The sequence below is a fragment of the Dreissena polymorpha genome, chromosome 13, assembly GCF_020536995.1.
Source record: "Dreissena polymorpha isolate Duluth1 chromosome 13, UMN_Dpol_1.0, whole genome shotgun sequence".
Lineage (NCBI taxonomy): Eukaryota > Metazoa > Mollusca > Bivalvia > Myida > Dreissenidae > Dreissena > Dreissena polymorpha.
In genome coordinates, this window is record NC_068367.1 from 8,081,105 (window position 1) to 8,196,341 (window position 115,237).

The 115,237-nt window shown below is 37.3% G+C and overlaps 2 protein-coding genes and 1 long non-coding RNA gene across 4 annotated transcripts; 1 reads left to right on the plus strand and 2 right to left on the minus strand.

The window, feature by feature from the left end:
• Positions 1–18,169: 18,169 nt before the first annotated feature.
• On the plus strand, positions 18,170–19,036 carry LOC127854420 (uncharacterized). Its single transcript, XR_008037040.1, has 2 exons — positions 18,170–18,485; positions 18,655–19,036. It is a non-coding gene; the product is annotated as an uncharacterized LOC127854420 (long non-coding RNA).
• LOC127854413 (centrosomal protein of 192 kDa-like) lies at positions 18,936–60,593 on the minus strand. Of its 2 annotated transcripts, XM_052389433.1 has the most exons (25): positions 59,703–60,593; positions 58,579–58,701; positions 56,695–56,822; positions 54,242–54,349; positions 48,658–48,807; positions 46,912–47,043; positions 46,215–46,410; positions 44,343–44,488; positions 43,484–43,698; positions 41,936–42,082; positions 37,426–37,504; positions 36,180–36,341; positions 35,483–35,666; positions 34,796–35,000; positions 32,028–32,192; positions 31,056–31,147; positions 30,714–30,765; positions 30,113–30,178; positions 29,611–29,707; positions 27,579–27,851; positions 25,533–25,628; positions 23,519–23,668; positions 22,849–22,910; positions 21,550–21,732; positions 18,936–21,192 (listed from the first exon to the last, which is right to left on the minus strand). In XM_052389433.1, the coding sequence occupies exons 1-25, from the start codon at positions 60,586–60,588 to the stop codon at positions 21,039–21,041; spliced, it is 4,251 nt and encodes a 1,416-aa protein (XP_052245393.1). In that variant the 5' UTR covers positions 60,589–60,593; the 3' UTR covers positions 18,936–21,038. The 2 variants fall into 2 exon arrangements, with proteins under 2 accessions (XP_052245393.1, XP_052245394.1); XM_052389434.1 differs by lacking the exons at positions 54,242–54,349; positions 56,695–56,822; positions 58,579–58,701; positions 59,703–60,593 and adding an exon at positions 52,121–52,228.
• A 1,950-nt stretch (positions 60,594–62,543) lies between these two features.
• On the minus strand, positions 62,544–103,865 carry LOC127855923 (uncharacterized). The gene is made up of 15 exons (XM_052391837.1): positions 103,733–103,865; positions 100,274–100,570; positions 96,753–97,013; positions 96,253–96,357; positions 90,072–90,130; positions 89,216–89,276; positions 85,427–85,550; positions 83,656–83,743; positions 75,522–75,584; positions 68,838–69,029; positions 67,914–68,085; positions 67,375–67,489; positions 66,634–66,860; positions 65,382–65,489; positions 62,544–62,704 (listed from the first exon to the last, which is right to left on the minus strand). The coding sequence occupies exons 2-15, from the start codon at positions 100,293–100,295 to the stop codon at positions 62,544–62,546; spliced, it is 1,758 nt and encodes a 585-aa protein (XP_052247797.1). The 5' UTR covers positions 100,296–100,570; positions 103,733–103,865.
• Positions 103,866–115,237: the final 11,372 nt, after the last annotated feature.

A 115,237-nucleotide genomic window follows, 5' to 3' on the forward strand; every position in this document is an offset into this window, starting at 1 on the left:
GGGGGGCCGGGGGCATGCCCCCTCCCCCCCCCCCCCCGTAAAATGTTTGGTTCCTAGATCGTCTGTGGTGCGTTTTGGGGCTATTTCCTGAGCAAAAATAAAGACTATTTTTATACTTTATAATGGTGCTTTCAACATAAAGAAGTAAAGAAAATGCTGTGTATAAATAATGTTAATTTTTTATTTCCAATTGTGATTGGCATTCAATTGTTCAACAAGTAACAAATACAAATAAACCAAAAAAATACAATTTTCAAACTGTCATCAGGAAAATAAGCTATCACTCTCTTTAACTTAAAGGGATCTTTTCACGCTTTGGTAAATTGACAAAATTGAAAAAAGTTGTTTCAGATTCGTAAGTTTTCGTTTTAGTTATGATATTTGTGAGGAAACAGTAATACTGAACATTAACCATGCTCTAATATAGCCATTATATGCATCTTTTGACGATTTTAAAACCTAAAAATTATAAAGCGTTGCAACGCGAAACGATTGAATAATTTGGAGAGTTCTGTTTTTGTCGTTAAATTTTGTGAAACTACGAAGATTGCTTATATAAGGTATAAAATACGTCAAGGATGTATACTCGGCGGAATAGCTCAGTCGGCTAAAGCGGTTTTACTTCAGGACTCTGGCAGGACTCCAGGGGTCACTGGTTCGAAACCTGCTCCGGGCAATGTTCTTTTCCTTTTTTAATTTTTTTCTTGATTTTTTACTGGAGCTTTTATGATCCAATGTTTACATTTATCAATATAAAGCATTTAATGAATAAGTTAAAAAAATGCCAAAATCTGTGAAAAGGCCCCTTTAACACAAGTCATTGTCTTCATTGCTTAAATCAGACTCCAAAATACAAGGCAGTTTCATTTTTCTTGGATTCTGTCTTGCAAATTGCTTGACAATGTCACTAACATTCACATCAATGTCCCTGTGCACTGACATCAGACACAGACCAGTGAGTCTTTCTTCCCCCATCGTTGAACGACAGCTTGTTTTTACATTCCCTAACGTTGAAATGCTCCTTTCGCATTCACAGCTTGTCACTGGAAATGTTGCTGCAATTTTTAATATTGTATAAATGTTTGGGAAAATCTGTCTATTGCATGCTTTTAATGCAGCACTTAAAGCGGATATATACGATTTTTTATATGTGTTTAATTGCAATATATTGATAAAATATGTTACAATAACACAAAATAGGCAAGAAAAATTATACATTAAAGCAGAATTTTATAAAATACAGCAAAGACAAATTAGCGCCCCGAGCCGATAGTGACGTACATATTTTCCTACAATAACCGAAGCATTTGTCTTTGTATAAGGATCGGAGATAGTGTTCGTGTGTCGTATGAATAGATATCGTTGCAGGAATTCAAATAAACCGTTAAACTAAGTTTAGATGCACATCGTACATGTATGGTATACATGCTGGCGAATTCGGCTGTACAGCCGTTTTCAATTTCAGAATTAAATATCTGGCTTATTTCGCATTTTTCGACACATGTTCTTCTTAACTTTTATTTTAATTTATATTGAAATATATATATAATAAGTTTTTTACACAGTTTATATAAATTCATAAATATTTGACAAAATCGTATATACCCGCTTTAATGTTGAAGGGGGGGGTTGGGATCATTTACCCACTTACACCTCCAGCACTCAATGTCTGCCTGAAGTGTTCCCGGTGAAGGGAGGTCATCTAAGTAGTACTCCAGACTGGTGTTGTCCAGGTCCTGTCTTACTGATGGAATAAGGAGGAGTGCAGAAGAAGCCCTCTCATGAACCGCTGTGAAACGCTCACTAAACTGCTGCAGCAGGTGGTCCAGGAATGGAATGGCTAAAACCCTCTTGTAGTATGTTTCTGGAGTGTCTGCTGGGATGTTGTTTCGTTGTGTCTGTCTGCCACATCGCCTTGGGATTGAAGGGTCCACTCCGACAGCTTTGGCTACAGCCACAGCCTCCTCATACAGACAGCCATGGAATTTGTCAATAGAGTCACGCTTGTTTTGCAAGGTGTCCTTCACATGGCAGACATTCTTCAAGGCCTCTACCACACCAAGTTCTCTGCCTATAAATGCAAACAGCATGTGTACTATAATAAATATTTGGACAACGAAAAATAATACTATGGGAAAGTAATAAATGTATTAAATTGTGAAATTAGAATTTGCTTCAATAACATTTTTAATGTATGCAAATCATAGAGAGAATATTATAGTTAAGGAAGTTGTTCTACAACTGTTTTGAATTGTACCTTAAGTTTAGATATCCTAATTGTATAAGAGTTTTGTGCAAGCTCGAAAATTCAAATGCTGAAATCGATCTAATTAAACTCTCTCTTTTCGTTGACGACAGTGCTATATGGACTACATCTAAATCACCAAAAATAGCAATTTCCAAAATTCAAAAAGCTTTAACTACTATTGAAACTTGGAGTTCAACATACGGTTTTATAATTAATCCTACTAAAACTCAAGCAATCGTTTTCTCAAACGGCACCTCCAAAGCGACATCCAACAAAATTGCAGACCTTCCTCAATTAACGCTCTGTGGCTCTAAGCTTCCGTACCTTGAAAAAATTACCTTCCTTGGGATGATATTTGACAAATACTTAACTTGGAAAGACCACATCCTTAATTTACTAGTGCGATGCCAAAAAGACCTTAACTTCATAAAATGCATCCAGAAAAATAACTGGGGTACAGATAAGCAAGCGCTGATGCGTATTTACAAAGCCACTATATGGGCAAAAATAAACTACGGAAGCATAGCATACCACTCAGCCAACAACAATCTACTATACAAGCTTCAAGTAATACAAAATACAGCACTAAAAATTATCACGGGCACGCGTAAATCCACAAGAACCGTTCTCCTCCACATCGAATGTGGGATGCTTAAACTGAACCATCAAAGAGAAATCAATCAGCTTAAATACCACGCGCGCACAAAGGCTTTAGGAAATGATCTCCCCATCAACTTAAGCGTAACCAAGGACGACCCGGTCTACCTTAAAGGAAACAAGAAACCCTCGTAGAGCGGGTGCTCATAATTCCGAACAGCGTCTAATTCCGAACAAAAATTTAAACATTTAAAAACAATATAATTCAAGCATGAACTCTGACATATGACATCATATTTATTACATCATAACTTAACTCTTTCCGTTTCGTCCATGTTTGAGCGGTAAGGATGTTTAAATTTTGAAGAATCTCGGAAAGTCGTTTCACCAACCAGTCAATTGAGTGGAATTACGCAAATCTTAATTTCACCTTCACTAATTCCTAAGGTTACGTGACGTCATTTAAGTATTTCCCCGATAAGGCTTTCCTATTCTATTGTTAGTTAGGCATTTCCAAACTAGTGTGTATGTTCTATTTATAGCTTTCACAAACAAAAAAGGCAAAAATCAAGTGTTCGGAATTACAAACGAATTTCTTTTAAGCGTTTATGATTTTAGTTTACTGCAAGAATTAGAAAGCAAAGACTTACAAGAATATTGTTTTATAAATTACCAAAACTTAAAATAAAAGGCTAATGTCTTGACACATGAATTCGTTTTATTTTATATATGATTCGTCAATTACAAGCAAAACGTCAAAAGTACGACCCAGAAGTGGTTGGTCGCGCAGTCGAAATAATAAAATCGGGTACAATGACACTTGGCCAGGCTTCCAAAACGTATAATATACCCAAAACAACACTCGCCGATCGTGTCTATGGGAAGTACGCAACTGACCATATCGATGCGAAGACCGTCCTAAGTGCTGACGAAGAGCAACGAATTGCCAACTGGGTGGTCCATATGAGTAGGGTTGGCTACGGTCGAACAAGACATGGCCTGTGTACGGTGGTCCAGAAGATTCGCTATGGCACTGGCAGAGAAACCCCTTTTCTCGTTAACAAACTGGGACGGCAACCATTGCGTGGGTTTTTAAAGCGTCATCCGTATTTGTTCGTCCGCACAACTATCCAATTAGGGAAGGAACGGGCCGTCATCACAATAGAGATAATTTAGCGTTGGTTTGCCGAATTTGACAGACACTCGAAATATCATGTTAGCCAGGCCATCGGTGACTCTGTCCGTCATACAACCCAACAGCCACCGACTGACACGCTACCCAATCAACTGATCAGAAATGTCCGACAGCCAACCCAACCAGTTCGTCGCCCAAACTGTAATGGTAACCAACCAGTCAGAAGTTCCATCTGTTTCACCATCCAACCAGTTGGTCACCTTGACAGGAGAACGAGGAGGCAATTCTTCGGGAAATCAATGATTTGTTATCAGACAGTGACGTCGAAGTTGAAGCCGGCAAACGTTTTGCATGTGAAAAGACGTATGACAACTTTATTGAATGCACTAACTGTGGTCGGAGATTTCATTTTGCATGTGTTGAAAATCAGTTGATTTGCGATAAACTTTCTTTCGAATGCAAATATTGTTGAAATTTTAAAGTGCATAACTGTTACAATTGTTGGAAATATGTTCTTGTTTTGATTGTTCGTGGAATAAATTAGTCTGACTGTTTCTTTTCCTTGAATATTTTACATTTTTGGAATGCACTTTGAGTGTTCGGAATTAAAACCACCAATGTTCGGAATTGAAACCAGTGTTCGGATTTAGCATACATTACTGCCTTTCCTTTAACCCAAAAATAATAGTGTACGATGACCCATACACGCAATCGATGTTCTTAAAAGGTCCCGTATGCGTTGTTGTTTCTAAAAATAGCATCGATTTGCGGAAGTGTGGTTGCATTTCCGAACTGTAGATTTCATTGCTTAGATGTTCGGAATTATGAACACCCGCTCTACGCGATGAATGTTCAAAAGCTAAACGAGTATTATGAGATCGATAATATTAAAGTACAGCCACCTACTTATTATAGCCTGAGTGAAATATCCAAACCTAACATCGACTTTCACCTCTCAACACTAATTAAAAAATCCGAAATCGACTCCAACAGCGCAACCATCGCTCTAGACTATATTAATACCACATACGGCGAACACACTCAGATTTACACGGACGGTAGTAAAAATGAGGAATTAGAACTAGCCGGCGCTGCGTACGTAGTTTATAACCCGCAAAATGCCATTATCCATTACGGCAGAGTAAAACATCAAAAAGAATTGTCCATATTCACCTGTGAACTATCGACCATTAACGACGCAATAATATGGCTAAACACGCTTGACACTCACGATCAAACAAACTACGCGATTTTAACTGACTCTCTTAGCGCATTACAAGCACTAAACGCAAAATCATCAAAAACGCGACCAGACTTAATATACGCAGTCTTAGAAGGTATCACGCAATTGACTAATAAAAACATATCTCTGAAATTAATATGGATACCGAGTCATGTAGGCATCCCAGGCAACGATTATGCCGACAAACTTGCAAAAATAGGATCACAAGAGGGTATACTCTCCGGGTTAAAACCCAGCGCACGCGAACTTATCGCCAATATTAACCAAAAAGCGTATACTGAACAAGATCACCACTATTCAATATACTGCGCTGATCATGACTTACCATTTATCACTAACCCCAGCCACAAGATTCATATCTATAGCGCCATTAAACAAGAAGACAGAGTATATACGCGCATGCGCCTAATGGTGTCTAGATTACACGGCGATTACCACACAACAGTTCTCTGCCCCCAATGCAACGTTCCAGACACCTTCGAACATTTATTCTTTATATGCCCTCATCATGCGGCCCAAAGACTAGAGCTAAGTGCAGGTGTAATAGCAGATAAACACTCCGATAGCGAGCTTCCAACGCGAATGCCTTATTAAAATAAATACTACAATATAAATACACAAGATTTATCGTGTTCTTTACAACCTAAATATTATAATGACTGTTGTAAACAATGGTCCCGAGTGGGACCCGCGGTGATGCGGCAGACGCCGCAGGAAGGAAAATAGAATGGTAAAATGTGTGTGTGTGTGTGTATTTCAGAGTTTATTTACAGGTCCTACTGGCCTCTTCACGAGGTTATAGTAGCCCGACCTGCCCCTGTGACCTTTCAGGGGAGAAAGATTAATTTAGAGCCAAAGTAGGTCAAATTTACCCCGGTTTCCCGGGTATTCGCCAAAGAAATAATTTAGATCCAAATAGACCAGTGCACGGTGGCCAATGAGACCTTAATGTGCACTGGTAGTTAGACAATCTCAAAAGACAAATTCATGTCTGAACGCAGCACCGCTGCAGCACACAGCTCCGCCTTTATGGCCCACTTGTTGTCATCAGCTGTCGTCTTCATCCCCGAGACGGTTTCCCCAGCGCGTTGAGCGCACTAGGTACCGCCGCCCCGGGGTCCCTCTTCAAAGCCACCCCCTCGATGTTCTTGGGTTCCCCCCTGGCGCAGAAGCGCAGAACCCAGGTCCGTCCCGTATGTCCCCCACACTGGTGGTCTTGCTGTCCCGCCGTCCCCGGCCCTCTTCAGACGGGACCTCTGGCAGGTCCGGGCCGGCGAACTCTCGACGATAAACAGCGGGTGACAAGTCCGCTGCATCTTGGAGAAGACAGCAATCCCAGCAGTGTGGAAGACGTCCGGCTCGAGGGTGACGGACTCTGCTGGATTAGCAGAGCCACCCGCAGAAGTTCCCCTCTATAAGGAAATATGTACAGGTGAGAAAATCTTCTGCGGGCGACTCTCGCCTCGGTCGCGACGCGCACGCTCCAGCAGCTAAAATGTATCGCTTCATCCCAATATTATACAAACATTATATATCCGTAACAATACCTCTTTGTTCTCATACTTATAGTAATTTAAGGTTTAATTCTCATATAACTTGCCAAATAAACACAAATATGTACAGAAAAGACTATTTTTGAGATTCTAACGTATTCTAATTATCTCCCCTGTAATAGCAAGTTATAAGGAAGATCGCATTATACGAACATTCGCAATCTTAAACCCTTATTGCTACAAATTCTGCTCGTTTATGCAGTATGTCCTGTCAGAATTCAATTAAAAACTAGATGTATACCTGCACTTAATCTTTAAAAAAAAAAAGCGATACAATAGGGCATACTAATCAATCTAGCGTCTTCTGTATAAATTACCTCCCTTAGGCTTATCCGAAAAGCAAAAATATGCATATAAGCAAATCGCGTAATAAATAAAATAAAGCGCGTGCCGGTGCCAAAATAAAAATACACTTAGCTAATTTTATAACACCCTGTCTTCCGGACCCTGTCCGTGGACTATGGCTAATGAGAGGATCTCCTGGGCGGGCACGGATGACGGGTCACTTCAGTATGTCACTGTGGCCACTCGCCCGAGCCCTCCCAGAGTAGGCCTACGGCAGTATCACGGCCCGAACGTGGCACGGATATGTCAGCCGACCTATAGTTTCCCCGTCGCAGGGCATAGCCAACGGATCACACCTGTGTGTCAGTGGGGCCCCCTGGTCTGTGTCCTGTGACGACACCGCGGACGGGCAAGGGCTGACAGGCTACACAAAGTAACCCAGTACAACAGCAACAACACTGTCTTAATACAATGACTGAAGGGTTTACGCTACCAAACATAACTGACACCCAAACCCACGAAATATATCGGTCACCTGTCTCGTTAACAACCGCAACCTAGCAACATAGACGCAATTTAACGTCCCCCCCCCCCCCTTGAGAAACAGTTAGCAAGTGAGATAACAGTATCCGGGTTCCGCGAGACCCCTCCCCGTGCTGGCTTTTTAACTCTCCTTTTTTCCGCTGCATACAGCACGCAGCAACCGACGACAACGTAACAGGGGAATGCACACAGACAACTCACTTCCACAAATTAGCGGAAGCCGCACTAAGTGCGCACGTAAGTAACTCATTACTTGAGATATCTACAGTGCAACCCCTAGGTGTATATAGCATAACAGTATCATACTACCATGTTTTTGTCATTATTTACATATGTATATTATAAAACTATGTTGGTTGGAGCGTGCCGGTCGGGATAGATTATCTATGACTCTGCCGACACGACCCATCCAAGATGACCAAAAAAAAAGAAAGGTAAATGTATTTATTATTTGCTCACCATCCTATATCCCAGTAGTACACTAACCGTTGTATTTGAATACTCTTATGTACCTATATAGCCGGCGTCGCCCACAGAACGTCAACTACGACGCAGGAAGTAGCTGCGCTACGGCCAAACAAAATAGTACATAGGGCTGCTGCCGGTGTCACCATAGATAATATAACTATAACGTGCTTGCTCTCCTAATACCAAACTACTAAAACACAGCCCCTCTCTTCTATCATCGAGTAAATGACCTATCAAAACTAGTCTGGCCCCCACAACAACCCAGAGCGGCAGACCACCACCTCAGCAAGAAGAAAGAAAAATCTTGATATTGTCTATGCCCACAATTAAACTAGTCATCTCGGTCGAATAAAGCATAGTCAGGCCCCCTCTTCTATCATCAAATAAATGACCTGGCCCTGACAACACCATACTACCAACTCTCATAAAAATAACAGCGAGAGCCCGCGTCACCATGAAATATGACACAAGGCAGCATAGCGATATTTGAAACATAACTAACACCATGTACTAACATGTCCTCCGCGAGGGACGTTAAAAGGGGGTGCAGTGTACCGGTGCTATACACCGGGCACTTTAAAGAACCAGGGACGCCTCTGGAATCGGGGCGTTGCCTGTATCCCGCTCGAACCCCCACTAACACCTCTCTTGGGGCGGAGAGCACAACAACCATACACAGTCAGACAAAAACGGGTTTACTACAACATAATAATAACGTCTAACAAAGCTCAAAATACTCCTTATAACATAGTACATCACTTCAGACCTTAATATAAAAACAAACACTACGTAAAAATAAATATAATTCAGGCAAATCTGATGCATGGTCTGGATGGGGGGCAGGCGGGCGAAAAAAGACGATGGTGGCTCCGAGTGGAATGAGTGCTGCTCCTTGGTCGGCCTCTAGGACTGATCTACACACAACCGCATATACATAATCACCATAAGACCTAGAACTCAACTACATAACACTCATTTACTCAGCACCCCCAAACAAACTAGTACACCGAACACACCTATATAACTCCCACATACACACATCACTAACCTACCCAACACCCTAAGCAAACCAATACACCGAACACCCCTACATAACAAACAAATTGATACTACCCATGCACACAGCACTACACCTAATCATAAAATCATCACCAACAATACAGTACAGGGCACATTAAGGTCTCATTGGCCAGCGTGCACTGAACTCTACTAAAACTAAAAGTACCAACCTTTGGCAAAACACCCGGACACCCGGGGTAAATCTGACCTACTCTGACTTAAAACAACTTTTATCTCCTGAAAGGTCACAGGGGCAGGTCGAACCTCAAAGACCTCGTGAAGAGGCCGGTAGGACCTGTAAATTAACTCTGATTAAAAAAAAAAACACAAAAAAAACAAGTTAGTCTATCTCGGTCAGCAGCTGGAGCGTGCTCGTCGCGACCGAGGCCAGGAGCCGCCTGCAGAAGATTGATTCTCGCGGCTTGATCTTCTGCGGATGGCTCAGCAAATCCAGCTGAGTCCGTCACCCTCGAGCCGGACGTCTTCTTCACTGCTGGGACTGCAGCTTCTCCAGGATGCAGCGGACCTGACCAATCCGCTGTTTATCGTCGAGAGCTCGCCTGCCCGTACCGGTCCAGAGGTCCCGTCTGTAGAGGGACGGGTACGGCGGGACAGCAGGACCACCAGTGGAAGGACTTACGGGACGGACTCGGGGTTCTTTCGTTATGAGAGAGAACTCATGAACTTCGAGGGTGTGGCTTTAAAGAGGGACCCCGGGGCGGCGGTACCTAGTGCGCTCAACGCGCTGGGGAAACCGTCTCGGGGATGAAGACGACAGCCGGTGACAGCGAGAGGAGCCATAAAGGCAGAGCGGTGCTTGCACTCCCTTGGCGGAGGCGTCCAGACAAGAATTTATCTTGAGATTGTCTCCCCTGAAACATCTCAGGGGCAGGTCGATACCAAATGTAGTCGTGAAGACGCGGGAACGACCTGTAAATAACCTACAACAACACACACACCAAGTAAGTCTATTCTCTTGTGGATGCGAGCAGAACAAGATCTCAAGTAGAAGGTATAGTACAAAAAATAGGTCTGTAGCATTTGGGAAATTGCGTTAGCTGCAAGCTTAAAACGGTGCTGCCCGGGCTGCAGAGTGCCTATTGTAGAAGTACAGAGGATTAGCGACGGCAAAAGCGCGGTGGCGGAAGATAACCGAGGGCTTGCAGGTCGTGGAGTTATACCTTCATTGAAGCCGGAAATTGTGGAAGACAAAAGCTCCGTTAGAACAAGAGTTCCCTGTACGTCGCAGTGTAAATATTTAAGGCGACTCAATTACTCTTCATTTTCCAATCATAAGGCAGGTAGCCTGAGAAAAATTAGTTTTAATTCATTGTTATTTGTAATCGGCCTTCCGAGGGTTTCGGAAGGCACATCGTCATTGTGAGGCCGCGCACATAGCGCTCGGTGGCGGCCTCAGGAAGTCGGCGGCTCGCGCTACATATTTGGTGGCGGCGGTGGGATAGGGTACAGAAACCTATCGACAGTTCTAACCTGTCAAGCCCAGGCCTCAAAATGACTCAAGGTGGTGACGCAAGTCTTCTTGAAGCAATGGAGCAATTTAGGCGGAAAAATGAAGCCCTCGCCGAAAAATGTGACAAATTGGCTTTGGAAAGGAATTTGGAGTTATTGAAGCGTGATAACATGCGGGCTGGCTTGTGTACTCCTGTTCCTGAAAGAGAGACGCCTGTGCCTCAATCAAAGCCAAATGATTTTGAAGAAAACGTCACATTGAAGAAGACTCCATTGAAACCTTTGAATATTGTGAAGGCAGCTACGGATGAAGGTCAGCATGTCTTGGAGAGATATGCGGAGGCACGGCAAGCCTTGGTGACATTATCATTGGGTATGATAATGGGGACTTTGTGTTTTCGGTTCAGTACGAACCATGTTAAGTAGTGAGTAGTTTTATTTTTGGCACCTATGTTGTTACATTCATTATCTCAGGAAGAGATTCGCTGTTGCACTGTGTATGATAGCTTTTGTTGAAGTTTACTTGTGTACAGTTTTTGGATTAGTTGTAATGTTTGATTGTATTAGTTTTGTATATTGGAATCATGAGGGGACTCATGTCAAATCGGAGGCGTGGGTAATATAACGAAAGATAGATGCTTTGCGTATTTTCACTGCTACAGTATAATTACCTCCATTAGTTTTAAATTTGCCAGATAAACAATATGAAATTGTAACATGTTCTTCATAAAGTAAGTTAATTGTATGGCTTAAAATAATGTATTAAGCTTTTAAAGAGTTTTTGATATTTAAGGAATGCTTCTAGTAAAATCCTGCGTATATATATATATACGGCTAGTTTCTGTGTAAGTGAAGGAGAAATGCTGATCGGTTATCTCCGTAGAGTGCGGAGGGAATTCGGAAACGTCGGTAGTTTCCGGATCGTGCCTTTCCGTTGGCTAGGTGGCGCTCTGTTCGCCAGTATATAAAGGCTTGCAAATAGGCAAATTAGTCTATTCTCTTGTGGATGCGAGCAGAACAAGATCTCAAGTAGAAGGTATAGTACAAAAAATAGGTCTGTAGCATTTGGGAAATTACGTTAGCTGCAAGCTTAAAACGGTGCTGCCCGGGCTGCAGAGTGCCTATTGTAGAAGTACAGAGGATTAGCGACGACAAAAGCGCGGTGGCGGAAGATAACCGAGGGCTTGCAGGTCGTGGAGTTATACCTTCATTGAAGCCGGAAATTGTGGAAGACAGAAGCTCCGTTAGAACAAGAGTTTCCTGTACGTCGCAGTGTAAATATTTAAGGCGACTCAATTACTCTTCATTTTCCAATCGTAAGGCAGGTAGCCTGAGAAAAATTAGTTTTAATTCATTGTTATTTGTAATCGGCCTTCCGAGGGTTTCGGAAGGCACATCGTCATTGTGAGGCCGCGCACATAGCGCTCGGTGGCGGCCTCAGGAAGTCGGCGGCTCGCGCTACAATTGCTTTCACGGGAGCGTTTTTGTCCGCAGTTGCAGATTCACAGTATTTTGATATACTAGTATATTAGTGTATGACATTAACTAGTTAATTGTTATGATTAGCTGATTTGTGGGCCTAAATAACCGAATCATTGACATATTTGACAATACAGTATGCTTTATATATTGTCTGCAAAAATGCAATTGAAAACGTTACAGTCAAAGATAAATAAAATAAGTAATTAAGACAAATTAGTTACATGCTAACGAATTGTTAGTTATTAACAGAATTTTACTTTCATTTTCGCAAAGTTTTCAGAAACTTCCCGGAAAGCACGTTTTTTGCATGAATGAGCGTATGACGCGATTAAACGTTGCACTGTATCGTTTTGCATTCAATCTAAATTTAAATTCACTTGTCTATAAATAGCATCATTTAATGTTTTAATTGATGTTGTTATCATATTGGATTATCGGATATATATGCACATTAGAAAGCGGTATGTTTGCAGTTAATGGATACACATTTTCTTTCAATTTCACACCCCTGAAAACACAATACACAATACACACAATGGGTAATTTTGTCGGATTAATGAATGCAACACTAAATGTAAAATTTCTTTTACGGGAGGGTTTTTGTCCACCTCCGTTTTTTCATGGGAGGGTTTTTGTCCTCCCCCGTTTTTTCATGGGAGGGTTTTTGTCCGCCCATGTTTATTCATGGGAGGGTTTTCGTCCGCCCCCTATGAAAATGACGGGAGGGTTTTTATCCGGGATGGGTTTTGTCCGTATTCCAATAAAAAATATACACGATATATTCATAAAATATGTGTCTCTGCAACAATATTCAGTGACAACACGTAATGTTTAAGGCCGATTTGGCATTTTTAAGCATACCTTTCAGTAATGCATTTGTATAAAATTTAATTATTTCTTTATGGATTAAAATTATTCAAGCATAATTATAAAGGTATAGAAATATCTAAAGTCTGAAGTAAACGTTGTGATTTTAGCGTAAATAGTAAAATGGTTTCCGGATGATAACTCAAGAACGCATACGCCTAGGATCATGAAACTTCATGGGTAGATTGATCATAACTCGCAGATGACCCCTATTGATTTTGAGGTCAGTAGGTCAAAGGTCAAGGTCACGGTGACCCGAAATAGTAAAATGGTTTTCTGATGATAACTCAAGAACGCATACGCCTAGGATCATGAAACTTCATAGGTAGATTGATCATGACTTGCAGGTGACCCCTATTGATTTTGAGGTCACAAGGTCAAAGGTCAAGGTCACGGTGACCCGAAATAGTAAAATGATTTTCGGATGATAACTCAAGAACGCTTTTGCCAAGGATCATGACACTTCATAGGTACATTGATCGTGACCGCAGATGACCCCTATTGATTTTCAGGTCACTAGGTCAAAGGTCAAGGTCACAGTGACAAAAATCGTATTCACACAATGGCTGCCACTACAACGGACAGCCCATATGGGGGGCATGCATGTTTTACAAACAGCCCTTGTTCTTATTATTGCTATAATCACGTCAATTTGTAACATGATAATTGAAAAATTGTAATGTATTATCATAAAATATCCATTGCATGTACATGTAAACATGATCTGTAAAAATCTGTTGTAAACGTTCAATATACAGTATAATTGCATCAAAACTTAACCAGTTACGGAACAAAATTACCATTTACGGGACACAGAATAAAATAGGCAATTATTAAATAACATTATTAAATCTTTCATGTTTCTTTATCCTTTTTTTCATATAATGTGTTTAAATACAAAAAATATCAAATATAATATGGATATAAATATGGAAATCACGTTAAAACATAATAAAAAAAAAACTGCGTTATTTTTCTATTTTGGAAACTACGTTCAAGACAATGGTCGATCTTATGTTCTGACGTCATATATTACTCAAATATGACGTTATTTATCCGAAAATATTGTATTGACTGGAAATAATGGGTAAAAGACATTTTTGCTATGTTCGTGACTCGTAACTGGTGGGTCGTAAATGGTTAACAGATACGATCAAATCGTAAAACTGACGAAACAAATCATCTCATTGTAATAAAAGTTATATTTTCAGTTAAATATATAACCCTCCTTTAAGTCCTTTACATAATTATTCCTAGTAGTAATACTAGTACGTGTATTTGTTCTTAAATTATATTACTGTCTCGTCAATGGTTTTTCAATTATTACGCTATTTGTTTAGATATTTGACATTTAATTTTGAACTAAAGTACACAACTAAACTGGTAAAGAATAATTTTAGCTTAAGTATATAATAAAATGTTTTTAGTTAAGACATTTAAACAACATATTTTTACAATCTCATATATTTTAATGCACTTTATCCCACTTTTACAGCGAAATCGGTTGATTAAAGCCCCGTTGATTAAATTTCATCTATAATCAACGGCAAGGCTATAATCAATGGCACGAAATGACGTCATCAACTGCCGAACCGGGACTACTTTTTCCCACGCACCTCGTCACCTGTATTTGCCAAGTGCATCAATAATAAAAACAATCTCAAATGTTTGTCAATCTTAATGACCTTAAAACAAAGGAAAGTAGCAAAAAACGAGTTTTTTTGTCATTTATTGTCATTAAAACCTAGTATTAGGTAAATTTAACACTATGCAAATAGGTTCTGTTGTTGTTGCTCCCCTTTGAAGAAGTCAGTTCGAGTTGCTCCCCTTTGACCGCAGAAAACAATCGTCTGGACCAAGAAATCCTGTGTTCATTTACAAGCTGTACTCGGATATGCGTCCATTTGATTTTTCTTCAAAGCATCTTTTCTACCTGGCAATACGCACAAATGACACTGCATTCCGGTGATTTTTGCGTCAACAATTGGGTGTCAACAAGTTAGGTCAGATGCTGAAGGCCATGGGCCATGGCAAAAGACGCTGGCTTTCTCAGGCACAAGAGAATAACGAACCACTCAGTTCGCAAATTACTGGTCCAAAAACTTCGAAATGCAAACATTCCACCCACTGAAACCATGGCCATAACAGGGCACAAAAATGTCCAGTCCATAACCAATTATTCCAACATATCTGTTAAACAGCAGCAAAAGTGATCATTCTTGCTCAATCCAGTAAATGTAACAATCCAACAGATTCATCTTGTTCACCTTCATGCACCGAAACTATGGCCGAAATGCAGCTTAGACAACCACTGTCTACCGTCGAACAAGTTGATCTTGATGTTCGCCCCACCCAGTCACTTCACCAGCAAATGTCTTTCTCTAGTTCGAACAACTTTGCCTCACAATTCTTTGGTGCCACTTTCAACATTCAAAATGTTAATGTATATAATTAGCTTAAATCCAAGTAATCTTTGTTATTTCGTCACGAATAACCACATATTATAACAAAGAAGCAAATATTGTGCACCTCGTGATCGACTCGATAGTTTGATATCGAAAGTGAATTGTGTGTGGTGTTAGGCTACGTTGTAAACAAATGTAGTTCCTTGTATATAACAACTTAATGTCATATTGATATCATAAAACTTAAAGATTTGCAATTCAATATGATTAAAATTGTAATTAATAACGCTCGACACTTTGTTACAGAACGATATTCTGATTTAAAAAAATGATTATTTGATCAGCGGTTATTTTTGGAACGCGGATTAATACAATGACCTTGGTTACACTACAGTCATTATCAAAGTACGACAAACACTCATGAAAACTTATTTTGTTTAAATAAAAAAAGTTTACTGAATAAAAAGTGGGATAAATAGAATAATAGGTCAGTGTTGATTATAGATCAGGTTTATCATGCTCGGCACGAAAACGAAAAAGCACTCGCCAAGGCTCGTGCTTTTTGTTTTCTAAGCCTCGCATGATAAACCTGATCTATAATCAACACTAACCTATTATTCTCTATTTAAAACAATGACTCGTAACTGGTTGCACTTTTGAAGACATCCGTACATTCATGTTTTTTCCCCAAAAATATTCACTTCTGTCAAAAATATATTTCTTATCAAGTAAAGACAACTAATTTACATATGTTGAACAGCAATCAACTTTTAAAAACTGACATTTATTTTTAAAGAAGTACATATAACGAACACATTTTTTGGCGAAGACATGCTTATTATGTCAACGTATGATATCAAGACGGTTTTTATGTAAAGTTTTAATTGCAAATAACCATTCATGTCATATAGTTTCTTTTCTGGTCATTTACTTCTGTCTAAAAATGCAAAATTACATAGCAATTCATATAAATATTTTATTATATGCTGCATTAATACCCGAAGACATCAATTGTCGCACATAAGCCGGATTCACTCATATGTGAACTAGGCTTAATGCGTAGCAACAGTTACCGTAAACTTAAAATGGACTGGCGCACACAGGCTGTGTTAACATTATAATTGGCAAATGTCCCTCGTGCCTGTGTTCATCGAAATATAGCGGGGCGTCCGTGTCATTCGGACACATTTTCAGTTGTTAATATTTGAAATACCAATAATATATACATTGTATATAAGAATCAGTTATGAACGTATAAAGCCCATTAGTTTTTTACAATGAAGCAAAATATTCCAATATTTTCTAAGTTGAGCTCAAACTATGTACATTTCCATCGGTCCTAATCTAGGCAGCGGGTGTAGGTAAGACGTATCTAGTTCAAGGCCTGGCCAATGAACTGTCTTCGCGATGCGCGTGCTACGTGCGGAAGACCTATGTCGGAATCGAGTGTGACTGGGGCGGTGTCCCTTAAACACTTGTTTGGAAACAAATACGTGTAAAAAGTTATGCATGCTAAATATTGTTACAGCTAAATGGGGTTTGTTAGATATAATTATTTTAAAGTATCAGGTAATAATACTGTGAAGTTATTCAATTAATATAACCTAATATAACTTAATATTCTTGTTTGTGTTTAAATGTACATTTTTATCGTTACTTTATATGTTTGTTTTAAACCCAGAGTAACTGCTTTTAACTGTCTGCCCAGCACGTGCATTTTCAGTAGGCTGAGAGACTTGCGAATAATGATTCTGGAATCCAGTCCCTGCGTTGTCGTTATCGATGGCGTAGACATTTTAAAGGTTGATCCACGCGCAGACGAAACAACATCAGCTGGGGTCGATTTATTTGAAACATTGGAGCGTCTTAAAAACTATAGTTGAAACACATGCATTAAAATTCACTTATTGTAGCACAAGCAGAAAACGTTGAAATTGCGCGAAAACCAAATTTTACACAGTTTAATTTGTTTGTCCTTTATTAATGGTAAAACGTATTTTAAGTTTTATTTTTTTTTATTTACTAACGGAGCCCTTGACCTCACGATGAAACATTTAATAACGAAAGTCTCAATATCACTTTACATTAGCAAAGTATCGAGTTATTGAGCACTGTAGTTACTAGCTTTGTGTTTTATTAATGTTGTCCTTGACATGAAAAAATGGCTAATAAAATGCACATACATGTAAAGTACATTATATTAATTTGTGGAGACCGCAATACATGTGGTGTATTGGTCCATATATTAACAGACACGATATTAATCGGACTTACGAACAAGCCTTGGGACCTGGACCCCTCAATCCGCCACCGGTTCAACAGGCAGATTTACCTGCCCCTGCCGGATGCAGACGCTAGGTACCGGATGCTTAGAAACCTGGTAGCCGGTGAGGCATCCGCGATTGGGGATATGGAATGCCGGTAGTTATATGCATGTGCTCAAGCATCTTTTATCATAAACGTTTCTCAATTGTTGGTGTTAATGACAGACACAACAACAATAGCAGTTGTATACACAATAACAGCATCGCCCATGTATAATACGTTGTAGAAGACATAGCAGGAGAAATACGTTTATTTCCATATAATTGTTCGACGAACGTAGCATAAATGACTGTTGAACAATAGTTGACATATAATTACAATTAATTTGTTGTTTTTAATTCACACAAATGTTACTTCATCCTACGTGTTCTTGTGTGTGTTTGTTGTGATTTTCTGTTATGCTGATAAATACATGGGTAACGCATTCACCATCACCTAAGCAACAAAGATTTGTACAAATGCCGGGGTTAAATTATAATATATTGAGAATATCATCACTCGCATAAGACTTGCGTGTAGAAATGCAAGAATATGAATGACACCGGAATTCGACTTGAATGAATACCAGAGCCACATAATTTTCAAATATAATTTTACTCTAATAAATATATTTTAGAATCAAAATTACGAATTTTCATTTGTTTTTACTGTTGTAAATCAATAGGTCACTGGTCCATCGTCGACGCAGCCCTTTATGATTCATGATGACTTTTCGACCCCGTGTGAACCAAATGACCCTGGCGCCATGGTGATGACCTTTGACAAGGCTGCCCACAACAAATTATTACTACCTGAAATGACGGCTGTATGTATACATATTTTTCGCAAAAATCTTAGATCAATTTGCTTCGTTTAGGGCATTTTTGTCCGCAACCTTACTTAGGAATTCCATTGTTGTTCGTTTAACATCAACTGTACAATATATTCCGTAGATTTCCCATAAAAATAGTAATTTACACGTATTTGAATTACAGGCCGACTTATGGGACAGTGTAGACACTATCAAACCAAGTGTAACTGAAGACGAGGTTCAGAAGTTCTAAGCCTTTTAGCAGACGGTCGGCTTCCGAGATTTCAGCGTGGACCTTTATGTATAGCACTCGTGCATAGAAAATACAGTATTTACTTCATTCAGTACTTTTTCTATTTACAATACGTAACAAGTAAATGACAGATATTAGTACAATGTTTTGTTTAGTTTTTCCACCTTTGAGTCACATTGATGTTTTAAATATAAGGATAATGAAGACAGACATTGAACAAGTTGGATTCTTTATTTTCGTTTCAAGATTGTGTCCATGCATAGTTGTACAATGTCGAAGTAAATATACTAGCTAATTATCACTTACTTATTAACATGTACTAAGTCAAAATATTTTACTATTCATACAGCAATCTAATACCTACACAGCAAGTATGTAAAAATAGTTTGTCACAAGACTAATAGCATGTTTGTGGGAAAAGACAAATGGTGGTTATTAGATAGGAGTTATTGTAAGGGAAAGGTGGACACAACTTGTTGTTTCCTGTCTTTAATTTGATTCGAGAACAAATTGATAAACCTGGTATGAAGTGTCATGCAGGGTCTTGATATAAAGTATACATGTATGAAGTTTACTTAAAATGTCTAAAATCAGTCATAAGTCATTGAGCAACAAGTTAAAAAAAAGAAGTTTGAAGTTTGAGGCTTTAGAAAAACATGAAAATTAGTTATGGGCAAATATACAGATTACTTCATGGAACAGGTAAACATATTGAAACCCCTAAGTAATAACATTCCTTACAAACTCTTCCAGAATGTCTGCGCTGACACTTAAACATTACAGCATGGACTACTACATTTATATACATTAATTTATTGTTATGAATTGTTTTATTTCACACGTACGAAACAAAATGTTCAACATTGAAAAGTGGTTTAAGGCATTTAATATTCTAGCATAATATAAACTCAAACAATAGCCATGGTCATAAATGCAAGTCTGGCTAATATAATACAAGCACAGGTAATGTAACAAATGACGGTGAATCCTGTTGGTACTGTTTGAAAAACATATATGTACATTATCGACAATGTGAGAAAATATTTTGAAAAGATAATTTTTCACATGATAATAATACAAACTACTTTCATGTACCACATGATAATAATACAAACTATTTACATGCACATATGATTAAGATTTATACAATGATTCAGAAAGAATATGGGCAGCGCTCTGTGAAAGGGGACTTAATGCATGTCCACACAGGCTAATCAGGGACAACACTTTCTGCCCAAACGGGATTTTTGCTAAGAGACTTTCTTTAAACAGAAAATATTATAAAAGCAGAAAATGTCATCCCTGATTAGCCTGTGCAGACTGCATGCAGTATACCCCCCTTTCACAGAGCATGGCTCATATATATATAGGCAAGACTTCAATGCTGGATTGTATACTGAATATCAATCTTTAATGACTACACATTAAAAGCAATTGGTTGCTTACAGGGAGTCAAAGGTAAAGAAACTGAAAAAAGTAACTATACCACTCAAAATACCAATTATATCTGAAACTAGAGAGAAAATTCTATTGTAGAATACAATTAATCTATTTGAAATTCTCACTGAACCACACATAGCTGTCACATAGGTTCACCAGTCTGATAACACAAAATTTGATTTGATATTCACATTTACATACATCAACTGCATTAATATAAATACATTTACAAGTTAAATAACATCAAAACTAACACAATAATCGAGAGTTGCATACAACACTATAAACAACAATATAGAACTATGCCTGCACTTTTTTTTTTTTTTTTTTTTTTTTAATTTTAAATTTAGTCAGGCTTGTATGTGCACTACAAAATTCAACAATTTATTACATGAACAACAATAAATAATGAGACCACAGCTTTTGCAAATGTTACTCTAACATTGTATCACATTTATATTTTTATCACAGGGATATCACTTTTATTAATCACAATTAAAGGAATAGGCAAAACATGTTTGTGTTATATTGATAAAAAGTCCTTGGTGTGATGAATTAGAATATCTAGAAGAAGGACTACTATTTTTTTGTGTGTTTTTGCGTATAAATTTATTTGAAGTTTTAAGTATGCATTATACGACTCCATGCTTATAATGTTTCTCATTTGATTTATTACCATTTCACATTAATAGCTAATTCAATATGCAATTAATAACAGTTATGTCTACAGTTACGATTAAGAAACTCCTGTCCAAAAATCAGTTAGGCATTAAAAAACGACACTATACATTTTCTGATATTTTAAAATTCCATTCAAATTGTTCCATTCTTATTTCATCCTAAGATTTTTTTATACGATTCTTGATGGTTGAAGATTAACTAAGGGAGGTCAAATGTGTTGATCTACACTCTGCTGACAGTTGCAGTATAAGATTGTCTCCCTTGGAGCTCTGGAACTTCACTACATCTGTAAACCTTCCTGGGCGTGTTGGCTGGAACTCTATTGGCAATCGTAAATACTTCTTCTTCCTGATCACAAACAATACTCAAACATGATAGAGTATGATCCCTTTGTTTTCTTTTGTTATATACTGACCATTAAACATGGGTTGGAATCGTTCTCATGCACAAAATCATTATCAGATTAGAACAGAGAAGAGTTTTGTTGTGATATGGAGAAAACAAAACTTGAATCTAATCAACACAAAGAGAGGAAAGTGCCATTTTCTGTATCTTGAAGCATTTAATAAATACAGAAAAGTGACACCTTTATATTGAAGAGTGGTTTAGAGGAAAGTGCCCCCTACTGTATCTTTAAGCATTTAATAAATATAGGAAAGTGCCACCTTTATATTGAAGAGTGGTTTAGAGGAAAGAGCCACATACTGTATCTTGAAGCTGGAGTGGTTGACGTGGAAGGGGGGCTGGGGTGCAGTGACCTCCACTTTCACGTCCTCCATATGGTTGTTCTTCAGCTCCAGCCTCAGCATGCTCCGGTTGCCTCGCTCCATGCACGGGAACTCCATGAGCTCCTGGCCCAGGCGCAGGCTGTATTTGTTGCTAGGCAGCCTGCGTTACATTTGCAGGTGAGTAAAGAGCTGTCCCAGATAAGCCTGTGCACACTGTAAAGGCTAATATGGGACGACACTTTACACAAAGGCATTTAGCCCAGTTAGCTCAGAATAAGGCTTATGTGAATAATATAATTTACAGATTGTAGATCTGTAGTCAGTAAATATCTCTTAAACAAAACAAGAAACCTTCGGAGACGGGTGATGCTCCCCAAAGTTGTTTTTTTCACAATATTGCACTATATATTCAGATAAAAGGAAGCGTCTTGAGGGCACAGTAGTTGGGGGGACAATAATTTTTTTATAGAAAATTTCAAAGGGCCATAACTCTGTGAAAAATCATCCGACCAGAACCCGCTGATAATATGCACATCTCCTCTTGGTAGTGAAGCTTCCCATACAGTTTCATTGAATTTCGGTCATTAGTTGCTGAGAAAAAGCCCGGACAAAAATTTTGCACGGACGGACACAGGCATGGACAGACGAAGCAGCGACTATATGCTCCCCCCAAAATAAATTTTGGGAGAGCATAAAAAGTGAGCATATACTTCAGTTTTCTTTATGTTATAAAAAAAAAATATACATATTGTTCAGGAATTTTTGACGCTTGAAAAAAGAAAAACAACAACAGCAAGCAAGCAGCCATGATGGCATAATAGTATTTATTGGAGTTTAAGTAGTAAAATAATTATGCAATTTCTAGCTTGTTTGTTTTACTTCATAAGGCAAGTTTTTATTTGTGCCAAGGTATGGTCAAGACAAACATTCCAACTACATTTCGTCATAATTATCTAGCAAAAAAAGGAATTCAGATAAAAATGTTTAAAGTTTAACCTAGTAACCTGCCTTTAGATGCCACTTGAATTTCTACCTTGCCTAAATATTGTCAATATTAACGTTCTGACCAAGTTTCATTTAAATTTAGACAAACCTATGGCTTCTAGAGTGGTAACAAGCTAAAAATGGATGTACAGACCAACTGACAGAGACTGACACAAACAGCTCACATCATGTTGTAATCCAGTGGGCGAAACATGTGTGAATATGAGACACACTTCAGATCACTTATATTGTGGTATATGTTATTTTACTTTCAAATTCAATTAGCACTCACTTTGGCAAGAGATTCTCAACATCACTCTTTCCTCGAGGGGTTTCTGTATCATCTTCCTGGCCCTATAACAGAACATAACCATAAATATGAGTTTTTTTATTATCTTCCTGGTCCTATAACAGAACATTAATACAATCTCACATACATTTAGAAAGCTGGTATGAAGAAAAATTCCAATTTCAGAACAATTTAGACAGAACTAACATTGCCGGAAAACCCTGTCTTTACATATAAGCTTTTTACCCATCTTTAATGTTTAATGTGATACAATAAGTAGGACATATCAATTGTCTATCTTTCCTAACATGTCCAAGGGTAAGTTAGGAATGGTGAACCTCTGCCAAACTGTACAAAATATATGATTATTGTTCACACAAACAACAAATACCGGTAGTTTTTGTCCCAAACAGACCAAGAGAGAAATAAGTGGTTGGTATGTACACAAGGACAGAGTCAAATAAATACGAGGTTTACAATGAAAACCTTTAAGAAATAACCTTAACCTTTAAAAATGTATAGTATTTTCACTCATACTGAAACAGTTTTTGTCTGAGACAGGCCAAGAAAGCAATATGAGGTTGGTATTAACATAAGCACAGAATCAATCAATTATGTGGTTTACAATAAAGAATTAAACAACCCACAAGTACATGAGTGCTACCGTGCATACCTCTCCAGTAAGGTGCACCATTATGTAGTCCTGGTGCTGGGGGTGTTGGGTGGTGGAGGTAGACTTGCTAAGGCCCGCATTACTGCTGGTCTGGAGGTCCCAGTACTGGGTGAACGTGCCCGCAGACTGAGGCATGAACTGTACAGTCAGCTGTGAAACAGCAACCAGAAACCATCTTACACATTTCCTGCTACACACATACTTAGTATGAGCCATGCTTCATAAAAAAGGGGGTTTAACCCTTTGCATGCTGGGAAATTTGTCGTCTGCTAAAATGTCGTCTGCTGAATTTCTAAAATAAGCATTTTCTTCGATTTTTTTCAAACAATACTATCAGAATAGCAAACAGTTTGGATCCAGATGAGACGCCACATCCTGTGGCATCTCATCTGGATCCAAACTGTTTGCAAAGGCCTTCAAAATTCGGTTCCCGCACTGAAAGAGTTAATGCATGTGCGCTAAGTGTCATCCCAGATAAGCCTGTGCAGTCCACACAGGCTAATCAGGCACGGAACTTTTCGCCTATACTGGATTTTTGCTTAGAAGAGACTTTCTTGAAACGAAAAATATCATAAAAGCCGAAAGTGTTGTCCCAGATTAGCCTATGCGGACTGCACAGGCTAATCCGGGACGAAACTACACACAGGCATTTAACCCCCTTTTTCACAGAACACAACCCAAATATATTCCTTGTTTTCACAAGATAATTGCTTCTAATGAAATTCATTTTATTAAAATGTATTCTTATTATACCTCACTTTTATTCACAAAGCTAAACTCTCAAAGGCCATCGTGACATAGAAATACTGTCAGATCCAGCGGGAAAAAATTTACTGTCCAAAAAATACTGTTGCCAGCTCAAACAATACTGTCGCCCCCTACCTTAGCAATCATGTGCGGAATGGTAAAAAATTATACTGTCCCATTCGCACATGCGCAGTACACAATTTTGCATTTCCGTTGTAAACAAATGACCAAATCTGTCAATCTGATGTAAATTGCCACACAAAAAAGTCTTATCAAGATCTAGTGAGCTACACGCAGCGCAAATTGTTCATGTTTGAAAAGTTTTTTTGGTACAATAAAATAAATATTACATGTCTGACAGGGTGACAGTAAATTTGTCAACTTTTGGAAAAATACTGTCAACCAAGGTTTATTTCATCAAGCTAAAAAATCTAAGGTTACCCTGTCAGATATGTAATATTTATATAATATACAGCCATTCATAACATGAACTGTCAGCTTTGGAACAAAGACAAGGAACAATCATACACACTCAAATGTGCATGAGTCAAGCTCTGGGAAAACTGAGCTTAATCAACATGCATTGTGTTGTAACAGATAAGCCTGTCCAGTTCACACAGGCTAATCAGGGGTTACATGTTACCCTTTAAAGGAATTTTTGGCTTACAGGAATTCCCATCTAAACACTCATACAGTATAGTCATAAAGTCCTGTCCCTTATTAGCCTGTGCAGACTGCAGCGGCTAATCTGGAAAGACACTGTACCCACATGCATTAAGTTCCATTTTCTCAGAGCCGGTCTCAAATGTAAATATGTAAACACAAGTTATAGGCCTCCAGATGGTACTTATTATTAAAAACTACTGTAAAAGATGACTTACAACACATGGCCTCATATAACATTATATTTCCACGAGAAAAAACCACAACAATATTCAACATTTTTCAATAAGTTGGATGGAAAACTTTACAGTATAAACGATAACCACCTACTGAAAAACGTTCACAAACATCACTTAAATGACAAATGCTTTACTTTTTTCCTCACAGATAATTTTAGAGATCTTTATATCACATATATAAAGGTCAAAGGTTTATGTACAGCAATCACCATTTACCACCATTTACAAATTTAAACTGGTACATTGGCAAGAGTAAATAAACCAATTGTTTCATGCTTTATGAGCAATAAAGAACTATCAAATAATATACAACAAATTAATTCATCATTAACATATCTGTAAAATTTGATAGCAAATACAGGTACCTGCAGGGTTTCTTTGGCGTTCAGTTTCCCAAACTGCTTGGTGAAGTCAAACACCTTGTAGGACACTCTGAACACATCTTTACTTGACTCTGTCTTCTACAACAATGCAACAGGATCCCTCTTACTTATGGATATTTACTTTAGTAATACAGCATGGTTCCAATGACAAGTAATCAAATAAAGTAATTGACTACTAATCAAATGTTGTCTATTGATTTCACATTCAATGATTGTGTAAAATGGTTAAAATTTTGGTGCAACACTAACATTGTTGTAAATTCTCACAAAAAGCATAAGGAAAGTAACCAGACTAAATGTCCATGCATCACAACAAACAATTCCAACAAAGAAATACAAGAAACCGTCGGAGACAGGTGATGCTCTTTTTTTTTGTCAAAATATTGCACTATATATTCAGATAAAAGGAAACGTCTTGAGGGCCCAGTAGTTGGAGGGACAAGAATTTTTTATATAAAATTTCAAAGGGCCATAACTCTGTGAAAAATCATCCAACCAGAACCCGCTGATAATATGCACATCTCCTCTAGTAGTGAAGCTTTCCATAAAATTTCATTGAATTCCAGTCATTAGTTGCTGAGAAATAGCCCGGACAAGAATTGCACTATATGTACAGTTATTTAAACATTTCAAAGGACCATAACTCTGTGAAAAATCATCCGACCAGAACCCGCTGATAATATGCACATCTCCTCTTGGTAGCTAAGCTTCCTATAAAGTTTCATTGAATTCTGGTCATTAGTTGCTGAGAAAAAGCCTACATGGAAGCGGCGACTATATGCTCCCCACAAATTATTTTGGGAAGCATAATAAAACTAACACATTTTAAACAAGAGCACCGCATAAAGTGTGCCACGCTAGGCTGCGAAAGCTTGTCAGAATGTTTTTTTCTTTAGAGGTCACACTGACTTTGACCTATGACCTAGTGACCCAACAAGAGATGTGTTCGTAAGAAACACAATGCCCCCTACTGCGCCACTTTGAAATAAAATTTCTATTTATCATTTGGCAGATATAGAAATCATCTCCCTTTAGAGCTTATTACTTCCCTTGGATTTTGTCCAGGGGGGGGGGGGGGGGGGGGTCTGTAGACAGTCAAAAATGACCAAGTCAGACATCACTGACAACCAAGGCCTGTGGTTTATCAAACAGATCATAGCCAGAGTTCATCGTGTATCTATGGACATAAGTCCACAGGTATGTAATGAACAGTACTATTAACAACTAAGTACACAAAAGAAATGATAATTATATCATTTAAAAAAAAAACCTTTGTTAAATCAATCATTTTAGTTATAAATAATCAAAATAATAAATCTGTACAGTAACTGTGAAAAGCACTTCAATTCTTCGTAAGGAAATATATGATATGAGATTTATAATTATATAAATTACTTCCCTTGAAAATAATTGTCTCTAACAAATCTTTATTTTTAGTAGCAAATAATTAAAAGCCACCACCGTGACTGTAGATTCACCACTCAAAATGTGCAGCTCCACATGCATACCAAATATATAAAGTGGCTATGTTCAATATTGAATAATTATCTCCCTTTAAAGCTTATTACTTCCCTTAAATGTGTATTTTTTACCGTAGACCTTGAAGGATGACCTTGAAGTTGACCTTTTACCACAATGTGTTTGACAGAAACAATGCCGCCTACTGCGGCGCTTTGATTTTTTAACAAAAATATATACGTGGGCAGGTCAGATAACTATGTCCATTTAAAGCTTATTACTTCCCTTGACTTTGTTTTTTGACCCTAGACCTTAAAGGATGATGTTCACCTTGAAATTATACCACTCAAAATGTGCAGCTCCATGAGATACACATGCATGCCAAATATCAAGTTGCTATCTTCAATATTTAAAAAGTTATGGCCAATGTTAAGGTTTTAGCACGACGCCTACGGCGGACAGCACACAACGAGCTGGCTATGACAATAGCTCGGGTTTTCTCTGAAAACAGCCGAGCTAACAATATATTACAGATATACCACAAAGAACACAATGGAAAAAGCAGCCTACCCTCTTCATATACAGCGGTGCAAATGACGAGAACAGCCATCTCAAGGTCTCCGGCCCGATGTTTGATATGTCAATGGTCTGCTCAGAACACTTGCCGATCCTCGTCGACGGAAACTGGACAGACGTCCTGGACACTTCGAGGTGGCCCAGTCGATTGGTTCCCACGCTGGACAGGTTAACATTGCTACTAATAGGAACCAGACTGCGGTTGTCCTTCTCTGGAATGTCTTGATTGGTTGCACTGGCATCTTGTTTCACCTCGACTAGGATGCTCTGAAATATGCAGGCTGAGTTGACTTGAATGCTCTGAAATATGCAGGCTGATTTGAGCCTCATTCTGGGACAAATGCCCTTAATGTGTGTGTGTTCATTCTCCACAGTTCAAGCCTGTGAAGACTGCGCAAGCTAATCTGGGAATACACTTAACCCACATGCATTAAACCCCATTTTTTCAGAGCCAGGCTCACTTTATGTCAAATTCCCTGATATATTTCACACCTGTAAGTGAAGTAGCTTTGATATAAAATGTAAAATAGTTTTCATATTATTCTAGAATATGAAACAACTCTAATAGATCTTTAAAGAAGTTTCAAATAACATTTGACACTGCAATACATAATTTATTTTGCAGAGAAAAAGTTGAATGTGATATTTAGAATTAAATAGTTTGACAAACAAAAACTACAATATAGTCTTAGTAATCACACTTTTTTCTCATATACCATATTTAGAACTTAATGTACAATAGCGGAATACATATGGGTCATGCTCTGTGAAAAGGGTGTTTAATGCATGTGTATCAAGTGTTGTCCCAGATTAGCCTGTGCAATCCACACATTGCTAATCAGGGACAACATGTTCGGCATAAACTGTATTTTTGCTACGAAGAGACTTTCTTGAAACGAAAAATATCATAAAAGCGGATAGTGTCATCCCTGATTAGCGGACTGTACAGGCTAATCTGGGACGACACTTTACGCACATGATTTAAACCCCTTTTCACAGAGCATGGCTCATATGTAATTCACATAAATTAGTTGCATTAAGCCATTTAAATGAACACAACCATAACGTGCTAACCAGGATTGCCACCAACCTGATGAAATAAAATTCCCTGACTTTTCACTGACTTTTCCCTGACCAAATCTTGGTTTTCACTGACTGATTTCGCAACATATTCGGCCTCCTCCTCCCCATACAGCCGACCAAATCCACCAATTTAATGTTTATTTTATTCTTTAACATAAAATATTTAACAAATAACAAAGCAGTACTACTGGTACACTTAACTATGCATGCTGCAAGGTTATATAGTAAATACCACAAAACCAAAGATAAAAAAGTTATGCATGTACAACCACCACATTTTATGATTATGTCTCAAAATCTATGAACAAAACATTTGTCTATAGATAGATACATGTAATAAATACATAAATAAGCAAAGTAAGTAAAGCTCTTTCATGGCTGCTGTCATCTCTAATGATTCTGCAAAGCATAAAATATAGAATTAATAAGCTCTGGGTAAGGGTTGCAAATCCTTTAAGCCTTCAAGGATACAAAAAATTATTCAAAGATAAATTTACAGTTTTAAACATGCTTTACACATGTTAATCTTTTATGTACATAGAAATAGTCAAAACATTTCAAATAAAAAATAAACTATTGAATCTACAAATGATACCTGATGACTGCCATAGCCACTAAATAACTTGTGCATCAACCCAAAATTTTATTTTTCCCTGACTTTCCTGAAATTTCATTTTTCGCTGACCATTTTTTAAATTCCCGGACTTTTCACTGATTTTGAAAAAAAATCAACTTTCCCTGACTTTTCAAGTTAAGTGGCAACCCTGCTAACTGTGCAGATACAGCAAATCCCCAATGATATCCATTAGCCCTGAGACAATGTCAGTTAAACTTCCAGAGGTCAGTGAACATTAAAAGATTGGGCTAGTAATAATTACAAGACCTTGTGACAAGTAGCAGACTTGGGACCTTTGCACAGACTCTCCATGTGTAGTACACATACCTCTGTCTGCCTGTCAACTGACACAATTATCTGACCCGACCAAGGTGGACTCTGGGTGGTTACTGTGGTTGGGTACACACGGATGCACTGGTTCTCTCTTAAATGAACAAATGATAGGAAATACATTTTTTATAAATCAAGTTACATTCATGGTACCTTCAGGGGTCTAACAAGGAAATATTTGAATCAAAATAAAACAACAACAACATAAGTATGAACAAGAAAATTATTAACTAAAAGAAGACAACGACAGGGAAGGAACACAATCATTAATTTCATTAGTAATAAATCAACAAATTAATTATCTCAAACACTGCTCATGGAGTGCTTTTAATGCCAATTCCACAATAAGTGGACATGCAAGCAAAAGCTATGAAAAGTATTTCTTGCAGTTTTTACTAAAAAATACTGACAAAATTTGTCTGAAAAATAGATATTGCGGATTTTTGGTTAAATATTCCCAAGTGCTGCAGGTTCCAAACTGTTCCCCCGGTGTACAAACCTTGGCAAGATTGTTCCACTGCCAGGAGTCAATGACAGGTTTCCACCTGGCCAGAACATTTCAAACCTGCAAAAGTAAGTACATCCTTCAGTCACCATTTTTCCCCCACCATTTTGGGAATTAGGCCGGATCCCTTTGGATTGGAAAAAATTGCGGCATTTTGACTTTAAGTGGGAAATTATTGTTGTTGTTGTTTTGCTAAAATGTGCTTCAAAATTTGGAATACAAGTGTTTTCAGTATTTAATTTACTAAGGTTGATCTTAAATAGATGGGAGATAAACAAATTATTCAGATCTTTTTCTTTTTTTTTAGGGGGGGGGGGGGGGGGGTGGCCTTCCATTGGGAATTTTTACCTCCCATTTAGGAAAATTATATACTTTTTCCCATTGGGAATATGTCCGAGTACCAGACAGATTTTGAATGACCCCCCCCCCACTTCAGTCCATGTCTGAGTACCCATGTAAAGTGGTTGTAGGATAAACTATCCATGTTTCACAAATACACTTACATTTCCATGTCTTAATTTATTAATCTATTTACTAACCTTCACACATAAATGTTGATAAAGGTACTGCTTTTGATATCACAAACAAGTAATACCTTATTCCCACGGAATTGTGATTGTAGATGTAAAACGTCTCAAATTCTTGACCTATAAAGATGAACGAAATAAGCTGTAAACATTAATAATCAAATGCTAAATGGTCATACACATCAGAAAGAACGAAAAATTACAAAGTTGAAAAATAATTAAGTTCACTGTGGGGTAGTGGATATGGTGTCTGCCTGGCAACCAGGAGATCTCCCCCAAAGACACCAAGTACTGGTTCTACCCAGAAAACAGAATCGAGAGCAGTTCAATAAACCTAAGGTTTTGCTGCAATCGAGCTCATATAAATAGGTTTAAATTAAACTGAAAAATAATGCACAAGGTAGTGGCACCTCTGTTTGAGCAGTAAATGACTAGTTTTGATGGCTTCACGGACCAGCCCCCTATCCTCTCTACCACTGAGGACTCAGTACCATGGGAAAACCTGAAATGGAAAAAGCAAAAATAAAGCTCTTTTAAGAGACTAGCACTAAATACATAAATACATCTTTTCAATCCATTAATATCGGCCCTTATAGCTTACTTTCATGTATATATAGAGAAATTGAGTGCTTTTCAGTGCTTTTCGGTGAGACTAGGGGTGAACACCATGTCAGACACGCTTGACAATTTGGCTTCATACATGTGCATAAAGGTTTGCCAGATTAGCCTGTCACAGGCTGTGCAATTCCCATCAGGGATCACCTTTTCAGCCTTAACTGGAGTTTTGTTTTAGCAGATACTTCCTTAAAACACTTCTATAAAAGTGGTAACTGTCGTCCCTTATTAGCCTTGTTACTTGCATGCATTAAGCCCAGTTTTCCCCTAACTTTGAAATACCAGTACCAAACTATTTATGTAACAGATACTATGCATTTATAAGAAATAAGAACACAGTTTGAGGCCATTTGATCACAGTCTGTTTGGGTGTAAAAACATCCCAATACTTGGGCTTGGTTAAGTGTTTAGTGTAATTTAACCTAATCTTTATTTGAACCCTTAAATACTGTTCTTGGAAACAACACATCTACTCTGCAGTCAATTATTCAATATGCCTACCAGCATATGTGGGACAGAAGAATGAGGGTTGAATCTGCATTCACAACATTTTCCTTCTTTCAATATCAGGGCAGTTATAAGTTGTTATCCCTTAAGAAACTTCTGTTCAAATCCTGCAGTTTTGTTACCTCCTCAAGCTGACAAAAAAAATTATATTTTTTAAATTTTCCTGCCATGAAAAAGTTCCACCTAAATGCAAAAAAAACTGCCTTATTTTGACTGAAAGGCCCAATCTTGGAGATAGAAAAAGAAAAAGAAGCAGTCACCTTTCAGTCATGTCGTCGCTGGTGGTGCTGAAACGACTGCTGAGATCTGTCGCTATCTCTGAGAAGTATGAAGGCCTGTAAGGACGGACAGAGCGCAGGGGGGTGGTTGTGGTGGGTGTGCCACTAGCGGCAAAACCTCGAACCAGACCCACTATCAACTTGGACCTGAATTAAGGCAAACAAAACATTAACTACAACTCCTTTGAATTCAATGTTCCATGTTCATTGTTTAGCTGAAGTCCTGATTCAAATGAGTGTACAATCAATGTTTTTTAATGTGAAATGCAAAGTTAACAAATATCAATATTTGTTTGTGAACAGCGAGTTTAACCAAAAATTATTTTGATGCAAATCAGACACGCCAGCTGATGAGTAGTACTTGTGTAACAATTGATTGCTATTACATTTACATAAATTCAAATATTTTTGGGGACAGGTTGGAGATATTTTGTTGGTAATTTATATAATCCAAGAACTTTTCTTGATCAATATAATTGAAATGATGAAAATGAGTTACATGAAATACTCTCGAACATTGAATACCCTCTAATTTCTAAATCATTATCCCCATCCTTTTTGCAAAGCGTGGGGATATTGTGGTTATCTCTGCCGTCAGTCCGTCTGTCTGTCTGTCCTAGCCACTATCTCCTCATTCACTATTAGCACTAGAGCCTTGAAACTTACACACATGGTAGCTATGAGCATATGAGCGACCCTGCACTATTTGGAATTTTGATCTGACCCCTGGGTCAAAAGGTATGGGGGTTGGGGTGGGGCAGGGTCAGAAATTTTTACTCATTTTTTTAGGTTATTTTACTATAATTTCTTCACCGCCTGTCTTCAAATTGATACTGAACCTCTCTTATGACAAACCGGTCAATCTCAACTATGCATGGCCCCATTACCAACCCTGGGGCTCCCCGCCCACATAGGCCATGCCCACCCAAAGTTGCCTTTTACTATAATTTCTTCCTGTCTACACTGATTCACTTCAAATTGATACTGAACTTCTCCTATGACAATACAGTCAATCTAAGCTATGCATTTCCCCATTACCAACCCTGGGGTCCCCTGCCCACATAGGCCACGCCCACCCAAAATTGCCTTTTACTATAATTTCTTCATTTCTACACCGATTCACTTCAAATTGATACTGAACTTCTCTTATGACAATACGGTCAATCTCAACTATGCATGGCCCCATTACCAACCCTGGGGCGCCCCGCCCACATAAGCCACGTCCACCCAAAATTGCTATTTACTATAATTTTTATGCCCCCGGATCGATAGATCGGGGGCATATTGTCTTTGGCCTGTCTTTCTTTCTTTCTGTCTGTAATTCTGTCCCAAAACTTTATTGTCCAGTAAAGTTTTGCAATAACTTTTTCAATATTGAACATAGCAACTTGATATTTGGCATGCATGTGCATCTCATGGAGCTGCACATTTTGAGTGGTGAAAGGTCAAGGTCATCCTTCAAGGTCAAAGGTTAAAAAGTTCCGTCCCAAAACAATACGGTACAGTAAAGTTATGCAATAACTTTTTAAATTTTGAACATAGCAACTTCATATTTGGCATGCATGTGTACCTCATGGAGCTGCACATTTTGAGTGGTGAAAGGTCATCCTTCAAGGTCAAATAAAAAGTTTTTTTTTAAACTTTAAATACATAAGTTAACCTGATCCAGTGTAAAAAATATAACATATTGCATAAGTAAATTATCTGTTGCCTTGTATTTGTTTTAAACAACAAAATATGTTGAATTGATTATTTAAGACTTTTCTTATTTTCTCCAAGATCCGTCGCTTCGCGTGATTTTTCCCCCCAAATCCGGCATTTCGGGCAATTTTTTTCCCCTCAAAAAAGGCCAGGGCCTTTCCCCAAAATCAGATAAAAACCCCTGGAACGTCTCTTATGACAATACAGTCAATCTCAACTATGCATTGGCCCCATTATCAACCCTGGGGCGCCCCACCCACATAGGCCACGCCCACCCAAAATTGCCTTTTACTATAATTTCTTCATTTCTACACAGATTCACTTCAGATTGATACTGAACTTCTCTTATGACTATACGGTCAATCTCAACTATGCATGGCCCCATTACCAACCCTGGGGCGCCCCTGGGTCAAATATGCGGCGTGGGGATACGCGTTGGCCTCTGCCGCGCCATTTTTAGTTAAAATAGAAATTAAATGACAGAACAAAATTGACAAAACTGTAAATAAACTTCAGAACATAAGAGAGAATGTATTTGGTGTATTAATATTTTAAATACAGGTGAATCAAAGCACAGGCCAGCATGCTGTCATAACTTTCATTTGCTGATGTAACACATTCCATACAAGAGATGTGTTCGTCAGAAACACAATGCCCCCTATTGCGCCGCTTTGAAATAAATTTTTTTTTTGACCTTTGACCTTGAAAGATGACCTTGACCTTCCACCACTCAAAATGTGCAGCTTCATGAGATACACATGCATGCCAAATATCAAGTTGCTATCTTCAATATTGCAAAAGTTGTGGCCAACGTTAAAGTTTTTTTTGGATGGACAGACTGACATACTGACTGACGGACAATTAAACTGCTATATGCCACCCTACCGGGGGCATAAAAAGGGGCCTAGCCCTGGGTAATGTGGTTTAATGCATGAGCTTAAAATGTCATCCCATATTAGCATGTGCAGACTTGTGTAACACTTAAAGCAAATATTTAAGAGCCCATCATCCCAGAACAAGGCTTACAGACTTTTGGACTGGATGTTAACCTGAATGGATGATTGGACTCCACCTGGTCCACGTATTCAAAGCAAAGAGCCGCCCCGACCGAATTCTGTTCCTGCCGACGAGTGAACTCTGCCTCTTTCATTCCGACAACGAGTTTCATCTTCTTGCTTTCTCCATCCATTAGGGATAACTCACTGGGCTTCACAATAATCTCTCCAGACAGTAGGCATTCTGTGCACTTCAGGTCTAAATGAATAAGTGATTCACTTGTGACACACTGTTTATATGGACCAATGGACCACATTCTGTGAAAATGGTGTTTAATGAATCAGCGATAAGTGTCATCCCAGATTAGCCTGTGCACTCCGCACAGGCTAATCAGTGAAGGCAATTTTTGCCTAGGCTAGGTTTTTGCTAAGAAAAGAATTTCTTTAAACTTAATACATGTATATAAGCTGATGAGACCCCCATGAATAAGAAATCCACTTGTGACACACTGTTCATGTAGGGAACTTTTGCTTCAAAGGCGCATTTTTTAAACACAGCAACAAGAAACAAGAGCTGCATTTGTGAAACACAATGCCAGCTACTGTTCTTTAATGTCCAACAGTATGTTGTTGCTTTTTAAAACACTCTTTTTATGCTGTTAAACAACCTGACCCATACAGACAATTAATAATTCCGCTTCCGTTAATATACATGCAGTATTTAAGTGAATTTCAGAATACCTTCATACACTGCAACGTGCACTCTTGCAGCACGGTCTCCAAGGTTGGTCAAGAATATGTCCTTGACCTTATCCATTGAGAATGAGGTCACGGTGAAACACGTGTGACCTTCCACAAAGGTCGTCTCCAGGCAGTCCTCTTTGCAGTGCAGTCTGCTGACACCACCGTACCCTTGGATCTTTACCTGGTAAACACACACACAAATGACTGCAACAAAGTCAGCCTAGATCACCCCACCCACCAAAAATCATTCTATACTGTCTTATATGAGTATAATTGATAGTGCATTGAACTCCAAAAATCCTCTGTATATTATTATGTAACTACAATGACAGCAATTTTTCAGACAGATTAATTTTTTTACATCCCTGAGGTAATATTATGATTCTATAAAAACTTTATTTATTGTCAACACAAAATTCAGTGGACCCAGGAACTTTGATGTCTAGAAGTAACCTTTCCAGGGAAAATTCAAATGTTCTTTAAACATCTACGACATTAAGAAAACCGCTTTTACAGGAAAATCAAGTAAAGGCAGAAAGTGTCGTATCTGATGAGCCTAAGCGGACTGTCCAGGGTATCTGATGAGCCTGTGCGGACTGTCCAGGGTATCTGATGAGCCTGTGCGGACTGTCCAGGCTTATCTGGGAGAACGATTTGCGCACATGAATTAAGCATGGCTTTCACAAAATCATACCGTGTATTTGCCAGATGCTGGGTGTCGCATGGTGACCTTGCTCCTCAGGTGTTGTCGTAACAACGGGGCGTACATCACATAGACAGGCAGCGTGTGGGTGGGGGACACCTCCAGGTCTAATGTGTCGCTTCCTTCGACCCTTCGATCTGCCTCCCGGGCCAACTGAACCATGAAACAGCAAACAACATATTTAAATGAATTACATGTGGAAGGATACAGAGCAACAAATTTGGGCTCGCCTTTGCTGACCTTATAGATAGATTAACCCTCAACCGCTTAGAAACCCTTTGATGTGCCTTAACAATCAAACAAAATTTAAGACTTTTAAAAATAGATTCAAGTTTAAAATGGTTTGTTTCCAAACAATCACATAATTATTATGATGGTCATCGTATAAGAAATTGGTATTTGGATAACCCATCCAGTATTCGAATATAATGCTGTGAATACATTATTTAGCACTGTTAACGCAATACTAAATAAAATAATGCATTTAAATAAATGATTTATTTATTTATAAGGAAAGTCACAAAATACGTCATTTTGTAAAAAAACCCAAGAGATATGTTTGTCAAAAACACAATGACCCCTATTGCGTCGCTTTGAGGCCATATATTTGACCTTGACCTTGACCATCCACCACTCAAAATGTGCAGCTTCATGAGATACACATGCATGCCAAATATCAAGTTGCTATCTTCAATATTGCAAAAGTTATGGGCAATGTAAAAGTTTACAGACGGACGACAGACAGACTGACTGACAGACGGACGGAAAGTTCAACTGCTAAATGCCACCCTACCGAGGGCATAATAAATGAATCAGACATTTTATGGCAGGAAAATCAAATAATTTAGCCTAGCTCTGTGAAAAAGGAGTTTAATGCATGTGCATAAAGTGTAGTCCCAGATTACCCTGTGGAGACGCTTTCCACTTGTATGATATTTTCTGTTTAAAGAAAGTCTCTTCTCAGCAAAAATCCAGATTTGGTGGAATGTGTTGTCCCTGATTAGCCATGCAGAATGCACAAGCTAATCTGAAACGATACTTTACGCATTAAACCCTCTTTGCACTGAACAAGGCTCAACTTCAAGTATGCTACACTTATATGAACACATTAATCTTTTCAACTTAAAAAGTTATAAAACAGATTACTTACTTTTTTTGTTCTTTTTTTTTTGAGTTCTCAAGTTAAATCAGTGAAGTATTTTAAAACCTTTCCAGCAGAAAAATGAAAAATGCATACCCTGATATCCGAATCAGTCACCTTGGCTGTCAACAGCACAGGAGTTGGGTTATTGTTCTTCAATCTGTAGCACTTCACACTTTAACAAATGAAATTAGTATTAAACAAAAGCTGCGTTTGAAAAACACAATGCCCCCTACTGCGCTATGAAATCTATCAACAGCTATTTTAGAGAAAACTAGGCCCATTACTTTGCCAAAAATAGGCTGACCAGAACAAATTTCACACTTCATATGTAGGCCATGTAAGTAGACTCACATACCAACAAGAGCACCGCCTTGCGGGTGCAGACCGCTCATCTATTTAACTTTTAAAGGTGAAGGGACCTATCTCAATACTTCAATCACAAAGGAGGGAGGATGGGTGAAGAGGGGTGTATAGTGTGGGTGTGTGGTCATTTATTACATTATCATCCAAAAATGTTTTTTTTTTGGGGGGGGGGGGGGGGGGGGTATTCTTGGGTGGGATGGTTGGACAGTATTTCAAAAATAATATAGTTTTTTTTTTTACTTTTTTTTAACCATGTCTAAAACAAGAAGCCCCAAAGGGGCCTGGGTCGCTCACCTGACATACTTAGATGGAAAGAAACTAAGATTAAAACTCTTCAGCAAATATTTCAAATTATTAGAATGACAAGACTGACTTTAAAAATAAGGTGTTCCAAAGTATTCACAATAGGCCTATATAGAAAATAGCCCCACCCACCCTTGCAGCCAAGTTTTTAATACCCAGATTAAAAAAAAAAAATTATATATAAGGAAAATGCTTCTTACAAACATATAGAGAAAACTGCCCCATCCCCTGGCGGCAATGTTTTTCCACTGATCACGACCATTTTCAAACTTATCCGACCTATCAATAAAACCAATGTTTTGACCAAGTTTCATGATGATTGGCCAAAAAATGTGACTTTTAGAGTGTTCACAGGCTTTTTCAGTATATAAATATAAGGAAAATGACCCCGCCCCCCCCGGCGGTCATGTTACTAGATGGATCAAACCATTTTTGAACTCAACCGTCGTATACAGGAAACAAGGGTTGTCAACGTTGTTTTGTGAAAAGAAGAGGTTTGCTGTTTCGGCATTTATGCGTAATCAGTAGTTTTGTGTGTGTGTGTTTATTTTTTTTTAAATAGACATTTGTTACCCGTTGCGACAAAGCTTAAATTATTTTGGATAAAAGTAATATGAGGACAGTAATTTAGTAATAAGCATCAGCATAAGAAAATGGAAGTCATTTTTCAACAAATTGTTGTCCAAATTTGAGATCATGAGATAAGCATCTCAGCATCTTATAGGGGATGACTGTTTACAATCTGTTTAGCAAGAACACTTTGAGATACTGAAAACAACCATATTTGTTCAAGACATTGTGTTTTTATAAAATAGTTTTTGCATTATTAAATAAAATATGTTGAATTGTTTTCATATATCAAAGTCAGTTATAAACAAGGCAAAAGCGTTCTTGAGTTATCATCAATATGGGTCGTCTGCGAGTCATGTTCAATGTACCTATGAAGTTTCATGATCCTAGGCGTAAGCGTTCTTGAGATATCATCCGGAAACCATTTAACTATTTCGGGTCACCGTGACCTTGACTTTTGACCTAGTGCCTTCAAAATCAATAGGGGTCATCTGCGAGTCATGATCAATCTACCCATGAAGTTTCATGATCCTAGGCATATGTGTTCTTGAGTTATCATCCGGAAACCATTTTACTATTTCTGGTCACTGTGACCTTTACCTCTGACCTACTGACCTTAAAATCAATAGGGGTCATCTGCGAGTCATGATCTATCTACCTATGAAGTTTCATGATCCTAGGCATATGCGTTCTTGAGTTATCATCCGGAAACCATTTTACTATTTCGGGTCACTGTGACCTTGACCTTTGACCAAGTGACCTGAAAATCAATAGGGGTCATCTGCGGGTCATGATCAATCTACCTATCAAGTTTCATGATCCTAGGCATAAGCGTTCTTGAGATATCATCCGGAAACCATTTTACTATTTCGGGTCACCGTGACCTTGACCTAGTGACCTCAAAATCAATAGGGGTCATCTGGGTGTCATGATCAATGTACCTATGAAGTTTCATGATCCTAGGCCCAAGTGTTCTTGAGTTATCATCCGGAAACCGCCTGGTGGACTGACCGACCGACAGACCGACATGAGCAAAGCAATATACCCCCTCTTCTTCGAAGGGGGGCATAAAAATAGATGAGCTAAAAATCAGCTCGATATCTGAAAGGGTTGCATGGAAAACTGAATACCACACGGACAGACCGGGTGCATTACAACTTTTTTTGTCACAGTCAAATTCAGTACATTGACAGCTGTTTGCTCCATTCAGAGTAAACTCTTTGACAAAGGCAGAAAACCACATTTGCTAGTGAGTCTTTCAAAAAAAAATTTGATTGTGACAAGGAAAGAAAAAAAAAAAAAAGAAGGTCTTTTTCCACAGTTTACTTTGGGACAAACGTACAAAACAATCTGCAGAACAGAAATTTTGTTCAACAAAATTTTGACCCAAGAACTGACAGAAACGATTTTGCGAAACTCAATATTTCATAGATATATTATCTTTGGAACATTAACTGGCAAACACAACAGAAAAAAAACAAGTGATGTGTTTGTCAGATACACAATGCCCCCTATTGCGCCGCTTTGAAATAAAATTTCAATATATCATTAGGCAGGTACAGAAATTATCTCCCTTTTAAAGCTTATTACTTCCATTGGATTGTATTTTTTTACTTTTGACCTTGAAGGATGACCTTGACCTTTCACCACTCAAAATGTGAAGCTTCATGAGATACCGTAAATCTACGAATATAATACCCACTTTTTTACCTGCAGATTTTTTCTTCAAGTAGGGGGTGCGTATAATATACGAGTTTAGAGCAGAACAAAATTTTTCCTGTGCAAATTTTCAACTAAATCGCTGTTATTCGCTTAGCGGCAGCCATTTTGAACTACACCATTACATCAAAGGGGTGCAACAGGGCTCGTGCTGTCGTTCGCCATTTGAGTCATTTGCGAAAATATTGAGAATTTGGCTCAATAAAAATCTTATTTGTGAAAATGCGAAAATCTAGTAAAATTTCATTGAAAACATCCGCCATTTATATCAGACTGGTTTTCTATATTTGTCTCTTTGTTTTAATGAAAGTGTTCGCAATTCGAACAGTAAACGAAACCCGGTCTGTACCCGATTATGAGACATCGCTTGACCTTATTGTTATTGAAGTGCGCATGGTAGCTGGCCAATCAACATTGAGCTCGCTTACACATGAAATGACGTTGTTGAATGAAACGTGAGAACGGGAGGAGCTATCGGATAATATTGGATCATCCATGCGCAGACACTGTATACTTTGAATACACAGTTAATAATTATCGTCGTCTGCCTACAAAATAGCGACTGGACGCTAAGTCGTATAAAGAGATTAGCAAATGAAAAAAAACAACTGACAATACCCGTAAATAACTATTTCTTAGCTGACCACTATTTATCTTTGTACCGCATATTTACCATATCTGAAGTAAAGAGTGGTAAAGAGTGGTAATTAAATAATTAGTTTTATGATGCTAATAGAGTCAATTACACCTGTCTGCCGATTGCCGAATTAAATTGTTTTTTACTCCCAAACTAGCCTTAATGACAGCAGTGTATTTTAATTAACTAGATCATAAAAAACACGAGCGGTTTAATTGTATTTTAAGTTATATTAAAGTATCGAGTTTGTAACTCGAAAAAAGAAAAAGTAATTCATCTAGACAACTATAAAAACGGAAGTAACCATTTTGTCTTCTTATTACTTTATTATTATTATAATTATTATCGTCCCGAATATTGTCAAATTGAATTAAATGTGAGAACAAAAAACAGCGTCTCTGCTTCTTTCTTTTGTAATTATGACTGCTTGACCTGGATGTCAGCAAGGGGCCCATGTGTTATCGGTAACAATCAACGGTTATATAAACAATAGACAGAGATATTTATTATGCAACTGTCATAACAACAGCACTACAAATGTATAACACATCCCAATCAATATACCGGGGTAACAGATAGTTGACAACACCAAATTGATTTGCTATTTTCACAGCACAAAAATATATTGACACATTTTTTCGGAAATGGCCGATTTCGGACACTGATTTTTTTAGTGCGTATTTTACTCGGATTTTCAATTTTTACCGATAAATTTTGACCAAACTCGGGGGTGCGTATTATGCACGAGGGCGTATTATATTCGTGGATTTACGGTACACATGCATGCCAAATATCAAGTTGCTTCAATATTGCAAAAGTTTTCACAAAACTTAAACCAAGGAACAGAATGACAGACAGACAGACCAAAAACAATATGCCCCCGATCATTCGATTTGGGGGCATAAAAAACAGAACAAAGTTTTAATAACAATTTTGACCACTAGTTAAAGGTTTAACAATTTTCAAGTCCTCAGATTAACAGCAGGAATGGTATATTTTCTAAACGTTTACCATGTTTTTCCCAGAGCCACACCACCAAAGTCCAGGGTGGTAATATCACAGAGCAGCTGAAGGTTTTCTGGCACAGCCTCCTGCACCTCCCCCACTATCTGCAGCTCAAACACTGGGCCACTGGGCTGCACCATCATCAACAACAGCCTGAAAACAAACCGGCTTTACATATGGGCAGCGCTCTGAGAAAACTAGACTATGCTGGGAAAGTATTTTACTAGATAAGCCAGTGCAGTCTGCAAAGGCTAATAAGGAGCAACATTTTCAGCTGTTACGAGATTTTTCCTTTAAAGAAAGTCTCCTTAAATCCAGTCGGTCTTCTTAAATACAGACGAGGGTAAAAAAGTTGTTCAAGCTGCACATGCTAATGGGGAAGTAACTTAAAGCACAGGCATTATGCTTAGTTTTGCCACAGCGCGGCTCATATGAATAACGCAAGAAGGTGATTTGAGAAACATTTCAGAAGAAAAATACCCAACCCACCAAAAGAATTCACTAAAAGTTTCTATCTTGAAAAGATTGAGAAATTAGCTAAAGTTAAAGAAATATTTGCATTTAATATGTTTATCTATATATCAAATAAAAGATGGAAGAATGCAAGAGAAGTAACAAACAAGAGATGTGTTTGTCAGAAACACAATGCCACCTAATGTGCCGCTTTGATTTATTATTTTTACCTTTGACCTTGAAGGATGACCTTGACATTTCATGTCTCAAAATGTGCAGCTCCATGAGATACACATGCATGCCAAATATCAAATTGCTATCATCAATATTGCAAAAGTAATGACCAAGGTTAAAGTTTTGTGACACATACAATGACAGACACATACAATGACAGACAGAAAGACAGACAGGCCAAAAACAATATACCCCTGATCATTCGATCCGGGGGCATAAAAACAGCCTAAAATCATATTATCAGACTGAGTCTAAACTGGCTCTACTGACCAATACAATTATTTGTAGGTTCAAATAAGTGTGTCATTTGTAAAGTTAAAGATAATTTCATTTCTGCAAGCTTATCCCTTTACCACTTAGATACCTATTTTGATGCATTTGTAGTCTCTTAGCGAGTTGTATTTAATTTAAGACCTGTCTTACAAGATTCAAGTTTTTAAGGCTTCATTTCCAACCCTTTGTTACTGATGAGCAGCAAACAGCATAAAACCTGAACAGACTGTGAGTTACTTGCAGGCTGTTTTGGTTTTATGCTGGTTGAAAAAGCCATAAATACACAATAATCATACTACTGTCAAACCAATATCATTTGAAAAAATCAAGGATTTTGAAGGTCCGTACAAACATGATTTCAAATGTTCCATGAATTTATCTGCTCCAAGTCTTGCCTCAGAAATATTTTTCCCCACACATTCAACAAACATGTCAGATTTTCAAATCAAAATATATTTCATGTCAACAAAATTAAATGAAACCACTGTATTCGCTTCACAAAGATTCTCTGATACAAGTCCCAACGCTTTGCTTGATTTATTGCAACATAATCATCATAATCTAAATAATCAAATGGTAAGTAATCATACATACGTAACAAACTTCTTCATGCTATCAAGATTGGGTTTGAAGGTGATGACAATGCTACCATCTTCATGTGGTTTCAAAAGCAGACTGGTAGGCGACACAATGAACACGTCACGATGATCACTGATTCCGAAGGACACAGTCAAGGACAGGTTCCCCGCGTTGAACAGCCTCACTGTCGTCCTCTCTGAAGCCTTGGGACTAGACCTGATGTGGATCTCCTGAAGGTTACATGACATGTATTACAGCTGGACTTTAACTCCTGGGGACCGTTTTAATTAACATCGTAGTACACATTTACGATGCGATACATTTTTGGAAGATACATAATTGCTAAAGTCCATATCATATTATCATAAATTTTCAGTACTTAATTAATTAAGTTGGCATCTCAAGCGCCGTATATATTATATTTGACAAGCATGGAGAGCGAGTTCATCTACTTATGAAGATTACAAAATTCTCTCGTAAGTTAAAATTGTTGTATGATCGTTTATGAAACGGCCCCCTGGGTGTTATAAGCCAAGTATTACAGCATTGAACTCCTGGGTGTTAAAAGCCATGTATTACAGTTAGCTTTGAACTCCTGGGGGAAACAAGAGTTAAGAATTAACATTAAAAATCATTTATATAAAGATGTAAACATCAAACAATAAATAGAGATATTACTTACACGTAAGAAGAGATACACAGCTATTTTTCAACAGGCTTACACAAACATACACTAACCATATTATTTGTCAGATCAAAATTTGCCTAAACAAACACAAACACACTTTAAAACCTCTTAGGTTTCTTAGTAAGATTTTGATTTGAGTTCTAAACAATAGATTCAAACACGTTACTCTCTGCATAGTCGGCAAACCTTGAGGTTGGTCTGTGTGTGCAGTTTGCATACGCCTACGGTTGCCTTGAGATGCAAGGTGCTCAGTTTTGGCTGGCGACTGCAGGGTGTGTCCACCTCAATATCCACACTGCACTCGAACACTTCGGGGGGCTGGCGGGCCAGAGCTGCAAAACATAAAGGCTGGGTTTGTATTCACACTGCTTTTCAGGTAACCCTTTTCCACACAGAGACAAAGTGAAAATGGCTATGTGAAAACAGCATAAAACCAGAACAGCCTGCGAGTAACTCGCAGTCTGTTCAGGTTTTATGCTGTTTGCTGCTCATCAGTATCTAAGGGTTGGGAAGCCTTTAAAATTTGAATCTAGTACAAAACGTCTTTAATTAAATTTATCTTTCTAATGGACTAGAACTGCCTCAAAATACTTATCTAATTGGTAAAGGGTTAAATGGTAGGTCAATCGATAAGGTCATACAATTTGGGTATTGGGTAATGACTGAATAAATACCGTAGGTCTATTCTAAGGCTAAATCATTTTAAAATGGTAAAATTTATATTGCTTGTGAACTTCAAATTGAATCCCTTTACAAACAATTATGATAGGATTTCACATACCAAACTTGATCTCTCATTTTTTCTTCACTATATGACTAATATTTCGCTTTAGAACTTTGTGAATTTTGGCAATGGGATGAACTGTAAGGAGTGGACAATTGAATACATTATACATTGGGCATTAGGATGAACTGCAAGGAGTGGAATGGAATACATTATACATTGGGCATTAGGATGAACTGTAAGGAGTGGAATGAAATACATTATACATTGGGCATTAGGATGAACTGTAAGGAGTGGAATTGAATACATTATGCATTGGGTATTAGGATGAACTGTAAGGAGTGGAATGGAATACATTATACATTGGGTATTAGGATGAACTGTAAGGAGTGGAATGGAATACATTATACATTGGGTATTAGGATGAACTGTAAGGAGTGGAATGGAATACATTATACATTGGGCATTAGGATGAACTGTAAGGAGTGGAATGGAATACATTATACATTGGGCATTAGGATGAACTGTAAGGAGTGGAATGGAATACATTATACATTGGGCATAAGGATGAACTGTAAGGAGTGGAATGGAATACATTATACATTGGGCATTAGGATGAACTGTAAGGAGTGGAATGGAATACATTATACATTGGGTATTAGGATGAACTGTAAGGAGTGGAATGGAATACATTATACATTGGGCATTAGGATGAACTGTTAGGAGTGGAATGGAATACATTATACATTGGGCATTAGGATGAACTGTAAGGAGTGGAATGGAATACATTATACATTGGGTATTAGGATGAACTGTAAGGAGTGGAATGGAATACATTATACATTGGGCATTAGGATGAACTGTAAGGAGTGGAATGGAATACATTATACATTGGGCATTAGGATGAACTGTAAGGAGTGGAATGGAATACATTATACATTGGGCATTAGGATGAACGGTAAGGAGTGGACTATGGAATACATTATACATTTGGCATAAGAATGAACTGTAAGGAGTGGAATGGAATACATTATACATTGGGTATTAGGATGAACTGTAAGGAGTGGAATGGAATACATTATACATTGGGCATTAGGATGAACTGTAAGGAGTGGAATGGAATACATTATACATTGGGCATTAGGATGAACTGTAAGGAGTGGAATGGAATAAATTATACATTGGGCATTAGGATGAACTGTAAGGAGAGGACTATGGAATACATTATACATTGGGCATTAGGATGAACTGTAAGGAGTGGACTATGGAATACATTATACATTGGGCATTAGGATGAACTGTAAGGAGTGGACTATGAAATAGACTACACTCACCTTTGGTGAACTGTTTTTCTGGTGGCCTGCACCAGACCTTCACCTTCTGGTAGGAGAATGGTTGATCACAGCCTGGCAAACTGATGTTTATTATGCTTCGACCCTGACCTGAGGTTGGTGGGTGGCAACCAGAGATTATCGATACGTCGGAGACCCCCCCCTCAGGCTCGAAGGCAAAGCAGTGCCACGCTTTATTCTGCAGGGTAAGAGCATGTGTGAAAGTAATGAATTTTTTAAATCATGAAATCTGGTTTTCTCAAACCCAATGATTATTTGTGTAATTAAAGGTTGCACAAAAACCGATTTAAGTTAGTGAAAGCAGTGTTGACAGTAAATTATTGAACCTCTAATGAGAGTATAACAAAGTATTATTGTGTTAGAACTACTGAACAAATCTTTCAAAGTCCACCTTTTTATTTAATAACAACTCAACAATAAACATATTTGCTCTAGGGCCTAGTATCTCTACAGCAAATTATAGTTAAGGTGCAAGACAAACACAACAGATTGTTTTAACCTCTTTAGTCAGGGCCATTTTTTTCCAATCACTAGGTTATCATTTAAAGCAGTTTCTTCCCATGATTTTGTATTCCACAGCTTTAATTTTCATCCCTTATTTTGCAAAATATTAATTGATTTTCAGCCAAAATGTTTGCAAAGGACCCCATCCCCAAGTTGCGTAAAGTGGACTGCATACCGATGTGATGGCCAGCCTGAGTGGTACAGTGGCCTGGCCCATGTTCTGTATACAGATGGTCTTCTCACCACAAGAACCCCATAGTAACTCGCCAAAGTCTACAGAGTTGCACTGGCCATCATCACAGGACACCTGCGCACAATCGTCATAAAGCTGGTCTATTATCAGCGCAAAACAAAGTGCTAACAAGAGATGTGTTTGTCAGAAACACAATGCCCCCTACTGCGCCGCATTGAAATTAAATTTTCTATTTATCGTTTGGCAGGTATAGAAATCATCTCCCTTTAAAGGTTATTACTTCCCTTGAATTATGCCAATCCAACCGGGGTGGAAGGGTGGGGTTAGGGGGGGGGGGGGGGGGGGGGGGAGGGTTAGGGGGGGGGGGGGGGGGGAGGGTCTCACAGTCAATTATGACCATGTCAGACATCACTGACAACCAAGGCCTGTGGTTTAAAAGAGATCATAGCCAGAGTTGATCATGTATCTATGGACATAAGTCCACAGGTATGTAATGGACATCAAAGAAATTATAATTATTTCATTTAAAAAAAACTCTGACAAATCTATCATTTGGGTTATTAATAATCAAAATAATAAATCTGTACAGTAACTAAGAAAAGAACTTCAATTCTTATTAAGGAAATAAATGAGATTTATAATTATATAAATTTCTTCCCTTGAAAATAATTGTCTGTAACAAATGTCTATTTTTAGTAGCAAATAATTAAAAGCCACTACCGTGACTGTAGATTCACCACTCAAAATGTGCAGCTCCATGAGAAACACATGCATGCCAAATATATAAAGTGGTTATGTTCAATATTGAATAATTTTCTCCCTTTTTTAAGCTTATTACCTCCTTTTAATCTGTATTTTTAACGTCGACCGTAAAGGATGACCTTGACCTTTTACCACAATGTGTTTGTCAGAAACACAATGCCGCCTACTGCGCCGCTTTGATTTATTTAACAAAAATATATACGTGGGCAGGTCAGATAACTATGTCCATTTAAAGCTTATTATTTCCCTTGACTTTGTTTTTTCAACCCTATACCTTGAAGGATGATGTTCACCTTGAAATTTTACCACTCAAAATGTGCAGCTCCATGAGAAACACATGCATGCCAAAGTCAAGGTGCTATCTTCAATATTTAAAAAGTTATGGCCAATGTTAGTTTTTTTTCGGACGGACGGACAGACATACTGACTGCCGGACAGTTCAACTGCTATATGCCACCCTACCGGGGGCATAAAAACTAATTACAATATATGGAAGCAAATTTGACCTTAAACAGAAAGAATACAGAGACAAAAGCTCAATAATGACTAGGAATAATATAAACTTTAGATATGACCTTGCTATGACAAAAGATGTCATTCAGTTAGCCAAATTCGGTTTTGTTTGTTTACATTTGTGGCTTCTCAAAGAAACTGCAATGCCATAAAGTCAGGTTTTCAATGCTTAAGTTATACAAATAATTAATTGTGCGATCCCAAGGAAGTTTGCATGTAAGCTACCTTCATAAAAAATGTCAGCGCAACACCTACAAGCAAACTCTGGTTGTTGCATGGAGAACAAGTCTTTCTTTTTTAAGTAAAACTGTCCTTTACCTTAATATAACACATTTGAATGGCAATCAAAAGCTTGGTCCGCGTGTTAGCTACCAACACATACATTTACACACACAATTTCACGTTATTAAGAAGAAACATCTTTGTTGCTGATGATGACACAAAAATGTATACCTTGATCCACGGGTCCTCTGCTGAAGCCTGAAAGGAGATGTTGACAGGGACAACGTCACGTTCCTTCATCTGGCTGCGATTCAGGAACGAGAGTGAAAACACCTGCACCTGGGCTACATAAGCACCTGGACGCTTTGGTAGGAACATAACCTGGATGAAATAATGAGAGTAAAAAAACCTTGTCAGGTGCACCAGTCGGAGTTTTTATCTTTCTCTCGATCAATTGAAGATTTTGACAAAGCATCTTACTTAAGTATTTCTTTGTCTATATTAATTCATTGTGTATGATAATCCCTTTTTTTTTGCTTTGCTATTTATAAGAATGACACAAAATAAAAGCTTTAATAGAAGTTATGAGCATTTTTCGAAACCTAAACGCATCTTTCGAAACCTAAAACGCGGACTCTAAGTTCAAGGTCAAAGGGGTCAAAATTTGTATGCGTATGGAAAGGCCTTATCCATATACACATGTATACCAAATATGAATGTTAGATATGAAGCAACATAGAAGTTATGAGCATTTTTCAGATATAATTTGCATAACTTGCGACGCTGCAATGATTTTCACCCATTGCATGTATTTATGATCATTTATGTATTATTTTATCGGTTCAAAACCGATTTTGACCAGGTTTTCGATGTCAACCTCAATAAAAAATATATTTAAATGAATTTAATATGTAAAGTTAATTTTTCACTATGGGATTCATATGCAAAACAACTATCTATTCCGCGAACTGGAACTTTAAAGTACAAGTTGCCCTAAATTCTCCTTTTGATCAAAGGATCAAATCTGTCATGTTCATTTTTTTAAATTAAAAACTTATTAAATCTTTTTGTGTTAAGTTAAATGTTTATTATTACTGTTTTATAATTTGTATTCATGTAAAGAAAAGCAAGCGAGTCCCAAATATGCATTTGATTAATTTTTTTCCATAGATGAATGCTCATTTATTTCATATTTTCCATTTTGAATATACTTATTAAATTAAAAGTTTTACTTAATACTTATTGTTTATTAATTTTCTGAATAAAATATAAATCCCTATGTTTGTTTACATTTTTACAACGTAAGCAACATTCCATGCCTACGAAAAAAGTAGTTCACAGTTTTGGCAGGACTTATATAAGCAAACATTGACTGCAAATGGAAGCAAAAATGGAACGCCTATGGGGCTGAATTTGAAACTTTGTGTCTAATATAGAAATATTGAGCACATAAAAAAGATTTGTGCTTAACACTCAAAATGTTCAAGTTTTCCTGTGTCAGTTTATATATATGTGACGTCGTCAGCGAAAATCAGTCTTGTGTACGATGACGTTTATGTCGGGAAATCGCGAGATAAAAATCTTGTACGAAATTTCGCTGGATATTTTGTCTTTTTCATACAATTTCTCGGCTCATAATTTATGTCATGCTTTGAAAATTTCCACAATACAGCATGAATATGTACTTTAAACACTGGCACAATTGGTGGTTTGTAATCCGTTTATTTATTTCAAATTATTCCACTTGAATGACACAGTTTTGTTTGAGCAGTTCACAGGTAGCGCAACCTGTCTCGTAGTGTTCATTTTCAATGGCTATTAAACGCTGTAAATCAAAGTGACATCGTGTACTGTTGGATGTCTTCAATCGAAGAAGGTTCGGAAATGATATTTCCACATGCTCAAAATAGGTAAGTGAAAGACATACATGTATTTTGGCTATGTGATTAATTTTCGCGACTCGCAAGTTTGACCCAGAAGTAAACTGTACGATAGCAACTGAATTGTTTACATGAAATGGTGGTAGATTTAAATTTGACTTTAAAGTATCATGTCTCAATTTATTAACACCATATGAAATTTCACAAGACCAGAACACTTCGTTTTTAAATTCAAATGATTTATCGAATGTAAATTAACTTTGTTTTGAAACTTATCACCCAGCTACTCAAGATTTGTTTGATGTGTTAGGTGATTATGAAAGTGACCTTGAGTCAAACCATGATGAGTCTGATATTGATATTGATGTAGAAGCTGTCAAAAAAAACAACATCAGATACTGCGTTTATTGAAAAGTCTGAACTTGATTTGGCAGAAGCTGATAAACAATAAAATTTAAGGTTGACTTTTTTTAGAAATGTTTAAGCGCAAATTTAATTAATAATTATTATTATAAAAAAGTGTTATGTAGATAAATAACCAATAATTTGATATTCTACAGGTTGGGAAGTTATTTTTCAAGACCCCAAGGAAGTGTGAGGTGTATGGAATCAGCTGTGAAGGATCTGGTATTTGAATTAATTTAATATCATTGCTATCCACAAACTGAATCAGTCTATGAATGTAATCAACTACCCATTGATTATTTACTTTTTATTGTTGTGTGTGTGTGTGCGTGTTTGTGTGCGTGTGTGGTCTGGAGGATATCATTTCTCGTCTAATATCAATCTTTTATAAGACAATAACCATGCATTATCTAAATGTTTCAAACCACCTATTAATTACACTTCAACATCGTTATTTCGAACACCGATAATCCGAAGTCACCGTTATTTCGAAGTATTTTTCAGGTCCCGATTGTGGTTCTTCTTTGTTCAATGTAAAATTTCATTGTTAATCTGAACTTCTTTAAACCGAAGAAATCGTTAATTCGAATAGATTCTGTCGGTCCCAACACTATAATTTGCACCTTATTATCAATCTTTAATCCGAAGTCAAAACTGCAAAAAACTGAGCGTAATTTCACACCTATGTCGTCTGCGCGTTGCGCATCAAAAGCCGATAATTACACCTATGTCGTCTGCGCGTAGCGTGTTAATTTTATAAAGTTGTCAAAAGCCGACAACGAGGCCGACAACACAAGAATTAACATTGATATCTAATCAACATGTTACCACATGCATCAACGACGTTCTGCGAGCAACACACGGGCGGAAGTGAGTTCTTCAATGTCCTTGACAAATTTGAGAAATATGTTGCACGTGTGCAGTTTAGTGCTGCTAACGCCGGTGTTCAGAGAGACATCGCATCTTATTTAAAAAAAATGTTAATTCATTTCCGAAAATGTATTAATATGTATTTACTTGTATGATGTTCTATTTATGATATTTTATTATGCTCTGTAATTAGAGAAAATAAAAAGAAGAAAAAGAATCGTTTCATTTCTCCGTTTGTTACAAGTAGAAATCTATTGCTATCTGACTAGTTTACATTTTTAAGTAAAACATTTATTTAAAGTACAGTGTGACAGAACCATGTGAATTCAACAACGTTTTATTCTTACAGAATCAAAGAAGTCGTCTGTCAAATGTTTATTTCGAATTATCGTTAATCCGAAGTTTTTTAACGGTCCCGACGACTTCGAAATAACGGTGTTGAAGTGTAATTGGAAAAAAAAGAACTATTTGGGTATCTCTAGTAAGATTTTACGGTATATTTATTAGTTTTCTGTTTCACAGGAAAGCAGGTGTTTTACCTTGCAGACGAAGGCCAGTCACATGGTAAAGGTGCAAATGCTGTGGTCAGCCAGGTTCACCACTACCTCAACACAAACAGTCTTGGCCAACAGCATGCTCACTTTCAGTGTGACAACTGTTGCGGCCAAAATAAAAACAACATAGTCATCTGGTACCTTCTGTGGAGAGTTCTTGTATGTAATAACAAGCCCTTAGTTATTGTGTTTCTGATAGCTTTTTTTAATGTTGAGAAATTAATTTAGATAAACCTGTTGTTAAAAATATTTGTTTGCAGTAAAGCAATTGCAAAATGGTAAAGCGTGTTGATTTGTAGTGAAAATGTAAAAATTTTTTTACTCTGGTATCAATCCCAAAAGGAAAAATCTCTTATAATAATATATTGTAATGAGTCAAACCATTTTTAACTCAGTCAATTACTACAAAATACATATTCTAAATTGTAGCCTGACCTTTTAAAAAAAATATTTTTTAACATTTCAGGTTTACACAGAATCACCACACTAAGCTTTATGCATGATCCTTCTTGATAAACCTTGTTTGCATTTCCATAGGTCAATCCAGTTGTATAGTTCTGCCATGTAATAAAATAAAAAAAAAATACAATTTCTTAATTAAATGGTAATCATGATACAGAAACTTCAATGCAGAAATGTTGTCTGATGTCGCTGCGTCTGTGGGGTTATTGTCAAGGACGGGCCACAACATCCCCCAGCTTGTGGGGGACACTTCCAATCCTGTTGATATCTAAGAAAGGAAGGATTACCATTCGACATTGTTTCACCACATAAAGAATGTCACCAAATTTCATCAATTTCCATGTGTCAGCAGATCATCCCGGTGTTGTGGAGTGCAGGGAATTAAGTGACTCACCAGTAGTCAGAATCACTCTCAGGAAGGTCTCGAAAGTGAATGTTAATGTGAGCTGTGACAACCTGCCATAAGAAATGTTTGCGAAAGGGCTTGATCTGGACCGTCAGTGGTATTTATTTGAAAATATTCGTGAATACTGTCGCATAGATGAACCAACAACTTGTTGTTCTAATTGCATAAGTTTTTTTATATCTCATATTTACAAAACAAAAATCATTTTTTCCATGTTACCATGCAATTGTTTTCACCTTATGGACACAGACTGCCTTTCCGAAAAACTGGAAAAAAATCAGTGTGAATATTGTATTTATTTATGTTTTACTATGAAAATCCTATATTTTTGTTTGTTTGCTACATTGTTTCCATAGTAACAAAAACAAACAATTTTTATGTTTAAGTTATTGTTTATTTTGTCAATTTTTCTATATCAGAAATAATTATAAATAATGATTATTTCATTTACTTAAACATTTAGTATCCAAGTGTACTTTTAACCAACACTTTTCAATGCTGTTTTTTTCCATTCTGTTGTGTTTGAGGTTACATTATACTTAAATACACATATAACTGAATAAAGAAGGAAATTGTTCATGGAACACAAAAATTATTGAATGTTATTGTTTAACTAGTAACAAAACAGTGAAATTAATGTTGTGTTTGCCTTTAAACAAACACTTGATTGAAAATACAATTCATATATTTATAAAAGGTGTGATTGTGTGCTCTGGTGATTATTAAAATGTTGATCGGTTACCATAGCAACACAAATGGTACATTTTAAATGTCCATAATGTTGTTGTCAGTTTATTGCGCTATAATTATGTAATTGACTAAAGCAAAGTTTATTGTTTTAATAAAACAATGTGCTTGTTTTTTTAATGTTTTCGTTGTTTTATTTGTATTAAATGACAACTTTTAGTGACGGTAAAATGTAGGGTTGGTCACTTTGGAAGGTCATAAAATTAGATTTGAATGTGATAAATAAAAAATCTATATCGTTTTGTGAACTACAATGTTTAGAGAATCCAAAATTGCCAAAAAGTCAAAATGTGATTTTTTGAACACAAGACTGATTTTTCCAGCATTGGTCACATATATTATTTTGCAAGATACACTTTCCTAAATGTGACAGTTTATATATAGATTGATAACAGTATTATTACTTAAAGGCACAAATCCCATGAAGGTGCACCAACAAAATTACAATGAGTTTGATGATAATACACATGAATTAAAAGTGCAGCACTCACATCAACATTAAATGTCTTGTGGGGGTCTATAATAAACTTCCTCTGCCTCAGCTCAAAGGGGAAGTGCTCCAGGGACATTCTCTTTCCATCACATTCCAGGAACTTGGGCTGAAATGTAGAGAACATGATGTATTTGAGAATATTATACAACACCAAGCTTTGATTTCTAAAAAAATTATTTAGTCTGTTTTAATAAAATTGCACTAAAGGGTGCAAAAAATGTTAGTTTTTAAAATATTTTATGTGAGAGACGTGGGCCAGATGGTCATTTCTGATTGTTAATGACACATTTTGCTGAGAGCCATAGATAAACAAGAGCTCTGTGGTCGGAGACAGATGCCCACCAAAACATGACCTTGACACAGGATTATTTGCATCAAAACTAACCATAAGAGTTAATTTAATCATATTAGTGTCACAGTGAGTGTTTATCCATTCACAAGTTATTGAAAAAAACTAGTCTACAGACCGACCGACATCCAGCAAAACAATATACCCCCTCTTCTTCGAAGGGGAGCAAAATAAATGCTTTGGTAAATAGCCTGGATTATGGAGCCTAAAAATGACAAATTCATGTTTTTTGTTTGGACCAGGGGTAATGCTATAAATAAATATCCTGTCAGTTATCATGCAAGATAAAGAAGAGCTGCATTTGTGAAGCACAATGCCCCCTACTGTGCTTTGAAGTCCCAAAGCAGCTTGTTAGAGAAAACAAGACTATTGCCAAGCAATAAATGTTCCCTACCGGCTCCACCATTGTTAGATTTTTTTATATATATTTGTTGCCATAGCAACCAGAAGTTTTGACGTAGAAGCAACATGAAATGACGTGCATAGTGTCCATATTGCCATCTATCCATGGTTCAAGTTTCATGAAAAAATATTAAGAACTTAAAAAGTTATCGCAGGATCCAGAAAAGTGTGACAGACTCACCGACTGACTGACACATGGACTGACAGAACAAGGCCCATAAGTAAGCCAAAAATCGATGGACCAAAAAGAAACTCACACTTCATCTGTAAGTCATGTAGGTAGACTCAAATACCAAAAATCAGCTCAATATCTGAAAGCTTTGCATAACAACACTTCAGAAAAAGTTTATCATACAGATAGTTTCTAAGTTCAAGACCAATAACTTAGCCAAAAATTAATGGACGTACGAATTTCACACTTCATCTGTAGGGCATGTATGTAAACTTGCATATTTATTCCCTTGTCAAAAATGAAGTGTATATGCCAAATAATTATAAAAACTATCTCCATTTAAAGATTATTACTTCCCTTGGCAAAAATTTAGATCAGTAAAAGGACCTTATCTGCCATATGCCACCCTACCAGGGGCATAAATAGTTATTGTAAATGTACAGTAAACAATAACTTTCAGTGATGTGTCTGCCACATAAAAGAGCAATAACTTAAAATGTTACATCAACAAGCAAATTCGTTGAATTGATATCCCTCGCCAATATGCTTCTGGACACAAAAGTATTATATTTGACACTCAAAAAAGCATTTTTTTCAAGATACAAAGGGCCATAACTCCATTATTAACAGATGGTGTACAATGCCATTTGGCGTGCATCTTCCTCTTATCCATATATATACTCATATCAAGTTTCAATGAAATCCCCCAAAGCACTTCCAAGATATGGCTCTGGAGACACAAAAAAAGCATTTTTTTCAAAATACAAAGGGCCATAACTCTGTAATTAACTGATGGTGAACAATGCCATTTTGCGTGCATCGTCCTCTTATCCATATACATACTCATACCAAGTTTCAATGAAATCCGCCAAAGCACTGCCAAGATATGGCTCTGGAAGGACGGAGGGAAAGACGGATGGACTGACGGACAAAGCCAAAACAATATCCCTCCGCCTATGGCGGGGGATAACAAGGGAGCAAGGGTTATGCTTCTTGCGCACTGCAGAAGCCCTCAATGAGACATATGATGTTTAAAGTTAACACCTCTTTTACTTTTAGAGATATGCTCCAGACAAAATTTAATTAAAAAAAACAAGAGACGTCAGAAACGCAATGCCCGCTACTGTGTCGCTTTGAGTAATTTCTTTGACATTTGACCTTTCATCACTCAAAATGTGCAGCTCCATGAAATACACATGCATGCTAAATATCAAGTTGCTATGTAAAGGGACATAGAAGTTATGAGCATTTTTCGAAACCTTAATGCGAAACCTAAACGCAAAGTTTGACGGAAAGACGGACAGACGGTCGTTCCAATCACTATATGACCTCCTTGAGGTTATAAAAAACCAATAACAAATGGCAATAACTTTAAAACTAGGGCACAACAGTTATGGTTCTTGTGCACTGCATATCTCATCAAAGAGATCTTGGGACCTAGGTTTAAAAGGTTTGATACCTCTCACAGGCGTCAGACTCACAAACTGACAACCTGAAAACAGTCTACCCCAAAAATACGAGGTCACACCTCTATGAAACACTCCATCCATCTGTCGGTGGGGTTCCTGAGGGGCAGCAGCTCCTTCCTGGATATCCCCACACAGCAGGCCTCTCTGAACTTAAGGGCTGGAGGTGCATCCACAGGGCAAACCTTACCTGGGAAGAGTATGAGTACCATAATTACTATAAGTTTTTGTACATACTAAATTTTCGGACACCACTTTTTTTACCAAATTAATATTTTTCTTGACATTTTTGGACTTTCGGGTTTTTGTCAATTATTAATTACCCTGAATATTTGGGCAGTATATTTCATAGCCCTAGTTTACCAGATTTTAGCTCTGTTTTTGCTTATCTGGTGTCACTTCGATCATGCAGTTTTTATGACCGGATTAAGGTCATATAACCTGGCAGATGAATGCCTGAGGGCAATAGACCATTACATTTGTGTTGTTGGATTAATAGCCATGTATTGTGGTAATAAACAATGGTTTCATCTCACAAAGATTACTGTGATTAAAACTAAACGCTCCAAAGAGTAATGCACCCAATTTCCAGATATAACTAGAGCTTTGTCACAGACGTGACGTATACTCCCACCGCATTGACACAGACTATTTTGCATGCTGTCTTCACAAAACAAGAGAATCTAATTTATGGCGATTTTTAAGAATGATTATGCCATTATTATTGATGGCCATTTTGACATTTGCACTCTTGAATTCTTTCGCATGACATGCCGTCCAATGAATGTGAACAAAATTAATGTACAGAGTCATTTTAAAATCTCGCAATGAATAACATAGTTATGGCCCGGACAAGCTCATTTATCACTTTTGAACTCGCAATGTGACCTTGACCTTGGAGATATTGACAAAATTCTTTCGCATGACACATTGTCCAATTATTGTGAACAAATGTACCAAGTAAAATCTCACAATGAATGACATAGTTATGGCCCGGACAAGATCATTTATGGCCATTTTTGACCTTTGAACTCACAGTGTGACCTTGACCTTGGAGATATCGATGTAAATCTTTCGCGTGCAACACCGTGCAATGATGGTGAACAAATGTGCTAAATGATTTTAAATTCTCACAATGAATGACATAGTTATGGCCCGGACAAGCTCATTTATGGCCATTTTTGACCTTTGAACTCAAAGTGTGCCCTTGACCTTGGAGATATCAACGTAATTCTTTCGCGTGACACACCGTAAAATGATGGTGAACAAATGTGCCAAATGATTTTAAAATCTCACAATGAACGACCTAGTTATTGCCCGGAAAAGCTCATTTATGGCCATTTTTGATTTTTGAACTCAAAGAGTAACCTCGACCTTGGAGATATCGATGTAATTCTTTCGCACGACAAACTATCCAATGATGGTGAACAAATTTGCCAAATGATTTTAAAACCTCACAATAAATGATAAAGTTATGGCACGGACAAGCTTTTGACCTTTGAAATCCAAGTGTGACCTAGACCTTGGAGATATTGACGTACTTTTTTGACACGACACAACGTCCCATGATGGTGAACAAATGTACAAAGTTATTTTAAAATCTAACGATAAATGACATAGTTATGGTCCGGACAAATTTACGGTTTAAAACACACTAAGTGACCATTACTAACGGTAATGGGGGTATAAAAACAATTGAAGGTGTTAGAAAACCTTAAGGACCTGGGAAGTGTATAAGTAAATTTAAAGATAGGAACTTCAGGACCTAGGAAGTTAATGAGTACCGGTATATTTTGAGATAGAAACTTTAGGGCTGGAGGTAAATTCATTGAGCTAACCTTACCTGGAAAGTTTATAAGTATAATTAGTTAGAAAATTGGCAAAAAATACTAATGTATTTTTTTTAAGCCTTATCAAAATGACCAATGCATATGCTCAACACTTACTTGATGAAATTGTGGTAGAAAAATCTGTAAACTTGGCTATTGATGGTGGAAAGGGAGTAGATTGAGCTGTTGGTGGGGGTACCAACCCTATCTGAATATCACTGATACGAGAAAAATCTCCACCTGAAAATAATGTTAATAAAAATATAAACATAAGGGAAATCAACCCCAGGTAATAAATGCAAATCTATCACCAAAAATAGGGAAATCCCAACCTTTAACGCATGTGAGTGAAAATATCATAATTACTGGTAAAGGTAAACAGCACTCAGTGTTCTGCAGAGGCTGCCAATTGCCATTTTATCACATAATTGTATAAATTGGTATAGTTGCCATTGAAGCGAGAAAAAAATTGGAGACAAATATTGAATTTTTCTAAGTTACTGAGTACTAATAAAACTTCCGTTTCAGAACTGCTTTTAGATTGGTTGAATTAAATATGGTTCATAACTCTCATTTAAGAAAGTGTAGGGTTATGGTTCTTGTGCAGGGCACATCTTTTCATTGATCTCCAAACTCCCATGAAGTTTCATGATAAAATATAGTATTGTTATCAGAGATAATGCATTGAAAAGTTAAATTATACAAAAATAATAAAGAGTTATGACTCTAATTTAAGAAAGTATAGGGTTATGGTTCTTAAGCATGGCCATTCTCCTCATTGATATCAATACACCCATGAAGTAACATGTTGAAATTGTGTATGTTATCTTAGATATAGCCCTGAAGCCTACATCATACAAAAACAAAGGGCAATAACTCATTTTTTTGTAAGAGTATGGTTAAAGTTCTTGTGCATAGCATTTTTTATTGATATGTATACACCCAGGAAGTTTCATGTTGATATCTTGTATAGTATCTGATATATAGCCATCCAAAGTTTTTGACAGACAGACCAATGGACAAACAAACTGACGGACAAAGCCATTACTATATCCCTTCGACTTTGGCAGGGGATAAAAAAACACAGGTTATGTAGTGCTCCAGCTAAACTTTAACAGCAGGGCACAGCAACCTGCCCCGGCCCTCACGCCTGGGTCATAACTTTCAAGAGCCAAGTTTACTGTAGAACACAGAATTTCTTCACATTGTATCAGTTTTGCTGGGTTTCAGCCACAACTTACGTGTTGTATCCACAGTCTCCCTTCTTATGGTATTCCACTCCGTTTCTAAAGACTCCCGACTGTGAAGGGCTGTGAAATGGTCGTCGAGCTGAGTCTGCTCTATACACTGGAAGCTACCGTGGGCATCAGCGCTGTAAATTCTATCGAGAACTTCATGGCTGTATTCCCTACCAAGATTTTCCCTATCACTTATCTGTTTTATTGTTGGATTCGAATTCACACTATTTACCAAGTTCGTTTTAGTTGCCTTTTCTTCATCCATTGACTTGGGTTTTGGTTTGGACATGAGAATGTTTGTTGAGATGTTTGCCTTTCTGTCCTCACCATCAGCGGGTGGGGTTTTCTCCCGGTCTTCAACCGTTTTCAAATTGGGATGCTGCTGGGCAGCACCAGAATTAAAGGAAATCTTGAACTCATCAAGTCTGTCAAAAAGTCCCGTATTGTTGGCACAATAGCTAGACGAATTCGGCGATGACCAAAGATCATTTTCACTTTGATTGGACGAACGAGGGGAGGTATTTTTAGGGGTCTTTTCCGCAGAAGAAACGTCACTAGGCCTATCAACCTCTGGTGCACTATCCCCAACTGAGCCACTTTTAAATCTAGAATCACAACTGCTTCCTTTACGCAGACGTTTGCTCTTCAGCATGGAAGATTCACTATCTCCCACCTTTGGAAAACTTCTGTTCAAGCTAGAACCTTTCATTATGGGCAACTGGGAAGATTTTGGCGGTGATTTCTTTGCAATTGGTGACAACTTACTCTCTGTTCCTTGATTTGTATGAGTTTCAGGCAATTTTGTTTTGGAGGATTTGGAGCCATGCAGAGCTACAACCTTGTTCATACTGATCCCTGTGTTATTCAACATCATACTCAGCTCACCCATGCTAAGTTTGGCTGAAAATAGTGCGTGAGATTTTTTTTATTACATTCCATTTTTTCTTTGTTTCAGAACAAACCCCTAAACTATATGTAAGACTTTGAAAATAAAATGATAAGCATTATTATCACATATTGAAAATACAATTGTATGTTTAAACATTATACATATAATACTACAATTGACATAATACTATGAATAAAATACTACAGTAACTTTTAAGTTTCAAATGTTCACTTTTACACTGTCTGATGTGATATTGAAAACAAGAGCACCGCCTTGCGGGTGCAGACCGCTCATCTATTTTCTTTTTAAAGGTGAAGGGACTCTCATTTTCAATCACAAAGGAGGGAGGAGTGGAGTGAAGAGGGGTGTATAGTGTGGGGTTGTGGACATGTATTACATTATCTTCCAAAAAAGCGAAAAAAAAAAAAATAAATAAATAAATAAATCCGGGGGGGGGGGGGGGGGGGGGGGGGGGGGGGGGGGGGGGGGAGGGGGGGGAGGGCACGGGGGATGGTTTAGGTGGAGTCTATTTTTTTTTTTTTTTTAAGATCATAGATTGGGTGAGAGGGTTGGACGGTATTTCAAACATAACAGTTTTAAAAAACAAAATGGGAGGGGGGGGTATAGTGTGAGGGTGTGGTGGTAATTTGTGAGATGATCTTAAAAAAAAAAAAAAATTGGGGGGGGGGGTGGGTGGGGGGGGGGGGTTGGGGTGGGGGTATAGTGTGAGGGTGTGGTGATCATTTGTGAGATGATCTTAAAAAAAAAAAAAAAAAAATTAGGGGGGGGGGAGGGGGGAGGGGGGGGGAGGGGGGGGGAGGGCACGGGGGATGGTTTAGGTGGAGTCTATTGTGGTATGTCAGGTAAGAGTAGTTTCATCAAAGTATCAATCAAATCTAATCATAAATAAAGAAGTTATGGCAATTTTAGCAAAATTTAATAATTTGACCTTGAGAGTCAAGGTCATTCAAAGGTCAAAGTAAAATTCAAGTTGCCAGGTACAGTAACCTCATGATAGCATGTAAGTATTTGAAGTTTGAAAGCAATAGCCTTGATACTTAAGAAGTAAAGTGGATCGAAACACAAAATTTAACCATATATTAAAAGTTACTAAGTCAAAAAAGGGCCATAATTCCGTAACAATGACAACCAGAGTTATGCAACTTGTCCTTTTACTGTACCCTTATGATAGTTTGTGAGTGTTCCAAGTATGAAAGCAATATCTAGGATACTTTAGGGGTAAAGTGGACCAAAACATAAATCTTAACCAAATTTTCAATTTTCTAAGTATAAAGGGCCCATTATTCCGTCCAAATGCCAGTCAGAGTTACATAACTTTGCCTGCACGGTCCCCTTATGATAGTTCATAAATCTTGCAAGTATGAAAGCAATAGCTTTGATACTGTAGGAATAAAGTGGACCTAAACACAAAACTTAATCAAATTTTCAATTTTCTAAGTATAAAAAGGGCACATAATTCTGTCAAAATGCCAGTCAGAGTTACATTACTTTGCCTGCACAGTCCCCTTATGATAGTTAGTAAGTGTTGCAAGTATGAAAGCAATAGCTTTGATGCTTAAGGAATAAAATGGACCTAAACACAAAACTTAACCAAAATTGTCAATTTTCTAAGTATAAAAAGGGCACATAATTCTGTCAAAATGCATGCCAGAGTTATCTAACTTTGCCTGCCCAGTCCCCTCATGATAGTAAGTAAGTGTACCAAGTTTGAATGCAATAGCATTGATACTTACTGAGAAAAGTGGATCTAAACGCAAAACTTAACCAAAATTTTCAATTTTTTAAGTATAAAAAGGGCACATAATTCTGTCAAAATGCACGCCAGAGTTATCTAACTTTGCCTGCCCAGTCCCCTCATGATAGTAAGTAAGTGTACCAAGTTTGAATGCAATAGCATTGATACTTTCTGAGAAAAGTGGACCTAAACGCAAAACTTAACCGGAATCCATGTTTGACCCTGGATTCAGATTAGGTTTGAATCCCAGCAGTGTAGCGGACAGGGTAAAATCAAGGGCCTTAGGAGACTCAGCGGTCAATGAGTCCATGGTCAGTGTCTGATCTTGTACATCGGTACTGGCAGCCTTTATGGGAGTAGCTGGAAAAAACATATGAGTCGCGTTTGAGAAAACTGGGCATAATGCATGTGCGTAAAGTGTCATCCCAGATTAGCCTGTGCAGTCCGCACAGGCTAATCAGGGACGACACTTTCCAACTTATCTTGATTTTCGGTAAGGAGGGACTTCCTTGAAACTAAAAATACATGTACCATAAAAGCTGAAAGTGTCATCCCTGATTAGCCTGTGCGGACTGCACAGACTAATCTGGGATGACACTTTACGCACATGCATTAAGTCCAGTTTTCTCAAAACGCGACTCATATGTTTCTTTACAATTAACACACAGGCTAACAACAAACGTGTAGCACTAGTCACATACATGTAAGTTACTTGTGCAGTCGAAGAGATTATTTACTTTTTATGTTGCTTAAGCATATAACGTTCATGATAAAAGCAAACAACTTCCATATTGAGTGACAGCTAAGAATCATTCTGATACATCAATATGAATGCAACTAACCAAACTGCCCAAAACAAAGCATTTACCGCCAAAATCTCTTTTTCAAGAGGTGAACTAACAATCTTTAAAAAAACAACAACATGGTTTATAAAGCTCTTATTCTCTTAGTTAAGTCAATTAAAGCTTAATAGTATGAACTCAACTGTGCTGAAGCATGTTTTAGAATTATTGGACATAGCAGTGCTCCAGATAAGCTGCGTATCTGCGTATGTCACCCAATTTAAATGTTTAAAAACGCTCAGAAATTCATTATTATGCGTATTGAAAACGCAACCAATTTGAAGTTTACTCAAGTTATTTAAGTTTGATGCTATCACAAATGCTTTGCTTAATTATGGTAATAACATCAAAATTAAAGGGACAGTCAACCAGATTGACAAAAAAAGGTCTAATATACCGTTTTTGTACAATTATTAGTTTATATTATTTTAAATATCACGACTGGTATATTACTTTAAAAGTTGTTAAGTTTTCATATTTTCAGTATATTTGGTGATAAATTTTACTGGGTATGTCTACCAGGTAACTACCACTTAACTATAAATGACGCTAGTAGATTGATCATCATCATCACATGGTAAACCCAGGAATGCAAATTGTGCATGCGTAGTGAATTGTATATATTTTATATATAAAATGATCAATCTACTTGCGTTTTATTTACAGTTTCACGATGTACTTTCAATTTCACATCGCAAACTTTTATTACCAAATATACTGAAAATAAGAACTTTTTTCAAGTAATGTAATATACCAGTCGTGATATTTTAATCAATATAATCTAATAATTTAAAAAACACACAGTATTTTATAATTTTTATTTTTTTATTTTTTTTGTCAATCTGGTCAATTAAATATGCAACAGGGAGCATTCCAAATAAGCCTGCGTGCTCGAAACAGCCCATTTGACAAAATACTGCGTGTCAAAAGTGCCCTTTTGACAAAATGGCCCGCCAACTGTCCTTTTCAAATCCTAGCTTGAGCACTGCAGTGTAAGAATCAAGAGATCAAAAGACTAACATAAGTTATTACTGATTGACAAACAGTGGAACTAAGAATCAAGAGACCAAAAGACTAACATAAGTTACTACTGATTGCCTAACAGTGGAACTGCCTAACAGTGGAACTAAGAATCAAGAGACCAAAAGACTTACATAACCATTTGCATGCTGGGAAATTTGTCGTCTGCTAAAATGTCATCTGCTGAATTTCTAAAATTAACATTTTCTTCCATTTCTTTCAAAGAATACTATTAGAATAGCAAACACGTGAATCCTTTCAGGGACCAGCACACGTCCTCGAGTTATCGAAAATCGCATGTTTGAATTATTGCGGCTATTTTTATATGAAAATTAAAGGAAAATGTTAGGGACTTCCTTTAATGCTCGAGTAATCGCAAGTTTTTAATAAATCGCCAGCTAAAGTTATTGCAATTCTACTGTAATTAAATTTAACTTTCTGAGGGACTATAAATGCTTGAAAATTCGTATAGTGGTAAGCGGTGAAAGGAGTCTCTTTTAGACCAAAATTAAGTCTAGTAAGAAAGAGTTGTCCAGGTTTAGACTGCCATGTTTTCAAAAAAATGATAACAATGTGAGAATGCAACTCTGCTGATATGCTTATAAAATATCATCCATATGCACAAGTTACTTAAAATATCTAAATTATATTCTTCTGAAACACACCAATAACAAACTTAGATGTTCCTTAAACAGGACCATAAGTATCAAGTGGGAGTTGAGAAATGTCAACAAATATTAAAATGCCAATATTATTAACAGCAACTTTGATCTTAAAACAAATGTAAGACAGAATAAATAATTGAATGGATTAAAATGTCTGAATGCATATTTGGGAGTATTCCATTATAGGTTATACCGGTATGTGTCTTATAATCCAATGCATTATAGTGACATACTTTGAAACATGTTAGAAATTAGAAAGCCCATCTAATATTCCCGTACCACTTTTTCTCAGAAAGTACTAATGCATGTGTTATAAATACTTTTTATACTAATCCCATCAGATATTTGAAATCAAAAAGAAATTGAATGAATGCATCCAACTCTTACTTGCCAGGGAATATCCAACAATCGTTCATGCTGAGCCTTGGGCGAGAGATTTTTGTTTCACACCATACACATTTCCCTCAGTGAACTCAATTAAGCTTGTTTATTGCAACCTTAATTACCTACCCACAGATTTTGAGAAGTTTGCAGCCTTAGGTGGGGGCATGGTTGGCTTCTTAAACACATCATCTGAGCGGGCAGCAATACTTGATGTCTGGGAAACTGTAAATTCAGCTGCAAATATAAAATAGATATAGAATGACTGAGAATAGGGTTAGAAATAGTATCGTTTGTACCTATAAATCACAGTACAGTAAACAAAAGAAGGGGTTGTGAAATCTGAATTGTCAGGGTTCAATGAATTTTTTTGGCTTCATATCTTGCAGCCTGTACCTTTTGGATTGGGAAACATATCGGAATAAACCAAGCCATAGGGAAAATGAAACATTATTGATATGATTATAAATAACAGTATTCCAATTGTTTATAAGTGAATGTTTAATTGCATATCTTGCAGCCTGTACCTTTTGGATTGGGAAACATATCGGAATAAACCAAGCCATAGGGAAAATGAAACATTATTGATATGATTATAAATAACAGTATTCCAATTGTTTATAAGTGAATGTTTAATTGCATTTTAAGTTATGTAATAAAGTGTTACAGAATCATATCCCTGTATAATTAACTAAAAAAATTTATGATTATTAAGTTTATTGGGAATGTTCTGCATCTTTTTGAGGAAATTTTGGTCAAATTTTTAGGAAAAATGTTACTTTTTGCCATTGTGAAGCAGCCTGTAAGAGGCTGTAATATTGGGAAATAAAAAGAACTGGTGTTGTCCAGAACCATAAATGCAGGACTTTTTTTGGCTACCAGGTATATACTTGCATCACTGACTAGTTGCAAATAGCTTTTTGACAAAGGGACAAGAAAGTAAATATTTATAAAATGTAAATACAACAGCAAAGAATTATCTCACAACAAGAGCAGCAAATCAATGAGTTCAAACTTTAAATTCAACACTTTGCAATATATACATTTCAGACATTATTACCTAAACTTTTACTTCCATGTTGTTCCATGTGTAAGCTGCTGAATTAAAATGCAGGGATCACAGTTCCAATTGCCAGCTTGGCCACATTATATTCAGGGGCATTTGCTATAAAATCATTTCTGTAGCATTTCTGGTCTCTGCCTCTAATTCAAGTTAGGAAGTTTTCAATTACTGGCATAATAAGTAAGTGCACTTAATAACAAATGTGTACAGCAGTTTACATGAAAAAAATTCATAGTTTAAGTGACTTCTGGAATATGAATGAAATACTGTTGAATACATGTAGGTTGACAAATAATATGTGCAATAAACAAGCAATACCATTTTCCTGGCTCTTCTTCAACTCTGGACCCGATGTGTCACTACTTCCACTAGTCCTGCCCCCTCTCTCAGAAGTATTCATACTGGAGTGTTGACTAGCCACATGCCCTGTTGAGGGCGCCCTAGAGGTCGTGGGGAGGGATGGAGCAGTGTAACTCGTAGACGGGTAGGCGCCCATGTTGGGCCGGGATAACAGCTGTGACTGACGGAATGGGCTATCACTGCTCCTGAAATTGTTTACAGTTTTCATGCAACCCAAGGAACCAATCACTGCTGGAAACTTGCATTTAAAAATGATCAAATTAGAAAATCAAGTAAATTAAGGAAATACAAAGAAATTAATGTAGGTCAAATAATAATTTTGAATTCAAAACTACAGGCAAGATGGAAATGCCATGGTACATTAAAGTACATGTAAATATACAATTAATGTCACCAATATTCATCAAGATTGTCACTTAAATACAGAATGACAACATTTTCATCTTTGAATGTTTTTATTAACTCACAGAGTTGTTAACCTTTTAGCACTCAGATATGCACTTCGACGAATGTGTAGTCCTTTAGAAAACCAAATTAAATTTAAGCCCTTTCTTACCAGATTTAAGTTATAATTGCTTCATTTCCAACCCCAAGATACTGATGAGCAGCAAACAGCATAAAACAGGAACTGACTGTGAGTAACTCAGCCATTTTAACTTTGCTTCTGAGTGAGAAGATTTACGTGAGACTTGTACATACCTGTCAGGACTCCCAGATGCAGCAGTTCTGTTTCCCAGTGCCATTCTGTCCATCTCCTGGCTGCCCAGAATGCCTGAACTGGATCTGCCTGGCTGCAAGAGGCTCCAGTCAACTTCTGATAAAAGAAATGTGTGAGAATTTTTTTCAGAACGAAATTAAAAATTAAAGCGCTGAAGGCACTGAAGTTGTTCGCTATTGCATCATTTAAGACGCAACTCATTTCAAAATTGATAGCAAGCTTGAAATGAACACACGCCATTCAAATTTATAAAGAGTGTGTCATAACGCACGGGTCAAGATTTGTGTGCACTTTTTATCATCCTGTTCATTTAATAGAGATAACTTAGACAAAATAACAACAACATGGCCCTTTTTTAGCATTCTGATTTCATCATAGAAAGTATGATGAAAATGGTAATGAGAACTGAATATAAAGACAATTTGCAATCACCATCATATTAAATGAATCTTGTTGAAATATTGAATACCTATCTCACTAAGAATGTATGAAGTTATTTTACAGTGACCTTTACCCTCACCGTGAGCAGACCTGTCCTCGCGGGGAAAGGATCCCATCATCTCCACACTAAAGGCAGAGTCATCACTTCCCAGGGACCCCTCCTCCAGGCCCTGCCCCAACCCAAGACCAAAGCAGCCAAATGAGCTGGACTTCTGGACAAATGGATTCGACCCTTGGGTGACCTTGAGACCCTGTTACAGTAATTGAAGTATACTGGGATCATATATGGGATAATAAACTGACCTTTAGTATGTATTACATGCAGTTTTATACTTCACATTTAAATTTAAAAAGTTGAGATCTAGTTATACATTGATACGAAGCTATTCTGACTTCTTATTTGCAAAATTATCTGATGATAATTTTTTTCTAAAACCATAATCTTTATTAAGTTGCAATTATTTAAAAAATAGTATGTCAAAATCATGTGAAAACAAGAGATGTGTTTGTCAGAAATACAATGCCCTTTACTGCGCCGCTTTAAAGCCATATATTTGACCCTGAAGGATGACCTTGACCTTTCATCACTCAAAATGTGCAGCTCCATGAGATACACATGCATGCCAAATATCAAGTTGCTATCTTCAATATTATTAAAGTATTTGCAAAAGTTAAACCAAGGTTAAAGTTTGTGACAGACACATACAATGACAGACAGGCCAAAAACAATATAGCCCCAATCATTCGATCCGGGGGCATAAAAAAGTAACATCCTATATACTGATGAATCAATAATGTGTCTGTAATTTGATAAAAGAATTCAGCAAAAATTGAAATACTTTCTCTTCCTTTAATGTACAACTGTAAAATACGCCAAATACCATAAATCAGCATCTGAACAGTAAAAGAGTTCATTGAAGTTCAACTGCATAAGAAAATAAAATAAAATTTAAATTAGCAGATGAAATATCAATAAGTTGGTCAAGGACAGATCAAACCCTACCAGAGCAGATGCATCATCGGCATTGAAGCCTGAGGCCTCGAGCCTGTTCCCAGGGTCGAACTCGTGTTCGGCCCCTAGGATCTCATCCACGTCAAAGCTTGCGGCTGTCTGAGAGTCCTCAACGGGGCTTATGGGGGTCAGGTAGCGCAAACTGAGGCGACTGTCCACCTCTTTCTGCGACCCATTGAAACTCTGAAGGTATGTGTTTCGTTTAAAGCTATGTATTGCATCCAAAGTCTATTGCTTATTTAAATGCCCTGTTTCCTGGATTCAACCAGTACTTGGTATTTTGAGGGAGATCCAAAGAACGCTCCCACAGAGGGGATAGAACTTATGACCTTCTGATCGCTAGGCAGACACCATACCCACTACGCCATGGCTGGGGTTTGCCTAGCCAATTTGGGAAAAGGAGTCTGGTCAAATTGGGATTTTTTAAATTAATAAAATGGCAAATTTTGGAATTTTTATCAACAAAATGGACCAGATTGGGATTTTTTTATATCAACAAATAATCACATATCATGCCTTTTCCTGGCCATTGTGGGAAAAAAAGCAATCTACATGAATAGTCAACTGATTAAACTAATTTAATATAACTATTTATAATAATTCAAATAAGGAGAACAAAATCAATAAAAATTACAGTTGCATACTTTGTTAGATGTTTTTGAAATCAAATTGAGAAATAGAAATCATAAGACATTTCTTTCTAAAACAAGAGATGTTTGTCTGAAGCACAATGCCCCCTATTGCGCCACATTGAAGTCATATATTTGACATTTGACCTTGAAAGATGACCTTGACCTTTTACCACTCAAAATGTGCAGCTCCATGAGATACACATGCATGCCAAATATCAAGTTGCTATCTTAAATATTGCAAAAGTTATGACCAAGGTTTAAGTTTTGGGACACACGGCGAAGCAATGAAGGAATGACTGACTAACTGACTGACAGACAGACAGCCAAAAAACAATATACCCCCGATCATTCGGGGTCGGGTACGTTTTTTATTGGGCCTGTTTTATGGCCTTTTTTAAATAGCAGAAGCACCCCTGAAGGTATGAATATTTTTAGGGACAGTTGAGTGAATGATGTAAAAATGTTTTATCTTTTTTTTTTTTATTCAAAAATTTCATTCATTACAGGGTTGTCATTATGATTGTAAACAAAGGATTATTTTGGAATAGTAAACGATTGGCCGGGGGTCAAGGTCCAGGTCAAGGCCCTGGTAGGGGGGTCTGGGGGCAAAGCAAACGAATTCTAGACATTTTAGGGACAAAATACTGCTATTCTCAGAGCATAAAAAGTTAAAATGAGGTCTACAAAGAATAGACAATTTTAAGATTCTCACATTTTAAGTATACTGTACAATTTAAAAACATGTTATATTGATAGATCATTGCTTGTTCCAATGCTATCCATTACCCGATAATCCAGTATTATTACGATTTCTTTTTTTCAAAACCAAATTATGGCCAATATTGACGATGAATGTCGTTCGCCATTGAACGCAAGTGCATATACAAATTGAATTGTGGGATTGGGGAATTCCCATTGAACATGCGTGAATCACGTGACGCGATTTGAGAGCATTTAGAACCGTTTATATTTAGTAATTACGACAAATCAACGACTCAATCTAAACTGTTACATGTACCTCCTTTCACAAAAGTTTGAGAAAGTGAAAGTGAATTTCTGAGAATAAAAACGCGTCTTTCTTTAAATTTTACCGAGTACTTTTCATTCCGGATCGTGATATAACTTGTCAGGTCATTCATGCATGTAGACCTATATGTATGCATATTTACCTACTTATTACATTATGCGTTATGACCATTTGTATATCAAAATGCATTATTTAATTGAAGTATTTTCAAATGCGTTTACTTAAATGTGTTATCCAAAATCATTTTCAGATTTCATTATTCACTGAAAATTTAGAATAGAAAATTCTAGCAACAGAGACACATTTCTCGTGTTTTTCATGTACAGATAAAATCATGCCAAAATTAGACTTCATGTATAACGTCACGTCATTCTTCTTCGGGGAAAGCGTGGACTTTAATATTTAGATGCTGAATAACAACTTCGTAGGGCAGAGGTCGCTAATATCTTTTATTTTGGTAGAAAATCGAAGAGCATTTTTTAATATGTGGAAACCTTTTCTCTCACTAAAAAATCTAGTTAATTACGCTCTACAGTGCTACATTCGTCGAGCTACGGTCAGTAATAATCTGTGAAATGTGCAGCTACTTGATACAGTTTCACGTGGGGTCGGTGTGTATTCGGCTGCCTGAGCGCTGATTGGTTGACGTGCTTACCAAGAAGAATTTGATTGACAGCTGGACAAATCAATATTGGCCACTTGCTGAGAATGAGCAGCGTTAATGGACTGACTGAATGACCGGGCGTCGCTCTACTATACTACGATTATTCCTCGTCAAAGACCTATAGATTACACAGATTGGAAACTTCGCGCCTTATCGGGCTATCTCTCGGCGGGGTCACGTGGTCGAGAAACTGATAAGAACACTTGGGATCAGCAGACGATTTATTCCATGAATCAATCGGAGTAGTCCGGAGATAGCCGGTGTATCACGATTGCGATAAGATAGCGACGCGTCAGTAGCAACGGCTACGATTATCGAGAAAAGTTATGCGAAAATGTTACGGCGCTGTAGAAAGGCGGCTGTAACTTGGTAAAAACTGATCCGATTTTCATAAAATTAAGTTTCATAGAAACATGAGTAATTATGTTTTTATAAAATCTCGATTTTATTTACCTACAATAAAACTTCATAATGCCGCGATCATTGAAGCAATTGCGCTAAGAACTTCCAAATCGCGGCGAGAATGCTGTTGAATAGTTTATTTGAAAGGCTTTTGCCAAAGACCTATAGATTACAATATATTGTAATCTATAGGTCTTTGCTTTTGCTGATAAAATATTCTTGTATAATTTGGTATTTCAGACAGTTAAAACCTTATAAAATATTATTATTTCAAAAAGGATAGATATATGTGGACACATAGATCTAGGTCTCTGATTAAAACAACATTACAGTATAATAAATGCTATGATCGTTCGATCCAAAAACGGTTTTAGTTCGACTTATTTCAATATTGATTGTGTAGATTTTTTTCAATTGTTTAATTCTCTTTTTATTGAGATTTAATTCATGAGTTATAGGTTATTAAAGTTTTGTTTGTAATCCAGTTTTTTTCTTTTGGTAATTAAATTAAGCTTTCAGTATCGTGGGCTAGGATTTCGCGAAAAGAAAAAAACAAAAACATTTCACGCGCGTGTTAATCGTCGGATCAATTAGCGAACTGAAGATGCTTTGTGTGTTTTTTCTTTACTCTTGAGAATTAATTAAAGGAAGGGATTCTTACTTCAATTATCAGTTTGCGTTGTTGATTGATTTTAATTGTGTGATCAGTGGCCGCGGCCGGCGAATTCATTCTTTATATGTCATTGTGATGTCCAATTAAGGTAAGTCTTTGTTGTGAATGTGTTAGATTTTAATATACTTGTTTATAATAGTACGTTATAAACACAATGAAATGCTGTATAAAACTGTTTAAAAAAAGGCTGTTCTCGATTGTGTATCTTATAAGTTGGACATACTAGTACATATTTTGGATTTTACATTTTTAAATTCTGTATCATTTGTGCAATCATGTCGCGTAACAGAGACCCTGATTTTTTCGCTTGGAGTGATAGTGATTTAGACCTTGATGAGCTTTTTGAAGGGGACTATACTGACAATGACTCTGTTTGTACTGATAAACATAGTGTTAGTGTTGATAAGAAAGATATATATGTGTGTCCAATTTGTTCACGAGAATACAAGACTATATATATTTCTTACTGTAAGAGGTTTTGCAATTACAAAACTAATAAATAAGAAAACTGAGAAAAGTGCAAAAAATGAAAAGAAAACATCCGCCAGCCTGAGAGATGCTTTAAAGTCACTGAATACCGGTAATTTGAAATAAACTGGGACTATAGGTCTGTACCAGAAGTTTAACATCAGGACTATCAGTATGGGAATATTGAAACTAATAACGTGTGCTCTGCTATTGCTTACGCTTTTAACAATGACAATTTGTGGTTTTTATAGTCATCTCACAGCTTTTTGTGTTTTAATAGTAAGCTCACAGCTATCTGTTAAAATATGTTTGTATATTAACTTGCATGTGTAACATTGACAGGAAAACTGGTAATACTAATAAAATAAGATATTAAATGAGAATCTAAACCCATACATTGTACTTTCATCTAGTTCTTTTATTCATACCAAGATAAACATATTACCCAGAATAAAAATCTAAAAATCTTATTTCTTCAATTTGAGGTGAATAATGACAAAGTTTTTCACAATGAACCAAAGCACGTTTGACAACATGTGTGTATAATAGGGTAAAAGAGCTTAAAATTGTACCATCTTTGTACAAGGCCAAAATCCTTTAAAATGAACATTATCCTACAGTTTAATTAATTCATACCAAGATTAACATATCACCAAGCATAAAAATCTGACTTAATCTATTTGTGATGAAAAATGAAAAAGTTTATCAAAAAGAACAAAAACACGTTTGACAGCTATCTTGTACAACAGAAGAAAAGAGCTTAAAATTGTACCAACATTGTATAAGGCCAAATCCTTTAAATTGAATATTTTCTTGTAGTTTGTTTAAATCTATACTTAGATTAACATATTGCATAAAAATCTTACTTCAACGATATGGGGTGAGAAATGGAAAAGTTTTCACAAAGAAACAAACCACTTTGGCGACAGGTGTGAAAAATTATTGAATGAAATAACAGTATAAAATTGTACAAAATGTACAAAGGCAAAATCCTTTAAAATGACTTATTTTCGTCTACTTTTTATTAATCATACCTAGAATTACATATCACCAAGCATAACAATCTGACTTTATCGGTTTGGGATGAAAAATGAAAAAGTTTATCAATTAGAACAAAAACACGTTTGACAGCAATATTGTACAACAGAAGAAAAGAGCTTAAAATTGTACCAACATTGTATAAGGCCAAATCCTTTAAATTGAATATTTTCTTGAAGTTTGTTTAAATCTATACTTAGATTAACATCTTGCCTAGCATAAAAATCTTACTTCAAATATATGGGATGAGAAATAAAATAGAAAAGTGTTTCAACAAAATACAAACCACTTGATTGAATGAAATAACAGTATAAATAGTACAAAGGCAAAATCCTTTAAAATACCTCATTTTCGTCTACTTTTTATAAATCATTCATAGATTAACATCTCACCTAGCATAAAAATCTTACGTTATCAATATGTGATGCTTAATGAAGAAGTTTATAGAAAAATGCTTCGGGCCTTTCAATTTTTCAAAAATTATCGAAAATGAACGAATCCAGTGTTCTCTTTCACATTCCGATAAATTAATATTTAATTAGAATAATAACTACCAAAACCTAAAGAATTATCAAGACAGAAAATAAATACTTATTTCTTATCACACAAAAAATATTCAATATGTCTTTTTTCGGAGACCGACTTTGCTCACTACGTTAAGTTCGTAACGTTGCGCTTTCAGGCATTCATTGCTCTGCAAACTGACAACCGAGCGCTAAAAACACTAATTAACACATTAATATTGTTAATAACAATATCAAAATAATATAAACTAACCAGATCATGCTCAGAATACCCTACGACATCAAATATTAACGACTAATTACGAAGAATAATTGTTTGCTTTATAAGAAAATGGCCGACAGCAGCTGGAACAGGGAATAATCTACAGGTACACCGGCATCTCCAAAATCAATGTCACGTGACCCGCGTCCGCCGATAGATATTATCGCATATCACTATAGCGGAGACGAGAGATTCCAATCTGTGTAATCTATAGGTCTTTGTTCCTCGTTAATTATTGTCGGTTTGCGTTATCAAAACTTTCGATCGCAATTTTAAAGATTCGAGAAAAACAACTGATTTTCTGGCGATTTTAACCGATGAATTCGATCGGCAATCGGTTAATAATGACAACCCTGTCATTAATTAAAATATCGTACATTTTTTAACTACCTTAGTACAAAAATAAATGAGCAATTTGAATATAGTACTGCATTGAAGGAAATCTTCAAGATTACAATTAATATTTGCGCTCACAGGCTGTAAAACTATGTGATGCTAGCAAACATTTGAATGTAAAAGCTGTCAGCTCATCTTGTAAAACATATATGCCTATCCACCCAATATGTGCAGTTGTTAAGAAATATTTTAATATTGCATGCCTCTGTAACCTTGAACTTTTAATTGTTAATATGCAAATTGATAAGGATCTTTCTTCCTGCATGGCCTAGCAGGCTAAGAATTGAGAGAGTGTGTGGAAACTATTACACGCCCCTGTAACTTTGACCCTTGAAATGTTCATCATAAAATCCATAGGCATCTTCCTGTAATCTCAATTAACCAACATACCTATTTGCATGACAGTTGGTCCATGCGCTATCTAGATGTAAGGCAAAAACAAAATCGGATTACTACTGAGGGGGTGGTGGACTGGGGAGTGAGGGTATGAATCTGTACAATTTAAAGAACAAACACACTACTTATGTGCATACAATTGTACAACTTACAATTAATGAACAAGACTAGTGTAAAAATGAACACTTCTTACAGGAAATCTACTGAATCTGAGATCAGAGAGTAAATCATCTCCCATAGGGCGTATTCTCTGACCCTGCAAATATAGATAGACTCATATTATACATATATCTGGTAGAAATACAATTTTTTTTAAATAAAATTCATTTTAATTATTAAATACTTACCTGTTATCGTATGCTTATACTTTCCAAGGGGAAATAACTCATCCCGAATTTTAACTGGGAATCCGCCACCTCAATACCGTAATACAGGCCAGGTTAAACATAGTGCAATGCAACCTAGCAAAAAATCGGTAACCAACCCTCAATATTCTTTCAATATATATACAAAAAATATTAATCGAATAGCGGGGTGGGAGGTGGGACTTACCGATAACAGGTAAGTATTTAATAATTAAAATGAATTTTATTAAAAAAAATTTGTTTTAATGTCATAAATACTGACCTGTTATCGTATGCTGATTTTGCAGCTGCGGTGGGAAGGTTCGTATATATTTTCCCAACACAGTAGAACCCATAAATAGGGTTATCAGCTAATGATATCAAGTAATCTTCGTTAAAACGGTATTAATTATGACTTCTCGGACAGAGTAATATGTCTATGTCGTAAAGAAGACACTACCGTTAGTGAAACCACAACAAGCCCAAACGTATACAAATTGTATTGTTGGCACTTCAGAAAACGAAGATAAAAAGATGACAAGGTGGTCGGATTCCTCCAGTAAACAGCTTAGAGCACGTCAAAAAGTGGGGTGTGATTAATATATGCCCACAAAACAGACAGAGCTCTTAATTCATGCGGTCAGATCCTAAAAAGGAATGAATCCTTAGATAGGATAAGATTAACTTTCCTTAGTCGAGGTCTAACCCCGAGAAATAGAAGCCGCAGACACATCTCCCCCCCCCTTTTTTGGGGAAATGAAGAGTGTCTTTGAGAACCTCGAATGGACTTCTGACTAACACTGCTGAGATAGAACTTCAAAGCCCTGATTGCCCAAAGAAGTTTATCCTCATCTTCATGACTACCAGTTTAAGAAAAACTTGGAAACTTGAAGGTAGAAGCCATATAGAGGACTTGATATTACGCAAGGAATCCTGGCTGACACAACAAAGTGAAAACGACAATAGATCCAACTGGAATTGGTCGTATTCAACAGAAAAAGCATGAATTTCACTTCTCCGTATGGTAAAAGCCATAATAAGAAGGAAAACCGTCTTAAAATTATATTGGAACTGTTAATAAGCCTGATGAAAAAGGTTCATAGGGAGCTCATTAAGCATCCCAACATGTAACACAAGTCAAAACCGCTTAAGAAGGTAAAGGAACGAAAAACATAGTGTTGACGTTCCATAGTTTGGATCAGTTCCAAAATAGGTAAGACAGCACAGAGTTGCGATGACTTACACAAAACAAGGTAAACGAAAGCATAATCTCTATCCTTTGATGAAGAAAAGAACAAATTTCTTATCATCAAGAAAAAGATGAGAAAAACCTCTATGTATCTAGCAGAGTGATTAAGGTAATAACTATGCTCTCAAATACCCAGTAAAAAAATGAATTTCCCTAGAACCTTTATACAGTTCTGATGGAATTATCCTTGCACAAGTAACAAGGATTGAAACTCTAACAGAAAAAACGCTCTTCTGTAGAGATAACTAAAAGTTATTAATGGCCAGACATGAAGTGGCACATGTTTGGATCAGTAAAAATATGTCTCTCTGAGATATGATATTTGACCTGTGAAGAAGTTTCCTGAAAATAATTGTACAGTAGACTTAAAAGGTCGTAGAACCATAATCCCATGGTTCATTAAGTATATTGCATGAAATTATGGCAAAAACTCAGTTATTGCAAAAACTCACCAAGAAGGCAAGATATTTCAGTTTATGTCAATGGACGAATGTATAACAATCGCACACCCTGCAGGATCGATTTCTGTGAACTGCATTATTGACGTTGTTCAGCATACCGGTATACAATGCGATATACGATCGTATAACGCTAATTACTAGCGTTTGATGATAAACAACATTCTTTGATATACTATGTACACCATGCAACTCGTCTGCAACTTCACTGCCGCGCATGCGCAATTACATTATTGAACCCAACGGAAAAATAATTCGAAAGAAAGAACTGCAGGACAAAACGTCCAACAGGGCGTTGAGACGACCTGGTAAGAGAAAGACGATAGAGAAAATTTGTTGTTCTTGCAAAGAACGAATAAGTTCCTGATTTCCAGTTACAAGGAGTGATAATATGATCACCTCCGTGTCTGTAAGTAAACCACGACCGACGTGTGATAGTTGAAACCATCACAAAGGAATCGTGAAAATGTGTTGTAAATGAAAAACAGCTAAAAAGAATTTTCGCTTTTCAAGATGTAGATGTGCAGGTGATATTCATTAGGATACCACATAATTGAGAAAAACAAGATACGTTGTTCTATGTGATCGTCCATAACCTTCTCTGCTCACAAGATGTAAGGAAGGTTGTGGTAGAATAAACTATATTCTTGCCAAGATAATCTTCTAGTCTAGACACCACTGAATAGTGGTAAATAATGACAAAAAGATGGAAATCTGTGTCATTAAATAATCCCGAGATTAATACAATTATCTTAAAAATAAAGCTGAAACGGACGTAAGAAAAGACGTCTCAGCAGAAGGACCGGTGACCGGACCGGTAAATACCGACCGGTGACCGCAACCATTTGTCAAGAATGGGTAGGCAAAGAAACCACGGCAAGCCGAACTTTCCCACTCCAAACACACTTGAAAATTGGTAGAATAGGACAGTGTTTAACATGTATAAGTTTATGACCTATCTACAGAATATAGCCTCTTCTTGAACCAATAACAGGCGCCTTTAAAATCCTGGATAATACAGGTCGCGAAGTCATCGATTTGCGAAGTACGGAAATATGATTGATAGTGGTACCTCCGGAATCGGAGGTGTGATGGCAGAAAAAGGTGAAAACCCTAGGGGTAACCTTAAGCGGGTCCACGCTTGCCGGTAGAATGCATGGAAGTCTTAAATTCTGACTTGATTAATCCATTTACTTCAAGACTTCTAACCCGGACGAATTCCGAAAGGAATACGACCAGTTATAGGAAGACGGCCTGTTATGGCCAGAAGTGTAATAGAAGAATAACTTTAAGATGAGGTCCCTCCAGATCCTAGGATCTAAGATCCGAGTTCAATAGGTCCTAAGCCATCTACAAGACTGTAGCCGCTATGCGGTCAATCTGATAGGCAATCCTATGTATCAGAACTCTTGTTGATTCCAGTAGCTTGAAAATATGCACTGCCGTAGGAGCAATAGAAAAGCAGAAGTCGATACAAATGTCGTCTTGCTAATCCTGCTAGCGTCATTAATGTGTCCCAACTGTTCCGTGACACTGACTGCAAAGTCTGTAGCCTACAGGTAAAGGCGGTTAAAACAATTCATCCTTCGGGTCTCGAACATAAATTAATAGAGGTCAAATAGTAATGTTCGACCTCAATGCTAGTCTCCGAGCCCACTTCAGCCGATCTATCTGCAAGACCAGTAGTCTGCATGTAGCCGGTTGAGATAGAAGTACAAATAACAGATATAGCATGATTTGGTAACCGTCGCCAGTAGAACATCAGTATTGAAAAACACAAAAAGTCATGTAGATTGTTGAATACATAAAATATAGTATTCAATACAATCATAGCCAGGGGTATACAACTATGTAATGTAGACGATACCCGTGATACTAAAAATTGACCGATGAAAACACAGTGGAATACCGGTAATTGGTAACTGGTGACCGAACCGGACCGGTCAATGACCGGTAACTGTAGCCCGGTGAACGGACCAGTCATAATAGACCGGTGACGTTACCAGTTAAAGACTGAAAAATTGTGGAATCCATATGGTCTGATATCAATGTCAAGCACTGCTCGGAAAAGAAGATCGTGCATAAAAATCCAATCCGATGGCGATGAGACATCACTTATTCTGACCGGTGATCAGTGATCGGTGATATGACCGATGAATGGTGACCGATGTCAGGTGATCGGGACCGGTATAATATAACTGCGTCAGAATGGAAATATCTGGTGCAGAAGAATGACCATCCACGAAGTCATCTGATAATGTTAACCGGAAAACAACGGTAGATTATCAGTATTAATAGGCATAAGTGTCCTTGTAGTCGTAGTGGAGAAAAGAACAGCTTATCCCGAAGACTGAATATTAAACGAACTAGTGTGCGTATACAACTACGGCTCTGTGACTGCAACATGTGTGGATGCCATAAGAAGAACCATCACACCTGGAATGGAGACATGATATTCCTAAAGGAATGAAATGGAGAACGTCGATATGATCAGTAGGTTCATTAACGCCTACGTGAGAAGTGGCGACATCCATATAACTTCGATGCCGAAATATTGTTCGGCTACGCTGGAAATATTGTCTTCTACAATATTGTCTCCGTGAGCATTGCCATGATCGCTTACGAGCGTATCAACGCCGAGAACTGCTCAATGAAGGAGAGGTATGTTCGATAACTATCCAGTGGTGCTCAATGCAGTCCGCTGATGTCTACGTGAAGGTTGACGACGTCCTCGTTTCCTGCGATGTCGAGATCTGGATCGGCCGAGATGTGGATCGGCTGGGATGAGACCGAGATCTTCTAGAATAACGTCTCCGTGAGTGACGACGTGATCGCTTACGAGAGCCGCGACGATGAGAACTGCTCGACGAAGAAGAGCGTGTCCGATGTTTAAATCTTGATGAAGACGATGTATTCAACGCAGAATAGGAGAATAATTCAATGAAGAAGACCGAGTTCTTCTTCTTGACCGGTGACTGGTGTTATCGGTGGCAGGCCTAACTGATGACTGTTGACCGGTGACCGGACCGGTGATCAATGACCGGACCGGTGACCGGTGACAGGTGTCGCCATATGGTCTGATGTTGACAGACTGTCTAAGAGACTTAGCATAGTACGGTCGCGATCGTGCCCGATACCCGGTGACTGATACTGCAACTATCATCCATGATCTGCGAAGTCACCGGGTATTTATTCACTCTTGTTTCTGCGACCATCATGTAGTCGAATATATGAAAAACAAGAGCAAAGCATATTCAACCATAAACTGGTCACAGACCAGATTATCATACGGCACATTAAATCATTATTTGACCATAATGAAAATTATAATAAAACTGCCGTAGATCATCAATTAAACAAAAGTTTAATTCAAAACAGATGAAAAACAAGAGTTCCGCGGTCGGAGATGACCGCATTGAAGCCGGATTTTTGATTTAAATGACAGGAAAGTACCTTTCGTGTTTTTGTCAATGCAATACTTAAATTACTGAAATATTGTTCAAAGGTCAAAATGAAATGTAAGTACTTTTCAAGGCATGAGCAAACCTTGTGTTATGTTTTGAATGCATGCATATACATGAACAACAATAACATTTAAGGTCACAAATATGAACTTGAATTGACAATTAGGAAAGTTTGATCTCAATTTTTTTATTTTTTAACATTTTTACATTCAAGGTCACGGTGACCTTGACCTTAAAATGACCAGTGGTCATCTACTAGTTCTGGCCAACCTTCATATCAAGTTTGAAGACTCTAGGTCTAAGCATACCAAAGTATTAACAACTTTAACATATTTACATCCAAGGTCACAGTGACCTCGACCTTCAAATGAATGACCTTGAAATGACCAGTGGTCATCTAAGTGTGCTTGCAAACCTTTACGTCAAGTTTGAGATTCTAGGTCCAAGCATACCAAAGTTATAACAATTTTAACATTTTAACATTGAAGGTCACAGTGACCTTGACCTTCAAATGAATGACATTGAAATGAGCAGTGGTGATCTTCTAGTACTGGCCAACCTTTATGTCAAGTTTGAAGACTCTAGGTACAAGCATACCAAAGTTATAACATGGAATAAGAACTTTAACATTTTTACCTACCAAAGTTATAAGAACTTTAACATTTTTACATTCAAGGTCACAGTGACCTTGACCTTAGAATGAATGACCTTGAAATGACCAGTGGTCATCTAAGTGTGCTTGCAAACCTTCATGTCAAGTTTGAAGACTCTATGTCCAAGCATACCAAAGTTATAACAATTTTAACATTTTAACATTTAAGGTCACAGTGACCTTGACCTTCAAATGAATGACATTGAAATGACCAGTGGTCATCTTCTAGTACTGGCCAATCTTTATTTCAAGTTTGAAGACTCTAGGTACAAGCATACCAAAGTTATAACATGAAATAAGAACTTTAACATTTTTACATTCAAGGTCACAGTGACCTTGACCTTCAAATGAATGACCTTGAAATGTCCAGTGGTTACTTACTTGTGCTGGCCAACCTTCATGTCAAGTTTCAAGACTCTAGGTCCAAGCATACCAAAGTTATAACAACTTTAACATTTTTACATTCAAGGTCACAGTGACCTTGACCTTCAAATGAATGACCTTGAAATGACCAGTGGTTACTAACTAGTTATGGCCAACCTTCATGTCAAGTTTCAAGACTCTAGGTCCAAGCATACCAAAGTTATAACAACTTTAACATTTTTTATATTGAAGGTCACAGTGACCTTGACCTTCAAATGAATGACCTTGAAATGACCAGTGGTCATCTGTTAATCCTGGCCAACCTTCATGTCAAGTTTGAAGACTCTAGGTCCAAGCATACCAAAGTTATACCATGAAATAAGAACTTTAACATTTTCGAGCACGCCGCCCGCCCGCCCCCCCCCGCCCCCCCGCCCGCCCGCCCGACAACATCAATCTATAAGCCGAGATTTTTTCGAAAAAAATCCGGCTAATAAAATGACGATCAATTAGATTGTCATACGGAACGTTAAAATCATTATTGCACACAATGGCAAATGATAAACAATCTGTCAACGCTTTGCACGATCTCGTAACACATTAGAAGAACATGCTTTGCACGTTCTAGCAATGTATTAGAAGAGCACGTGGTCGTTCGCGCCTGAAAACACCCAGCATGGTAGAAATAAACCATTGTTCGATAAAAACAAGCATGGCTTACCTTTTACAAATGAAACAAAATCCATTAAATCCACACAAATTAATCCGAATAAAATAAAAAGATGAATAACACAATTTATCTATTCAAAACCCCAATCAACCAAGTGAAAAACAATATTTTAATTCAGAGCCGTAAAAGACACGTATACACCTGGTTGATCCGGAAAGAATATTGAGGGTTGGTTACCGATTTTTGGCTAGGTTGCATTGCACTATGTTTAACCTGGCCTGTATACGGTATTGAGGTGGCGGATTCCCAGTTAAAATTCCGGATGAGTTATTTCCCCTTGGAAAGTATAAGCATACGATAACAGGTCAGTATTTATGACATTAAAATGGCAGCCTACAATAATGAAAACACAGTTTTGAATATACTTTGAAGACAAATTGGATATACATTTAAAAAATACACTCAACTTCATAATAATGTATAACTTAACAGGAAACAACAAGGGACAAAATTGTCACAAAACCAGGTTTTCAGTTGAAAAAAGTCTGATAAAGGGAGATAAAATGTGTATTGTTAACCCCCTTGTGTAAAATTGACCTTGATTTTAATTAGAAAAAAAAAGTATGATAAAGAGAGACAACTCAAAATCAAAATGTGCATTGTTACTGATTGTTCATAGTTACATAGTTGTTTCAAAATCAATCTATTTTTAGTTGTGGCGATCTTGACCTTGGAGATAGTGACGTCATTCTTTCGCTAATGATGATGAACAAATGTGCCAAAAGATTTTAAAATCTGACAATGAACGACAAAGTTATGGCCCGGACAAGCTCATTTATGGCCATTTTTGACCTTCAAACTTAAATTGTGACCTTGACCTTGGAGATATCGACGTAATTCTTTCACGCAACACACTGTCTAATGATGCCTGCCGACATCGTCAATCTAATAACCAGTTTTTTCCTTCGGAAAACCAGGTTAAAAAAAACCAAATGATACATTTGAAATGAAATACATTTTTAACATGTTGTCTTGTTACAAACAATATTTTGTTTAAAACCTGCCACGCTAAAACGTTTGCAAAAATTAACATTTTAATTACTAGTAAAAATATATTTCCCATATACCTGGTTGCCATGTAATGTGGACATTTGTCTGTTGCCATGAAAATTCTGGGCATTCCGGTTTGGTCGACGAGAACTACCAGTGTCCTCACTAAAAAACAACAAAAAGAAAATTGAAGACAAAAACTCTGGTGAATTATACCCAGACTTGCACATAGCCTATAATCATAATGCACACACATGAAGGCAGGCAGAAATCATCTCCCTGCAACTATTTGGTACGACATAAGCTTCATCAGGCATTTCTATCTGCAGCATTGTTCAGAGGGTTTCCTATCTTTTCAAAATACATTTAAACAAGAACATTCGCATAAATCTTGAATTTATCAAACTAAAATTAGCAGAGCAGCAATTTGTCAGTCCAAATATTAAATATTTTTTACGGATTGCAATGTTGTAATTTTTTTTATGGTATAAGCACTCCCAGGTCCATCCCAGGACCTAGGTTCAAGTCCAAATCTAAGAACTTGCTCAAGTTTTCTCCAAGACATCAAGAACTGGTTCCTTCCATTCAATGGATATATTTAAGTGTCTCTACAATATAAAGAAGTGAAACTCCAGCTGCTGGAGCAGTATTGAATTTTCATTAAAAACAATTAGTTGGTCCTTTATTTAAGGCAAGTGACCGACTGCCCAAACAGTACATAACAGCACAATACAGCACAACACAAACCAACATAAACACAAAATATGAATAAAGCTGGGGTCACCGCCTTGGAACGGTCAATGCAAAGCACTGGGGGTTTAAACCTGGTTATAGAGCGCTCAACCTCACACTTGGCCCAGCAATATTCATAATACATTTAAGTGTAAATAAAATTTAACGTCATAGCATTGTAACTCAAATTAAACAATAATAAAAGGGAATTAAAACGCATTCAATTTAATTACTATTTAATTACTCAATTGCATTGAAGATACAAGAGTAACAGAATTACAACTTTTTGACGAACGATCAAATAAAACTATTAACAATTGTCAACTACATTCCTTCTTTATAGAAAAGATTTGAGAATGTAGAATCATAGAGTTAATATCTCAGATAATCATCGCGCAAATACAGGAAGAAGCAGCAATAATGGGTGTAAAAATTCCATATTACATAGCTTGGTTGTTTATGTGACTGCTAAACAAATTAAACATAATTAAATCAAACAAGAAACGCCTATCAGAGAGAAAATATAAATAAAATGGAACATTATAAACCCAATGACCTATGCATGTAGATTACAACTGGTCTAAGAGAAAAGATGCAACCTAGATTCTATATATTTAAACATATCTTGAGTAGTGTCACACACATGACTCATACCCCGGCTTTTGCGGGGAACACTGGGATTAACATTTGCAATGTTGGATGTAGATGACATTTTGTAAGTCCCCCTTCTTATTTGGGGAACACTGGGATCAACAACATTTCCAATGTAGGATGTAGATGACATTTTGTATGTCCCCCTGCTTTTGTGGGGAACACTGGGATCAACAACATTTGTAATGTTGGATGTAAATGACATTTTGTAAGTCCCCCTGCTAATGTGGGGAACACTGAGATCAACAACATTTGCAATGTTGGATGTAGATGACATATTGTAAGTTCCACTTTAATTGTTTGTGACTCATGAAAGAGGTCCACTGTACAATAATTTATGCAGACAGAACAACCTCCATAACAACTGACCTACTCACTACTGACATTTCAAATAATCCCTCTGCCTTTTGATTGTTTTTTATTTTCATAAACCAATCAAATATACAGTCAACATTGGATATATACCTATCAGATCCACTGGTTCCATCACCACCCCCACCCCCATCTCCAGGCACAGGGGAGTTAACTACGTCACCTTCCGCAGACTGGCGTTGGGTTATTGGAAACCGATTATCTTCCCCTACCAAACCTACAAGGCACTTAGCAGCAATATATGGTGGTTATTTGTAGTTGTGTTTTCTTCTTCTATTAAGAAATTTGACTATCAATAAAAAACAAGAGATGTTTTTGTCAGAAACACAATGCCCCCTACTGCGCCGCTTTGATTTATTTATTTATTTTTATCATTTGGCAGGTACAGATAATTGACATGAAGCCTTATCAGTGAGCGCTCCGCCCACTTAATCACGTGGCTCTGCGGGAAGAAAACCTAGACAAGCTAACACCAAAATGGCTTCTTTGCCTATATACTGCATATAGATTTACGCGATATTCCGGATGATTTTATGGACTTGTTTAACACCATATTACACTTGTAAAGGGGTTGATGCCATTTAGTAATTCTGCAAATGCAAAAAATATACGATTAAAGAGAACATCAGCTATTTATAACGGGTAAATCGGTACATTAAACACGCTCTCAAACGCTTGCGCGCTTACCGAAATCGAACCCGTTATTACGTGTAATGGTGGTATTTGCAATGAATTAACACTTCACCGGTATTTACCCGTGTTATTAACAAAAGTTTTACCGAAACGTTCCCCCCCCCCCCTTCCCGTGTATTTGACACGAAATAGCGCTTTATAACTGGGAATTCGGTGAAGTTTTACGCGCTTTCTGACGCCGGGTGGGTACCTCAATCCCACATGTTATTGCGTATAAAAGTGATATTAATCATATTAAACATTGCTTATGGGACATTTATCAATCACTATAATTTAAAGCGCAAAAACAACACAGTAAGTTTGGACATTGCCTGATATAAAATTAGCGTTGTACGAAATGGAATACGGTCAGGCTATTATAAATTAATAAGGCTACCAATATCAGAAGCTCGCGCAGGTACCGACTTCCCCGAAGTTACCGCATTTATTGGTTAACTAATATCAGTAATAATAACTCTTTTACAATAGCATTTATCGATACGTCTTTATTAAAACAATAACAAAATGGTTTTCTTTTGTTTCCGACACACACAGAAACGCGATTTTTAACGGGGATTTCGTAAAGTTACACGAATTGGGTACCAAAATTCTCAATTATTTTACATGCAAACGTGACATAATATATACTTAATAATGCTTAGTTATTGCCTATATGACATTTCAAGTTTGTGAAATAAATTAATGTTTTATAAAGGGGATCTTGGTAATTCTTGAAGCTTCCACTCGCTCTTGTCAAGACCGCATTGCCGCGTTGGAAATGGTATAAATTTAATTCATCTAACTTATCTTTCTGGATACCAGATGTCAGAGTTGCATTAACCCTTTTTACACCGTTTTTGCCATATTTCATTTCCGTTTTTTAAAAATGCGATCTAGGCATTCGAGCTCCTAGTGGATTAAAAGCGTTTATTGGTGACACCACATGAGTGCAAATGTGTAGATACCGTTAATAAGATAATATATCACATGTCACCTTCAAATAACATGTATGATGTCAATTAAGTGCATTACTATCAGAGTAATAAAACACAGCATGAATTAGGCTTCATGCTGGGTTTTATTTCTCTTTAAGTAATGCAGATGAACCTCGCTTCTGACCTAGTAACTGATAAAACTATTTAAAAAAAAGTGAAATATTATGTGATAATCAGATCGATAACATAGACTATTTAAATCTGCTAGTATATCCGATAACAAGGGACAAAATTGTCACAAAACCAGGTTTTCATTGTGAAAAAAAAAATCTGATAAAGGGAGAAAACTCAAACTGAACTTTTGAAATGACAAAAAAAAAATTAACCCCCTTTGTAAGTTTTTTTTTTTTAAATCTATTTTTAGTCGTGGCGACCTTGACATTGGAGATATTGACGTGATTCTTTCGTGGGACACACCGTCCCATGATGGTGAACAAATGTGCCAAATGATTTTAAAATCTCACAATGAATGACATAGTTATGGCCAGGACAAGCTCATTTATGGCCATTTTTTACCTTTGAACTCAAAGTGTGACCTTGACCTTGGAGATATCGACGTAATTATTTCGCGCGACACACCGTCCAATGATGGTGAACAAATGTGCCAAATGATTTTAAAATCTGACAATGAACGACATAGTTATGGCCCGGACAAGCTTATTCCGCCAGCCCGCCAGCCAGCCCGCCAGCCAGCCAGCCAGCCAGCCAGCCAGCCAGCCAGCCAGCCCGCCCGCATTCGCCAATCTAATAACCAGTTTTTTCCTTCGGAAAACCTGGTTAAAAGCCTGGTTAAAAATATATTATAATTGTCTTTGACAGTGTTGACGTTCAGTTGTTCGTGGTGACGACCGCATGTATTTATACATCTCTTACACTTCTCAAGATCTCTTTTCGGCTTTGGAAACGATATAAATTAAATGTCACCTACTAAGCTTTCAGGATATTGATTGTCCGAGTTACATAATCCCCATCGACACTGTTTAACTATTTAAATCGTTTTTTTAAGAGGAAAACAAAAGAAACTCGTTGGAATAAAAGTGAACCTAAACATGTAGCTTGTCTAGAAAATGGCGGACAGGTCGTTGCTAACAAGTGCGCCCGATTAATCGATCGCTGATTGGTGGATCAATTCTAGTGGGCGGAACGATCATAGATAAGGCGTCATGTCAATTATCTCCCTTAAAAGCTTATTACTTCCCTTGGATTTTTTTTTTACCTTTGACCTTGAAGGATGACCTTGACCTTTCACCACTCAAAATGTGCAGCCCCATGATATACACATGCCTGCCAAATATCAAGTTGCTATCTAAAGCGACATAAAAGTTATGAGCATTTTTCGAAACCTAAACGCAAAGTGTAACGGACAGACAGACAGACAGACGGTCCAATCACTATATGCCCCCGAAATCACTATATGCCCTCCTTCTGGGGCAAAAAAAAATATTTCAAAAACCTATACAACTTTCCCAATCACCTTTAAAATTTAGTTTTATAAATGACCCTTTGAAATTGAATTCCAACTGGTACTCAACACACATAAGTTAATACCACCAATACAAATGTCTTACGTGTAAAACAAGACAAAAAATGTGTCAGCACACAGACTGGGCATAGTAAAACCTGGTTTCCATAAAGAACAAGTATCGTTGAAAACAATGGATGCTCCCCTTATGAAGGCGCTATTAGTAACTTACCAAAGTGTGACCTTGAGAAAATCTATTATTAGCCTCGGTGACCTTGACCCCAGTGACCTCAAAAGGTAGAGGTCCATGCAAGGTACCTACATGCAGAATATGTAAGAGATCGGTAAGATATTGAAAGCGCTATGAGAAACTGTAACAAAAATGTGACGGAAAGTGTGACGGAAGGAAGTAAGTAAGTAAGGACAAACTGGCAACTATATGCTCCCTGAAAATAAGCACAAGTCTACATTCTGAAATGGTCAAATTTCTGACACTTGCAAACCAATAACTTAAGGTCATCTATGATTGCAAGACGTACAAGTGAAACTTTGCTCAAAGAAAGAGTTTAATGCATATGCGTAAAGTGTCAACCCAGATCAGCCTGTGTAATCTGCACAGGCTCATCATGAATGACATCGCCTTAGCTGGATTTTCGCTAAGGAAAGACTGCATAGGCTAATCTGGGACAAGACTTTATGCACGTGCATTAAACCCTGTTTTCAAAGAGCAAGATACTCAAGTGTTTACACTACCTGGTCTAGATGTGCCCTGTTGCCAGGCCTGACCGGCTGCCTCATGTCTCATTCCCTGAGCCTGTGAACAGAAACAGTAATGTGGAAACACGGTCTTTTCAGATTACTTAGAACTTTATTATATGGGTTTCATGGTGTGGAAATTCAAAGTCATTATTATTAAATCGCTTGTACAAGTCTGTTTTCTGAAAAGATCTAACATTCAAGTCTAATGAGATTTTTTAATCTCTCCATAATAATTTAATATATTTATCCAAAAGTCTGCTGACTGCAAGATGTCAACATTATACATAACTCTAATGCAACCGTACATGCCTGCCACTGTGACATTGTGGCATGTAGCTAGCACTGATTAATATATCACCTCTTGATTTATAGCCAAAACTTCACAAACTTCTTCAAACACATGATAAGAAGATTAGTTACGTTGTAATAAGACACTTCCCATAAATAATCACAGTTTTCTGAATGGCTATTGGATAAACAATAAAATGAAAGTCGATTGGTAAAATTTAAGGGCCAACATAAAGATGCATGTCTTCAGTCATAAGTCACTGTTCCCACTTATGCAACCTGTCATATATATGAGCCTCGCTTTGGGAAAACAGGGTTTAATGCCTGTGTGTAGTGCCTTTCAAGATTAGCCAGTGCAGTCAGCACAGGCTATTCAAGGACAACACTTTACATCTTAACTTGATTTTTACTAAGAAGAGACTTCTGTTAAAGGAAATATGCCATACAAGTGGAAAGTGTTGTCCCTAATTAGCCTGTGTGGTTTGCACAGGCTAATTTGGGGCAGCGCTGTATGCAAATGCATACAGCCCCATTCTTCCAGAAAACAGCTCTTATGTTTTACCTTTCTGGCCTGTTCTAGCTCGTCCTCTGTGTCTACTTCACTGCCACTTCCACTACCACCTACAGCATATACAGGATTCACAGGGTATCAACTCTCAAATTACATAACTAAGTAAAAGTAAAAAGCTAACAACAAATCTCACACAGATTGTGCACAAGCTTCATACATTTCTAGACAATTAACATTTTGACCTTAATACATGTGAGAATCTGAGTTTGCAAATGTGAAATTGTATAGCATTTTCAAAAACAAACAAGGGACAAAATTGTCATAAAACCAGGTTTCCAACTCAAATTGTGACCTTGACCATGGAGATATTGATGTAATTCTATCGCGCGACACACCATCAAATGATGGTAAAAACAACCGTGCCAAATGATTTTAAAATCTAACAATGAACGACATAGTTATGGCCCGGAAAAGCTTGTTCCGCCCGCCCGCCCACCTGCCGCCGACATTCGCCAATTTAATAACCAGTTTTTTCCTTCATAAAACCTGGTTAAAAAAGATCCATATCACCATACTTTAATTTTTTTAGTGAGCTAAAGCTATTAATTAACATTTCACTTATTTAAGTGTTGTTTTTCAAACACAAAATAAACAAGAGGGCCAAGATGGCCCTAGTTCGCTCACCTAAGAGGAGTCGGTTCATTCAATCTTTACCTAATGTCAAATTTGACCTAGATATTGACCAGACAAACATCCTGGTCAAGTTTCATCATTATTGAACCAAAACTCTGGTGTAGGGAGTGTTTTTGTAAGATTTGAAATGGTGACCTATCATCAAACTTGACAGATCTTTCAGCAACTTTGATAAAGAATGCTTGAGAAATGTGAATGCTAGAGTGTTTACAAACCAAATATGGACAGACGGGCAGCGGACAAAGACCAGCCCTAAAACCTCACCTGAGCAATCAGGTAAGTTAAAAAGTGTGTTTCACCGATCTGAGCCATTTTCCAACTTGTACAAGAAATCAATAAAACCAATGTATTGACTAAGTTTCACGATGATTAGGCAAGATATGTGACTTCCATAGTGTTCAATCACAAGGTTTCTCTCTATATAGTCACATAAGGAAAACTGCCCACCCCCCTGGCAGCCATGTTTATTGACCCATGGGGACCATTTGCAAACTCATCTGAGAGATATATAAAACCAATCTTTTCACCACATTTCATGATGATTGGGCAAAAAATGTGACTTCTAGAGTGTTCACAAGCTTTTTTTTACTATATAAATATAAGAAAACTGCCCCCCCAACAGTCATGTTATTCAACTGACCGGAACCATTTTCCAACTCAACTCTCGTATCAAGGAAACCAATGTTCTGACAAAATTTCATGAAAATTGGACAAAAATGTGACTTCTAGAGTGTTCACATGTTTTCACTATATACATATAGAGAAAAATGCCCAGCCCACTGGCGGCAATGTTTTTTTACTGGTCTGGACCATTTTCAAACTCGTCCGAGAAATCAATCAAACTAATGTTTTGACCAACTTTCATGATAATTGGGCAAAAATTGTGACTTCCAGAGTGTTTACAAGGTTTCTCTATAGCCAAATAAGGAAAACTGCCCCGCCCACTGGCGGCCATGTTTTTCAACGGACCGGAACCACTTTTGAATTCAACCAACATATCATTCAGACAAACATTTTGACAAAGTTACTTGAAGATTGGGCATGAAATGTGACTTCTACAGTGTTTACAAGTTTTTTCTTTTTTTTTACCTAGTTTTTGACCCGGCACGACCCAGTTTCGAACTCGACCGAGATTTCATTGGGACAAAGCTTCTGACCAAGTTTCATGAAGATCAGAAATAAATGTGGCCTCTAGAGTGTTTACTTCCAAATGTTAACAGACGGACGGACGGACAGACGAACGGACGACGGACAAAGACATGTCACAAAAGCTCGACTGAGCAATAAGGTGAGCTAAAAAGATTCTTGTTCATTAAATCAGTTGCATAATTTTATGGGCACATAACCCTGGAACATATTATAAGCCCTACACAAAAGTGATGTTATTTAATATCAAGAGATGTGTTTGTCAGAAACACAATGACCCCTATTGCGCCGCTTTGAAGCCATAAATTTGACCTTTTACCTTGAAGGATGACTTTGACCTTGTGCAAAATGTGCAGCTCCATGAGATTAACATGCATGTCAAATATCAAGTTGCTATCTTCAATAATGCAAGTTATTGCAAAACTTTAACCAAGGTTATAGTTTTGGGACACAAACAATGAATGAATGAATGAATGATAGACAGACAGGCCAAAAACAATATGCTCCCGATCGTTCGATCCAGGAGCATAAAAAAACTGCTACAATTTTTTTTTTTGATGCACAGACAACTGTTAACAACATTTAGCACACATGGACTTAACTATCAAAATTTGCCAAAGTTCAAGGTCATATAACTATCGAAAGAGTATTGTGACATACAGAAATATAACATCTTGCATGTCAACACAGTATAAACAATATTTTTAAACGCTTCATGTTAATACAAAGAAATCTGAGATCCTTTAACAGTCAACAACAAAATACATATTTACAATGAGGTAAGTATCCAAAATATGCCTAAGTTCAACAGCGCCCTCACACTACTTTGGGTGAAGGGGTCCGCAGCCCTAAGGAGGGGGAATTTTCGCGGCGTTTCCCTTTTCGGGGGATTTTTTTACTTACTCTCTCATTATTACATTTGTAGATATTTGCACTATATTCATTGTATTTTTCATTATTAAGTATGTTTGCAAAGATATAAATTGAAAAAGAATTGAGATATTATAATCGTGAGACACATCTTTCTATTAACAAAAAAAAAAAAAAAAATTTTTTTGTTTAGGGGGAATTTATCAGGGACTAGTTCCAGATAGAAAACAAGAGCTGTCACAATAGGATGAGTTATGCCCCCTATAAAGGCTTGATAGAAGTTATAAGCTTTTTTTGAAACCTAAACACAGATTTCAAAACCTAAACGCTGACCCTAAGTTTAATGTCAAGGTCACAGGGGTCAAAATTTGTGTGCGTATGGAAAGGCCTTGCCCATATATACATGCATGCCAAATATGAAATTGATATCTGAAGTGACATAGAAGTTATGAGCATTTTTGGAAACCTAAATGCAAAGTGTGACAGACAGACGGACAGACAGACAGTCAGATCACTATATGCCCTCCTTCGGGGGCATAAAAACACATACAGCATGACTGACCAACCAACTAACATATCCACTGAGATGCAGCTGAACATGACTGACCAATCAACTAACACATCCACTGAGATGCTGAACATGACTGACCAACCAACTAACACATCCACTGAGATGCTGAACATGACTGACCAACCAACTAACATATCCACTGAGATGCTGAACATGACTGACCAACCAACTAACACATCCACTGAGATGCTGAACATGACTGACCAACCAACTAACATATCCACCGAGATGCTGAACATGACTGACCAACCAACTAACATATCCACTGAGATGCTGAACATGACTGACCAACCAACTAACATATCCACTTAGATGCAGCTAAACATGACTGACCAACCAACTAACATATCCACTGAGATGCTGAACATGACTGACCAACCAACCAACACATCCACTGAGATGCTGAACATGACTGACCAACCAACTAACACATCCACTGAGATGCTGAACATGACTGACCAACCAACTAACACATCCACTGAGATGCTGAACATGACTGACCAACCAACTAACATATCCACTGAGATGCTGAACATGACTGACCAACCAACTAACACATCCACTGAGATGCTGGACATGACTGACCAACCAACTAACATATCCACTGAGATGCAGCTGAACATGACTGACCAACCAACTAACATATCCACTGAGATGCAGCTGAACATGACTGACCAACCAACTAACATATCCACTGAGATGCTGAACATGACTGACCAACCAACTAACATATCCACTGAGATGCTGAACATGACTGACCAACCAACTAACACATCCACTGAGATGCTGAACATGACTGACCAACCAACTAACACATCCACTGAGATGCTGAACATGACTGACCAACCAACTAACATATCCACTGAGATGCTGAACATGACTGACCAACCAACTAACACATCCACTGAGATGCTGGACATGACTGACCAACCAACTAACATATCCACTGAGATGCAGCTGAACATGACTGACCAACCAACTAACATATCCACTGAGATGCTGAACATGACTGACCAACCAACTAACACATCTACTGAGATGCTGAACATGACTGACCAACCAACTAACACATCCAGATCCACTGAGATGCTGGACATGACTGACCAACCAACTAACACATCCACTGAGATGCTGAACATGACTGACCAACCAACTAACACATCCACTGAGATGCAGCTGAACATGACTGACCAACCAACTAACATATCCACTGAGATGCTGAACATGACTGACCAACCAACTAACATATCCACTGAGATGCTGAACATGACTGACCAACCAACTAACACATCCACTGAGATGCTGAACATGACTGACCAACCAACTAACATATCCACTGAGATGCAGCTGAACATGACTGACCAACCAACTAACACATCCACTGAGATGCTGAACATGACTGACCAACCAACTAACACATCCACTGAGATGCTGAACATGACTGACCAACCAACTAACATATCCACTGAGATGCTGGACATGACTGACCAACCAACTAACACATCCACTGAGATGCAGCTGAACATGACTGACCAACCAACTAACATATCCACTGAGATGCTGGACATGACTGACCAACCAACTAACACATCCACTGAGATGCAGCTGAACATGACTGACCAACCAACTAACATATCCACTGAGATGCAGCTGAACATGACTGACCAACCAACTAACATATCCACTGAGATGCAGCTGAACATGACTGACCAACCAACTAACATATCCACTGAGATGCTGAACATGACTGACCAACCAACTAACATATCCACTGAGATGCTGAACATGACTGACCAACCAACTAACATATCCACTGAGATGCAGCTGAACATGACTGACCAACCAACTAACATATCCACTGAGATGCTGAACATGACTGACCAACCAACTAACACATCCACTGAGATGCTGAACATGACTGACCAACCAACTAACATATCCACTGAGATGCTGAACATGACTGACCAACCAACTAACACATCCACTGAGATGCTGAACATGACTGACCAACCAACTAACATATCCACTGAGATGCTGAACATGACTGACCAACCAACTAACATATCCACTGAGATGCTGAACATGACTGACCAACCAACTAACACATCCACTGAGATGCTGAACATGACTGACCAACCAACTAACACATCCACTGAGATGCTGAACATGACTGACCAACCAACTAACACATCCACTGAGATGCTGAACATGACTGACCAACCAACTAACATATCCACTGAGATGCTGAACATGACTGACCAACCAACTAACATATCCACTGAGATGCTGAACATGACTGACCAACCAACTAACACATCCACTGAGATGCAGCTGAACATGACTGACCAACCAACTAACATATCCACTGAGATGCAGCTGAACATGACTGACCAACCAACTAACATATCCACTGAGATGCAGCTGAACATGACTGACCAACCAACTAACACATCCACTGAGATGCAGCTGAACATGACTGACCAACCAACTAACATATCCACTGAGATGCTGAACATGACTGACCAACCAACTAACACATCCACTGAGATGCAGCTGAACATGACTGACCAACCAACTAACACATCCACTGAGATGCAGCTGAACATGACTGACCAACCAACTAACATATCCACTGAGATGCTGAACATGACTGACCAACCAACTAACACATCCACTGAGATGCTGAACATGACTGACCAACCAACTAACACATCCACTGAGATGCTGAACATGACTGACCAACCAACTAACATATCCACTGAGATGCAGCTGAACATGACTGACCAACCAACTAACATATCCACTGAGATGCTGAACATGACTGACCAACCAACTAACATATCCACTGAGATGCTGAACATGACTGACCAACCAACTAACACATCCACTGAGATGCTGAACATGACTGACCAACCAAGATGTATCTTAAAATGTCAAATCCATCATTATTACCGTCAAAGAGGCTGACTTTGCTCAGGTAGGGGAGCTTCCTCTGAGACTGCTCTTCCCCCGTTGTACCAGGCCGCAGGTAAATGGAGTCCAGCACAATCTCCTCGACTGAATTCACACAAAGAAAAGGATACCCGTTAAGTACTTAGTGTAAACACTTATCTGAAAGGTTAAAGCATTACTTTATAATTGTTTTGAGTTAAATGTTCATGCCATGCATAAAATATTGACAGGTCATCAAAAGGTATTTGTCACAATTTTTAATTTATAGATGAGATTGGTTTTATTTATAAATCAATAAAAACAATAAAGATTAATGAACACTTTTCAATAAAGCTTCAAAATGGCTTAAATCTCTAACATGAAACTTTCTAATTATTTACTAATGGATGTGTGAATGACAAGAGATATTTTGATACAATCATGATAAAACATATTAAATCCATCATTTCTAACTTCCTTCCAAATTTGGAACAAAAAACTTTTTTGCAAGACATTCAAACCTGAGGACCCTACAGCACCAGCAGCCACCTTGTTGTACCTCGCAGCCCTCGGTGTAGAGTTAGTGGGAGTCTTCACCGGGCTGCCCTCGTCACTTTCCCCACCGACACTGCAGTTCATCTCCCCAAAGTCGTCTTCAAGCCCCTGCAGTTCCTCGGCCTCAAACTCAACGTTGTACACGCTCACCTCTCCGTTCTCCCCCTCCTCCCCTATGGTGCCTTGGCCAAACAGGGACTTTCTGATGGCCGCAAGCATTGGGGGATCTGTAACAGGTCAATATGAGTCGCATTCTGAGAAAACTGGGCTTAATGCATGTGCATAATGTGTCGTCCCAGGGACAACACTTTCCGCTTTTATGGTATTTTTAGTTTCAAGTAAGTCCCTCTTTACCGAACATCATTTAGGCGGAAAGTGTCGTCCCTGATTAGCCTGGATATACAGAATAGTTTATTTCCAATTAAGCATATATACAGCTTATCATCATAAACATACATATGCAATGAGAGCATGCATTACAATTAAATACAAAACATATGTCATTTCCAAGAAAGATAGATTTAAAAAGGAATGAAATACAGCATGTTTCAGTGAGAATGTCACATGGATAAGGTGAATTCATAGTGCCCACATTTTGTAAAAACGTAGTCAAATAATTATTTCAAGTATTACACTATTTTAAGCTTATTGACTTTGTGAAAAATATATAACTTATAATGCATATATAAGACATGTTCTCTCATTTTAAACAAAACATGGCTATAAACAAGAGGGCATGAAAGGCCCAAAGTCGCTCACCTGAGATAACAAGATATTATTGGGACAAATCTTCTGACCAAGTTTCACGAAGATCGGAAAATAAATGTGGCCTCTAGAGTATTAACAAGGTTTTACTATAGCCATATAAGGAAAAATGCCCGGCCCCCTGGCAGCCATGTTTTTCAACCAACCGGCATCATTTTTGAACTCGTCCAAGATATTATAGCGGACAGTAAATGTGGCCTCTAGAGTGTTAACAAGATTTTACTATAGCCATATAAGGAAAAATGCCCCGCCCCTTGGAAGCCATTTTTTTCAAGCAAACATAATTATTTTCGAACTCATCCAAGATATCATTGAGACCAATCTTCTGACCAAATTTCATGAAGATTGGACAATAAATCCTGCCTCTAGAGTGTTAACAAGATTTTACTATAGCCTTATATAGACATATACGGAAAAATGCCCTGTCCCTGGTGGCCATGTTTTTAAAGCAACCAAAACCATTTTCGAACTCATCCAAGATATCATTGGGACAAACCTTTTGACCAAGTTTCATGATGATCGGAAAATAAATGTGACCTTTAGAGTGTTAACACGGTTTTACTATAGCCATATAAGGAAAATAGCCCCGCCCCCGTGGTGGCCATGTTTTTCAACCAACCGGCATCATTTTTGAACTCCTTCAAGATATTAATGGGATGAATCTTCTGACCGAGTTTCATGAAGATTGGACAATAAATATGGCCTCTATAGTGTTAACAAGATTTTACTATATCCTTATATAAGGAAAAATGCCCCGCCCCTTGGCGGCCATTTTTGTCAAGCAAACCTAACCATTTTCGAACTCATCCAAGATATCATTAAGACAAATCTTCTTACCATATTTCATCAAGATTGGACAATAAATGTGGCCTCTAGAGTGTTAACAAGGTTTTACTATATATAGCCATTTAAAGAAAAAAGCCCCGCCCCCTGGCAGCCATGTTTTTAAACCAACCGGCATCATTTTCGAACTCGTCCATGAAATTATTGGGATGAATCTTCTGACCAAGTTTCATGAAGAATGGACAATAAATGTGGCCTCTAGAGTGTTAACAAGATTTTAATATAGCCATATACAGCCATATAAGGAAAAATGCCCCGCCCCTTGGCAGCCATGTTTTTCAAGCGAAGGTTACCATTTTTTAACTCATCCAAGATATCAGTGGGACAAATCTTCTGAGCAAGTTTCATGAAGATTGGAAAATAAATGTGGCCTCTAGAGTGTTAACAAGGTTCTACTATAGCCATATAAAGAAAAATACCCCGCCCCCTGGCGGCCATGTTTTTCAACCAACCGGCATCATTTGGCCTCTATAGTGTTAACAAGATTTTACTATAGCCATATAAGGAAAAATGCCCGGCCCCTTGGCAGCCATGTTTTTCAAGCAAACGTAACCATTATCAAACTCATCCAAGATATCATTGAGACCAATCTTCTGACCAAATTTCATGAAGATTGGACAATAAACGTGGCCTCTAGAGAGTTAACAAGTCAAATGTTGAAGACAACGTACGACGGACAAAAGGCGATCACAAAAGCTCACCATGAGCACGTTGTGCTCAGGTGAGCTAAAAAGCAAGTAAATCCTCCTATTGAAAATTAGCAACTTGCAATGACAAAACATGGACTGCCAAATGGGTGTCAGCATCAAATCTGAGATATGGTAAGTATGCATGTATCAGCCAATAGAAGTGTCCTGTCGAAGGGAAAGTAATTAACAAATATTTTAGGCATTTTGAAGCACTCGCTCTTTAAAAGCTCTGGTGTGCAAAAGCAAGGGATTGTAATATTCCATGCAGAAACAACCCACACAACCAGAGGACTTAACAAGCTTTTTTCACATCCAAGTTTAACCCTTCACCACTTAGATACATATGTTGACGAATTTGTAGTCCCTTAGAAAGTTCAATTTTATTAAAGGCCTTTCTTACTAGATTCAAGTTTTAAAGGCTTCATTTTAAACCCCTAAATACTGATGAGCAGCAAACAGCATAAAACCTGAACAGACTGCGAGTTACTCGCAGGCTATTCTGGTTTTATGCTGTTTGCACATATCCAGATTCACTTTGCTTCTGAGTTGGAAAGGGTTAATATCATACAACATAACATGTAACATATAAATTAAAAAATAAAAAAAAAATCTGATAAAGGGAGACAACTACAACTCAAAATGTGCATTCTACTGATTGTTCATCACAGTTACCCCCTTGTTTCAAAATCATCTATTTTTAGTCGTGGCGACCTTGACCTTGAATATATCTACGTAATTCTTTCGAGCGACACACCGTCCAATGATGGTGAACAAATGTGCCAAATGATTTTAAAATCTGACAATGAATACTAAGTTATGGCCCGGACAAGCTCATTTATGGCCATTTTTGACCTTTGAACTCAAAGTGTGACCTTTACCTTGGAGATATAGACATAATTCTTTCAAGCGACACACCGTCCAATGATGCTGAACAAATGTGCCAAATGATATTAAAATCTGACAATGAACAACATAGTTATTGGCCGGACAAGCTTGTTTCGCATGCCTGCCCGCATTTGCAGATCTAATAACCAGGTTTTTCCTTAGGAAAACCTGGTTAATGACATATACAGTCATATGTTTATATATTATATTTTTGTCTTACATTTATAACCTCAGTGACATAGTTAAAACAATCATATTTGAACACTTTCAACATTAACAAACATATTCATATTAAGAGTACATACCATTTTTTGTTGGCACAGCCATGTTTTTTTTCACAGTGTTAATCTGTGATCTTGCAAACGGCTAGTCAGACTTGAAATCTTGACCTGTGGACGAGGATCCATCAAAACGCTGCGATGATCCATCCAATCGCTGGGAGGAGCCTTCTAGCTTGGTGGTCGTCGTTTCGCTTAAATGAGGCGAGTCTTTCCCTTGCCTTGAGGCACTTTCCGATTTTCTAGTGTTTGAGTTGTTCGATACTTGGCTATTGTTGTTGAATGGCACAGGCCTCATATCTTCCACCTTCTTAGTTTCAGAGGCTGAATAAACATTGGGAATAACAATTTTAAAGATAACAATATTTTAATATGAAACAAGAAACCGTCGGAGACGGGTGATGCTCCCCAAATTTTTTTTTGTCACAATATTGCACTATATATTCAGATAAAAGGAAACGTCTTGAGGGGCATAACTTTGGACAAAATAATACGATGGATGGCTTAGCAACTTAAAAATCTCAAAGGGCCATAACTCTCTAAATAAATCATCTAACCAGAACCCACTAATAACATGCGCATCTCCTCAAGGTAGTTAAGCTTCCCATAAAGCTTCATTGAAGGTCACAGTGACCTTGACCTTTGACCTAGTGACCCAACAAGAGATGTGTTTGTCAGAAACACAATGCCCCCTCCTGCGCCGCATCGACATAAAATTTCTATTTATCATTTGGCAGGTATAGAAATCATCTCCCTTTAAAGGTTATTACTTCCCTTGAATTTTGTCTAATCCAACCAGGGGGGTGGGGGGGGAGGGTCTCACAGTCAATTATGACCATGTCAGACATCACTGACAACCAAGGCCTGTGGTTTAAAAGAGGTCATAGCCAGAGTTGATCATGTATCTATGGACATAAGTCCACAGGTATGTAATGAACATCAAAGAAATTATAATTATATCATTTAAAAAAAAACTTTGACAAATCTATCATTTGGGTTATAAATAACTCTGTGAAAAATCATCCGACCAGAACCGCTGATAATATGCACATCTCCTCTTGGTAGTGAAGCTTCCCATTAAGTTTCATTGAATTCCGGTCATTAGTTGCTGAGAAATAGCCAGGACAAGAATTGCACTATATGTACAGTTAATGGAAAATTTCAAAGGGCCATAACTCTATGAAAAATCATCTGACCAGAACTGGCTGATAATATGCACATCTCCTCTTGGTAGTGAAACTTCCCATAAAGTTTAATTGAATTCCGGTCATAAGTTGCTGAGAAATATCCCGGACAAAAATTGTTCATGGACGGACAGACGAAGCGGCGACTATATGCTCCCCCCAAAAAGTTTTTTGGGGGAGCATAAAAAAGTTTTTAAGATGTCAAACATTATTGTTTAATTGTTAAGTATATTAAACAATAGAGCAAAATGAGACTTACCTAAGACCCAAATGAATGTAACTAATTTGATAAGCTTTTGCAATTTTTCAAGAACAATTAAATCATGTGGCAAAGATGTCATAAGAAAGTATTCTGACCTTATTTTTACCCCACCTGACCTTGATTTCAAAATTATCATCAAGATAAATGTTTTAACACAGTTTCGTTTATTTTGGGCAATAATTGTCACCTCTAGGGGTAGATATCAATAAATATAACAAGCAAATTCGTTGAATTGATATCCCCCGCCCATATGCTTCTTGACACAAAAGGGTTATATTAGACACTGAAAAAAGCATTTTTTCAAGATACAAAGGGCCATAACTCTGTAATTAACTGATGGTGTACAATGTCATTTGGCGTGCATCATCCTCTTATCCACATATATACTCATACCAAGTTTCAATGAAATCGCCAAAGCACTTCCAAGATATGGCTCCGGACACAAAAGTGCCTATAATAAAAAGCATTTTTTCAAGATACAAAGGGCCATAACTCTGTTTTTTGAACAGATGGTATACAATGCCATTTGGCGTGCATCATCTTCTTATGCATATATATACTCATACCAAGTTTCTATGAAATCCGCCATACCACTTTCAAGATATGGCTCCAGACACAAAAGTGCCTAAAGTAAAAAGCATTTTTTCAAGATACAAAGGGCCATAACTCTGTTTTTAACAGATGGTGTACAATGCCATTTGGCGTGCATCATCCTCTTATGCATATATATACTCATACCAAGTTTCAATGAAATCGCCAAAGCACTTCCAAGATATGGCTCCGGACACAAAAGTGCCTATAGTAAAAGGCATTTTTTCAAGATACAAAGGGCCATAACTCTGTTTTTAACAGATGGTGTACAATGCCATTTGGCGTGCATCATCCTCTTATGCATGTATATACTCATACAAAGTTTCAATGAAATCCGCCAAAGCACTTCCAAGATATGCCTACGGACACAAAAGTGCCAGATGGACGGATGGACAGCCGGACGGACACACCAAAACAATATCCCTCCGCCTCTGGCGAATGTCGGACGGACGGACGGATAGCCGGACGGACAACGCCAAAACAATATCCCTCCGCCTCTGGCGGGGGATAATTACAAAGGTTCAAGAAATTTTTGCAATAAGTAAGGCCTACAGAGTTTCACAAGCTTTTTATTATTCATTTTGACCCAGTGACCTAGTTTTTGACCCTGTGTGCTCAAATGTTTAAACACAGCCAAGATATCAATGGGACTGTCCCCTAAGAGTATTAAAAAGCTGTGTTTTCAATGTTTACTTATTTTCCTGGTTTTTGATCCCACATGTCCCAGGTTGGAACACAGCAAAGATACCTTTGGAACAAATATTCTCATCAAATTTCATGAGGATTGGGCATTAGCGGTCTAGCGTTTTTTTATATCTCACCTCACCAGGTTTAGACCATTACACCATAGACAAGTTATGTTCAAAACCAGTTTCAGGAAGATTGGGAACTTAATGTAGCCTCTTAAAAATATCACATAACCCTTTTCTGTAGATTGACCTTATCTGTGTCCCACATTACCTAGATTTCAAAATCTTCCAAGATATTAAAATAAATGTTCATACAAAAAGTCATTAAGATTGGGCAATAATTGTCACCTCCAGGGTGTTCACAAGCTTTTACTGTACCTCGAACTAGTGACCTTGTTTCTAACCCAAAATGACCCATTTTCAAACTTAGCCCAAACATCATTTGGAGAAATCTTCTGACCATGTTTCCGAATGAATGGGCAATAAATATGGTCTTTAGAGTGTTCAAAAGCATGTTCAATATTTGTTCCTTACCATCTATTTTTGGAACCAGAAGACCTAGTTTTCCGACTCTGGTGGAATATCATCGCTACAAATATCCTAGCCATTTTCATGATGATTGGGAAATGAATGTGGCCTCCATAGTGATAATAAATTAAACGTTGATTCTGGACAAACTAAAGCTCACCATGAGCAGGTGAGCAAAATAGGTATTGAAATCTTAAATATTGCTTTAAAACTGTTTCAGCAAGTAACCTACTAGTCTTCTCCTTATATTCCTCCATAAGATTTATTCTTGCTTTCTTGTCACTGATGGCGTGTTTGTGCAGGTCAATTCTAGGTGAATCCATCAACAGATGGTTTGATGAGAGATATAAAAAAAACAATGATCCTTTAATTACTGTACAATAATGGATTAATGTGTCAATCATTTAGAAAATTATTATTTCTCAATACTATACAATGTCCATAACTGGTATTGAATTGATAAACAGATTATTGTTTTTTAACAGTTACAGCAGAAGCAAACATATGATGGTTTACCACTGGTTCATATTTACATTACTTTTATGCACAACACTACAGAAATAACTGAATTTGTCCCACTAACAATACAACCTGATGATCGAAGGATTGTGAAAACAGGCTGATGTCATGAGATTCCTGTACCAAGATGTATCTAGAGAACTGTTGATATATGTGTAAACCCTTACCGATATCATCCAAGTTATGAATGCCAAGGGAAGACTTTCCTATCTAGTAGAACTGTTTATGAATTTGTAAACCCTTACCCATATCATCCAAGTTAAAAATGTATAGAAAAGACTTTCCTATCTAGTAGAGCTGTTAATGTGTAAACCCTTACCCATATCATCCAATATAAGAATGCATAGGAAAGACTTTCCTATCTAGTAGAACTGTTGATAAATTTGTAAACCCTTACCCATATCATCCAAGTTAAGAATGCATAGGAAAGACTTTCCTATCTAATAGAACTGTTAATGCGTAAACCCTTACCCATATCATCCAAGTTAAGAATGCATAGGAAAGACTTTCCTATCTAGTAGAAATGTTGATAAATGTGTAAACCCTTACCCATATCATCCAATATAAGAATGCATAGGAAAGACTTTCCTATCTAGTAGAACTGTTGATAATGTGTAAATACTTACCCATATAATCCAAGTTAAAAATGCCTAGGAAAGACTTTCCTATCTAGTTGAACTGTCGATAAATGTGTAAACCCTTACCCATATCATCCAAGTTAAGAATGTATAGGAAAGACTTTCCTATCTAGTAGAGCTGTTAATGTGTAAACCCTTACCCATATCATCCAAGTTAAGAATGCCTAGGGAAGCCTTCCTATTAAGTAGAACTGTTGATAAATGTGTAAACCCTTACCCATATCATCCAACTTAAGAATGCATAGCCCATATCATCCAAGTTAAGAATGCATAGGAAAGACTTTCCTATCTAGTAGAACTGTTGATAAATGTGTAAACCCTTACCCATATCATTCAAGTTAAGAATGCATAGGAAAGACTTTCCTATCTAGTAGAACTGTTGATAAATGTGTAAACCCTTACCCATATCATCCAAGTTAAGAATGCCTAGGGAACACTTTCCTATGTAGTAAAACTGTTGATAAATGTGTTAGCCCTTACCCATATCATCCAAGTTAAGAATGCCTAGGCAGGCTTTGTCCGCCCTATGCCACGGGTCCGAAATTCAGCCCCATTCCCAATGCAAATCTGGTTGGGTTTTTTACCAATTGAAAAAAAACAACTCCCAATTTAAAATTTTTTTTTTTTTTTTTTTTTTTACCTTTAATTATATAAGTTAACCTGATCCCGTGTAGAAAAAGAAAGTTTTACATAATTAAATTGTCTGTTGCCTTGAATTTGTTTTAAAAACCGTAAAATATGTTAATGATTATTTAAGACTTTCCTTATTTTCCTCAAAACCCGGTGCTTCGCGCGATTTTTTTCACCTAAAAAACGGCCAGGCCTTTTCCCCAAATTCAGATTAAAAAATGTGCACTTATCACACATGTTCATAATACTTTGTAAAATTTTAGTAATAAGTTATCAAAATAGTAGTTATTTACCGGTTAACGGCTTCTTTGAAATATAAGAAACACTATGTACATGCGAAAATTTTTCCCAATTGAACCAATTTGAGATTTTTTCCCCCCAAAATGGGGGTTTTCACAACACAAAATTCCCAAAATTCCAGTGTGGCGTTTTCCCAAAATGGAGCGGAAAAAGCCTGCTAGGGAAGACTTTCCTATCTAGAAGAACTGTTGATAAATGTGTTAACCCTTACCCATATCATCCAAGTTAAGAATGCCTAGGGAAGACTTTCCATCCATCTCAGGCCTAGAATGCAAAAAACCCGTAATATATTCATTACTATGACATACTATGATTATAGTCACATCATTTTAGAACGCAAACAAAAAACCTAGTATGGGAACAATCAAAGAAATGAAACAATGGTAAGTTTTAACATAAAATATAATACAAACAAGGGCTGTTTGTAAAACATGCATACCCCTATATGGGCTGTCAGTTGTAGCGGCAGCCAATGTGTGAATATGTTTTTTGTCACTGTGACCTTCACCTTTGACCTAGTGACCTGAAAATCAATAGGGGTCATCTGCCAGTCATGATCAATGTACCTATGAAGTTTCATGATCCTAGGCGTAATCACTCTTGAGTTATCATCCGGAAACCATTTTACTGTTTTGAGTCACTGTGACCTTTGACCTAGTGACCTGAAAATCAATAGGAGTCATCTGCCAGTCATGATCAATCTACCTTTGAAGTTTCATGATCCTAGTTCTAAGCGCTCTTGAGTTATCATCCGGAAACCATCTGGTGGACGGACCGACCGACCGATGGATTGACCGACATGTGCAAAACAATATACCCCCTCTTCTTCGATGGGGGAATAATAATTGTATTTGTATTAAAGTATGTAAAGTGATTTGACCAGTGTTTTTTTATTGCAATTTCGGGGCCGATATTTGGCCCCATTCCCCTAAAATAAGAGTATACATTTTCCCCCAATTTTGTAGAAAAATCCACTCCAGAAGTTTAAAAAAAAAAAAAAAAAAAAATTAGAAAAAACTCTCTTATGATAAATACATCTCAAATTAATTTCATAAACAACTAACAAAGTATATAAAAAATTAATATGATTTTGAATTATTATAAAGATTAAAAAGTTATATTAAATTAGTTTTTCCCACATCTGTGGACTTTTCATATGAATTGCATTTTTCCCAAAATGGCCAGAAAAAGACCTGATGTATCTATATTGTGTCAATATTTGTTGATAAAAACATTCTAATTTGGTCCATTTTATTGATAAGAAATGCTCAAATTTGCCATTTTATCGATTAAAAAAACCCAATTAGACTCAAAATGGCTAGTAAAAAAACTGAGACTGTGCATGAAGGCTGAACTGTCTGAAACTAATGTTGAAAATCATTGATATATATTTAAGAACAAGATGCGTTTGTGAAACACAATGTCCCCCTATATGGCGTTTGACCTTTTAGGATGACCTTGACCTTGACCCTTCACCACTCAAAATGTGCAGCTCCATGAGATACACATGCATTTTAAATATAAAATTGCTAGCGTCAATATTGCAGAAGTGACATTACATGAGCAATTTTGACCCATATATTTGACCTTGAAGGATGACCTTGACCTTTAACCACACAAAATGTGCAGCTCCATGAGATACACATGCATGCCAAATATCAAGTTGCTATCTTCAATATTGCAAAAGTATTCATAAAATAAGCGATTTGGGCCACATATATTTGACCTCTAACCTTGATGACCTTAACCTTTCACCACTCAAAATGTGCAGCATCATGAGATACACATGCATGCCAAATATCAAGTTGCTATCTTCAATATTGCAAAAGTACTCATAAAATGAGCAATTTTGGCCACATATATTTGACCTCTGACCTTGAAGGATGACCTTGACCTTTCACCACTCAAAATGTGCAGCTCCATAAGATACACATGCATGCCAAATATCAAGTTGCTATCTTGAATATTGAAATACTGCAAAAGTGTACATTAAATAAGCGATTTTGACCCATATATTTGACCTTGACCTTGAGCTTTCACCACTCAAAATGTGCAGCTCCATGAGATACATATGCATGCCAAATATCAAGTTGCTATCTTCAATATTGCAAAAGTTATTGCAAATGTTAAAGTTGGCGCAAACAGACAGACAGACAGACAGACAGACCAACAGACAGGGCAAAAACAATATGTCCCCCACTACTATAGTGGGCGACATAAAAAGGACAGAGAAATTCAGCTGTGAATATTACATTCATACATACATGTGTATCCATATAATCAGGGATCATATTTTCCCGCAACATCAATCGGTCCGGATATAAATGGGAAGAAAGTGTCCGAAAATTTATGTCCGAAATCATGACAAATTACCTTCAAAAGTTAAAATATATACCATTGATTTTGCCATTCATGAAGGTGGTATAATAAATGTACAAGTTAAATTCCCTTAGGCATTTTTTAAAACGGAACGAGTTTTCTCAACTGGTTTTATCATTTGCTATTTTATTGTTGTTTTGTGTGCTGTTTTATCAGACTTTTTCATAAGTCTATACCCATGTTTTAAATTGTTGTCGACTCGACAATAGCTTACAAACATGCACTGAACCAAACAAATGTCTGTGCGTAGGTTGGCTACTGACAATAACATACCAAATAATTAAGAAATAATTCGTGTACATTATAGTTTGTTGTCAAATAACCCACGGCCGATGGTTAAGATGCGTAGGGATTTAATCACGAGAGCGAAACATTTGAAACCACGCATCTAATTTTCCGGTCGTGAGTTATTCAACAACAAAGTTAAAAGTACACGAATTATTTCGATTCTAGCACGGTTTTACTAAAGATTTATACAATGTATATTATTTTCTTGTGTACTATTTTATGTGAAGTTCCGCCAATAAAATAACTTTCGGCTGTTCTGTCGATCAGATCCGCGACTTTCATGCATAATTATATAACTGGATTATTACGCTGGTGGAAAATGGATCGGCATGTTTTGTATAGTAACAGCGCGTGCTTTCAGATGCGTCTTTTCGGAGGCGTCTTTAATCCGCTGTTCACAAGTTTTTGATTCTTGGTCTGACGTGCAATAAACCGGTCCTGACCAGGTTTAGAGACTGCAGCCAATTGTTATCACACCTAATCGAGATAAGAATGTGATTAGGGTTTGTTAGCATGTACACTGTGTAATCGAATTCATGATGGGAATTTTAGCAAACAGAATCGGACCGACTGTTTGGGACTTTCAATCGGTCTTTCATGACCCCAATCAGTCTAGGACCGACAAAACCGAAAAAAATATGATCCTGCATATAATAAATATCATAACATATAAAAAAGTGAATTTTAATTTCCCCTTTTCCTAAAAACGGGCGCGTTTTTCCCTTTTGGACGGGCCCTGCCACCATTTCCCTATTTGTAAAAAACACACTGTTAACACTTTCTTGGTACTCAATATACAGAGCTCAATAAGTGAATATTCATACCCTTAACTTAATAAGGGCTCCCACAGTTGTAATGCCATATAACTTGGCTTGCAATTAAACACCTTAAGCTCATTTATTATGTATTAGACAATGTGAAGTAAATTTCCAATAATTGCAAACTTTAAAGTTATTAAAACATAAGAGCAAAAACAACACACTACAATTTAGATCCTACAAATGCTAATTCACAAAGTTGATAGGCATTAGGTTGTGAGTCAAATACATGTGGCAGCATTGTTCTTCTGAATTTCCATTTAAGCAGTACACAGACATTAGTTCAAACAAACAGATTTTAAAATGTGTCAAAACCAGGTTTTAAACTGAAACACCAAAACTAAACTTTGGTACAAAAGCTGTAAAACAGAAAATACCAATTCCAAAACATACTCTTTTATTTAATTTCACAACAAATTAAATGTTTTGCCAATAAAGACATAAAATATACATGTCTGTTTTTTCAAATACTTACTTTGTTCACTTTTAATTAACAATTTTAAAATGTCCTTGCTTCACTGTAAATAACAAAGAGCTACATTTTTGGTATAGATATTTAAGTTAAACAAGAAGGGATTTCGGCAAACAAAACAAACATGTGCACTGGACTTACTCCTCTACATTTTGTGCAAGATTTTCCCTACACCAATCTATTACCACTGACCAATCGCCCACATTTTCCATCGGAGGTGGCATTTCACCCTTATCTTTAGCTTTGGTTCCTGTATTTGAGAGCTTAGGCCGAGTACCAATCTCGAAAGAAAAATGGGATGGCATTTCTTCCAGGAATGAACCCATTCCAGAATCGATGGCATGGTTCTCCTTAAAAAGACAAGTTTTGTTCTAATTTTAAATAAACAAACAAGTAAGCATGAAATGAAAACACTAGTATTTGAAGGGTGATGAAAACAATTGTTCAACCCTATACAGTATATACTTAAATGTGAAGGAACAGAGTGACATGATATTACTGATACAAATTAAATAAGGGTTTGAATATGATTTTGCAGAAATAAATTTGTGCAAAAACCTGGTGTCATTCTTCAATGTAACTATTCAATTTTTTCAGCCACTCAATTGAAACTTCTGCTGCTCTTTAGCTTATGCTTACATAGTTCATTGTGGGACACATTGGATATTGTTAGATGCACAAACAAATTGTTAGCTGCCGATGTGCATTGTTTTATTGAATGTTAAATTTTTGGACAGGAAGGTTAGCATTTGAAAGTCAATATCGATGCAAATTTATACATTTCATGTGTCCAATATAAATTTATGCAGATACAAAGCAGATGTTTCCTCTTATAAAACCCTACACTTCATGAGTTATGCTCTGTAAGCAAAGGCTATATACAAAATTAAGCCAAGGGCAATAAATCCATTTATAATGACAAGCCAAGCACGTTATGGTTCTTATTATTTGCACTTCCTATTCATGTCCAAGTTTATTTTAATTAGTTTCAATACTAATGTTTCACACAAGAAAATACCAAATGGAAATAACTATGTAAGTCCTAAAGAAAGAAAGAATAATGGTTATTGTTCTCTGAACCTTCTCTTAAAGCTTTCTAGCATAACATGAAGTTCGGTTTTGAATCCCTTAATGCTTCTGAGTAATACACATACGCATGAAGGCTAGACTGATGGATGTAGGGACAGATAAAAAGGTGGACAATGCGCTTACTTTATGTCACCATTTGTGGGCATAAAAGATATATAATGTATAATTCAACATGAAAATATTCTCAGAGCTCCAGATAAGGATTTGTGAAATTAGTAACGGTACTGCCACTGACAGAAAGAAAAGGAGTAACGCTTAAAATCAATTAGTACCTGTACTACCATATCCAAAAATACAGGTAGTACTGTACTACCCGTGTTCTTGGATATTGAAGGGTGTACAACTGACTTTACAGAAACATTTGCAGGCAATTATAAAAATTTTATGTAGCTTCTTAAACAGTTACTGTATTAGGTATTCCATTCTTGAATTATGATACTAATACAACTACACATTAAAACTCATGAGTAATACTATTTCTTCATTTTTCTTGACAAGAAAACACAAGCCAACTAGTAAGCTAAGTAAATGAACACTTATTTCACTGTCTCATCCATTTCCAATCGTGTTTCTAACGTTTCTACGCCACCGATGCAATCAAATCGTTTAATATCGGGGCGACAATGTCTTTTTCTGGGTTTACAGATTTTAATGTCAGGATGGTTAGAAGACACCGTATGTAGTCATTATATAACAACAAAGTGTTGTTTTGAGCCGCTTTCTGTTAAGCCGGCATTCAATTTGCGCGCAGACATATCGTTTTTGACGGATTTACAAGTTACAGGAAATCACGCGACAGAATAGACAATAATATATGAACCCAGTCTACAACTTTTCAGTAATTTAAATTAACGAAAAGCGCCGTTAGGTTAGAGACCAACAAATCGCGCCGCGCTGGACGCAGACATATCGGTACGGCCAGATTTTTTTCGTAAATGCGTAAAATGGATATTAATGTCTTAATTGTACGTCCAGTTTATAAAAATAAATGCGTTAATCTTCATGAAAAAGGCGTATTTACGGCTTATCTGGAGCTCAGATTCTCTTTAAACTATGGCCTTAAGCGATATGTTTATTGCTATCCAAATAATGTGAAGAATTATTGTTACTTTCTTTTAGCATTTAAATACATGTAAAGAACCAGCTGACGTGAATCAGACAGCTCATCCTGTTGCTGGTTTCCAGCATTACCTGGCTTTCGTCCGGCACACAGTGGAGGAAGCCTGAGGGGGGGCTCTGGCAAAAAAGCTGTCTTTTCAATAAACGAGAGATGCCCATCTCCCGTGATGACGGAGCAGTTGTCATCAGCATTTAAAGATTGTTTTTACATCCATTTCTGAAACACACAAGAAGGATACAACACATATTTCATTTTCCTCAGGCAAACAAAATCTACAATCTGGGTACTACAAGTACTACTCTGAGCATTCTTACTCTGGCAGTTACACATCGCTATAAGTATTATTGCAAGCTTTATTGCCCTGTTCAACAGTTTGAATTTCAACCCCATTTCCAATCCTAGTTTTGATTCTTTTTCCCAATCCAACAAGACTATTGCCAAGCAATATATGTCCCCTACTTGCTCCAAAATTGTCAGAATTTTTTAATTGTTTGTATTTGTTGCCATAGCAACCAGAATTTTTTAAATGTCCACATTGCCACATTCTATCCATGTTTCAAGTTTCATGAAAAAATATGAAGAACTTTTAAAGTTATCGCAAGACCCAAAAAACCACCATTTTCAGCAGTATTTCTAGTCTATTTGTTGCCATAGCAACCAGAATTTTTGACCTAGGAACAAAATGAAATGACATGCACAATGTCCATATTGCCATCTATTCATGTTTCAAGTTTCCCAGAACGAAAACCATAAGTCCCCTCCGGTGAAACCGTTAGGAGACAATAAAAGAGGGTGAAACAAGGGCTATTTGTAAAACATGCATGCCCCCCATATGGGCTGTCAGTTGTATGGCGGCAATTGTGTGAATACGTTTTTTGTCACTGTGACCTTGACTTTGACCTGGAGACCTGAAAATCAATAGGGGTCATATCTGCCCGTCATGATCAATGCAGTGCTCACGCTGCTGCCAGACATATCGCCAATGGAGATTATTTTTTATCCAACTGGCTATTATTTCTTAAAATTGTCTAGAAAAAATGGCGATTATTTTATCCGCCTACATCAAAAACAAATTGCCTCTAAATGTTTTCAGGCAAATGCAAACGCCTGCAAATCGGGCCACCAAACTGGAAAAATCGATAACGAGATTACCTGTGTAAACACTCGACCCTGTGTATTGTCATACACGCGTCAATAACTTTTGCGACATTGTGGCCTTGAGCGTTTTTCTCAATCAGTGTCCGACAGCAGTGATATATTTCGGAAAAAAACTTTTAATAATCTTCCCGTGCTTTACCAATTATCGGTAACTGTTAGATTTTTTGTTAATTTTTCGCCAATTATTAATTAATCGTCATGAAATTGCCGCTCTATATTGTCGGCTGGTTTTATTTTTCACGCCGTTTTTTTCTGCAATTAGATAACGCTGAACATTGCTTAGTGAAATAATTATTAACGACATCAACTCATTATCCCCGTAATTATCACTGTTTGTCGTCTGCTTTAACATAATGATTTAAATTTTTAACCAGGTAACCTGGTTTTCCTCCCAATTCAAAGGACCCGGCATATGCCATGGCCAGCTAATTTTAACGAAACACGTGTTTGGAATTACACTGAGGTGGTGTATTTTAACTCACGCGCTGTGACGTTAATTGATGTAAACATGATCGGCATTGCGAAAGTGTTATTTTTGGAATAAATCATTTACAATTGATATTGGCCTCTGCCTACAATATTGCGGCCGATGGCAAACGTCGTATTAAGAGATAAAGTAGTCGAACGATATGCACATTTTAGATTATGCATCTTAATATTTTATTTTTATGCATATTTCATGTGTAGACCGCGTACAATTTTCGGATTACCGTTTTCAGATACTGTATTGTTTTCGTCGATTATGATTTAATTTTGAAGTTCATAATAGCAAAAATAGAATGACGAATACACATGTGGTGATACTGAGGTGTGGTTTATAATATTTTTGAGTTGTTTCACCAAAAATTGCAATTGGAAAAACTAAAAAATAGTATAATTAGTAAGGGCTCTGGCTAGGTTGAGGTCCTTATTCTTATGTGTTTGTTACTGTAGCTGTGATCTGGTTGTTAAGTCACACCCACAACATTGATTGTGTTCTTTATTGTAAAGCCATGATAATATTTTATAAGACAAGGGCTTGTTTGTAAAACATGCATGCCCCCCACATGGGCTCTCCGTTGTAGTGACAGCCATTGTGTGAGTATGTTTTTGTCACTGTGACCTTGACCTTTGACCTAGTGACCTCAAAATCAATAGGGGTCATGATCAATGTACCTATGAAGTTTCATAATCCTAGTCATAAGCGTTCTTGAGTTATCATCCGGAAACCATTTTACTATTTCGGGTCACCATGACCTTGACCTTTGACCTAGTGACCTGAAAATCAATAGGGGTCATCTGCGAGTCATGATCAATCTACCTATCAAGTTTCGTGATCCTAGGAATAAGCGTTCTTTAGTTATCATCCGGAAACCATTTTACTATTACGGGTCACCATGAACTTGACCTTTGACCTAGTGACCTCAAAATCGATAGGGGTCATCTGCGAGTCGATCAATCTACCTATGAAGTTTCATGATCCTAGGCATAAGCGTTCTTGAGTTACCATCCGGACACCATTTTTACTATTTCGGGTCACCATGACCTTGACCTTTGACCTAGTGACCTCAAAATCAATAGGGGTCACCTGCAAGTCATGATCAATGTACCTATGATTTCATGATGATTGCCATTAGCGTTCTTGAGTTATCATCCGGAAACCATTTGACTATTTCAGGTCACCGTGACCTTGACCTTTGATATAGTGACCTGAAAATCAATAGGGGTCAACTGCATTCATGATCAATGTACCTATCAAGTTTCATGATCTTAGGCATAAGTGTTCTTGAGTTATCATTTGGAAACCATTTTACTATTTCGGGTACCCTGACCTTGACCTTTGACCTAACAATCAATAGGGGTCATCTGCCAGCCATTATCAATCTACCTAGGAAGTTTCATGATGATTGCCATAGCGTTCTTGAGTTATCATCCGGAAACCATTTTACTATTTCGGGTCACTGTGACCTTGACCTTTGACCTAGTGACCTGAAAATCAACAGGGGTCATCTGCGAATCATGATCAATCTACCTATCAAGTTTCATGATCCTAGGCATAAGCGTTCTTGAGTTATCATCCGGAAACCATTTTACTATGTCGGGTCACTGTGACCTTGACCTTTGACCTAGTGACCTGAAATCAATAGAGATCATCTGTGAGTCATGATCAATCTACCTATTAAGTTTCATGATCCTAGGCCTATCGTTCTTGAGTTCATCTCATCTGAAACCATTTTAACTATTTCGGGTCACTGTGACCTTGACCTTTGACCCTCAAAATCAATAGGGTCATCTGCGAGTCATGATCAATGTACCTATAAAATTTCATGATCCTAGGCCCAAGCTT

Excerpts from the sequence above, each read along its gene's own strand:
- LOC127854413 (XM_052389433.1), bottom strand. The coding sequence starts at position 60,588 with ATGGGTGAGCTGAGTATGATGTTGAATAACACAGGGATCAGTATGAAC. Across the intron at positions 47,044-48,657 it reads CAGAGGACCCGTGGATCAAG|GTGTCCTGTGATGATGGCCA; the intron begins GTATACATTTTT and ends GATTGTGCGCAG. Across the intron at positions 43,699-44,342 it reads ACACACAGACCAACCTCAAG|GAGATCCACATCAGGTCTAG; the intron begins GTTTGCCGACTA and ends TGTAACCTTCAG.
- LOC127855923 (XM_052391837.1), bottom strand. The coding sequence starts at position 100,295 with ATGGCTGTGCCAACAAAAAATG. Across the intron at positions 90,131-96,252 it reads CAAAGTCAGCCTCTTTGACG|GTGGTAGTGGAAGTGGCAGT; the intron begins GTAATAATGATG and ends TATATGCTGTAG. Across the intron at positions 62,705-65,381 it reads AAACTTCTCAAAATCTGTGG|CTACTCCCATAAAGGCTGCC; the intron begins GTAGGTAATTAA and ends TGTTTTTTCCAG.